At 34.1% G+C, this 130,433-nt stretch overlaps 13 protein-coding genes, 1 long non-coding RNA gene and 1 pseudogene across 20 annotated transcripts; 9 read left to right on the forward strand and 6 right to left on the reverse strand.

The window, feature by feature from the left end:
- The first annotated feature begins 2,739 nt into the window (after positions 1 to 2,739).
- LOC109004953 (proteasome subunit alpha type-6-like) lies at positions 2,740 to 8,716 on the forward strand. The gene is made up of 9 exons (XM_035683846.1): positions 2,740 to 2,955; positions 3,815 to 3,909; positions 3,987 to 4,068; positions 4,628 to 4,724; positions 6,308 to 6,366; positions 6,709 to 6,791; positions 7,580 to 7,675; positions 8,216 to 8,275; positions 8,394 to 8,716. The coding sequence occupies exons 1-9, from the start codon at positions 2,880 to 2,882 to the stop codon at positions 8,484 to 8,486; spliced, it is 741 nt and encodes a 246-aa protein (XP_035539739.1). The 5' UTR covers positions 2,740 to 2,879; the 3' UTR covers positions 8,487 to 8,716.
- Positions 8,717 to 12,746: 4,030 nt separating this feature from the next.
- Positions 12,747 to 17,700, forward strand: LOC109004952. 3 transcript variants are annotated; one of them, XM_035683712.1, is made up of 8 exons: positions 12,747 to 12,868; positions 13,505 to 13,823; positions 14,015 to 14,212; positions 14,456 to 14,728; positions 15,174 to 15,276; positions 15,475 to 15,593; positions 15,914 to 16,090; positions 16,515 to 17,700. In XM_035683712.1, the coding sequence occupies exons 2-8, from the start codon at positions 13,518 to 13,520 to the stop codon at positions 17,346 to 17,348; spliced, it is 2,010 nt and encodes a 669-aa protein (XP_035539605.1). In that variant the 5' UTR covers positions 12,747 to 12,868; positions 13,505 to 13,517; the 3' UTR covers positions 17,349 to 17,700. The 3 variants fall into 3 exon arrangements, with proteins under 3 accessions (XP_035539605.1, XP_035539606.1, XP_035539604.1); XM_035683713.1 differs by having other exon boundaries at positions 13,516 to 13,823; XM_035683711.1 differs by lacking the exon at positions 12,747 to 12,868 and adding an exon at positions 12,885 to 12,940.
- A 5,891-nt stretch (positions 17,701 to 23,591) lies between these two features.
- Positions 23,592 to 25,465, forward strand: LOC109004951. Its single transcript, XM_018983652.2, has 2 exons — positions 23,592 to 24,063; positions 24,561 to 25,465. The coding sequence occupies exon 2, from the start codon at positions 24,572 to 24,574 to the stop codon at positions 25,055 to 25,057; it is 486 nt and encodes a 161-aa protein (XP_018839197.2). The 5' UTR covers positions 23,592 to 24,063; positions 24,561 to 24,571; the 3' UTR covers positions 25,058 to 25,465.
- Positions 25,466 to 29,347: 3,882 nt separating this feature from the next.
- Positions 29,348 to 35,542, forward strand: LOC109022308. Of its 4 annotated transcripts, none has more exons than XR_004797738.1 (5): positions 29,348 to 29,446; positions 29,548 to 29,816; positions 30,638 to 30,782; positions 30,893 to 30,945; positions 31,055 to 31,160. It is a non-coding gene; the product is annotated as an uncharacterized LOC109022308 (long non-coding RNA). The 4 variants fall into 4 exon arrangements; XR_004797737.1 differs by lacking the exon at positions 29,348 to 29,446 and adding an exon at positions 35,249 to 35,542 and having other exon boundaries at positions 29,460 to 29,816; positions 31,055 to 31,108; XR_002001209.2 differs by lacking the exon at positions 29,348 to 29,446 and having other exon boundaries at positions 29,460 to 29,816.
- A 5,177-nt stretch (positions 35,543 to 40,719) lies between these two features.
- On the forward strand, positions 40,720 to 43,349 carry LOC109022314 (trimethyltridecatetraene synthase-like). The gene is made up of 2 exons (XM_019005187.2): positions 40,720 to 41,684; positions 42,547 to 43,349. Exons 1-2 carry the CDS (start codon positions 40,779 to 40,781, stop codon positions 43,174 to 43,176), a joined length of 1,536 nt encoding a protein of 511 aa, XP_018860732.1. The 5' UTR covers positions 40,720 to 40,778; the 3' UTR covers positions 43,177 to 43,349.
- Positions 43,350 to 46,412: 3,063 nt separating this feature from the next.
- Positions 46,413 to 48,347, reverse strand: LOC109022315 (putative receptor-like protein kinase At1g72540). Its single transcript, XM_035683691.1, has 6 exons — positions 47,967 to 48,347; positions 47,706 to 47,841; positions 47,479 to 47,615; positions 47,273 to 47,396; positions 46,838 to 47,200; positions 46,413 to 46,771 (listed from the first exon to the last, which is right to left on the reverse strand). The coding sequence occupies exons 1-6, from the start codon at positions 48,345 to 48,347 to the stop codon at positions 46,578 to 46,580; spliced, it is 1,335 nt and encodes a 444-aa protein (XP_035539584.1). The 3' UTR covers positions 46,413 to 46,577.
- Positions 48,348 to 52,498: 4,151 nt separating this feature from the next.
- On the reverse strand, positions 52,499 to 60,734 carry LOC109022311 (exportin-T-like). Its single transcript, XM_019005184.2, has 13 exons — positions 58,672 to 60,734; positions 58,394 to 58,483; positions 58,182 to 58,271; positions 57,936 to 58,040; positions 57,432 to 57,491; positions 57,036 to 57,098; positions 56,851 to 56,946; positions 56,111 to 56,275; positions 55,205 to 55,378; positions 55,010 to 55,075; positions 54,812 to 54,910; positions 53,412 to 53,558; positions 52,499 to 52,994 (listed from the first exon to the last, which is right to left on the reverse strand). The coding sequence occupies exons 1-13, from the start codon at positions 60,385 to 60,387 to the stop codon at positions 52,905 to 52,907; spliced, it is 2,961 nt and encodes a 986-aa protein (XP_018860729.2). The 5' UTR covers positions 60,388 to 60,734; the 3' UTR covers positions 52,499 to 52,904.
- A 4,745-nt stretch (positions 60,735 to 65,479) lies between these two features.
- On the forward strand, positions 65,480 to 67,935 carry LOC109022313 (transcription initiation factor TFIID subunit 9-like). Its single transcript, XM_019005186.2, has 3 exons — positions 65,480 to 65,711; positions 66,607 to 66,882; positions 67,384 to 67,935. The coding sequence occupies exons 2-3, from the start codon at positions 66,625 to 66,627 to the stop codon at positions 67,648 to 67,650; spliced, it is 525 nt and encodes a 174-aa protein (XP_018860731.1). The 5' UTR covers positions 65,480 to 65,711; positions 66,607 to 66,624; the 3' UTR covers positions 67,651 to 67,935.
- A 3,197-nt stretch (positions 67,936 to 71,132) lies between these two features.
- LOC109022312 (probable GTP diphosphokinase RSH2, chloroplastic) lies at positions 71,133 to 76,220 on the forward strand. The gene is made up of 6 exons (XM_019005185.2): positions 71,133 to 72,336; positions 72,470 to 72,655; positions 73,633 to 74,093; positions 74,655 to 74,813; positions 74,910 to 75,261; positions 75,667 to 76,220. The coding sequence occupies exons 1-6, from the start codon at positions 71,650 to 71,652 to the stop codon at positions 75,973 to 75,975; spliced, it is 2,154 nt and encodes a 717-aa protein (XP_018860730.2). The 5' UTR covers positions 71,133 to 71,649; the 3' UTR covers positions 75,976 to 76,220.
- Positions 76,221 to 76,341: 121 nt separating this feature from the next.
- Positions 76,342 to 81,009, reverse strand: LOC109016803 (annotated as a pseudogene).
- A 4,076-nt stretch (positions 81,010 to 85,085) lies between these two features.
- On the forward strand, positions 85,086 to 87,012 carry LOC109022310 (growth-regulating factor 5-like). The gene is made up of 4 exons (XM_019005183.2): positions 85,086 to 85,550; positions 85,696 to 86,176; positions 86,260 to 86,597; positions 86,723 to 87,012. The coding sequence occupies exons 1-4, from the start codon at positions 85,367 to 85,369 to the stop codon at positions 86,728 to 86,730; spliced, it is 1,011 nt and encodes a 336-aa protein (XP_018860728.1). The 5' UTR covers positions 85,086 to 85,366; the 3' UTR covers positions 86,731 to 87,012.
- Positions 87,013 to 92,393: 5,381 nt separating this feature from the next.
- Positions 92,394 to 94,094, reverse strand: LOC109000869 (leucine-rich repeat extensin-like protein 3). Its single transcript, XM_018977886.2, has one exon. The coding sequence runs from the start codon at positions 93,348 to 93,350 to the stop codon at positions 92,841 to 92,843; it is 510 nt and encodes a 169-aa protein (XP_018833431.1). The 5' UTR covers positions 93,351 to 94,094; the 3' UTR covers positions 92,394 to 92,840.
- Positions 94,095 to 101,991: 7,897 nt separating this feature from the next.
- On the forward strand, positions 101,992 to 103,523 carry LOC109000871 (transcription factor MYB114-like). Of its 2 annotated transcripts, XR_001997786.2 has the most exons (4): positions 101,992 to 102,403; positions 102,527 to 102,656; positions 102,747 to 103,141; positions 103,230 to 103,523. XR_001997786.2 is itself a non-coding variant. In XM_018977888.2 (3 exons), exons 1-3 carry the CDS (start codon positions 102,223 to 102,225, stop codon positions 103,072 to 103,074), a joined length of 639 nt encoding a protein of 212 aa, XP_018833433.1. In that variant the 5' UTR covers positions 101,992 to 102,222; the 3' UTR covers positions 103,075 to 103,523. The 2 variants fall into 2 exon arrangements, 1 of the variants encoding a protein (XP_018833433.1); XM_018977888.2 differs by having other exon boundaries at positions 102,747 to 103,523.
- A 4,025-nt stretch (positions 103,524 to 107,548) lies between these two features.
- Positions 107,549 to 109,709, reverse strand: LOC109000873 (ubiquitin-like protein ATG12). Its single transcript, XM_018977889.2, has 6 exons — positions 109,583 to 109,709; positions 109,381 to 109,439; positions 109,051 to 109,119; positions 108,907 to 108,969; positions 107,965 to 108,058; positions 107,549 to 107,816 (listed from the first exon to the last, which is right to left on the reverse strand). The coding sequence occupies exons 1-5, from the start codon at positions 109,623 to 109,625 to the stop codon at positions 107,999 to 108,001; spliced, it is 294 nt and encodes a 97-aa protein (XP_018833434.2). The 5' UTR covers positions 109,626 to 109,709; the 3' UTR covers positions 107,549 to 107,816; positions 107,965 to 107,998.
- Positions 109,710 to 113,691: 3,982 nt separating this feature from the next.
- LOC109019805 (myb-related protein Zm38-like) lies at positions 113,692 to 116,812 on the reverse strand. The gene is made up of 4 exons (XM_035683225.1): positions 116,629 to 116,812; positions 116,370 to 116,499; positions 115,541 to 116,270; positions 113,692 to 113,954 (listed from the first exon to the last, which is right to left on the reverse strand). The coding sequence occupies exons 1-4, from the start codon at positions 116,762 to 116,764 to the stop codon at positions 113,940 to 113,942; spliced, it is 1,011 nt and encodes a 336-aa protein (XP_035539118.1). The 5' UTR covers positions 116,765 to 116,812; the 3' UTR covers positions 113,692 to 113,939.
- Positions 116,813 to 130,433: the final 13,621 nt, after the last annotated feature.

The raw sequence follows: 130,433 nt of genomic DNA on the forward strand, positions 1-130,433 counted from the left end.
TTTATATAAAAAATTAATTTTTTAATAAATAACGTCATTTTTTTAAAAAAAAATTACACGATGTTGATTGCATGTGTCAGCTACCTACACTTAAACTTTAATCCAAGTTTATTTTTCAGATAAGATGGATTAAAATAAAAATTAAAAATTAAATAAAATATTATTAAAATATATATTTTAAATTAAATTATTTATTTTTTTATGTGAATATTTTAAAAAATTATAATGATTAGATAATATAAGATGAGATGAAATTTTTTATAAAAATAATGAGGCCAATCTTTCCCTTTCCACCAGAAAATATTTTGAAAAAGAGTAAAAATGTATTTATAAATATTTTATAACTCATTTCTTAACTAATTAATATAATTATCTTATTTTATTAATTTTTAATTTTGATTTTATAATACTACTTTTAATGTTGATGTAAAATAGTTATGAAAAAGAGTTGTACATTAATATTTTTATTTTAATATCGTGATAGCTAAAAATTATTTTAGGCATTGCCAGTGGCGGACCTGCATAGGGGCAGGGGGCCATGGCCCCCCCAAAGTTTGAAAAAAAAATTAATATATTTTAGTTTTTTATGATTTAATAGGATTATATTATTTCATATTGTGTTGATCATCTCTCTAAAAAATTATTTTGGCCCCATTTACAAAATTATTTTGACTAAAAAATAAAATAAAAAATATTTTATTATAATTTTAATTTTGCTCGATCCCCCTACAACAAATTTCTGATTTCGCTACTGGGCATTGCATAGTCTTCTAATATGTGTGAAAACTTGATAGCATTTCTAGATTCTTTGTATCAACCGTTTCTAAAATACTTTATTTTGTCAAACACACAATGATAAAAAAAAAAAGGGAAAGTTTTCCTCTCTACCCCACACGGTGGGGGTGAAGTTTTCCTTTTTATTTTGTAATCATTGGAAAAATTTCTTAAAAGTTTTGCTAAAAAAAAAAAAAAAAAACTTCAGAAAGAGAAAACACTTTCAAAACATTTTGTTAAGATGTTATGGTACCAAAAATACCAAGTGAGGTTTGGATAGTAAATTAAAATGAGATTAGTTAAGATAAAAGTTAAAAGTTGAATAAAATATTGTTAGAATATTATTTTTTAATATTATTATTGTTTTGAGATTTGAAAAAGTTGAATTATTTATTATATTTTGTGTGAAAATTTAAGAAAATTATAATAATTAAATAAGATGCGTTGAGATCAATTCTAAATCTAAACAGGACCTAAAGCACTTACATGAAGAAATCTTTTAGTCAATCTCAATTCTATTATTGGCAATTGGTAGAGTCATTGAAACATTACCCAATTTATTTAGGAGAGTACTAGATATATAAAGAGATTTTCTTTTAAATAATAAAATTTACAAATCAACATAATTAAATGTGATGCCTTATATTTATTTTATAGAAAAAAATAATATCATGTACTACTAAAGGTGCTATCTGCATAGTGCGAGGTGGGTGGATCCTACCTCGCCCTGTACCATGAGGGGGAGGGGCTTTTTCCCCACCTCCGCCTTAGCCTCCTATATAAACGTTGATTTAGGAGATTAAAACAATTCAATAACTTGAATACAATTTTAAATCTTTAATAAATTGTATATATCTATACAAAATATATTTATTTATATATATATAAATATAAAAAAATAGCAATCCTGCCCCCACCCTTGCTAGTCCTTCTCCCTGCGAGCCGGGTCAAATGAGGGCAGGATAACGGGTACAATCAGTGTTTTAAATTTTTCGTTTCGACCGTCCGGCTGGTACAGGTACTATATATGTTCGGTACCGGCTAAAATATCGACCGGTACCAGCCATACCGGACTAAATTTCGGCCTGTACCGACCTATATTTCGGCCTGTGTTTTTTTTTTTTTTTTCATTTTTTCAAACTACAAACTTATTTTTTAACCCCTAATTCAGACTAGACTATTTATAATTTTTATATATATGTATTTATATATAATTTATTTATATATAGACTATTATTTTGGAATATAATTTTTATATATATTTATATATATAATTTATTTATATATCGACTCTCCCGAAATGTTATCCTGAAATGCTATTTCAGAACGGTACCGATATCGAAATATTTCTTTCCAATATCTTGACCGGACGACGTCCGGTACGATATTCAAAACATTGAATATAACCCTGCTGCCCACCCATATCTACTACGACAAGTTTCATTTGTTTATAAAATTATATGATTTAATATGATTGGACATATTATAAATTTCATTATAAATATAAAATGGCTAATCTTAATGGTATAGTGAATTAAAATGAGATAAAAGTTAAAAATTGAATAAAATATTTTTAATTTTTTAATAATAATATTATTTTGTAATTTAAAAAAAAATTAAATTATTTATTATATTTTATATAAAAATTATAATAATAAGAAAGATTATCGATTCAAACGGAGCCCGCGTAATTGTTATCGGATTAGATCCTTGTACTGACTTTCTTGTCCAGTTGTCTGTATGTCTGATGCATTGAACCAAAAATAGACAAGTCATGTCACATGTGATAGTGGTCGTGTTAATTGCGGCCACGAACACGGAGTCTCGGAATATGAAGGAGCACGTATAATTAAAATGGGCCAGAAATTAAGGGCTTTTCAACGTTTCGGCTTAATTTCTGGATTTTTTTATAGTGAGGCCCAGCCCAGCTCAGTAATAGAAACGACATCGCTTCCATTGTCTTGGAACGCCACTAGTCGCAACTTTGTTCTTGGGGAGAAAGAAAGCCCGGTTTCCCAATCAGTCTCTCACTCTCTCCGCTGTCCCGTACACAAAAAGAAACCCCCAAAACACGAATCAAAGCAAATCCAAACGAGTCCGAAGCAATGAGTCGTGGAAGCGGAGGTGGCTACGATCGCCACATCACGATTTTCTCACCCGAAGGCCGCCTCTTTCAAGTGGGTACGTGCTTTGTAGTAACATCTGTATTTTCCTCCAAATTTATAAACTTCAAATCACACACAACGCCTCTTTTGATAATTTCAAACACCCATTTTTTTTTTTTAGGTAAGTGTTCTTTTGGGGGTTGTTACCGATGTAGAACTGGTTGTAGAAATGAGTTGTGATTAATTGCACTATTTGTTCCAGTCAGGTATGCAAAATGACACAGATCCATTTATATTTCAGTTGAACCTTATTTGGTTGCTGGGAAGTTAGAGGAAAATAACGGGAAATTACGATCTTGAGCCTTATTTTCGCTACTCAGATGCTGAAAACATACCTCCTGAAATTTTTAAGTTGTCCTTTAGTCTCAGTTTGGTATTTAATATCATATATACCCCATCGATAATTCCACTGAGCATGGTTTTAGAATTGTTGATGAAACCTATTCTTTGCTAAATTACGATTTATGCATTTGTTTTTTGTTATCCAATAATTTAAAGCACATTTTCTGTGAGTCATTATTGAACTGAAAAGCCATTTTTAATGGTCTGACTTAACCTTTTGTTTGGTTAACGGGATAACCAATGAATAGGAAAATAGAAAAAAGATATTTTATGTCTAGTTTTGGTTATTCACACCCCCGCCCGATTCTAGCAATAAAAAATAAATCATTTTTCGAGGGGTGAATGCCATTTTCTTCCTTTGTTTCAGTAGTCAGTAGTGTCCATTTTGTACATTTTCTTGGCACATTATGGCGTCTAAGCTCAATTTGTAATAATTTAGAACTGCGAGCCTTCAAATGAGCAAAATAAAAAATTGTAATCTGTTGTATTAGGATGTTATATTCTACTGAGTTTGTTTTTGAATGAATGAATAGAGTATGCTTTTAAGGCTGTAAAAGCTTCTGGAATTACCTCGATTGGTGTACGAGGAAAGGACTCAGTTTGTGTGGTGACTCAGAAGAAGGTTCCGGTGAGCAACTTATACTCAATTCTACTGAGAATCCGTTTTACCTACAGTTATAATTGATGATGTGAAATTTTATACAGGACAAGCTTTTGGATCAGACGAGTGTCACGCATCTCTTTCCCATCACTAAGTATCTTGGGTTGTTGGCTACTGGCATGACTGGTGAGGCAGCAAGTTTCTATCTGAACCTTTCCAATTTATTTTTATGAAAGCTTGATAAAAGTCAAAACAGCCTGTATGCATTGAAATTGCAATGGAAAGAGTTCGATACGATAACATGTCTGACTATATGTACTTATAAAAAAAAAAAACATCTGACTATATGTTCTGTTGTTTTGATTTGTATTTTTTTATAAGCCTGTTGTTATTGAGTACATGTCTCCATTACTCTATGTTAGATATATGCAATATATTGGCATCTAGTTAATGTTTTTATTTGAGAATGAGAAAGGATGATGATGTAATGAAATTGAAAGACGTTCCCCTTGTATCGGACCTGCTAATTACGTAGCACAATGTTTCAAAGCAAAAGTTGATGGAACTTTATTTATCCTTTTCATATTAAGAAGCACTATGTAAAGAAGTGGAATTTAATCCTCCCTAATTTTATCAGTATGAGCATATGGTTCATTTTCTCTGGTTATAATGTGAATATATGTTTTCTATGAAGTTCTCTTTCCAATGAGTCAAACAGTTACAATTTTTGGATGCCATTTTTCAGCGGATGTGAGAACCTTGGTTCAACAAGCAAGAAACGAAGCAGCTGAGTTTCGCTTCAAATATGGATATGAGATGCCTGTGGATGTATTGGCTAAGTGGTATAATCTTCTAGTTCCAGTACTCTTTAATTTGTAGCTTGCAATATGTTTTTAATTAGTCAACTACTCAACTTTATACGTATGGAGTTAGTCATCTCTACAATAAACTATATTCATTGAGTGCAGTAATTCAAATAGAATCTTGTTCGGGTAAACTGGTAACTTATGGGTTTTTAATCGAGGTTTCGAGGACAATACACCCATAATACCCCCACAACATCTGCTAGGAGTTTTCTATTGGTATTAGTTACTGCAAGGGCTCCTTTGGACATAGGCCATGTTTGGGAAGTGAGATGAGTTGAGAACATCTCATCTCATTTCAAAACTTCTCATAATTTCTTTTTCAAACATCACTCAAACACAAAACGCTTTTTAATTTCAAACCTTCAACTTTTTCATCAAATCATTAAAACTTTCCCAAACTTCCAAATAAAACATAAAAAACAATACAACTTTTTTAAATTTCAAAACAAAAATAATACTAAAAAACTATATTCAAACAATTTTTTAAATTTATAATATTTTTATTGAGTTTTTTCTCTCTCATTTTCCAAAACCTAATAAAACATCTTAATTCAAATTATTTCACTACTTTTTTTTATTGGCACTAGGTGCCCGAGAACAACGTCCTGACTAATTCAAGGGGTACAAACCATTCCACTATTATTCACAAAATTCTCTTCTCATCTCACTTCCCAAACATGCCCAGAATATTTCAAAATGTTGTGAATAGTAGTGAAATAGTTTGAGTTAAGATATTTTATTGGATTTTTGGAAATGAGAGAGAAAAAGTTGAATAAAAAATTATATAGTTAAAAATTTGTTTGAATATAATTTTTTAATATAATTTTTGTTTTGAAATTTGAAAAAAGTTGTATTGTTTTTTGTGTTTTGTTTGAAAGTTTGGGAAAGTTACTTTCTAGTAAGAGGACAAAAAGCATATGTTCATTATCATGGAGTAATGGAGGAATCAATTCTCAGCACAAAACATGAAATAATGCCATTGATTTATGAAGCGAGTATTCTCACAGGTGGAATACCGGAAGAAGAGAACATTTTTGCCAAGTAAAAACAGCCATAAATCTCCAGAAATATGTCAAAAGTCTAAGCCAGTACAAGAATCACTGACCAAGGTATTAAGACCAGACGACAACATTGCAGTCGCTCATCAAGAAAATTTAGGAAAGAAGAACAAAATCTCGCTTAAACATATCATCTTGTTTTTTGGGAATCTAAGTTTCCCAAATTTAGGAAGTTTGGGAAAGTTGTATTGGGTTTTGTGTTTGGATAATGATTAGATGAAAAAGTTGAATACTTGAAATTGAAAAGTGTTTTGTGTTTGAGTGATGTTTGAGAATGAGATTATGAGAAGTTTTGAGAATATTTGAAAATATCTCATTACCCAAACAAGGCCTTATTTTTCTTCAGATTCTCAAGCACATGTAATCATGTGTTCTTCATGTCGTTCCCCTCTCTTCATGAATATTTGCATATGTTTATAGCATTGAAATCAGAAGATTGTATGTAATTCTAGGTAAGTTCAAAATGATTTTAACTAATGTTTGGAGTTTTTTGTATTTTAGGATTGCTGACAAATCACAAGTCTATACGCAACATGCTTATATGAGACCACTCGGAGTCGGTTTGTATCTGGCTTTTCTGTGACAGTAAAAATATATACCCCTTTGATGTTATTGTCAGGAAAATTATTTGTGTAGGCCCAGGGCATGCAAGTCTCGTATAGTCCATTTTGAAAAAAGTGGGACCCATTTGAAAAAAAATCCACTTTTTTTATGGTGAGTTCCACTTATTTTCAAAGGGACTGCATGAGACTTGCACACCCTAGGCTTGTATCTAGCATTACTTTGTGTTAATTAAACTTAATGTAATACCTTTTTTTTTTACGGATTTGTTTTATATTTGTCAGCTTTATTACTGATTTTTCTTCTCCCCTCGTGTGATTTCCATTTTTTGCTTTTGGCAGTCGCTATGGTTTTGGGTATTGATGATGAATATGGCCCTCGACTCTACAAATGTGACCCAGCAGGCCATTTCTTTGGTCACAAGGTATTAGCAAGTCTTCACCACCCACCCCCCCACCCTTCTCGGGTTGTTTGTTTTCCAACACTTCTCCACCTATACTTTATGCCAGCAATCATCTTGAGTACTTGTATACAACATTCTTTTTGAGGGCTGATTCAAACAGTCATAACTAACTACCACATCTCCTCCCTGATGTGTTAATGCAATTATAGACTCTTTTTTTTTTACAAGTAAATTATCTTTACTCCTCTTTCCTATAATGCTTGAACTGTCTAACCTGACTAATATGTTATTGTATGTATCTGGAAAAAATAAAATGAAGGATCAAAAGTGTATGTAGTTTATGGCTCCACGGTCAGCAACTTTGTTTACCTTCACTCTTCATTTTATTGGTATTCAGTTGAGTTATACAAGATAATGGTAAAGGCCTTCTTTTGTTGCTTGTGATGCTTATCCAAGGAATGATCATAAAATGATTGTTAGTGTTCAATCAGCTGAACATGTATTAGATTTTGTAATCGCAAATGCGATCTATATATTAAATGCAGCATATAACTTACTAAAAATTATAAAAGAAAAAATGGATGCAGTCTGTTATTTGCTGTTATTTAAACACACTCTGAAAATATTGAGCAGTGTTGAGCTTGTGATGTTCACTTGTACAGTAATGGGATTGCTATATGTATGTCTATAGTGCTTTCTCATAGACATTGTTATTAGTAGCTTTATTGGAGCATTAATCAATATTACTAGTTCATCAGTATTAGATTGATTTTTAACCCAATGAGTTCTTCATGATATGCTATGATTAGGCCACAAGTGCTGGATTGAAAGAGCAGGAGGCAATTAATTTCTTGGAGAAGAAGATGAAGAATGATCCTGCATTTACGTACGAGGAGACTGTTCAGGTGAAATTACATTTTCTTTTTTTTTTTATTGTTGAAAAAAAAATCAGGATTTTGAAAAATTCCATATGTGCTTTCCATTCGTTATCTTATTTTTGTATTCAAATTGGGTAGAAGAAATGGTTTCTTTCGGGGACACCATTTACTTTGAATGGTCACTCGTTTGTGTTAGGTCAGTAATGATATGAATTATTGCTCTGTGCAATTTCAAATTGATTGGGAATTTCTTATATTTCCGTTCACATTGGGAAATTCTTACATTTCCTTTCATGAGAAACTCTCCTACACAGAATTGAATTTTTCACATTCTTAGTTGTATTAGGTGCCATATAAGATACACGTCTCATTTCTTTATATTATGTTTTGCTTATTATCTTTATGACATGAAAATAATTGGAAAAATGTTGTTATTTCTTAAATTAGACATTTTTCATGGGCTCTCAAAGCAAATTTCTTCCTTTTGGCAAACACAGACGTGTTAATGTGTCTAATGGTAGATTCTTATTCTAGATCTAATGTCTCCAATTGCTTCCATTTATATAGACTGCAATCTCAGCCTTGCAATCAGTTCTACAAGAGGATTTCAAAGCTAATGAGATTGAGGTATGAATATCCCTACCATGTTATCCCCCCCCATGGGAGTTAGATGGCGAGTTCTCGAGTTTCTGATGATGATGACAACAATGATTTTGATTAAGCTTTTTAAATTTTCTATGAATAGGTTGGAGTGGTGAGGCAGGAGAATCCGGTCTTCAGAGTATTATCCATGGAGGAGATCGATGAGCACTTGACTGCCATAAGTGAGCGTGACTGAGCAACATCTGAAACCATCTGGAGGAATAGCTAGATTCTGCTTGGATGTTGGATACTTTTTAGTTTTCTTTTTTTTCGTCTTTTTCATTGGCGTTATCGTGAATCATAAAACGTGTTATCGAGGATTTTTCCATCAGCTTACTGCTATTTGGAAATGCTTTCATAATCAAAGATTCAAAAAGCCCGTCAAATTCTTTCTCAGGATAGTTTGGAATGGAACGATCGTTAACGTTTAATTATCGGGTCTTAGTTCAATGCTGACAACAGATAATGGCAGTGATACGAGAGAGATTCACATCTGATACCCGTTTGATTAAGTTATTCATCTTATTGGGGTTTCAACAGCAGTCTCCTACGGAAATTTGATACATATTTTTTATTTTTTTCGGATGTACTTTTTTATAAAAGGTTTGCATACTCAATTTGTACGTAACATAAGTCAGTTTAACTATTAAATAGCTCATTAGCTTAGCTATTAAGTCAGTTTAACATGCAATGGGAAGGTTAACCCAGTTCTTCTATTACTATTTATAATTCAACTCATTTAAATATCTTAACCCAGTTCTTCTACGTACAACCGCGGTGAGAAACAACGGTGTAATCGCCAATTTACTTCTATGCCACATCAGACGATTTAAAAAAAAAAAAAACCAACGGACTTTGTTTTCCCTCTACTCCATCGCACCTTATTTCTCTTTCTCTCCTAGACTTCTCTTATTTTCTTTCACAAAGACAGCTCCAAAAACCCAGATGATTCCAACCAGACGACATGAAATATGTTAAGAATAAAATCTAAGAGATGGGTTTTGTTGAAATCAAGAGATGGGTTTTTTTTTTTCTAGGTGGAGAAATGCTTCAACGTATCAGCTCTGATTTGCTGCTGGCCTAAAGAAGAAGAAAATCTCAGCTTCAATACTGCTCTCCGCTTTTTGCTTTCCCACCTTCTTCCTTTCTTTTTTCTTTCTTTGCCTTTTTCGTTTCTGTGTTGTATTTCTGCATTATTTTTTTTTTCTTTTCCACGTGGGCCAGCCGGTGGGAGCTGCGAATATTCAAGATAGTATTGTGGGGCTGATCAAAGTGGGTTTCTGAAACACAATAGAGGGAGGGAGAGAGCAAACCTACCGTGGGGGGTGGGGAGAGCACAGATTCTATTTACCAGGATCTTGGTTTAGATTGCAGAGAACACAAGTAAAAAAATCCAGAACCCCAAAAGAACACAAATTTTGAAAAAAAAAAAAAGGAACCAAAGTGAGAGTACGCAAGCTAATCAGTCAAATAGAGAGAGAAGAGTCATCATCTAATTCCGTTTAACTTTTCTTGCTTGCGTTTAGCTTTTCTTGCTTGCCTTGGAACGATGACCTCCATTGAAGGACAAAAGCACTTTACCACACGTCTTTTTCTAGAAAGAGAAGAAGAGTAGAATAATTCTTGATTTGGGTAAAGCAGAAGGGGGAAATGATTTGGGTGCATTTTTATTTCTTTTCCACGTGGGACGCGGTTACTCCGCGATTCCCCCGCGCGGTTGTATACAGCATTTTTCTTTAACTTTTTGGGATGGCTCTCCCAGCCAGTCGAGTGAGAAATTTACTTTTACACTGTCCAATTAGCAGTTGCCATAGAGGAGTCCAAAAAAATCCTATTTATACCTGCATACAGGTGATGAAAATTATTTCCCTCCCTCTCCCTTCCCACTCACGTCCCTGCTAGGACCTTGTCTCCCATCTCTCTCTCTCTCTCTCTCTCTCTCTCGCATAGTCGTATTTATCACATATCCTGCTTAGCTCTGTTTCGAAGCTATATACATTCCAGACCACCCATCTTTTTCTTCTTCTTCTTCTTCTTCTTCTTCTTCCGAGTTACAAATACATAAGCTTAACCGAGATAGTTTGCAAAGAATAGAGAGCAAGAGATGATGGATTTTCTTTTTCTTATTCTTGATTTCTTATCGTATCCACCAGAATGGCAAAGCATGAGACCTCAAAAGCGTCTCTGTGACAATTGAGATGAAAACCCAAAAGCGAAATCATTAGAAGAACAAAACCCACTTGCCATTGTGCTATCAAAGGAACAAATCACCTCACCCCCATTTGCCACTGCTTCACTCTCTCTCAATACAATTCTCCCCACACCGTTCTCTCTCCAACCTAAGATTTACTCCTTGTTTTCTTACCAGCCAACCAGGCTCAAGGAGTGTATACTCCTTATTTTGTCAATACAATTCTAAAACTCCAATTTTGATTTTTTTTTCCTTTCCCTTTTGTTTTCTCGGCAGCCAAACAAAACGATTTTTTTCGTTAAAAAAAATATGTAGACAAAAATAGAAGAAGCAATACAAACATATAAAGTACGTATTGGCTTACCGAGATCCGGGTTGGTCAAAATTCTGTAATTCGAAAAAAAATGTCCCGGAAGAGAACAAAAAACGTATTTGTTCCTGTGTGCACATTTGATGGCAAGAGACAGTGGGGGCCTAGATCTCCATAATCGTGGAAGATAACAGTTTGTTTGGAGGGGATGAGGACTCGCTTGAAGAATTCGTGGGAGAGAGGGAGGGAGAAGGAAGGAAGGAAGGAAGGGGGAAGAATAGTGAAAAATTTTAAATATAAGTCTACACTCTATACATTTATTTAAAAAAAATATAATTTTATTTTTTTATCTACATAATAAAGATAATTCTAGACATATTTATAAATAAAATAGGATAATAAAATAAAATAATATATTTTTAAGTATGTATACACGATGTGAGATTTATAAGTAGAATTGCTCAAAAAGAATTATGGGAAGAGAGAGGGGGTAAGAAGAATACGCATGCGGGTGTAGATGTGTCTTTCCTACACCTCCTACATGGCGAATTGCTATTGGCTGGTGTAAAAACAAATGAGTAACTGACCGACTAGAGTTTTTCCCAACTTTTTGGATTAAAATATACTAAATAAATTTAAATTTTTTATGAGAAGTTAAAAAAAATAAATGAGTAATGTTAAAGAAAAATTACTATAACAGTGCATACTTTACACTCACTGTATAGTTACTTCTAATTAATTATTTCTAATACTCATTTAGAGAGATATATAATCTAAATAATATCATATTATGTATATAAAATAAATACTCTTAATAATAACTTTTATCTATATCTATTTTTAAAATTATCATACATATCATAAGTTGCACAATTTTAAGTTGTGCATGCCTAGCATTGCACACTTAAAAGTTAAGAGTAAAGCGTCGGTAGATGTGCCAAGTTCCTTTCGATCAGTTGGTAAAATTTTGGTTTTTTAACTAAGGTCTTGTTTGTTTTCTAAAAACATCTCATCTCATCATTATAACTTTTTCAAATCTCCACATAAAATAAAATAAACAATTTAACTTTTTCAAATCCTAAAACAACAATAATATTAAAAAATATATTTTAACAATATTTTATTCAACTTTTTAACTTTAATCTCAACTCATCTCATCTCATCTTATCTCATCTCTGAAAACAAACGGGCCCTAAGAGAACTGCATTTTCCCTTTCCATGTACAATCCTTAATACAACTGCATTTTTTTTTTTTAAATAATGATATCTAATATCCATAATTATATTTTATAATATATTTTACAAGAATATATATTTTAAAATAAAATATTTTTATAAAATATTTAACTAAATTATTTTTTATTTTAAAATATAATTATGTAATGTATTTAAAAAATAATATGTGTTTATCAATTTTTCTTCTCAGATAGACCTCTCACCGGCGGACAGACCAAACCAGTGAAACCACAGCCATAACTTGCACCGATCACCATCTGGAGCCAATTTAGTTACGACACCGCGTCCTTGTCCGACAACCACGTGGCAAAACCAAACAAATTAAAATTTAAGGAGTCGGGAGTTTGGGCCTTGCTCCATCCGATATTAAACAAAACAAAAATTCTATTCATAACCTTCGTATTCATGCATATTATTTATAAGAGTTGTGCTATACAGAAGCCTCACACCCTGCACACCCATTTAAAAATATGTGATTTTATTTTTTTATCCTCATATAATATGAGGATAAAAAAATAAAATCACATGTTTTTAAGTGGGTGTGCAGGGTGTGGAGCTTATGTTTAGAATTTTTCTATTTATAAATATATAAATTTATTTTTTTATTTATATATTTTATAAAATATAAAATATGAAGATAAAAAATATATTTTTTAAATAGTGTATAAAACGTGGGACTTACTTGTAATAAGTAATAACTCTAAGCAAAAAGGGGAAAAAGTAGCCGCTATCCTGAAGTGTCTCTTCAACACTTACATCGACAGACTAGTAGAGATAGATGCTTTAGTACAATCTCGTTTTGATGTCTTATTAGAGACAATATTTACTTCAACGTCTTCTGGTTCGTCTTCTTATTTCTCTCCCCGATTTTAGGGTTTACGTATATATATTGGTTGTGTTCGACCAGGTTCATGTATGTAAAATTTTTCAGGCTTCTACGGATTTTTGTACCGGTTCTCATTAAGTTTGTTTCTTATTTTATTTTTAGGCTGGATTTTTGTTTTGGAATTCAGAGGGTAATGTTCGTCTCGTTTGAGTTCGAAACAATTTGTGTTTGCTTCTGTTTTGTTTGGTTGCTGAGAAAATGCTGGAAACGATAAGGGCACCATTGAAATGTGCGCTGATTCGACTAATTTGTATTTTTTTTTCTTCAAAAGTCAAGCTATATTGAGTTTTAACTTTTAGGTACACAGTTTCAATTTTTCTTTTCTTCCCGAGTTTTCTCGCAAACCAATCAGAGAATTAGGTTCGGTGGAACTAGTTTTTGTTTCCTTTGGACGGAACTACTGAATTGACTGACAATACACAATTTAGAAATTTGGGTTGCTAGTCACTGGACATTGAATCGAAACGGAAGGGTTTATATGAAATACCCATTTGATTTTATTAAGTAAAAGTTTGAGTACAATTTGTGAACATTTTATTTGATAGTAAGTTGATTATCTTGTTTAATATAGCTTTATTTTATTTGGCTTAGGAATCGTTTAGTAATGGCCACTGCAACTATGGCCACGGCAGCCGGTGCAGCAGCTCTTTTGTACTATTCATTGAACCGTAAGTTACCGTCGAATAGGTCTCATGGAGATGATGAAGATGAGGAAAATGGTAGTGATGCTATTAATGACGCTCCTTTGGGCATTGACCGTGTTTCGCATAGGCTAATTCAAGCTCCTGGTACATGGTTAGAGACGATTTCGACTTTGTCGGAGACCCTTCGGTTCACATACTCTGAAACTCTTGGAAAGTGGCCCATCGGGGATTTGGCATTCGGGATCAGTTTTCTTCTTAAGAGGCAGGTAAGATGCTCTCATTGCTTAATTTTCTGAAAACTGGATGTAGTCACAAAATTATTGCTTGATATTCTTGTGCATAATTGAAGGATTAGCTCATCATCATCATTATATTGGGTTATAAGATCACGAAATGAGTTCATGCGTGGCAGGATTTTTTATCAGGCAAAGCTCTGACAGTTTCATTGTTCTTGCAGGGAAACTTACATGTTGGGAGTGTGTTTGGTGGTGGAGACAGTTTACTGCTCAAGGGACCAGATATAACTGCTGAACTTAGATACCTTTTGAACTTGTTGACACTATGTTGGCATTTTTCAAAAAAGCCATTTCCTTTGTTTTTAGAGGAGACTGACTATTCCAAAGAGAGTGTTCTCCTCCATGAACCCAAAGCAGGAGTAAGTCATTGTTGAAACTTGAATTCTGCTATATTTTTACATGTTGAGTGTTTTTCTCTCCTTTGGTTTCTTTTTTTTATTGGTCGGGTTGGGGGGCAGATTAACTAGAATAATTGGTGAATCTTACCAGATCAGTTTACATGACAGTAGTTTATTTCGTAAAGTTTTGAAGCATGATTTTTGTTGTTACACGTTGTGCACTGAATTTTTCTTTCTTTTTATTTATTTTTATTTGTTCTGCAGATCTTAAAGCCAGCTTTCACAATTCTAGTTGACCACAGAATGGGATGTTTTCTCCTATTGATTCGTGGGACACATAGTATTAAGGATACTCTGACGGCTGTAACAGGGGCTGTTGTACCATTCCACCACAGTGTTGTTCATGAGAGAGGCGTTAGCAATTTGGTTTTAGGTTATGCACATTGTGGGATGGTTGCGGCTGCTAGATGGATTGCGAAACTTGCTAGTCCTTGTCTAATTAAAGCACTCGGTGAATATACAGGTTATAAAATAAAGGTAAAGCCAGGAATATAATTGTTCTTGTCTTTGTTCATCTATTAAATCATTTAGTGGGCATTTATAGGTAAACTAAAGTAGCATAATTTGTTTATTGGTTTCTGAATAGTCTTGCATTCTTCTCCGTATCTATGAAATAAGCTAATGTTTCTGTGCAATGCTGTAACTTCCTGAATGAAAAAAGATGATGTTCCAGCCAAAACTTTCTAGCACCAAATACTGCCGTTCAATTATAGTTTTTTTTCCCTCTTGTCTGCACCAGCTGATAGCTATAACAGCTTAGTATTTATGCTCCTATTTTTGGAAAATTTTGAGTGGTCCTCTTGGAACCTGCAATGAACTCTGCAGTATTTGATTGAAAATTTATACAGTTTCTTTATTTGGAGGCTTGTGCCGGTACTGATTGTGTTTGTTAAGATCTTTAATATGCTTTTGGTTCTGCCAGATCGTAGGACACTCTTTAGGTGGAGGCACTGCAGCACTTCTAACATATATACTCCGAGAGCAGAAAGAATTCTCGTCAACCACCTGTGTTACTTTTGCTCCAGGTTTGTGTCTGTTATTCATCATAGTCTGGTATTTTTTTAACTTCAACAAACTTCAGGTTCTGATCTTGCTTTATATCCAGCTGATAAGAATGTTTTCTGTCTCATTGTTTTTGTTCTTATATTTGTAAGTTAGATTTGCTAAGTTTACACACTGTTTTATTACATAGCTAGAGCACTGACCATATATATCACATGCAGCTGCTTGTATGACATGGGAATTGGCAGAATCTGGCAATGATTTTATTACTTCTGTTATAAATGGAGCTGACTTGGTACCTACATTCTCAGCTGCTGCATTTGATGACTTGCGTGCTGAGGTTCTCTATCATGAGCTTTGTCATTACTTCAAATACTTGTCTTTAAAAAGGATTAAGTTTGAAGATTTGTTGATCTTGTACTCTTTTCTGACTTGAACTTATCTTGCTTTTTGTTTTATCTATTCACTTCAAATGATTATGATGCGATGTATGAACTCTAGCTAGTCTCATCCATGTTCGTACAGATTGCACCAGCACTAATATGCTTTGCTCTGATGTCATTTATGGAAACACTAGACACGCTTTTGTCTCTTCTCCCTTATGCTTAAGGAAATGGTCTATTTCATGTATATATTCCAAAAAAATATTTCCTCTTACAGGTGACAGCGTCGGCTTGGATAAATGATCTGAGGAATCAGATTGGGCGTACAAGAATTGTCAGTACTGTCTACCGTTCTGCTTCAGCTCTGGGTTCTCGTCTTCCATCTGTTGCCAGTGCTAAAGCAAAAGTTGCTGGGGCAGGGGCAATTTTGCGCCCAGTTTCCAATGGTACACAGGTAAGTCCTTTCTATTAGACAAAATTGATTTCCCCATGCACTTAATTATGACATTGCGTCTATTCTGAAAACCTGTGCATAATAGAAATTTGCTAGTGCATGTCCTTTTTCATCGAGTAGCCATTAGTTGATCTCTTTTCCTAGTTCCTGGCTTATCTGAAGTTTCGGGCCTTTGTAATGCAATACAGCTGTATGGTAAGCAGTAGGATCTGGTTGCTCAAGTGACGTGATTATAAGTTGACTGAATCAGTTCTTAATACTAAAAAGAAAAAAAGAAAAACTTATCAAAAAACGTTCTTCATATTAATTGGCGGTTAATCTCTCTCTGTTGATAAAGAAGTTGAGAGCGCCCAAGTTTACTTGATTCGTTTATTAATTTAAATTATTCCATTTAACCATTTGCTTGCATTTCTGACGTGTACAGATTGTGATGAAGAGAGCTCAGAGCATGGCTCAGGCAGCATGGACCCGTCCTGCCCTTAGCTTTTCTTCTTGGTCGTGCATGGGTCCCCGTCGTCGGGCCACTGTTACTCATACTAACTCAAATGAGGAGGGGAGTTCTCCTGAATCTTCTGCTACCAATATAGAAGCTTCTGAGCACTTCCTTTTGCCCCCTGAGGAAACCACAACCACAACCACAACCACAATTGCTTTTGAATGTCCTGTATCTTCGTCTATAGGAATGGAATGGACAGCAGAAAGTGAACTTTCTTATTCTGATGAAATAGACCCCGACGCTTATGGGGATGCTGATCTCACCGATGGTGAAGATGTCATTGGCCATAACAGTCATGAAGACTGCATAACTGAAGTTGAGCTATGGCAACAGCTTGAGCATGAGCTTTATGATAGGCCAAAAGGTCAGGAGGCTGACGTGGCAAAGGAAATACTAGAAGAAGCAGTAGCAGCCATTGCAGAGGTAGGTGAGGACCAGCCAGAGAGCTCTACGCGAGAAATAAAAGAAGTACACAGATTTTTCCCTCCAGGGAGGATCATGCATATTGTTACCCTTCACTCTGATGGGTCCGCATGTGAAAGTGACAGTGGCCCTACCGCCAGTAGCTCAGACAATGGCAAGGTAGAAGAGACTAAAGTTGGAATTTTCCTCACTCCAAGATCGCTGTATAGTAAATTGAGGTTGTCACAAACCATGATTAATGATCATTTCATGCCTGTCTACAGAAGGCAGATTGAAAGATTAATAAAAGAATTTGAAAAGGAAGAAGGCGTTGACCATAAGACTGGAGAAGTTTTATAGGGAAAGAGATTATTTCAACAGATGAAATAAGAACAACACCAAAAGGAACCCAAGATGTTTACCTTATTGATTTTGAAGCCAAGCTAACTAGAAGCCACCAGAACTTAATGTAAAGCCCCAAGTGGTAAACCAAGGAACTAGACTGATCGAACTCGTTTATGCTGCTCTGAAAATTATCCCTGTCTGGAATGTCATCTCAGTTATGTGTACGGTAACTTTAATTGAAGTCCACTGTAAATTTAGTTTTGAGGTTACAAACTTAGTATCTTGTTCTCAATCGATTGTTTTGATACAACGGTTCTGTCTTTGTTCATTCCTCCATAGAAAATTTAACTAATGCAATTTTCGTGTAGATGATTGCATGAATGTGTTCAATTTTGATCATTGACACGAAGTTGGGATGCAGTGAAGGAAAAAAAAAAAAAAAATTGAGAATGTTGAGAAAGACAAACGAGAGAAAACCAAGAAATGGGGTAATTTTCTCTTAAAAAAATAATGACTGATCTAACTCTCGTTTGAATAGTGAGATGAGATAAGATGGTTTTAGATAAAAGTTAAAAGTTAAATAAAATATTATTTTTTAATATTATTATTATTTTGAGATTTGAAAAAGTTGAATTGTTTATTATATTTTTTATAGAAATTTAAAAAAATTATAATAATAAGATGAGTTGAGATGGTTTCTCAATCTAAACATATTGGATTCAGAAATGAGTTAAGATAATTTGTAAATAATTGAATAAAAGTTGAATTGTTTATTATATTTTGTGTGAAAATTTTAAAAAATTATAATGATGAGAAGAGATAAATTGAAGTAGATTTTAAATTCAAACGAGAACTGTTGATCCTAGCTTTGAACTACCTCAGAGATGCTTGTACTACTAAATGAAGACAATGACCTGTCTTTAATTTATTGGAAGATTGTCTGAAAACAGTCTATTCCCAAGCCCACTTGCCATGGATAGGTATTTAAAGTAATCTAACCTATTATTCATGATTTGGAATTTGTAATTATTTTCTTAGATACGTAGCATAAGGCACCAATTCAGTCAGATCCAATATCTAAAGTGTGTCACAAACCAAAGCTAGAATACACATCAGCAGTCACCAAGATTAGAATTAGAATATTCCTGCAAAATAAGATGGACTGTGATATCTTCACTAGTAATCTCTTGCTAACGTGGCTTCTTGGGAATCTCATTGCTAATGTGGTTTTAAAAGCATACTTAATTGGTCTAATCACGATAATAAATCTATTGGATCCTCTTTTCCTACCCTTATCTCAATTACAGAATCATGGGTTTGGTTTTTTCTTTTTTTCTCAAAAGAAAGATGTTTCAGGTTGCCATGACAGCAACAATCCAAATCCATCTACATCATTTTCCTTGCATTAATTGAAGTTTTTCTTTCATTTTACTCCTCTCTAATATCTTTTGCCCAAAACCATGGCTACTTAAGATTCATTCACGAATCTGAATGGACAAGCAATTAATTCTCCGGGAAAAAGGTATTAATTTTCTCTGCAGCCAAACATCGTCTCAATTAGCATCACAAATATTATACTGTTTAATTAATTAGCAGTATAATAATCCTGATAAAAGAGGTCCAATTTGTTTTGTGCGTCACTATAGTCTGCCACTTGACCAACTAATTAATTATGACAAGAGAAAATATACTTACAACCGTGAATTGCGTAATCGCCGCGTAATCGCTTTGAAAAAAATGAATAAAATATGGGGCCCACATGAAAAAAATTAATTTTTTAATAATGGACCCCACTCTTTTTCAAAGCGATTACGCACTTCACGGTTGTATGTAGAATTACTAGTGCTGACTATAAGTTTTAGTTATTATATATCTATAAGGGTTGATTTTGGACATTTTGGTTATACAAAATTAAACTATTTCATCTTATTTTATATAATAATTTTAATTTTTTTAGACTTTTACATAAAATATAATAAACAATTCAATTTTTATAAATTTTAAAATAAAAATAATATTATAATAATATTTTATTTAACTTTAAATAAAATATTTTATCTCATCTCATTTTAACTGTATAATAAAACGTGTAACAAACTTAGGTGTAATGGGTAAATATAAAATTAAATACAGAAAAAGAGCTACTATTTGTGATAATGATAGTTACCAACATTAATTGCATGTTAACGCAATATTTTTTTAAAGGGTAGTACTACTCATTTACTACTTACATATATTTGAAACTTATTTATTTTTATATCATTTTTTAAGTATTATTTTAACATTTTTATTGTCAAGAAAAAATTAAAAATATATATAAATTTACTAATAGTTATTTTCTTAATCATTAAATAAAATAATTTTTTTTTTTTTAAAATCAACTAAAAAAAAAATAGTAAATGAACAGTAAAAAGATAGTATCGTATCATTTTCTTTTATTAAAAGATATTTTTTCTTTTTTTATTTTTTATTTTAATTCATTTGATTGATTGATTGATTGACATTAAATTAATAACCACTAAATAAAGGAATATGGAGGGAAATATATACACAAACACAAGTGCATCGATCTTGATCTTATCCTTTGGTATGGTATAAAGATAGATTAATGGAGAATATATACATTGGACATGATGAAGATCAATGGTCAATGCATGAAACGTTAAAATAAAAAAAAATAAAAAAAGAAAGAGAAAATTAGACACTCTTTTGGACCAGCTTGTATTTCCAGTTTTAGGAAGGTAGGTACCATTCTATTTTCTATATCATATTGCAGGCTGCACCCTCCAATCACTTTATTTTTCCATTTTTTCCCCCTTTCAATCTACCAACTCGATTATTGAAAGACAAGGAAAGCCGAGAACTGAAAGATCAAAACAAATTAAAGAACATATCCACCGATATCATGAACAAGAAATCCCTTTGATACACTTGAAGATTTAACACATCCCAAATCATTGAAAATACAATTACTATTTTAGGTCCACTTGGCTAATTATTATCAATATGACAATATGAATTGTGAAGTACACGTCAGACGGATCATACTGCCATGTCAAATTTAATTTTCAATCAGTCACCACCTCACGGCCTCCCAAACTTTATATATATGTATTTATATATATATATATATATATAGAGAGAGAGAGAGAGAGGCATCCTTGGGGCCCCACCACCGAGAAGATAGGAATGCAAATTGTCTTAAGCTAATTAAGGGTGCGAAAATTGAGTTAAATTTTTTTGTATGAATAATAGTGAATTGAGATGATAGAGTAAATTTTGTGAAATCTACTTAAAATGAATTTAAGACTTCGTTTGGTTATTGAATTTAACTAAGTTTAATATAATTTTAAGCTGAATCTAACATCTAAACAATCAATTTTCAAATTATTAAATTCATTCCAACTCAAAACCTTCTTACACGTGAGATCTATAATTTTTTTCAATTTAAAACATTTTTATACGTGGGACCTACAATCCTTTCCAATTTCTTAGAAAAAATACTAAACTCATCTTAACATCTAAATACATTTTAAACTCAGTTTAAATGGATCCCACATAACCGTTTTCACTACTTAACTCACTATTATTCATAAATAACTCAACTCAGCTTAGCTCAGCTCATCTTAACATCTAAACGTAACTTAAATGTGTTTGGATGTTAAGATGAATTTAGATATATTTATAAGAAGTTAAAAAAGTTGTGGGTTCCACGTGTAAAGAAATGTTGTATTGAAAAAAATTGTAGGTCCTACGTGTAAAGAGGTTTTGAGTTGAGATTAAATGTTAGACTTAACTTAAAATTAAACTGAATTGAATTAAACTCAGATGAATTTAACAACCAAACGCGGCCCTAACGTTTCCACCTATCAACAAATAAAAAAATAAAAAGGAAATTAAAGTGCCACTTCGCACAAGGAGATGGGGAAACTTCTTTGCAAGTCATGTACTGTTCCCTATCATTAAAACTAATTAATTACTAATGCACTCATAAACTTGGATATATCGTGTATACTTTTTTGACTACATATATAGTTTTGTTATATACAAGTAAGTTTGTATATCAATCTGCATATTAATATTATTGTCTTCATATTTTAAATTTAAATTAGTACTGTTTTCAATAAAATTTACTTTCTGATTAATCATATTGAATAGGTGTGCATATTAATGCACAAAATCGCTTACAATTAGATTTTTTCATATATATATATATAATTTAATGCACCAAACATATTATATATGCATGTTTAGCATGCATGAGCGAGACTTTTGGATGCGAAGGTCGTGTTGTTATGTATGGAAAAAGAGATGCATGGGTTAGTGGCTTAGTTGCAGGTCCCAGCTTTCACAATCGATATGTGCAATAATTTCAGTCTCCGATCTCTTTTATTTATTTATTTGGCTTTAGGCAATTCTAGGTCCATTTCTTTTGTGCGTGTATATATAATATTGAGGCATATTATGTATTTGGTTATCTTGTTTCCATTTAAAATTTATTTCAATTTATTTCAATTCATCTCATCTTATTATTATAATTTTTTTAAATTTTCATATAAAATATAATAAACAATTCAACTTTTTCAAATCTCAAAATAACTTTTTCAAATTTTTATACAAAATATAATAAATAATTCAACTTTTATTCTATTATTTACAAATCATATATCTCAACCCATCTCAACTCATCTCTAAATTCAAATTATTAATTTTAATTGAATATTGAAAATATTTCATATATTCTTAAAATACTTTTATATTATTTATTTATTATTATTTAATATTTTATCATTATTATTTATAAAATACTTAAAAATATCTAAGACTGGTCGGCCTTTCATGTTTCGATGATAATAATAATTAATAATGCAGGGGAGATGTTATTGGTTGACTGCAGAGATAAGGAGATGCGTAGAATGCACTGCTTTCCATAATCAAGATCAATAATTAGAAGCTTTCGTTCACTTGTGTCCAAGTTTTTCTAGAGCAATGGTGAATGGGATGCAGTCTGTATCAATATTTATTAATATAGAGTAATTTTCCTTGTCATTTCAATTTCTATCATCTTTTTATTCTTTTATAATATATTATTAGATAATTAAAAATTATTTATTATATTTTATTTATAAACATATTATCTAATACTTCATCTCAATCATCTAATACCGTATCATAAAATAACAAAAAAATAATAAAAATTAAAATGATGAAAAAATTTTCACTTCAAACCGCTCCGTCTACTATTTCTCAAATAATAGGTTGTCAATAAATTTGTACCACGTAGTTTTTTCATTTCACATCCTATATCTCCCGCCCTCCCTCCCGTGCAAAATATCATTTTCCCCTCTCTCTTGCAACCGTTGCCCCTCCACAAGATTTTCGTTTGTTTTTATAGATAAAATGAGATGAAATGAAAATTAAAAATTAAATAAAATATTATTTATATTTTAAAATTTAAAAAAATTAAATCATTTATTAAAAATTATAATGATTAGATAAATTGAAAATTTTTGAAAAAACAAACGAGGTTAACTCTCTCGTTGACGACAGAGCCACTCTCCTAGAACCAACACCGACATTTGTGAAGCGTCCGCCGTGACCCACCTTCCCGTCAGTTTATTTTGGGATTTGCCTGATCTATTTGGTATATGCTTGATTTGAAAAGAGATCATGTTGTTGTTTATAAATGCATGAATTTAAATATGAATTGTTTTTTATTTGTATCAAAGGTTGAGTATTTGATAATTTTTGATATTTCGGATTTCAGATATTTCTTGAACTAAATAATGCAAAAGCCGAAATGCTTTGCCCTTAAGATATGAGCAAAATTTGGACGTCCCATGTCAGTTATATGTCCAAAAAATATAGATTTGGATGTTTATTAAGTATTAATATGGAAAGATGGTTGAAACAGCGAAAAAAGTGTGACACATTAATTAGGAGATTGCAACCAAAATTCACACTACGCTGAACAAGATTTAACTCCAATTAGGAGAATCTGATTTGTTGGGATCTTCTAAGCTGTACCTAGCAAGCTTTGAGGCTACACGTGGCGAGTAAAGATTGCTCAATAAATCACCTATAAAACGAGGAAGAAAAAACCTCCCAAACAGCACATATTCGCCTAAGAATAGACCCCTCCAAGTCGTCATATGATTATGCTTAGCTGGCAATCCAACGATCGACGGCCAGTATTCACTGACAGCAATTGTTGCTGATGTGGATTATACCGCATCCCTCTCCTTTAAAGCTTCAATCATTGGGTTTTCTCTCTCTCTCTGGAACTGTCTCTCTCCCTTGAAAGCCTCCACCATTTTCTTCATTCGTTCATAATTTAGCTTGGAGTAGAGGATTTTGTGGAGGAGAAAGAGAAAGAAATCTCTTTGTTTGTTCTAATAAGATTTGGGTTCCTTTTGAAGTTATCAAAACACAGAGAAAAAAGTGAACAAATAACAAAGGAGAGAAATTTTTGGGTTTCTTTGCTTTGCTTAGGAAGATCATTGGAGAAGAACATACAGGGCCAGAGTCCTTTTGGGCTTATTTCGATTGTCACGTTTCTTTTTGAAATGGTTTTCATGAGTGAGATTTTATTGGCAGACGAAGATAAGCTTGAAGAAAGAGAGTGGGAGACAGAGAGATAATATACATCCAGTGCCAGATTCGCAGAAGTAGAAAGAGATAACGAACGAGAACAAGAAGAATTGGGATTCAATTCTTTCTGCTTCTGCTGGTAATGTTTTTTTTTTTTTTTATCAAAGTTCTTTTCTGTATTTGCCGTTGCATATTGGGTTTTTCTCTATGAATTTGATGAATAAGGACTCGTTGATATATTCGAATAGATTTACTCTTCTTTATATTCTTCTCGTGGGTGTGTTCCAGAAAATAAAAGATTATGTTGGATTTCATTCCCGATTCCATGTTTTCAATTTCATAATACATGGTGGCTGTGTTTTTAGAGTATTTGGTTTCTCTGATGAATCATTAATGTACAAGTGAGGAAATCATTATAGGAAACGATATTAAAGCATAATCAAGTTGTCGGCTTTGTGAAAACCATGCAAACATGAAAAAGAAATTTCTCTTCCCCTGCAGCAGAACAAACAGAAAAAGGAAATCATTTTTTTATATTTTTTTCTTGGCTAATAGTTGTTTCGTATTTGGAAGTGGTGAAAATCTGTATATCCTTATGTACTTGGAGCTTGAAGTCTGATTTTTCTTCATTTTCAGGGTTATTGGCAATGTCTGCAACAATAATCAACGACCCAATGGTAATATCAGCCCCGGAAACACCACCACCCGCAGTAGCTACCAAACTCATCACCCAAATCGAAGTAGAATTCGCCATATGCGACTGCTGCGGGCTTACCGAGGAGTGCACGCCGGCGTACATAGCGCGCATACGGGAACGTTACCAGGGAAAATGGATATGCGGTCTATGCTCCGAGGCCATAAAAGACGAGATCATGAGGTCCGAAAGGCTAATCAGCACTGAAGAAGCAATCACGAATCACTTCGACTTCTGTAAAACATTCAAGTCCTCGGCGCCGCCCCCGAATCCCACCGTGCATTTGATAGCTGCCATGAGACAGATTCTTAGGCGCAGTTTGGATTCTCCAAGGGGAATGAGGTCTGCGCCAACTAGTCCGGTGAAAGGTGACCGGAATATTCATGCTTCGGGGTTTCCCAGGTCTGGCAGTTGTATTCCTAGTCTTTCCGGTTCGTGAAGGTTTGGGATGGGAAGGGAATAATATAGAGACATACATGGGGGAGTATACGTACGTTTCTTCTTTGTGCAAAGTGAACACCCAAGAAAGGAATAAAGGTTGAAATGATTAATGTAGTTGTGATCTGGTTATGATCAGGTATATATGAAACTTTTTTCTCTGTTGTTAAAAACATTACTTTGTTTTCTCTGAATCCAAACACTTGTCTAGCAAGTGGCGTATTGTTCTGATTGGAAAACTGCAAATGCTAAACACTTCACCTCACAGGTTACATATGCCTTAAATTGTGGTTTGAAAATTTTGCCATCTAGGTTGTGACTGGTTCAAGCACTTGAATTTTGTGTATACTCTCTCTAAAATGTAACTAAGCTGGTGAAGATTGCATTATTAAAGTTCAGATGGAGAAAATTGTGGAATATGCATGCCTGATTAGGCTGTTCTGTTTTGAGCATGAGCATATCACACAGAGTTTTAGGATGGTATCTGTAGTACTATAGCATCATGTCATGGCTGCATTACAGTTGTATAAACGATTCCACTGCTAAATACGACAAATTGATTGAGCTGTCCGACACTGTACTTTATAGCCTATTTTGGGGAAGATTATTCAATCCTTCCTCACAATTGTGCAGATCATGAGATATCGACCAGAGGCTGAATTAGTAAAAATCTTCAGGTTTAAAAAAAAATGTGATTGTTGTTGTACTTCAACTTGGGTTTATTTTGGTGGCTTGCATGTGGCATGGCGCAATTTATTAGAATCTGGCTGTTTAACTCTCTACAAGCGAATTAGTGATGAATAGAGATATTGTTCAATTGCTTAACTGGATTGAATAGTTCAATATTAGTGAAATATATACATACATCAGGTAGATACTACGATATTTAATATTGCTTCATGTATAAGGTTTTCACATGTTGTACGTATCTCTCTTTACATTAATCAATCCAATTCAATTTAAGAAATAATAAAGTATTTCAATTGTCAAAGAAATTACCTTAAGAAATAGTTGCCAAACTGTTTTTGTTTAGATAAATTCTTGTAGTCAGTCTGAAAATTATACACCGCACACATGGCGAATCCAGTCTGCCAAACACGTCACGGGTCATCAACAGGTAGGGCATTGCTTCTCCTCAGTCCTCAGTTCAGTCTGCTTTGGTTCTTCCCCGTGCCTGCTTGGCTTCTCTCCCGTCAGTCCTGCTTCTCCCCGCTAGCTACATCCTCTACCGAACTTAGCGGCATTTTCATGCTTTTTATAAAACGTGCTCAATAAAGTTTCCGAAACATGGGAAAAGATAACGAATTTTTTTTTTTCTTAAAAAACAAATTCCCCCTCTAACAAAGGGATAAAATCGAGCCTTTTTGCAAACAGAGGGATAAAACTGAAATTTGCAGAACAGACTTGTGATATCGCAAAGGTCAGAATCCAGCAAAGAAGGGCGCAGAACAAGAGGGGATTTGAAGATGGTTGGATTACAGGTGATTTCTGGGTGGTCGTCGATCGAGGAAAGAGAGGACTCGAAAGTGAGGGAACTCACGAGAGAGCTACCGGTGACCGTCCAGTTGGTTGGAGAGCTCCTTGATCCCACAGTTGGGGTATGCGCGTTTTAGTTTGTGTCTCTCTCAGGTACGTTTGTGTAGTAAAAATATTTGAGAAGTGTTAAGAATATTTATGAATAGTTATGAATAGAGATTGGAGTAAGTTTTTGGGTTTCATTGAAAGTATTTTAAATTGTTTGAATGTATAAAATATGTTGAGTTGTTGACTTTTAAATAGATAGTTAAAAAAGATATAAATCTCATCAATATTATAGTAATTTTATTTTTAATAATAAATATTATAGTGATTTTATAATAATGATTTTTTAATATTAATAAATATTGTAACGCTTTTATTTTTTATTTATATATAATAATAATAAATATTATAATGATTTTATTTTTTATTTATATATTATATTGATTTTATTTTTTATTTATATATTATAACGATTTTATTTTTTATTTATATATAATAGTGATAAATATTTTTTATTTATATATTATAGTATTTTATTTTTTATTTATATATTATAATGATTTTATTTTTTATTTATATTTAATAGTGATAAGTATTATAGTGATTTTATTTTTTATTTATATATTATAATGATTTTATTTTTTTATTTATATTTAATAGTGATAAATATTATAGTGATTTTATTTTTTATTTATATATTATAGTGATTTTATTTTTTATTTATATATTATAATGATTTTATTTTATTTTTATATATTATAGTGGTTTTTTTTATTTATATATTATAATGATTTTATTTTTTATTTATATTTAATAGTAATAAATATTATAACTGTTTTATTTTTTATTTATATATTATAGTGATTTTTTTATATTTAATAATAATAAATATTATAGTAATTTTATTTTTTATTTATATATAATAGTGATTAGTATTGTAAAATATTTATAAATAATTATGAATAGAAATTAAAATGAATTTATAAATTTCAATGAGAATATTTCAAATTGTTTAATATATAAAATATTTTTAAAAATATAAAAATATTTAAAAAATATTAAAAATACTTTAATAGCCAAACATAACCTCAGTCTCAAAGAGATAAAGGTTCTACGTAGATTTTCGTTTAGGATGAAATTTCCGTTTCGCGTTTGAAAATCACGGAGATCTTAAAATGTAAACAAAATAAAAGAAATAAAAATAAAACCACGCTGACTGATTGTACGGTGTGTGACGTAAGGATTTTACGATAGCAGGACTCGTTTAATTTAACTATAGACTGACGAATACTGCGAGATCAACACGCGGAAGATATTCATGATCGTACTGACCATTGATGTCTTCCGTTAGTTGACATCAAAAAAAGACGTACATCAGAACGGGAACCGACAAATTCATGACTTGACTTTTTTGCAATCTCCAGGCAACTCATCCTTTTCTTCTCCATTACCCCATTAATAATAGGAAAATGATAAATGTATTTAAAAATTTTTATAAAAAATTTAATTCTAAAATTATGAAATTTATAATTTAAAATTAATTTTAAAAAATATTAATAAAATGAATCTTACAAATAAAATTATAAATATATGTCACACTACTTTTCATAATAATATAGGACATATGTGTTTATTATATGAGATAAAATGAGAAATTCTTAAAATTTCTCAAATGTGTTTTTTAAACATCTCTCAAATACAAAAAAATTTTTAATTTTTAAATTTTTTTATAATATCATTACAATTTTTACAAATTTTAAAACAAAACATAAAAATAAATATAACTTTTTCAAATTACAAAAAGATATATTCAAACAATTTTAACTTTATAATATTTTTATACAACTTTTTTTTCTCACATTTTCTAAAACTTAATAAAATATTTTAACTTAAACTATTTTATTATTATTTACAAAATAGTTATTCTACACAGCAGTCCTATACCACACATTTAGTAAAAGAAAAATATAAAAAAATAAAAGCAAGTGTGTGGTATAAGACTGGTGAATAAAATTTTTCTTTATAGAATTATTAGATATTACAAGTGTTTAAACTAAAGTTTTAAATTTTGTAGCGTACCGGCTAATACGATCGATATTTCATTTTTGTAGCGTAGCCGATACAAAGAAGGGTCTAGTTTTGTACCAGTCAGAATTTCAGTTATTTCTGCCTACACATGCCGATATTTTGGCATTTACTTTTTTTTTCTTTTCATTTCTTCAAATTGTAAACTCATTTTTTTTATTCCAATTCAGATTTGACTGTTTATAATATATATATATAATTTATTCATATATAGATTATTCCGAAACGATAGCAATATCGAAATAATTCATTTTAATGTCTCGATTGAAACAGTCACTGCTACGATATTCAAAATATTAATTTAAACCACACGTGCTACTTTTAAGTTAAATATTTTATATTTTTAATTCTAAGTGTTAGTTAAGGTTTGAATAATCAAATTATTTATCTATTCTCATTATTATAATTTTTAAAATTTTTATATAAAATATAATAAATAATTTAATTTTTTCAAATCTAAAAATAATATTTTTTTAATTTTTAATTTTAATTTTAATTTTAACTCACTATTTAAACGACAATTTATTCTATTAAAAATATTATTTTTATTATTTTAACATAACAATATTTTCTTATTTATATTAAACTAATACTAAAATCTCGAGTTAAATATATTAAAAACAGTTGATTTTTTTTAGATTCTTGTGGATTTTAAATTTAAGATTGGGTCCTTTCTATGTCCTACGGACAGTCACGTGTTGTCGTTCTGCAAATTCCGGTGTCGTACATCTTTGTCCTCTCTCTCTCAAATCAACAGGCAATAAACTCAACTCATATGCGCAAGGTCTTCTCTCTCTCTCTCTCTCTCTCTCTCTCTCTCTCTCTCAGTGTATGTATCCAACTAACGACATCATTAACCATTAGCATCATCGGATGAACCTGCAGATTTCCGTCATTACGATACGGTCTTGTAGCACAAAAACTATCGGTTTTAAGGAGGATCGTGATTGTGATTAGGTTGTTTTATTATATGGAGGGCTGGTGTCATTCTCCTTCTTCTTCATCGTCATCGTGCTCCTTCTTTGGTTCTGCAGCTGTTGGGGCTATGGCATATGCGTCCAAAGTCTCCGCCCCCGGGGGATTTGGATTTGGACTGGAAACGAAGGCAAACGCTCAAGCTCCAGTTCTTGGAGACACAGATCGATTTACTTGCGGTTAGATAGCTACCTTTTTTTTTTTTTTTTTTTAATATTTATTTCATTTTAAATTTGCACTTTTTATGCTCAGCGGGCATGCGATTAAGGGTTTGAGAATGAAATAAGATAGATGCGTGAAGAGTAGTAGAATGATTTGTAAATAATAATAAAATTAATCGCGTTATATTTTTATAGGATTTTAAATAAAGAGAGAAAAATAAATTAAATATTGTTAAAATATAATTTTTATTTTAAAATTTAAGAATTTTTTTTGTATTTATTTAAAAAATTATAATAATTAAATAATGATTTGATAAAAAAATAAAAAATAAAAAATATTTATATTTTAATGATATTTGAAAAAGAAATACAATGAAACGAGATAGGACGAAGAATTATGCTGCCTTGATTAAATTGCATTTAATGATGCTCGATAAAGTCACTTAAGTAGCTTAATTATATATATATATATATATATTATAAAAATTAATTCATATCTCTATTTCTCTCACATTTTAAACCTTAGAAAGTCTGGACATTTTAGATCCAAAAGCCCATTTATTCACCTAATTAAACTATAATTAAAAAACATGTACCATCTAACAAAAAAGAGATATTTTAACTTATCATGATATATTACTAAAAGTATATATAATGCCATTCTTCATCCTAATGTACATTCTCGACTAAATTAATTAGTTGATGTGTCATATTTTAATAGTCTTTTTATTTAAATTGTTGATTATTTATAAAACCATTTATATATAACTACTGCCGCATCAATTCATGACCAGAGCGATTGAAGGGTTTTTTTTTTTTTTTTTTTTTTTTTTTTTAAGATGCACGGTAAAACTGCTCTCTTAGAAATGACACGTACTGTGCTTGATTACGGAAGATTTCATTGCAAGCATGCAGGAGGAGTAGTACTTAAAATCACTCAAAGGCCTTCAACCAGCTTCCCGGTGATGCAAAGAGTATGACATGGTTAGCTTTGACATAAAAGGCTATTTATTAATTAGCGCCTTGCATACAGTTTTTATATATGTAACAGCGTCGATGATCCATTGGACCTCTAACTTTTTGTCTACATGTAGGCTCCACACATTTATTAGTATAATGGGGCCGAAACCGAACCTTTTATTGCAACGTATGACTCTTGTCAATCATTAAGCTTTGATCAATTCCGATCCTTCCCTTAATTAATATCGGTTAAACTTTCAATATTAATGCATGATACCTCTCTTTCGATCGAGCAGGAATCGAGAGATCCAGATCAAGTCCACCCATCCTTCCTGGATAGAGAGGATCTGGTAACCAGCTTTCATGGCCTTTCTTCATTGATCTAGTACTTCAATCTGATTATAATTTGCTCCTCCCAAGAGTTATAGGCGAACACTATTTAGTAGGAAATTGTCCTTGCAAAAAAAAAAAAAGTTATTCAACTTTTTGAAAAATTGTAAATTACTAAATTATGGGTTGAGGTTATGAATTATATTTGAAACGAACTAGATAAGCTATTTTAGGCCTAGTTAAGGTGCAATATTGTAGGACACCAATAACTTGGTGTAAATAGTAGGTTCAGAGAGTGGATCACCATCTAAGAGAGATAATTGAGAGCCCGAGACACATGGAGCTGAGTATGGCTTAGCACCAAGCATACTTGTCTTTATTAGCAAGTCTGTAATGTACTTAGTCTGTCGAAGATGCAGCACAGAGGCAAAGTGGGATGCCTCAACACCAAGGAAGTGACTGACTTCACCAAGGTCCTTTAGTGGAAACTGGGTTTGTACTGATTAGAGAGAAGATTGCATTATCTTTGTTACCGGTAACTAAGATATCATCAGCATATACCACAACATACAAAGTGATGTCTTGATGCTTGAAGGTAAAGAGTGAAGAGTCAACAAGTGAGTCAACAAAACCAAGATCTTGTAGCGTCTGAGAGAGACAGTTAAATCAAGCCCGTGGAGCTTGTTTAAGACCATAGAGGGCCTTGTTTAATTTGCACACAAAGTCAGGTCGGAGGGGATCCACAAAGCCCCTAGGTTATTCCATATACATTGCATCATCTAATACACCATGTAAAAATGCATTAGACACATCTAATTGCTTAATTGGACAGTTAAGTTGAACTGCAAATACTTATACAAAAAAAAAAAAGTTGAACTGCAAACCATGCGGTTGGTAGCCTGTTTGATAACTGAGCTAAAAGTCTTGGTATAATCAATACGATTGCATTGATCAAATCCCTTGGCAACAAGGCGAGCCTTGAATCTATCAATTGTCCCATCAGGTTTCCGTTTAATTTTATAGACCCACTTGTTTCTTACTACATTGTGATGCAGGGATTTAGGGCATAAACTCCATGTACCAGTTTTAATAAATGCTTCAATCTCCTCTTGCATAGCCTTTTTCCACTCAAGTGAAGAGTTTGCATGGTAAAATAGGTGGGCTCGATTGAGTATGGAGGGCTTTGCGGGATGTTTAGTGCAATACAATGAAGTGTAATCTGGGAATTGTTCAGGCTTGAGGTTCCTTTTTCTGATCAAGTGACCATGGGATGAGAATGAATGAGATTAGAATTAGATGTGTGTATAGGGGACAAAGGGTGTCATAGTCTAGGTGTCAAAGGAGAAGAGATAAAGGGAACAACAGACTGAGGTGAAGTATTGGAGTGAAGTAAATGTTGTGTAGATGAGAGATGGTCAAAATGAGATGGAGAGGAAGCATCTGTACCTGGATCAGTATGGTACGAAAAAGAATTAAGAAGTGAATGAGAAATGTCCAATGTTGTTTGCACTGTATGTGTAGGGCATCCAACTGGTAAGGCACTTGCGGGTAGTGAGTTCTAGTCTATTTCCTTTGCTGGAAAATTATCCTTCATCAAATATAACAAGGCGTGAAACGAAAACTCTCTTGGAAGAAAGATCTAGACACCTATACCCTTTTTGATTTGCACTGTAGCCAAGGAAGATACACAACTTGCTTCTGAAACTAAGTTTATCAGATGAGTAAGGCCTAAGAAACCCAGAAATTTGATTTGAGGTGTGATTGTGCAAGAAGGGACAAACCAACTTCCATAATGTGTCTGTGCTTGCGTTCAGATACACCATTTTGTTAAGGCGTACGAGGACAGGTCCATCTATGATAGATACCATTACTTTCAAGAAGTATTTTGAACTACCGAGACATGTATTCTCCACCACCATCACTGTGCAATTATTTAGTTTTAGTTGAAAATATGTTTTCAACTAGACATTTGTATTTAATAAGGCAAGATAACATATCATATTTTTTATGAATGAGATACAACCACATGAATCGAAAAAAATCATCAATAAAAATAACATAGTAACGACACCCACTTAGAGATAACTGAGCAAAACCATACATCAGTGTGGATAAGTTCAAGTGGTAAAGTAGAGACACGATGAGATTCAAAAAATGCTAACTTTTTATTCTTTCCTAATTGACAAGATGAACATACATTAGAGTTGATTAACTTCCCAGAAGTAGGCAAACTATGAGAGTTAATCAAGTGGTGAACAATCTTGGCTGAAGGGTGACCTAATCTAGAGTGTCACACATCAAATGTGGTTTTATTTCCTAAGTAGGCTGTAACACCATGCTTGTTATTCTTAGGATTTGTGCGCAGGTAGAGAGGATAAAAACCAGATTCACTCTTTCCCTCCAGCAGTGTTGTTCTCGTTAGATTGTCCTTCACAAGGAAAGAAGAGCTAGTTAGAATAAAATAACAATTGTTCTCAATGCAAAACCGATTAATAGAAAATAAATTGGCTGAGATTTTGGGGTAGTGAAGAATGTTATTCATGAAAAATGTATGTTGACCAGATTTGAGTTGTAATGAACCAAAGTGAAGGATGGGAAGAGTAGAATCATTACCTATAGCAACATATTCATCATCTTGGAAAGGTTGTTGAATGGTGAGGTTGGCAAGTTCATATGTGATATGTGCATTAGCCCCACTATCTGCAAACCAAGGTTGCTCTTCTCCATGAGTGATGTTGGACTGTGCAACCATGGCAGCCATTTGTGCAGGAGGATGACTCTTTTGGTAAGCATAATCCATCCTATGGAAGCAGTCCAAGGCACAATGGTTGGACTTTCTACATATTTGGTATGGTGATCTCGGTACATTGGATCCTCGAGAAGCAAAGGATTGTTACTGAGAAGGATTACCTGTGTGTGAAAAGGACTTGGGACTATCAGAACGTGGAGCAGAAAACTTTTCATATTTCTGCTGTCCACCAGTATTCCTTTTATTGCCATATGATTGAGAGGATACTTGCTTGGGAGCATAAAGAGCAAAGTTTCCAACGTCTGGTGCAGTGGCTTTGTGTTGATTTTGAATGAGAATCTCATATGACAGCAACTCAACTTGAAAATCATCAAATGAAAGGGAGGCATCCCCAGGTAGCAAAAGAAAAAGAAGTAACAATAAAAGAAATGAGGTCTTCATCATCTATTGCTTTGCCAATAGCTGACAACTGGTTAACCCATAGCTTGGCTTGACGAAAATACTCAGTGCAGGATAGGTTTCCTTGGCTCAGGTTTTAGAGTTGGCGTTTGAGATGAGTCACCCTTGACCGAGATTGAGAAGCAGAACGATTAGCAAGGTGCTGCCACACCTGGCGTGAGGTATGTAAACCATAGACAGTGGATAACACATTTTCAACTAGAGTTGTGTTGATCCAACTCAGTAAAAATTGATCTTTCTTCTGCCATTGGGCAAAAGCTGGATTGCCACTTTCCTTCCTTTGAGAGTCAGGGAGGAATGGAGAAGGGCATGATTCAAAACCATCCACAATGCCCAATAAATCATGACTTTTAAGAATGGGGGACAAACTGAGATAACGAGCTTAAATAATTTGTCCCATTCAACTTGACAGAAACAAGTTGAACAATATTTGGAAGATTGAAGGTTGAAATAGTAGGATTAGTAGAAGTCATTGCTAAGGATTGAAACAACAGCGTTAGCCTATGGCTCTGGCACCAAGAAAGAAATAAAAGACTATTTTTGTTTGAATTGTTTTGATTAACTTAACCAAAACATGAGAGTATATTGATACTTATAGAGTACACGATATGTATATATTACAAAATAAGAACTAGAATTACATATGAAGATAAAAACAAATAGAGTTATCTAGAGTTACAAAGTTATCAGGAATTCAAAACTTGAACTATACAATTAGATAAGTTGTGGAGAGGTGGTTGGTTATTAGAAATTTATCATTTGGAATTCTGTTGTTATCTAGTCAAGTGGTGTTCACCAGATTGTGGATAATCATTATCTTTAACAGTAGCCACGTTGCCGAACCACATAAATCTTGTATCTTGCGTGATTGATTTCACTTTTATTTTTTATTTTTCTCTTATCGTTTCTAACAGTACTACCAGATGCATAACTTAAAATATGATGTTAGCAGCACCAGGTTTTGCATCAATCTTCCACCGATTTGTTGCTTTCGCGGCTTCCTAATTCAGCTAGAAATACCAATATTTAACTGTTGTACCAGCTCTGGGTCATCTAGCTTCTGCAGCTGTTTATTAAAATGTAGAAAGTGTTGCAATTTTCTAGATTTATTATCGCCAACTTGTTCGTGCCGCCGATTCAAGATCGATGCTCCTGTAATTGTACATGAGAGGTCTTGAGTCTTTGCTGATCGAAAAAAACAATCTGCTGTAATATAAGTCATCTATGATATTATCACATTTTTAACACCCTGATGTATTGCAGCCATCTTTTTTATGCAGTAATTAACACTTTAATTTCCCAAAAAAGTCTGTCAATATACATAATTCCCTCCTGATCTTAGTCTTACAATTATGTTTTTTTTTTTTAATTATGTTTTTATCATTTTCCATATGTGATATTCGAGCAATGCTAGTAGAGTAATTGTAGGAGAAACTTATATAAAAAAAACTTTATTTATTTAAATTTTCATTTTCATACCTACTATCTGGTCAAAACTCAATACAAATTAAATATATTTCAATCTTTTTTAAAAAAATATTAAAAGTTCTCAAAAGAAACTTACATAAATACAAAAAAAAAAATGAAATTTGTAGTCCTGAAGTGTACAGTCTCCGCTTACTCTTAAAAAAAAAGGTAAATTTAGGATCTACATGAAATTTTGTTTTTAATGATGACTCCCACTTTTTTCAAAAAATATACATAGAAACTATGTACTCGATAATTGTATATAACATTACAGCTTATATATATATATATATATATATATATATATATATATATATATATATATATATCAGCATCTTGGAAAGAAGCCTCTGCCGCGTGAGGGAAATATAGGTGATCTATAATCGCAGCTCGTGTTTCAAATATTCATTGCTTCATCAGACTCATTCTCATGCATGGCTAGCTCTCCCTAGCGTTTGAAAATATTTATTTTCTTTTGTTTTGTCCTGAGCATGCTTGAAATTAAATCCTCTTTGCTTTTCTCCTTGGCATGCGACAATCAATAAGATAATAAAATGCGTGGATATATAGGAAAGAAAAAATCTATGCATAATATATAGAATAAATTTGCTGAAATGATAGATTTAGAACTCAATTCATGTTTGGATTGACAAAATATTTTAATTCATCTCATCTCATCTTATCTAATTATTACATAAACTTTCTCAAACTTTCAAAAAAAAAAGTATAATAAATAATTCAATTCATCTCATCTAATCATTATAACTTTACCAAACTTTCAAAGAAAATATAATAAACAATTCAAAATTTTCAATTTTTAAAACAAAAATAATATTAAAAAATAATATTTTAACAATATTTTATTCAACTTTCATCTCATTTCAACTCATTATCCAAACCTCCTATAATTTTTTGACCTAATTAAGTTGTTAAATTTGTTGCCATTAACAAAGAAACAATTTGTTTCGATAATCAGTCACCTTAATTAATACGTTAACCACCAAATCAGGAATCAGGATAATAGTACCCCACTTATACATACATAAATACATATATATACATAAAAACATACATATATATATATATATATATATATACATGCACTTGGTTCCACTTGTTGATCTGGAATTTTTCATGGGCAAGTATATATCTCAGTGTCTCACCAACCAAATAAGATAACTATATGAGGATACGTCAAGATCATGAAACTCCTCCGCCCGCAGCACCTGGGTATCCTATCCAGACCAAAGTTAATCCGAGTGCTAGATCTTAAAGAATACCATCAAAATAAAAAATAAGGCGACAACTGATCTATCAGCTACAGGGGAACTCATACATGTACAACAACTCTATCAGCGATTGATCATAATGATAGGGGAACACATGACAGAAACATCCTGTGTTTGATAATGCCCCAACTCCCAACTAAAAAGGAAAATACTATTCTCACATAAAGTTTCTACCGAATTATAATTTTTTTTAATTTTTTTACTTAATAATTAAGGAAGTATTTTTATATGAATTTAAAATATTTTTTAAAAATATTTAAAATGTTTAAAAAAATGATTGAAAAAAAAGCAAAAAAAAAAAAAAATTTACATTTGGGTGAGGATTCTCATCCTCTGTGGTGTTGCAGAGTCCAAAAATAAAACTTGAGTAATTTAATTCTTAATAGTCCAAAAGAAAGATTGGTAGCAAGCAAGCATCCAACGACCAAGTCAATATATAGCAACGCTATCTATAAAAATAAAACGAACTTTCTTCCTAAAATCATACTGATAGATACACAGAAATTAAGAAAGAGAAAAGTAGCAGCACTCTTGCATTTTCAAGCTGGCCAGATTTTTGTATATTGCATCTCAAACTATAAAAATAACATATTACAATACCCTCCAATTACCAATTAGATTTTACACTTTGCACCCCTGTTTCATTGCTATCATTAATAGTTATGAAAAATAAATTACGTGATATAATTTCCAAGGACGTTATATCTTAAAGAAGAGTGTAAAGTGTCATTTTCTCGGTCGATATGCAATATGTCATTTTTAATAATTCAAAAACGGTTTAAAAGTATATATACGGTGTATTTATCTTAACAAAAACTTACAATTTCTCACGTGGAGGGGACGAGAGGATGATTTTGAAAACGTTAGTTTTGATCATTTGAAAATAATCTATAAGATTTGTAATAATTATTTGAGAATATATTGCATATTTATTATGTTTATAATTGATGAGTGTTATAGTTAAGGAATTTTATAAAAATAAATTTGTAAAATGATGTGGTTAATTCATGTGATATGTAAGATCATCTATTTTATAATAAAAATAAATTTATATATGATATTTTATATTAAAATATGTTAATTTATAAATTTATTTTTATAAAAAAAAATGTTATATTAAATTTTTTTTTTTTTTAATAATTTTGTGGATGATTTTGATATGGGAATAGCCCTTTCTCGCGAGCAACCTCTCAATTTAGAGTTTCGTGCCAACGATCGTATGATTGTCGTTTTCTCTGAAAAAAGAAAAAAAATTGGTAGCTAGCCGATGCTTAGAGGCACCAGCTGCGTCACCCAATTGGTCAACCAATAAAGTTAAATTGGAATTGATTTCCAAGTCCGTCTGAAATGAAATTCTCTAGAAAAGTGAAAAGAAAAGAAACCTGCTTTCACACCTACAAGGCAAGTCAATGGTCAAGACTCAAGAGCCACGTACGTACTCCATTTCCTCTCACCAACCAAGAACATGGATGCTAGTTGATGAAACTACCCTGCTTATATTTTATTAAGTGTGGTAATATATGACACGAAATATAAATTTAATATGAATATGATATGAAATTAGTAAATTTAGATTTTGTTATCGTCATATATCATACACATTTGGGTTGAGTTCCATCAATTTGGATATTGGGTCTTTCACTTACATACTTAAGAAAACATAGAATAGGACTTTGATGGAGGTCGGTGAGTTTTCGATGCTTAAGTCAGTATATTTTTTTAATAGTTTGTACGTAAGTTTAGAATAATCAGATAAAGTTCTTCATACTTGGGAGTCGAGTTTTATACTAGATTTTTGGGTGGGGACAACTCATACTTGATCTCGGAGAGTTCATGTCACTTTAACTGTTCACTTATTCAAAATCTTTTAATGTGGCGTGACTCCTAGAGCGGTATCATTAATGCAGCGTATAGTCCGGAGAGTGGCGCCATTAATGCTGTGTGGCTCCCTAACTCATTTTACCCTACGAACGTTCCCTGTTAAGCCCCTCATGCCTGCTGTTAAGAGATCAAGGATTCTCTATATTTCCCATCCACTTGCCTGCGTAGGTTCTCGAGGGTTGGGTGTTTGGGCGGCGAGTCTCATCTGCCCCTACCGTATGCTTTCCCTATACGTGGATTGCTTCATATGCGGGTTTTGTTCATGGACCAAGTACTTTGTAAAAGCTCACTGACTCCTTTTAGAGGAGGGTCGTTGGGTTTGACCGGACTATCTGACTCACTCCCCTAGAGATCCCACATGGGCGTGTTATATGGGCCAATAGGAGGAAAAAATCCCCTTATATGTTTGATGTTAACTGGTTCGGGCCAAAACGGTTTGACCTGTTAAGACAAGATTTATTAACAGGTAAACCCGTTTAACACGAAATCAACCCGTTTAGATTTTATTTCAAAATTAAAATTTTATTATTGTTAAGTTAATGTAATATTAGTATTTCTCAGTAAGCTTATATTTTTATTATTTTTATTGTTGAGATTGTAATTTTTGACCTATTCTCATATTTGTTATTATATGATTTATAATATTAATTTTATTATATGTTAAAATTTAAAAAATATTGATATATATTTTTTAAGATATTGTGACTATTAATAAATATAGATTTTAACTTTTATGTGAAATTATGTTAATCAGGTCAAATGAGTTATGCGTGTTAATTCAACCCATTTGCATGAAACATGTTTAAATAAATTGTCCTGTGTTAATTTATTTCTAATTAATTATTAAATGAGTCAAAATGGGTGACACAACACGACCCGTTATCTAAATAGATTGAATTAAGATTTAAAAGTTTCACACGTTTAGCTTAACGGATCAGGTTCGGATTGACCTATATAATCAAATATTCATGACTTAACACGATACGAACATGGTCCGAAAACACAATTTACCACCCCTATATTGTACCATGCATGCATCCTTAACTTTATGTAACAAAATCCACTTTTTATTACAAAAACATTTTTGTTCTTCAATAACTGAAGGATATCATGTTGGAGTAATTTATGTAATATCATAATTCACAGTGATTACTGTAACCCTTCTCCATAACAATCCTCATCCACTCCCCCTACTGCCACTAATTGGAAAAGCAGATTTTAGGCACTTTCTACACTATAAATTAATGTTTTTTATATTTATCATCTTCTATATTACATATTAATATATAATTTATTTTTTTTATTTTTTTATTTAAATACACATATTGATATATAAATATATATATATATATTTAAATAGAGTTACAAAAATAATAGATCATATATTAATATATGATATAGGGATGATCATGAATATCTCATAAATTAATGGGCTAAGACTTTGTTTTTTTTTTTTTTAATCCAAAGAGTAGGAGGGAGGTGCTCCCTATGATAGTACTCCTAGACTTGATGATAGTACTCTATTAACTAAGTACCTAAATGATAGTACTCTTTTAATAGTACTTTATTAATTTATAAAAATAAATTAATAAATTCACTTGTCTTAATATGATATAGTAAATTATAAAATTATTTTTATTATAAAATAAATTTAATATGTCATATAAAATCATCTTAATTCTTAAATTTACTTTTATGCCCTGCAGTACTCATTTTTGTAGTGTTCACTCGGTCGGATTTCTATCCCTGCTTTATTGGCCTATAAATACCCCACCGCTTCGATCATCACTTCCCACAAACACACACCGCGAAATTAAGCCACTGATCAACAGGCTGCTTTTGGCAATGGAGCTTCCTTCTTGGGCTTCATATGCAGCCGCATGGCTTGCAACCTTAGCCCTCGTCTTCCTCTCCCGCCATCAACTCCGTCGCCGCAGTCAAGTGCACTTGCCGCCCGGTCCAAAACCCTGGCCCATCATCGGTAACCTCAACCTCATAGGCCAACTCCCCCATCGATCCATCCATGCACTCTCCCAAAAATATGGTCCCATCATGCACCTCCGTTTCGGGTCATTCCCTGTTGTCGTTGGCTCCTCTGTCGAAATGGCGAAGGCAATCCTCAAAACCTATGATGTCACCTTCGCCTCCCGGCCTAAAATCGCTGCCGGCAAATACACCGCCTACAATCACTCGAACATTACCTGGTCCCCTTATGGTCCATATTGGCGGCAGGCACGTAGAATGTGTCTAATGGAACTTTTCAGCACGAAACGTCTGGAGTCCTACGAGTACATACGGAAAGAGGAGACGAATGCTTTGCTCAGAGGTTTGTACGAATCCTCGAACAAGCTGGTGACGTTGAAAGACCATCTTTCTACCGTCAGTCTCAACGTGATAAGCCGCATGGTTCTGGGAAAGAAGTACACGGACGAGTCCGAGGACTCGATTGTGTCTCCGGAGGAGTTCAAGAAGATGTTAGACGAGTTATTCTTGCTCAGTGGGGTGTTGAATATTGGAGATTCCATGCCTTGGATCGATTTCTTGGACTTGCAGGGATATATTAAGAGGATGAAGGCGTTGAACAAGAAGTTTGATAGGTTCTTGGAGCATGTGTTGGATGAACACATTGAGAGGAGGAAAGGAGTGAAGGGGCATGCTGCAAACGACATGGTGGATGTGCTATTGCAGCTTGCTGAGGATCCTACTCTCGATGTTAAGCTTCAAAGACATGGGATCAAGGCATTTACCCAGGTAGTATTCCTGGCTGACATTATCTTTAACTATTTTCATCTTATACATATTCTTCATTTTATAGGTTAAATTACCATTTGTCTTGAAAGTTCAAATAAAATGATAACTTCCCTCTATAACTGACACCTCATAACCTACACTAACGAGGCATTATTAACTTGAATTATTGTCATAAAGATGGTTGACACTGAATCCAAATGATGTTCCTCCCATCCTTGATTAATTATTACTTCACAAGATGCTGTCTAATCACAAAGGTAGGCTTGTCAATCCATATACAAACTCATCTAAATACTATTTTTCTTTTCCTCTGTTATGAGCAAATGGATCGCAACAGAATAGGAAAGGTAGGAAGTCTGGATTGGTTGTACTGTATGGAGAATTTGTCTAAATTCAACTCTTTTTAACTAGATCATAATTTCATAACAAACATCTCATTATACAAACATGAAAAGCTTTTACCTTTTAAGAAAAACAAAACAGAGGAATTGGAATACTGAGACTTCTGTCCAAGGCAGCAATCTGTTTTTTCCCCCTTTTATGTTTTAGTATTTTTTATCAGACCTGTTGATGAAGTCTGAATAATGCTTTCCTCGAAAGATGTAACCTTAATTGTATGGCTCGAAGGAAAGTGGAGAATAAGTGATTTGTGGTTAACATTTGTTTGTAATTATTGGGTGTGAAATCGGAAGTAATGGTTAACTTTCCTTTGTTCCCACCCAACTCCTCTTTTGTCTTTAAGCAACTTATGATTTTAGTGTGCAGAAATTACAAGATGATTCAGCACTCATGGATGTGATTAACATGTATTAATTTATATTCTCATAGAATTTACTCGTGCATTGGATAATCTGATTCTCAGGACTTGATAGCCGGTGGAACAGAGAGCTCAGCTGTGACTGTAGAATGGGCAATATCTGAACTTCTAAGAAAGCCAGAGATTTTCAACAAGGCTACAGAAGAGCTGGATAGGGTAATCGGAAGAGAGAGATGGGTTGAAGAGAATGACATTGTAAATCTACCATACATCGAAGCAATTATCAAGGAAACAATGCGGCTGCACCCTGTGGCACCGATGTTGGTGCCTCGGCTATCCCGGGAAGATTGCAAGATTGGTGGCTATGACATTCTCAAAGGGACACGAGTGCTGGTAAATGTGTGGACCATTGGGAGAGACCCTGCAATATGGGAAAATCCAGATGAGTTTTTCCCCGAGAGGTTCATTGGAAAGGCCATCGATGTCAAGGGCCATGACTTTGAGTTGTTGCCTTTTGGGGCTGGGAGAAGGATGTGCCCCGGTTACAGTCTTGGCCTGAAAGTGATTCAAACAAGCTTGGCTAATCTCTTACATGGATTCACGTGGAAACTTCCAGGGGACATGAAGAAGGAGGATTTGGACATGGAGGAAATTTTTGGGCTCTCCACGCCTAGGAAAATCCCGCTTGTTACTGTTGTGGAGCCAAGGTTACCACCACATGTTTATTCTCCGTGATTCCTGTCCTGTTTCAAACTCCCTGTAATAAGTAACGCTTGGATTTTACTGTTATGATTCTACTCCATGTTGAAGGCGTTATTGTCGTTATCTACATCCTGACATCCATTAGTGTCCTGCTTTTTGGATCGTATTAATGTATTACGCTTTCTTCCTGCGTTTCAGCTTGGCCATTTCGTTTGGTCCTAAATCTATATTAATTTATCTCAATTTATTATTATAATTTTTTTAAATTTTAATATAAAATATAATAAATAATTTAATATTTTTAAATTCTAAAATAATAATAATATTAAAAAATAATATTATAATAATATTTTATTATCTCAATTCAACTCAATTCAACATCTAAATACAGCCTTAAACTTGCTCATGTCTAATTCATACCCAATTTTTAAAGAGTAATATAGATACAATGATATGGTCACTCATTCTGAAATAAAGGTAAGATATATTATTTAAAAAATATTTTTCATGTAGATCTTAAATTTTTTTATTTTTTAAAATAAATGTGCAAGACTATCATATCTTAAGATTGTAAATTTCATTTCTCAAATTTAAATACGTTTAAAGATTGCTTTACTTATTTTACCCTTTTTATCCTAATTCTAAAATTTAGAGTCAAAAAACAAATATGCAATACCAACAAAAAATTGTAAAATAATGTTATTAAAAATATCTCTTATTTAAAACATAATTATATAAAATATCTCTCATTTTACTTCACCTTTATATTACTTCTCCGGGTTCTCCCGGTCCTTAATCCCCTTAATCAGTGGACCGTGTTGACTCGGGTACCAACCTTGATCGAGGGCTGTGATTTCGAGTGGGGTGGCTCATGGTCATGGAGCCGTCAAAAGGATATCCACTTGGGGACGACATTGTCAGTGGCTACGTCAAAACCCTAGCAATGGCAATGGGATGGTAAAAGGTCTATTTTTTTTTTATCACGAGTATAATATAAAATAAATTTATTTAAATATCTGTGTTTGCTTCTACAAAGGTTATGAAATGTGTAAGGTACAATTATTTTGTTTGAAACTTTCGGATTTGTTGTGAGCATTACACTGTTGATATTTGCAGTGAAGAAGAAGCAAAGACGTCAATATACTCTGTTTAAACCAAGTTCTACCATGCATTTGGTTGCAAGATTCCCTTTTGGATCTTGACTTACAAGATCAAATGTAATATCAAGGAGCCCCTTTTGGATTTTTGTCTTGTTTTGTTTAACACGAACACATGTATACATATAGCTTAAGGTGTTAGTTTTTGACAAAACTGTTTTGGTTGCTGCCAGATTCCTATTTATGTCCTGGTGAAAGCGACTATGGAGCTACCATATGACTTTAGTACAAAAAGATGAGTGTTGGTGTGATTGGGCGTTTTTAACATGGATCTCTTTCAGTGATCTTGGATTAGTTACCCCTTTCCATGTGTGATGCATATGATGAGAAGTACCACCAAGACTGGGTTTGCAACCAAAATGATGATCAATGCAAAAGCAGAACCAATACAAAAGAATCTAGAAGAAAACAACAGAAAAATTGAATTTATTTAGAGATATGCTGCTGGACTTAAATTTCTCTTCTTGGTTCAAATTGTGAACTTCATCTTACTGTATTGGATGGGTAGATCTCTCTCTCGACATTTGGTTCATGCGGATTTGAATATCCACTCGAGAAAGCTTATGGGGGGGGGGGGGCTGATATTGTAGACTCAACCCTGTGGGCGGGTGGGGTTGGCAGCAATTGTGCCAATAGGTCAATCTGTGTGTGGAACAGAATTACTGCTTGAATGAATTAACGTTTTGAGTTTCTGCCTAGAAAAAAAAAAAAGGGAGAGAGAGATTGTGCTTTCTTGTTCCATCAAGAGCGTTCTGTGTTGCATCACTTGCACGTTTCAAGTTTTCAATCTCACCATGTAACACACAACACATCAATCGGTACAACTTTATCCAATCTTGGTTGCTATACCTCATCATTACTTTAAGAAAGGAATAAACCCTGTCCCCATTGTCTTGGCCAGTTAGTTTCCTGACTACATTTCAATTAAATTTTTATAGGTTGTCGTGTTTTTATTGCTGAGCGCATTAGTAAACAGTAACCTGCAGTTATGATGATTCTGAAAACTCTTCCTCGTCATCTCGTGACGTGATTGTGAAGAAAAAGATGGAGCTTCTGGAGTGGATATTTGAAGAACCGAAATTCAAATTACATGAATTTACTCTCTGGTCCATAAAGCTTCTAAAGATTACTAAATACGAAGAAGTATTTAGTAAGAAAAGAATGAGGAATTATAGGGTCTGCCGTTGATGTTGAGTTGTAAGAATCTCTACATAATGAAGTTGCATTCCTACCTACCACACTATTGATTCTGTAGTGCTGAACTCATATCCTTAAGCTCTGCATAATCATTTTCATCTTCTCTCTCTTTTTTCTCCAAGTACCGAAGCTGGGTTCACAGACTTTTCATATTTCTTCAGTGGTTTTGGAAATGTGACTGACTTACTAATGCCCATAGTCAATACAGATTGTAAGCCAGACAAGTACCAATTATACAAGCCTAAATGAAAATAGTCTGGCTCCGTAGAACGTGTTAAAACTAAATCCACCTTGGACTCGTATGGTCGGTCACCTCTTCCGGTTCTGCAATTTGGACTGGCCATTCCGGTGCTGACTGTGTTGAACATGGAATATTGACCGAGGACAGGAATTTTCACCGATAATGCAGATTAAAATTTCAAATTCACAGGGATTAGTGGATCAACATATGAATGTGGTCAGCTTTACATCTTTCAACAAGGCCTCACCGCAAAAACTCAAGGAAATCTAGAAAATTTGGCCCCTTTCCAATCTGTATACAATCCAATCAAGAACTTGAATAGAAATTATTTATTCATAAAGTTCATGTATCGGAAAGTCTGATCCTTATGAATACTTTGCTTGAAATTGAGCATTGAAAACACCACTTGTTCCAAAAGCTTAAGCTGATAGAAAGAGATAGATTTTTATTATTTATTTTATATCTTAACATTCCCTCTCACGTGTAGGCCAGACTCTCTCTCAATAGGTGACTCAACATATGAAGTATTTAATTAAATATGATAGAGTGTATAGTCAGCATTCGAACTCAGAACCTCTGCTCTAATACCATGAAAAATCACTCTCCAAAATTCTTTTCAAGTCAAGGCTGATGAAGTAACTTGAGAATTTGGAAAATGGAAGCTGCTCATTTAAAATCTGGACAAACAAAGTTGACGACTGACGATGATTTTGCAAAGTACAAGAGAAAATATCCAAAAACAAAGAAAAAATAAGTCCTGATGTACGATAAATATGTCTTCCACAATCAACATCATTTTTTTCCAAAGTGTACGGTATGCTTGCGAGTGATTATGCAAACTATGCCCCTTCGTCCAACGGTTCTGGTTTGGGGGAGTACAAAGCAGTCCCAAGAGTTTTATACAAAGCAGTATCAGAATAGACAGCACGAGCCCTCAATGTCCTAATCCGATGTCTATGCCTATGACCTCTCTGGTGCTGGTGACTGCGCTTCTCTTTCTTTTCCTCCTCCTCTCCCTCCTCCTTCTGTTCATCTCTCTTCCCTTCCTTTTTCATGTCACCTTCATTTTCACCTCCCAGTCCATTCTTCAGTTCTCCACTTTCATTTTTTCCTTCTGTTGGTACAATGTACACAAAGGGTCCAATTGGGATATCTTTCAAGTCCAAGATAGGCTCTAAGGTCTTGACCACATTGGTCATTGTGGGTCTTGACTTCGGGTGCAGGCTCAGGCATTGATGAGCCAGCAAGGCTAATTTCCTAGCCCCTTCTCTCGAGTACTGTCCTTCAAGTCTGGGGTCCATTATTCTGTCAAGTTTATGAGAATCCTTTAGAAAAGGTCTTGCCCATTCTACCATGTTCTGCTCTCTACTGGGTCGGTTCTTGTCCACGGATCTTCTGCCCGTCAGTAGCTCTAAAAGGACCACTCCGAAGCTGTATACATCGCTCATAATCGTCAAATGGCCTGATTAATTTTAAACCAATTTAGTAATTTTCAAATTAATTATGTTATTAGCTTGAAAAGTAACTGTATTACCTGTCATGATGTATTCGGGAGCTGCATAGCCTTCGGTACCCATGATACGAGTTGTGACGTGAGTGTCTTCTCCTTCTGGTCCATCCGTTGCAAGCCCAAAATCAGAGAGCTTAGCAGCGAAATCCTGAAAAAGTAGATACATCTTGTTTAGTGACACTTACACTTATATGATAAGAAAAAATGGCTAAGAAGATCAATGATATTACAGAGTCTAATAAGATGTTTGAAGCTTTAAAATCTCTATATATGACTGGTTTTTCCTCTTCGTGGAGAAAAGCAAGGCCTTTTGCAACCCCAATGGCAATTTTTATTCTTGTTAACCAAGGCAAGGCTGCAGAATAACCTGCATTAATCAGAAAAAGAGAAATTTATAACAGGAACAAACAAAACGGAAGCAACCTATATCAAATTTGAAAGAACAGGGCATATTTACTTCTAAATAGTTTGTTTTCCAAGTTTCCAAGCTCCATGTACTCGTACACGAGTAGCCTGTGCTCATCCTCACAGCAGTATCCAATCAAGGTGACAAGATGGGAGTGCCTTAATTGCCCAAGATATATTACTTCAGCCTGCAGAATAAAAATGATTCATTCAAACATAAGCATATATTTTCATCATCTAAAAATGGGAAAATCTTCTTTCCAGAACAACAGATGATATTGGCAAATATAGAAATGGGGTTAGAAATGCTTACCAGCCATTCCCTGTGGCCTTGTGTCCCTTCCAAGTCCAGTACCTTGACAGCCACAGGTTGAGTCTCCAATCCAGGCCTAAGTTTGTCATCAATGAACCCCTTATATACCCGTCCAAATCCACCTTCACCCAGATAATTACTAGCTGAAAAGTTTTGTGTAATAGCTTTGAGCTCCTTGAGAGTAAAAACATGAAGATTTGATCCAACAAGAGAGTTTGATAGATCACTCACGATAGAGAAGGAGGAGGTGCTTAAATCCGAGAGCGATAATCTCTGGAATGAACTTTGGTTGGATGCTGGAAGTTTTGGCTTGGGGGTCGGTTTCTGGGCATTGAAACATCTGGATAAGAAACTTTTCAATGTGAACTTGTTGAAAGCCATTACTTTAATTTTGAAGGTATGCTCTTAGCTCAAGTTTCTTAACATTAAGCTAAACAGTCTCTTTTAAAGCTTGATGTTGAAGCAATTTATATTGATAAAGAAGCATGTGGGCATAAAATAGGATGTAATTTGAGATCAGGACTCAAACCACAAAGTCTATTGCCTAATCATAATTGACTACCTCCTTTTCCTTGCTGGGAAAATATTAATTTGGCATTAAATATGGAAGCCGACTAGCTCTAGAAGGATAGATAGCATTGTACTAAACAGTTTTTAGTTTGGGTCCTAAGTTTATTTGGTGGTAGTGTAAAAATGACCTAATTTTCTCAGGCTTGACTTTGAAGCTTGACAGCTGCAACCATTTTGGAATGGTTCATGTTACAAAAACTATGTCTAGGTAAAGTTTGCTTGATCATGAGCTAAATTGGAGCTTCTGTGTAATTTCTTGTGTTGGCAATTTGGATACTTTGACAAAGCAGCTTATCAATATGCCCATGCCAGCCTCTTTTATGTGCCTATGTACCCATTTAGATTCTCATTTCTTGCTTTGTGTCTCTCATGCTCATGAGCAATGAAAATTTATATGGATAGGCCCACTAAATCACTAAGAGAAATGTTTTAACCACAAAGAAATTTCATAAAAGGAAACTCACGAATTGACGTGTGTTAATGTAGTATGTTAAATTATAAAGCTATTTATCGTAAAGTAAATATAATCTATCATATGAATATATGTCAATTTGTGAGTTTATTTTTATGAGATCTCTTTAAAACTATAGCAATTCTCAATCACTAATATCCATTTTGTTTGTTTTTTTGTTTTTTGTTTTGTTGATATATATATATATATAATATATATATCAAAGACAGACAAAACACAAACGTATTAGTATGATTTGAAACCTAAGATTTGACCAAAAAGAAACAACTTATTGCTCGGGCTTCAATTCGTAACTAAATTAATTAACTAATTCCTTGCAACTTCTAGAAACTACATGGATAAGAAAGTTTTTTCTAAGTTGCCAAAAGAATGAAGAAAAATAAAATCACATCAGGTAATAAGATCATGTTTGGTTATGCAGTTCAAATGAGATGATATGAGATATTTTGTTAAAAGTTAAATAAAATATTATTATAATATTATTTTTATTTTGTGATTTGAAAATGTTGAATTATTTATTATATTTTATGTGAGAGTTTAAAAAAACTGTAATGATTATATAAGATAAGATGAGATAGTTTGATTTTGTGTAACTAAATCAACCCAGTTTCCAAATTCTAATAAATAAATAAACTTTGGTTGCAACTCAATATGATTTTGACACACCAGTGCCACATCAATTAATAAATAGATTTTTAACCTTTTTATAGCCAATCTTGCAACTAAATCAAAAGCAGTACTATTCGTTCTAGTATAAATAGTTACCATCTATGATTGATGAGAAACTCAATGAACTCTTGCCAATTGATTTTGGGTTGTTTCTTCATTAATGAAAATTTGAGGTATGGTCAAATTGGAGAGTCTTCCTTGAATGGGGGGGTTGGGATCTTAATGGAATCCTCATGGAACCAGGTTGAAAATTAGCATCAAACAAACATTTAGTTAACCCAACAATATAATATAGAATAATAAAGACTAGCAATGATGAGATTTTCTGGTCTTTTTCTCATGGGAGATGCCTAATTATATCCTCATGTACATATATATATATATATATATATAATTAAGAAGCTTGGCCTTAATCTGTTCGTTTCACACTTGGCACAAAATCTTTGGGTGTAAAAAAATGTCTTGAAAACGATATTTTTATTTTTCGTGGGACCTTGTGAAAGAAACTCATCAAGAAAAGATAAAAATGATCATTTTAATTTACTCGATGAGGAGAGAAAAACGTGCATGGAGAGGAGGTGAGCCTCCATTGTTTAGTACCTAGCTTGCACTGTCGTATATTTTGTCGAAATATAATATTTTGAATAATCTTCATTTTGACTGTTCATGTATTTTATTTTTTTTTATTTACTAATTAAATAAATGACTATTAATATATTGATGTATTTTTATATTTTTTAAAAATATTTAAATATATTAAAAAATATAAAATAAAATTTATATTAGTGAACACGCCCAATGGCCAAAGCTTGACGGCACACTATCCTAATATTTTTACCTAGTTTGCAGCTAATAAGCCAATTTACAAATGAGTAATGTTACAGAGAAGTTATTATAATAATACACACTTTGCATTTACTGTGTGGCTGCTTTTAGTTGATTGTTCCTAATATTCACTTAGAAAGATGTGTGGTCTAGATGATACCACATCATGTATGTAAATTGAATATTCTCGATAGTAACTCCTATCTATATTTATTCTTTACAAATATATATAAATATTACATAATACAATCTGATTTGCACCAAACGTCAAAGTACATCACCCCTCCCCACCATAACCAAGTGACTATCTGGGTTGGTGGCTGTCAATTTCTATGAACGAAATGACCCCAAAAAAAATAAAAAATAAAAAACAAAAACGTTCACGTATTCAGAAGTAGCTTAAACTTTACTTGTCAGATAGATCAGCTCAGCAGCAGCAGCCATCATATATAGCTAGTGAGTATCTCGTTGCTCGTGATTTTTTGACACGTAACGCATGCTAGGCGTGAAAGATGATTCACACAAAATACTTGCCAAACTCTTAATACAAAATTCATTGCATCCAAACCGGCAAAGATCAATCTTTCTCCCTACGTAAGAAAGTAATACTGCGTCCACCCTCAAGACTCATTCCTATCTTTGCAACCTTCGATTCCCTCCCAACAGTCCTATTCCAAAATCTTAAGAGACTTATAAACTGAATATGAATTATAAACTCGGATCAATTACTAGTTATCTTAAAACATTAAGCGGACAAAGATGAAATGTAAAGTTAAAACTTCTGTCATGATATCATGTTAAATCATCACTTATTCTAAATTTTTGAAAAAAAAATACATTTAATCACTTAATTTATATTGTAATAATCGTAAATTTTCTCTTGATTTACAAAATAAGGGACTAATTTTCTCGGGCGTACATTTAATCATTTGTGTTACTTATTATTAAATAATATTAATTTAAACTAATTAAATCAAATATAGCATAACCAATTAAATTATAATTTTGAATATATAATATATATATATATATATATGCAATATAATTGTTAGAGAGAGTGACATGATTTTACCGCTAAGAAATCAATCACATCATCAATTAAAGCATTAAGTTTTAACTAAAAATGAATGTATTATTAAATGAGAATTATACATTTAATTTTAGACTAAACGTCGCGCAATTATTTCAAAAGTTTATAAAATTTATTATTAAAAAATTAATTTTTTTTAATATGAATCTTATATTTTATTCATTTTTTTTTAAAATAATTATACAACGATTATATGTAAAATTTACAATTGTAAATATCTTTCCTCTTAATTTTAAGTTACAGATTTTTATTGTAGCTCTCTCTCTCGTTTTCACGAGTGTTTTTCTGTTTTCTACGCGTGCCTTTTCACTCGAGCAAAATCTATAAGATTTGAAGATCAAATTGCTAAAACAATTTTAGAAATAAAAAAATACCAGATTTGAAACGTCTTGGAAAGTTCTATTTAATGTAATTATTCTTGTGCATTGCATAAATTTGCTACTACTAAGAATCTAAGATGATTTAATTAAACAAACTTAAGTAACTTCATAAAATTCGTCAGATTTATTTTATAATAAAAGTAACTTTACAATCTAACATACCACATCAAACCATATCAATTTGTGAATTTACTTTTGTATAATCTATTTATGCTTAAAATATTTTCCTTTAATTAATGTTACCCGGGATTTATATATAGAAGTTTACTACGTACATCTCTCTTTTTTGCACAAAAATATGAAAAATATTACATACAGTTATGAAATGCGCAAGTACCGTACAATCGCTTTGAAAAAGAGTAAATTCCACTATTAAAAAATTAATTTTGTTTTTATGTGACTCATATCTATTCACTTTTTTTCAAAATGATTACACGGCACTTACACACTCCAACTGCAACTATCATTTCTCAAAATATATTTCACCACCTCAGTTCCAGTTCTGATATAGCAAAGAGTACAAGGGGATATTAAAAAACCACAAAAACAAAAACGAATATAAAAAATGAATATTTAAAAAAAAAAAAAAAGATATGAGAGCTTGATGTCGGGTTAAGCAGCTCCACACTGATAGATGTTGCCATACTTACAATTAAGAAAATTTACAACTGCGGAAAGAATTGGAAAGAAGTGTAAAATAAAGGACTAAAATATACAGATATACCCTCGTCCACAATACCGCACAAAAGTTATATACAGAAAGAACCTGCAACATCACCAATTTTAAGTATAGACAACGAACTTGACCTGTATATCATTGTAGCAGTTGTAGTTACCTTTGCTGAACAAAAAAGTATCGCCACGACTCGGAGCCAAACGAATACATGAAGCTTGGGAATAATACTCTTTAACATTCATCTATAGTGAAAATGCTATCTGAAAACAAGGCTTCCATTCTGCTGCATCCTTAAGTTTTCAATGAGTGATTGGTAAAATGATTTCAATGCCTTGATATCACTACCCTGCGTAAAGGAACATTTCACATGGCAGAACAAAAGTTAGAGCATTATGCCAGACATTCAATCTTGGGTCATCCCTGTAAACAATATATCTATTTAAAATGTGTTTGAATTGAGAAAGCTTTTTAGAGATGTTTTCTTGAGGTTTGAAACACATAGTGGTGGAAACCATGGAAAATATGAAGGGAAGACAACTTTTTTGAGAGGTTCTATTACGAGTTTTGCAAAAGTTTGTTTGGTTTTTGTTTTGTTTCAGAAGTCGAGGTAAGATGTTATGATAATTAAGATTGTTTTGGTGTAAGGATGTTTGGAGTGAGAGTGGGAAAAAGTTTCAGTGTAAAGAAAAAAATACATGATTAACATGCAGATAATATTAAAAGCATAAGCATGGTCGTACAAGCTTTGAGCTACTTTTAATACCTGCAACTTCTGACAATATTGCGCCGCCAAATCTTGAGGGCAACATGCAGCTGGAAAACCTTTTGATACAAAATGAATAAGAAACTCATCGCCAAATTTTTCATACATGACCTTCTGAGCAAGCACAATTTCTCCGAACAAAACAAGCTGTCAAGTATATTCAAAATAACAATTTCTATCAGTACAAATCACCAAGACATCGAATACTTTCTTTAAAAAGCACAAATAGAATCTCTCTCAACATTACAACATTACATGACAACGAAATTCAAAACAAACATATCAAAACAAGGATATGCCAAAAGAATAAATAATGCAAGGCAAGTTAGTTAGTACATGTTAGATCATTGATTAATAAAATACTAATGCTATGATATAGTGTAACTCATGAAGTAACCAGGTCATTTTTTTCATCACATATTATAAGGTAATATAGTTCAATATCTTAATAAAAATGTTGTACTTCAAACCCATGTTGTTGAATTGCCCCTTCACCTTTAAGGACTCATTCACTAGGAGTGGGATGATTACTTGCAAGGGCAAACAAGATACTTTTTCTTTGTAAGTAAAAGAAGATACATTTTCTTCTACGAGCCAATACAACCCTGGTCTTCTTGCAAACCAATAAAAAAAGGAAAAATGTACATATACGTTGCTCAAACTATAGTGAATTCATTTTTTAATTATACCAGACAGCGCCCATTTTGGACCAGCATTTATCTAAGATAGTGACTTCTTTTAAACCTCCAGGCAAGTATCAATCTAGAACTTCTCCATGATCACCTCTCCACTTTGCCAATCGCACTCCTCTCCACTTTGCCAATCACGCTGCAGGTCTTCCAGCAATATTCATTAGATGAAGAATAACTATGGGTTCCTCAGTATGGATTATTGGCCGTTAGATTAATTTTCTGCTAACTAACTTCATCAAAACTGATATTAAGATGAGGAATATGCTAGAGTGGAAAACCAAAGTTCTCTAGGAAAAAATGAGGGACGGAGAAGAAGAGCATAGTCTGAGAAAAACTATGAAAATATTAATAGGCCCAAATTAACTACAATCAAAAGCCAATTTAGCTAGATTGTTTATGGCAAAATTAGAAGTTCTACAGATCTAACAATTTAGCTAGATTTTTTATGGCAAATTCCTCGGACAGGTGCCTACATATCTTATTCCTGGATGACTACACATAAATGAGTCAAAATTTGAAAAGAAAATGGATACATTTAAGTGACTCCCGTTAGTTTTTCTAATTATAACTTAAACATGTAGTCCTATACATCAATTACTTGGTAAGAAGCTTTGACAATAACCTGTCGATCACATAGAATGTAAAAGACCAAATAAGTAGGGAACATTTCGATAATAATAATGATAATAGCATGAATAATAAACTTACAGTATTTGCATCACGAAACTCGAAGGATTTATCAAGCAAGCTATACAAACAACAATTTGTTGCAAAGACCTCAATCATAAATTTTTGGAAACCAGGCACCTGAAAACAATTCGCCATTCAAAATCATAAGAGGTTTTTACGAGGATGAAAAAAATTACCTCTACAAAACAATAGTGTCTGGGGGAACCTGGTAATTACCTTTTCTTCGCTGTAAGGCCTGGTACACCAGTCATTAATTAATGTAATAAAAATCTGAACACACGCCTGGGTACCAGAAAATAAAAAATTAGATTCAGATTATGACTTTTAATATTTTAGAAGTTTTAATGTGCTGGGAATCTATCTTAAGAAAATCAAAATGCTTTAAAAGTAAAATCTGCAAGTATCACAGACCTTTCTTACAAGAATATCCCTATGATTACAAGATGTGTACAATAGCAACTGCATGATTGAATCCAAGTAGCCCCTACTTTTGGGGGAAAGAAAAATGGAAGAAAGATTATGTGTAGCTATCACATGAAGAAATGTATATAATGTTCGTTGAAGCTCCTGCAATTCACGGATTTCCTACAAGAGAAAATAAGGAGTCATGGCATGCACATGAGCAATAGAAATCCCCAAAGTACAGAGAACTGGTACAGGATGTTGAAAATTACTATGTAAAATGCTTCAAGTAGATTTTCACTTTCATATACATTACAACCACTCTTTAAGACATAGATCTGGAGTAATTTTCAAGGCTAGCAATAAATATCAAGGACAGAAAATCAACTCACTTCACCACCTAAATTAGAAAGAACTCATTATGCTACCTGATGCAGCTTATAAAACTGGAACTTACAATCCATATAATTTTTTTTTTATAAGTAACTTACAATCCATATAATTGAATCATGTAATAGAAAGCCAATTTTAAAGGAAGAAAACAATCATTTTGTAACCTTTTCACTAGACAATACAAACATGAATATTAGATTTCCCAACTCTTTATAACTGAATAAAAAAAATTCGTAATTTGTTCTCTCCATTTTTTTTTTTATTCATAAAAGTAGGCAAAGCCCAAGTACACGGAGTGTTCTCTCTATTTTTTTTTTTAAGGATGTAAGCAATCGTTGTTTAAGGAAAACATCCATAAAGTAACTGAATTTTTTTTTTCAACATAGAATTTTTTCTTGCTCAAAAACAATCAGACAATAAGGCTTTTTATGTAAAAGAAATATGTCAAGAGCAGTGGCTGCAGAAGCATTCATTTAATGAACAAACATCAGGAAAAGTTTTGCTGAATTGCTCTTCCCATACCTCAGTATTGGTTCCAGGTCCTGAAGGAAATGCATCTCTTGGGACAACATTAAATATCATCCCAGCAATAGCAGGAAATACTTCTTCCAATATGTCGTGGAACAGTGTGTTGAACTTGCATATAAGTTGATTGAGTAACAAAAGAAAACTGACCATCTCCTTTGGCTGAAAGAAAGCACGATCTAGAATCAAAACCTTCATGGCACTAAAGCAATTAGTAAACTAATGAAGAAACCTATAATCATTCTCAATCATAATTTGTAAACCATAACAAAGCAATAAAACATTCCTTCACAGCTTAACTAGAGCAAAGGAAATGAAAATAGTTCTTTCTTCAAACTGAGAAAAGGAGATGGGAACAAAGATATATGTTTTGATAAGTTGGGAAAGAAGATATATGTTGAAAGATAAATAAAGTGAAGCAAAGCATGATGCCAATCATTTCATTGACTATAGGAAGAAAATTATTCTAGATATATTATCGGATCAACCAACGCATGCTTCTATTTGCTTTTTTTTGTCTCTTCTATCGTATACAAAAAAAAAAAAAAAAATTGCATCCAGTCATTCAGACACAACAGTTATCTTCCCTATAAATGTGCCTAAAAATTTATTTCTTAACCCTACTCCAATTGTTAGGTGAAGGCAGAGCAGGTTAGCCCTTGTTTCCATCTTTTATGGAAAACAATCACTCTTTCAATGTATTCCAAATCATTGGCTCTTCATTTCACTGTTTTTACCTCAGTTTCTGCAAGCAATTGCTCCAATGCCTTTGGGAGGTATGGAAATACAGATGCTCCTAAAGTTTCCACCATGCGGTGTATAAATGACATGACCTGAATACCACACACAAGCATCAGGTAACAGGAGCAGCTGATAAAATATCAAAACACAGTACTTCCATGGACCCATATCTAACTCTTACCTTATTCCGCAAAGGTTCTATCTTCGGAAATACAAGAAGAACTTGGAGGAGAATATCCAGTGTCTGGATCATATATAAAAGAAGAAAAAAATTAGTGCATCATATGATGCCCCTACAATGATTTCTGCAGCAAAACTAATCTCATCCATTAACTGATTATCAACAAACTACAAAGAGCAAGGTAGGCACCGCAGAAACAGTGTCCAACCGAGCAAAATTTTACTTCAGTTTTTCATATCTCATCGAAGCAAGAAACTATTTTTTTATACAAGTGAAGCAAGAAACTGATGTAGTTCTCTCTTTCTGATAAAGCTAATGAACAGACTGACGTTAGAAATCCATGACAATGATTCTCAAAATCCTGGATAGAAAACTCAACACAATAAAGTTGCAGACCTGCTTGAACATGAGACCAATTGCCGGACGACTAGCAGTTACAAGGCGCTCGCTGAAGCCCTGGATTGCATACAGACATATTGAGGACAATTAGCATACAAACCAAGTCAGAACTCCAATCCAAACACCAAGAAGTTAGAATTTTTTTTTTTATTATTGGCACCGGGTGTCCAATCCCGGGGGTGCACAGACAAGAAGTTAGAAAATTATTGTCATTATTACAAAAACAAGGGTTATAAAATGAATACACATAACTTGTTTTAACATACAGGCTTACAGCCAAAATACACAAGCAAGTTGGAACAATCCGGCTCAGAAATCTATGAATTCACAGATAGTGACTCTATTTACTTTTAATACACTCATATAATTGCATTGGTATTTAGTAAAACATGAAAGGTTTTATAAAACTATTGCACATCATACAAAATGAAAAAATCAACCAGCCAAGATGAAAGAAGTACCAAGCAACAAATCAGAAGATCAAAAAGGATGGAAAAGAACCTTGCTGAGAGAGTTTATTGCCATGATTATTTGCTGGATAATAGCAATTTTTTCAGGAGCCTCATCTGGAGACAATAATTTTGCATTCTTGAGCAATTCATCAACCTGCATTGCAGGATGATCTTATCAAAAGGATATATATCAAATTTTGGCTGTTTCAAATATTGTGAACAAACAAAGAACTTTTTTTTAGGGCAGGGAAGAAGCTCCTAAGAAATTAAAGATTTCATCCATATGAATTATAACCTGTTGACAAAGAGGAGTGAGCAATGTGGAGAGATAATCGGATTGCTTTTCCAAAGGTACATCTTCCATCCCAATCAATAAACCAATTGCCTGTTAAGGGAGCATGTAAAAATTAAAAATAAAATAAAAAAATCATCCACAGCCTCTGGAATGACGTTACTTCACCTACACACACAACAAACTACAGAGGAACCACAATGATAAATCAATACCTCAAAAATGTGACTACCATCTTCAGATCCCAAAAGATCTTTTGATGCATAATCCATACTTGTAAATCGAGCAACTGTATCTTGCAGACTCTGAAAATACATGGAAAAAATCAGGGAGATAGCAGGAGAGAAGGAATGAGAAATAGTCAAATCAATCAAACCTAATGGTGAGAGAAAGAAACAGAGGGTGGAACTATTTGTGACAAATATTGGCATTCGATAATCAATAAAATAAAACAAAAAGGTAGAAGATAAAATATAAATGAAGATCCAATTACCTGCAAAATTGTCTCTATAAAAGGCACAAGCTTCATTTTCAGCAATTTTACAACCTTCATGAACAGATAACTTGCCCGTAGGCTCACATCGATGTTTGGATGGTGTATACCTCTTTCATCAAGATAGGCAGCCAAAACGATAGGAATGTATTTGGCATTCTCCTGAACAAACTTCATATATCGTGTTATTGCCTCTAGATACATGAGTGCTACTAGCCTATTAGAATGGCAAGGAAACCTTGTTGATATAATTGTTGGCACCAACTCACTCAAAAGTCCACTTCCAGTTCGAATAGACTCATCACTTATTGACTCTCCTAGAGCATAAAAAAGATATAATGCAGCTTCCACCTCTTCAACATTCCTGTCGGGTGGGGAGGCAACAGCACTAACTATTGAGTTTCTGATAAATAACTGGGTGACATCAGGAGCCACACGACTCATGCTACGAAGCAGCACAAGTATATCCTTCCTAAACTCCACCATCCTATATTCCTCCTCCTTTCCAATTTTATCTAATACATCAAGATTATTGCGGTACGTAGGATCATAACGAATATGGGTATGGATCGCTTCTAATATCCGACCAACATTATGCAGCTGCTTCTCGCTCAAAGGAGAGAGGCTTTTCATTGTGCCAACATAAGCCGACAGAAATTGCACTATGCTAAATGGCGCATCAACCTCACAGTTCTGCATTACATAGAAAACTGAGGGCAAGACTTCATTCAAAAGCTCCATTGAAATACTTTTTTCTTCCTCAGAACTTAACCGTTTGAAGCATTCTATAACTTCTGCTGCATACCCACTAAGCAATCCAGCTATGCTTGAAATGAAGTCAGAATCACCATCCTCAGCAATCAACCCAAAAACGCGACTGATTTGAAGACTCTGCAACAGTGAAAGTTTTGATTGTGGTTCCATCCGCTTAGAAACCACTGCCAACAAACACGCAGCGGCAGCACCACGGAGATGTTCCGACACCAAAATTAAGTCAAACAATAGTGGGATAAATGCATCATTCACAATCAAACCAATATCAATCCAAGAAATATACCTCCTCATAGACTCTAATACACTAGTACAGAGTTCCTGATCAGAATTCCTATACAATGACACAATGTCGTACCACACTCTCACTATCTGTGGCACACACTGCTGCCTCATTGCATCCTTAATCCGCCCAGCAGCCACCATCTCTTCAGAACTTCGTGTATAGTCCAAACTAATCAATTCATCATCCAAAGCATTCAAAATCCGACAAAACATATCGATTACCACAGCCCCTTTGCTCAGATGAGATAAAAAATCAAAAAACACGGAGGACCAAATTAACGGGTACTCAAAATAAATCAAAGTAACCAAAACCTGAGCAAACTTGTTCTTTATATATGCAGGACTCTCTAATAGCCTGGCAACATTCTTATCATCGATAGGCTCCGAACACGCTATAGAAAATACTGATTTCCTGATGAAAAACTTCTCATCTAGACTCATTGATGCATAGCGGATCCTAATAACGTCTTGAAGAGTCTGTAAACACCAAAATTGGACCTCCAGTAGGTTCGAAAAGCATAATTTATTAATACAAATACTACAAATCGAAGGTTTTTCCTTGATGTCGTCACAATAATCCTTGGCCTTCTTTTTTAAAGCATCATCAAGACTACCCGATACATCGAACAATATAAGTATAGCCTTCTCTAAATCATCCATGCTCTTTTAAAAAAAAAAATCTAAAAAAGAAGACTTTCCTCTACTTCCCAGCACTTTATCGGAGGAACAAAATTTTCCCAGAAAAACCACCAACTTTCTGCTTCTGGGCTTTCTAGAAGATGTTTCTGGGGTTTAAAGATTTGGATGAACAGCGAACAACCCCAAATGGATTTTAGAGAATGAGAGATTCAGAGGTATGCGAGAGCTTACCTCAAATTGTGATCAGGTCAATTGGAAGATCATTATAACTAAGTCTATATTGTGAATTGTGTAGTTAAAGCTAGGGTTTTTCCTTGTTTTCTTATGCGTCGTTAATTTCTTCTGTGTCTTGAGCGCATAGCCTAGGGTTTGGGATAGGTTGAGTTGGGATCTATATTTATAGTTTAGTTTTTCCCGAGATATATGGTACGTTTGCTTATCAATCTCATTTTAATTTATTATTATTATTTTTTTAAAATTTAATATAAAATATAATAAATAATTTAATTTTTTAAAATTTTAAAATAATAATAATATTTCAACATATCAATTCAACCTAATTTGTAATTTAAGAATACAATAAAGAAAAGACAACATAAGTCATGCAATAAAAGTATAGGGTAAATCCTATAACTATCTATCTATTATTTTAATTACATTTCAATTTTTTTTAAGTACTTTTTTATTTTTTTTAATTATTAAGTAAATTAAAAATTAAAAAAATAATAAATAAATATTAATAGAATAGTATCTCTATTATTATTTATATAAATTACTTAAAATAAATTAGTTTGTTGGGAGACAAATTTAAAAGGATAGTGATAGAGTAATAAATAGATAGCAGAATAGTCATCCAATCATTATTCAATTTGAAAAGCCGTGTACAATCTTGGAATATGAAAAACTGGTATGGCGGTGTAGGATGAACTCCTTTTGGCGAAAGCTTTGAGATGTTTGGATTTGAAGATGAATTGAGATAGATTGTGAATAATAATGAAATGAGTTGTAAATAGTAGTGAGATTTGTGAGTTAAAGTTGCTAAATAGTAATAAATAGTAGTGAGATGAGTTGAGATAAGTTGAGATGAGCTGAGATGATTTACTGAATAATAATGAATAGTAGTGAGAAGAGGTGCTCATTGGCTAGGATTTAAGTTAGGATTGTGATCAGATGAAATAAATTAAAATTAAAAATTTTAAAAAATATTATTTTTTAATATTATTATTATTTTAATATTTAAAAAATTAAATTATTTATTATATTTTATATAAAAATTTATTAAAATCGTAACGATGAGATAAGTTGAGAATATTTCTCAATCAAAATTTGGTGTAATTGTCTTTAATAAGAAAACAAGTATTTACAAACATAATTTCTACAAAATTGATAAAATTTTATTTGCTATAAAAATTTAAAAAAAAAAATCATATTAACGGTGTGGAGAAAGGTTGGAACACGTTACCACATCCTCTACAAAACCATTCGCATTAACTCATAACTCATAGAAAAATTATAGACATAAGCTTCACACATTGCACACCCACTTAAAATATGTCATTTTATCTTTGTATCATATTTTACTTACAAACATGTCATTTTATTTTTTACCCACATAATGAAAATGATTCCAGACATATTTATAAGTAAAATATGATGCAAAAGTAAAATGACATATTTTTAAGTGAGTGTATAGGATATGAGGCTTATGGATAGCACGACTCTAACGCATATCCTCCGATAATATTGCTTGAGGACATGTTTGATAAATATGAGAATTTCTAAAGTTTTTTAAATTTTTTATAACTTTATTTTCAAACATCACTGAAATATAAAATATTTTTTAATTTCAGATTTCAATTTTGTCATCTAATCATTATCTAATAATTACTCAAATATAAAAATTAATATAACTTATACAAACTTCAATACAAAAATAATATTAACAAATTACATTCAAATAATTTTTTTTACGCAAACTTCAATACAATATTTATTTTAAAATATATTTATATCCAACTTTTTTTTCTCTTTTTTAAAAATCTAATAAAATATATTTATTCAAACTATTTTACTATTGTTAACAGAATTTTAAACATCGAAACATGCCCAAAATTTCCATAGCAACCTTTTGATTTGCAAAATGGCAATGCATGTTAATCGACACTAGACGGTTTTGTTTAGGAGAAATGCTATGCATCTGCCCCACACCGGCACACACTTCACATTACTTTTTTTTTTTTTTTTTTTACACTCAATAAGTTGAGTGTGTGCCGGTGTGAGGCAGATGCATATATTTTTCCTTTGTTTAGTACCTTCCTTTTTCCCGCAACAACTATATCGTACAAAAAGCCAGCTATTACTTGGGATCCGGTATGAAGTATGAACACAAACAAAAAGAAAGAGAGATACCTTACTTCCTATGCCTTCCAATCTCAATTTCCCTTTCTTTAATTACCATCTTTCTCGCCTTTCCACAGATTATGTTCATAGTTTAATTCCTTTTACATTTTTTCTTTTTCACTTTTTGGACGGCTGTCCATCACTTTCCAACTGGATTCCTTCACCATTTCCATCTTCTTCCCTTTATATATCCCAGAATCCAAGTCAAGCTTACTTATCAAAGTTGGTTCTTCTCCAAGATCAGGAAGAACCAGTATCGTTTTTGTTTTCAGTAATATTGGTTAGCCTAGCTATGGCTACGCATACTTACACAAGCCAATATTACTCATCCCAAAGGTCTGTAGCCATGGCGCTGGCTCTGGTTTCTGCAATAGTGCTATCTCCGCTGTACTTGAGGCCGAAGAACGATACGCGCCATTACGAAACAAAGTGGAGCTCTGGCTTTGTTCTACCAATGGTTCTTGCAGGGCTTATTATTGCAATCAGAACAACTTCATCGGCATCTGCGCAGGGAGGAGGCGCTAGAGCTTCAATAATTCCTTCTCCGGACCCTTCTTGGGTTCTTAGAATTGGAAGCTCGTCTTGGGGCCTTGCCGGGATTTTGGTGATGCTGATGCTTGTACTTTCATGGCAAGCATCCGTCCAGGAATTTTTCTGGAGATAGATATATATATAAGAGAGATCAATTCCTACAGCTTCTTTCCTAACTCGTAATTCTACTGTATTTCGTTCTGTTTGTGGTAGTTTTATATGAAATTTGTGTAAGCTTGCTAGTAATTGAATCTCTTTCTTTGTTTCTGCTTTATGAAACAAATTTCCGATATACAAATGGGAATGCATGCCAAACGAAAGCCACAAGTGACGATGATTATTAGATGGCAGTAAAACATTTTACGGGAATGATTTTATTTAAAGTAATATTACATTTTTAGGATATGTAAGATGTATTAATCTATTTAAATAATAATAAAATTTACCATAAAAAATAATTTTTTTTTCATTCGAATCTTATATTCGCCCATATTTTTTAAAAAGAGTAACAAACTTGAACAACATAAAACTGTAAAAATAGTCTTTTTATGTTTTGCCAGGCGAGTTGTACACACAACACACGTGCGGGCTCACCTTATTTAAGCCTTGTTTTATGGCAAGATAATATAAATATGATAAATGATATTTAAAATTATAGAATGTAAAAACGTCATGAGTTTTTTTTTTTAAAATTAGATAAATATAAGACTGATAAAAAAAATTAATTTTTTAATAGTTGACATCACTATTTTTTAAAAAGAATATGCAATACTTATATAACACATGATTATATATAATATTACTCAATTGAAAACTTAGTATATACAAAAATGCACTCTTACATTTAAAAAAAAAAAAACATTTTTTTAAAAAAAAATTATTTTCAAATCCTCAAGGGAGTCCCCTTGGCTTCGTCCCTAGAAACATATGAGACGAGAACGTGTTCAACGATTCCATCAAAGATATCTCACTTGGTAAGATTGTGTGCAATAAAATTAAAATTCCCGCGGACCCCCTCAATTTTCTTATAATTTCGAGTTGTAAGGCCTTTTTAGATATAGAAACGGTTTCATTTCATCTCATCTTATTATTACAAATTTTTTAAACTTTCGTATAAAATATAATAAAGAATTCAACTTTTTTTCAAATTTCAAAATAATATCCTAATAATATTTTAGAAAACACTATAAATAAATACAAATAAATTTCACAAAGAGATTCCACATACTGACTGTGCCACGTCTCTCCCCTATTTTTTTTCTCTTTCTTTCTCCCCCTCTCTCATGCCCGCCATCCTTGCCCTCTCTTTGTGCCAGCCATGGTGGTCGGGGACTACAGATAGGCAGAAGATGCCAACAGTCCAAGCAGCATCGGCGGGGTGAAGCTCACAGCAACTCACCGTGCACGTTGGTGCACATTTCGCATATTATGTGCGTGGTCGATTGTTGCATGGCCGCCACTAGGTGCCCGGGGTGATTAGGATCTAATCATTTAAGTCGACAACTTGCGTGATGAACAGTTGCCGTCATTTGATCATTTGTGGGTCATTGGGATCACCTTGGGAGGGAGAAAGATAGAGGGAAAAGGGCGCACAATGTGTACGTGGTTGACCGTTGCGTGGCTGCCGCTAGGTGGTCGGGGTGGTTAGGATCTGAGCCGATGGCTTGGGTGGTCGACAGTCGCTGTCCTTTTGACCGTCTGTGGTGGTCGAGAACCACCTCGGAAGGGAGAAAGAGAGAGGGAAAGGGGGAGGATGGGAGAGGGGGAGAAAGAGAGAGAGGGAAAAAAATAAATAAATAAAAGAGACGTAGCACACTAGCACAGTGTATCACATTAATATGTAAGATTTGTTTGTGAGATTTGTTTGTGTCTCTAGCAGTCCTCATATTTTATTTAATTTTTAAATTTTATCTAAAATCATCTCATCTCATCTCATTTCACTATCCAAACAAGACTTAAAACTTCGAATAATGGCCTTATCAACAGTGAGATTCTCCAATCCGAAACAATGACCTCATTGTCCTGGTACATTTCAATCACTCGAAGTTATTTCAAAATTACCCATAATTGTTGTATCTGTGATAGAAAAAAAAAAAGTTAATTACTTTGTTCCTTAAAAAAAATAATTTTTTCATTGGGCTTTGGATAGAAACGAGAGGAAGCCGAGCATGGCCCAAGACTTGTCCTTCACGGTTCTCTCCCTTCATACTTTCGTATGTTTTTCCGCCGTTTCTCTCCTCCCTAACGTTCTTGTCCTTCATCGGTCTCTCCCTCCACTCTTCCGACCTAAACCCAACACCACACCTCCACTGCCTCTGGCCGAAACCGACCAACTCCCAGCAAACCATTCCCTTAATACTCGGTGAATTTCGCAAATTCTCTCCATCTAACGGTTGGATATAGTCGAATCAAAGGTATTCATTCCTCCAATTTTTTTCTTTCTTGTTTAAAGTCTTGTAATTTGTGGAAACCCCATAAGCTCATAGAGTGTGAAATGCCCATTGAAAAGGCTGGAAGGTCCTGATTTATAGGGCAATTTGTTGGGTCCGAAATCCCCAACCCCAATTAGGGATTGAGGATCTTGGTTCTTTTGAATTTTTATGCCCCCAGATTCACTTTGAAACATCATTTTGAGCATTTCTTTTTATTTACTTCCTTTGCTAGTGTTAGAGAGAGTGCTGCTTTTGAAACCCGTTGTCAAAGATAACAAGTAGAGAAAAAAAGTAAATTTGCATGTTTTCGTAGTTCTGATCGCAATTTTTTCAATCCGAGTTGACCGTACTTATTTTGTTACTTTGATCTTTGATCTTCTACGCTCAAGAATGAAGCATCTTCACTTAAACCTAAAGGTGTCAGCTCCAGTGACTACGAATTGACATATGGAAGCATGTAAACAGAACAGATTTGGTTATGTTTGCAATAGCCTGCTACATGTGCATAATGTCGCTAGTCTACCCGGGGGTTTAGGTTCCATGGGTGAGTCCTAAGGGCTCTGCCGTGGGTGGTTCCCCGTCATAAAAAAAAAAAACATGTGCATAATGTCTTAGCTGAAATATGTACCCTCCTGCCTAATAACCCTTGTTCTGCTCTGGAAGTTTATTCCCCCCTCTTTCTTAAGTTTTATTATGACGTCTTTCAATGTCAGTATTACTTACTGTACAATCACAACTCCCATCTATTTCATAACTTAGATTGAGTTGTAATTAATTATGGATACTTCAAACGTTGGTTGAAGAATTTGTTTTGCTAGTGAAGTGATATCTATTCTTTAAAGCTTCTTGGAGTGCCCTAATCTTTTTCCTGATATAGGTGAAAAAAGTAAAGGAAATGGCTGAGGGAGATGAGGATTTGCCAAGGGATGCAAAGATTGTGAAGTCACTGCTGAAATCAATGGGTGTCGAGGACTATGAACCCCGTGTTATACACCAATTTTTAGAACTGTGGTATCGATATGTTGTCGATGTATTAACTGATGCACAGGTGTACTCAGAGCATGCTGGTAAGGCTGCCATAGACACTGGTGATGTCAAGCTTGCTATCCAGTCAAAAGTCAATTTTAGCTTCTCTCAACCACCACCAAGAGAGGTAACTTTGGCTTACAATCTGCCATTGTGTTCTAAACCATTTATGTTGTTGGTCTTAAACTAAATTTTGGACTCCATTAGATTTGCAATTCACTTTGCTTTAAGGTATTAAGATTATTCTCTGATGGTGCACTGTGGAATGGTGCTGTGAGGGTTCTTGAGGTCAAATGCCGACAGTATCTTATGATTAAGTTGTCAATAACTTTAGCTCTTGGGGGCACAATTTTTTTGTTTTGTTTGATAAGTTGCAAGTCAAGAGTTGTTGGCTATACATAAGCACAATATCGAAACAGATAACAGATTAGCGAAGACTAAGGTTAGAAGTCCTTAAGCATACATGGTCGGTTAGGTCAATTGCTTCTGCCCACAATTGATGTGTTTTGCTTAAAAATGTTATAACAATCAGATGTATTTGAGCACCCCCACCCGGGTAAAAAAAAAGACCATTTTTACTTTATGCTGAAAGATACATGATATTTATATTCAATTAATAATTCATCAGGTCTTACTGGAGCTGGCTCGAAACCGGAACAAAATACCATTGCCGGGGACAATAGCTGGGGCTGGTATTCCTCTCCCACCTGAGCAGGATACGCTGATCAGCCCCAACTACCAACTTGCAATCCCAAAGAAGCAACCTTCCCCAACAGTTGAAGAAACCGAGGAGGATGAAGAGCTTGTTGATCCCAAACCCTCGCAAGAACAGAGGACAGATATGCCACAGCATACTCAAAGGGTCTCCTTTCCCCTCATGAACCGTCCAAAATGAAAACTTTATGAACTATGTAGGAGCAATTAGATCCATTGTCTGAAGATATTGGAACCAAAAAAAAAAAAAAAATATGCATCTTCTTTAATGTTGATCTGTTCGAAGTGACTTCTCGATAGTGAAGAGGCTGGTAAAGTGCAATGTTACAAAAAAGTGGGAAACATTCAAATTGAGCATACTGATTACTGTATTCAAGAGCTGCGGAAAGAACCCATTTGTAAATGGATGCCTAAGACTTGTTTGCCAAGGGGCTCTAAATGAAATTACTTGCTTCCTTGTATAAATTATGTCAAGAGTTATATAAAAATGCGTACCCATGAATCGGAGGTAGTGAGTATGGAAAAGAAGAACGTGAGTTTTATTGAGTTTACTCTATTTTGTGTGTCCTTAATAAAACTGATGACTTTCCTCATGGCAGATGATCCTTTATCGAAAATAACGAGGGAAAAATGAAATTGCAACAAGTTTCAAGTAGATGGTAGCCGACTCCAATAATGCTATGGGGCAGGTGTTGTGAGCTTGGAATTGTTGAAATGAGGAGCCACTTTCATACGACCACTCTAATCATTCATATTCATATGAGATGATCACACTTCAATAATAAAGTAATTAAGAAAGTCTTTTAATTCCATGTTCCCGAAGTGTTCAGAGTTCGGACTACGTAACGTTTGGCACCTAGAAGGTTCACTTTCTCGGTGCTTGTCCGTACTTTGATCCGGGATAGCAAATCCTTAACTTGTTATTAATTGGAAATGGGCGTGCGTGACATCCTATTGCGTCTATTCCCCTCTGTTCAAGACAAGTTAATTCTAATAATCACCCACCACAAAAAAGAAGATTTTTCTTGTATCTTTCTTCCTTTTTTTTTTTTTTATTTCTTTTTCCCAACAACAAACAGTAGTGGAATGGGCTCGACTCTCTCTAATTTTTTTATGGCCTTGGGTGTATAATATATGCGTGAGTTACATTCCAACACGTGCCTATAGCTGGCTTGCACGTTTTGGGATCTGTCCTACACGCGAAACCAACTCGTTGTACTCACTCACGGTCCAGCGAGCGCGAGCATAACATTCTTGCATGTTGGTATGTTGCCTCTACTGCCTATCTGCACTGTCGGCCAAACAGGAGATTCTCATTCCCCCTCTCCACAGTTTCATGCATGTTGCACGTTTGAATGATTCTTTACGGATCTGTTACGCAATTCGGATCAGGCGGGATATATTTTGTTGGATGTTAAATAAAATATTATTATAATATTATTTTTTTATTATATAATATAATATAATAAATAATTTAATTTTTTAAAATTAATTTTAACTTATTTTATTTCATATGATAATTATAATATTTTTAAATTTTTATATAAAATATAATAAATAATTTAAATTTTTTAATTTTAAAATAAAAATAATATTAAAAAATATATTATAATAATATTTTATTTAATTTTTAATTTTAATAAAAATGAGGCTGATTCTTCAACCCTCCGATTTGGAAAAAGTGGTGTAGAATGAATCTATGTATTCAGTGAATTGTCTGCCAAAAACAGTATCTTGACTCGCTTATTGACTTTTTGCGCTTTTTGACCTCCGAGAGGCCCATGCCTACCGTCCGATTCATAGAAAAAAGGCCCCGACAGTCGGGAGATAATTGGGCGGAGCTATGACCGAGTTGGCACCGCGACAACACGTGCGAAGAGGGGGACATCCCGAGTGTGACCGCGTCCAAATCAACGCCCACCTAATAGCCGCCAACGCCGACCACGTGTCTGCCGCTGTTTCTGACCACGTGGCGGAGGTAGCTACTGGTGAGTCGCCACGCTAGAACCAGAAGCTAAGAATCTAACAGAAAAATTCATCACTCTCTTTTGTTGTTTTCCTTTTTTTGGAGGGACTAAGGTGGTCCTTATCATGGACTTCCCATCTCTTGTTCTACAGCTTCTCGGGGGAAGCTGTGGAATTACCATTCACTCCGCAATCGAATTGCCTACTGTGCCCTTTCATTCACTACCAGTTTTTTAAGAGGATAAATGATACTTGTAATTATGAGTGTATAAATTTCGTACATTTATTTTAAAAAAAAAATAAAAAATATAAGATTTATATAAAAAAAATTAATTTTTTAATAATAAATTCTATTTTTTTTCAAAGTGACTGCGCAGCGTTTACGCATTTCACGATTATACGTAGTATTACTCTTTTTAAAATAATTAAATTTTTCTATTCATCATTCATATACCACACATTCAATAAAAAAAAAAATTACAAAAATAGTGTGTAGTATATGAGACTTATAAATAGAATTTTTCACTTTTTTATGATACCATTTTCTTCCACTCTACAGTCGAATTGTCTATTGTGCCCTTTCATTCTCATCTTCGAATCATTTGCTTTCACTCTCTCTCTTTTTCTCCTCGACTTTCTAGAGAAACAAACAATAATTTTGTGTCTCTGTCTTGCCCAATTACATGTCCACTGTTGGATAGATTATTTCAGATAAAAAAAAGGGCTTTTTGTAACATTCAATGGATTAATCATCCCCACAATGGAATCTTGTAATGGGGCTATATAAGTATAGGCAGATGGGGACAGAAGAAGCTTTATCATTCAAAGCTGAAAATGAAATAAAATTATTAATTAATGTAAAATACTTATACTGGCCAAAAGGTGAATCTTACTTAAGATTTTTAAATTGGATATTTCATTAAAATTGAATTATTATTATTTTGTTACCTTGAAATGGACAACTTAAATCAAGAGATGTCAGCACATTAATTCAAAATCCACACATGACATCATCGTAATGGCAAATCTATTAAATCTAAAGATACCAAATTATTGAAAGTTTTCATACCAATTTTATTGTTTACGGTCTTTGTATAATGTAAATCAATCACCTCCAACTCTATTTGTGAAATTACTACTATAACTTTCATTTTGCTTATTATTTTTAATAATAGAAAAATATTTTAATCACAGAATAATTATATAAAAATAAACTTATAAATTGATGTGAATTGATGTGATATGTCAGATTGTAAAATTATTTTTATTATAAAATATATCTAATAGATGTCATAAATTTATATTAATTTGTAAATTTATTTTTATATAATCTTTTTGTATCTATAATAATTCTCTATATATAATATTTTATATTATAAGATCTATATATTACATGTCTAAATTATAAATATATATAGGAAAATGATAAAAGAGAGAGAAGATTACAAGACTCCCTCCTCCTTCCTTTATACGGTTATTCCTTATAAAAGAGGGATTAGACAAACCTACCTTTATTAGGTTGAAAAGATCTAAATTTAGATTTTTTTTTATTCACGAGAAAAAGTCCTTTATCCATCCCAAGGCCAATTGTGTAATTTCATATTTCGTTTCCATGGCTTGCTCCAAGTTAAAACAACAGAAAAAAAGGAAAGAAAAGCTTGGAGTCTCTCGAAAGAACGTAAAGAAATCTTCCTCTGCCGCTCTCTTTCTGTCTCTTTCTGTTTGACTCTTTTCCCTTGAAAATTATAGGGTTAGGTTTTTTTTTTATTTTTTGTAAAGCCCTCCTCAATTTCATGGCTTTTCTATTTAATTCAACTCCGATTGGCGTTCGAGGTCTATAAATTTTGCATACTGTAGCTTAACTTACTTTCCTCTTAACAACCCCAAAACCGCTCATTTCTTACATAATTTTAATTAATTGACTCTTAAAAAAACTACTCTTTGATTCCAGAATATTTGTGTGCTACTCAGAGAATTCTCGTGTGGCAAACTATTGGGTTCTTGTGAGAAAAAACGGCACTGATTTTCTATTGGGGACATATCGATTTGCATTTTTCTTGGGTTTGAATGTAAATCAATTGGGTTTCTCGAGAAAATTTTCTGGGGCTTTGAGAAAATCCAATTTGTATAAGTGCTGTTTCTTGATCTGAATCCCTACTGAGGCAGTTGTGATCCGAGACCAGTTTTACGGAAGCCGAAGCGAAAGAAAAAGGCCATGGTGGTACCAACCATAGCTCTATACGCGAGCCCACCGAGCACCGTGTGCTCAGCTCCGCACCCATGCCAGATCAACGCCCACGCGTCGTACGATTTCGAATTGAGCTCTCGGCCTTCCTCTTCGGCATCATCTTCACCGTCCACTCCACAAAAGCCCGGAATCGGTGGCCTCTCGTGCCTATTCTCCTCGCCCTCGGTGCGACCTTCGTCGAGTTTTTCGGTTGGTGGCTGCGGTGAAGAATTTAGCTCTTTGTGGCACGACAGAGGCGAAGAATTGAAGGAACTGAGCAGCTCTTATTACCATTTTCCGAGTAAGTTCGCTGGGTCTTGTCTAAAGAAGGATTTGAGCCCAGTTTCGGTGTTTCAGGGTCCGGTTTCGTGTAGTAGTAGCGTCGCTGGATCCGTTAGAAGCCCCACGATGAGTTTCCAAAGTGGGTTGTTCAATGGCTTCGTGAGGAATGCTTTGGGTTCGTGCGTAGATTACGATTCACCCAGTCTCGAGCTCTGTAGCGATGGATATAACGTGGGTCATGCGGAAGAATTGACTTTCAATATAGAGGTGGAGGGGAATTCTGAGCCGTATGTAAAGGAATTGTTATTGGGTGCCCAATCAAAGCACAAGATCTTTTATGAGAATTTTGTGATCAAGGCTTTCTACGAAGCTGAGAAAGCACACAGGGGTCAGGTGAAAAAATATATATATACATTTTTTTTCCTTTTTCGTTCACATTAGAATTCTGATTGTAAACTTACGTTGTTTTTATGGGGAGTACTTTTTGTGGTTTTGGTTGAGACGTTTACGTGTTGATTTGTTGTAGATGCGTGCCAGTGGTGATCCGTACTTGCAGCATTGCGTAGAGACGGCGGTGCTGCTCGCTCTGATTGGCGCTAATTCAACGGTGGTTGCTGCAGGGCTTTTGCATGACACACTTGATGACTCTTTTATGAGCTATGGCAATATTTTTGGGATGTTTGGAGCTGGGGTCGCAGATTTGGTCCGAGGGGTAAGAGAATGAATTTTCGTAACTTCCATCTGGCTTTAAATTGAGTAGCAAAACAGAAACGTGCTGTTCAATGCTTGAGAAAGACTTATCTTTGCCTATCTCTATTAATAATATTATCGATTACTAAAAAAAAAAAAAAAGACTTATCCTCGCATGTGCAAGAGCAGTTGTGGTTTCTTCCTTGAATAGTTCAAAATTGGCATGTAGGGTGAACTCTTTTATTTATTTTTCATATAATACAAATTTAAGAGGCTAACTTGGAAATCTGCGAGCCATGGTTTTGTAGATTGCTTATAGTTTTTCAAAATCTACCTCAGACCATGCGCTGGAAGTGTCATGGTTGCCGTATTCAGTAGCAGATCTAATTTGAATTAGTTCAAGAAGAATCATTGATTTGACGCTTTGGCTTAGTTTCTCTTGCAAGAGAACATGTATGTGCATAAATGGTATGATATGGTTTTTTATTGAATTGCATGTAAGTGAAACATAATTGTTGCAGTCTGCTGATCACTTTTATGGATGATGAATATCAGAGATTCCATAATCATCTGTGATAGCAGCAAGTAAAAGACAGGCTTTTAGGGTTGATAATCCCAAACTTTGTTGGTTTTAAGAAGAGTGATGGAACTGTGACACTGAAGCCTGCAGGAATAGTTTTAATGAGGTTTTGATGCTTTGAGTATATCTGTCCTTTTCTTTCGGTTATCACAAATGTTGGAGATCTAGTATAGTTGGAACTGAGTGACTAAGACTTCTTTATATAAATTATGAGGAGCTTAATTTTTCCCACAGCATCTGTCTGGTTGTTTAAATTTGAAATTTGAATTTCATTCAATTTTTTTAAACTAAAATTTATGTGGTAAGAATTCTTGTTTATTAGTTGACATTGGGATTTTTATCTTACCCCCCCTTCTCTCTCTCTCTCTCTCGTTTAATCTAACACACTTATAATATACTTCTTTATGACATATGTTTAGGTCTCCAAGCTAAGTCACTTGAGTAAGCTTGCGCGTGACAACAATACAGCAAGCAAAACAGTTGAGGCCGATCGCTTGCATACCATGTTCCTTGCCATGGCTGATGCCAGGGCTGTCCTCATTAAATTAGCAGATCGATTGCATAATATGATGACACTAGATGCATTGCCTCTAGCCAAGCAACAGAGATTCGCAAAGGAGACATTTGAGATTTTTGTACCCCTGGCAAACCGTTTAGGAATCTCTACATGGAAGGAGCGTTTAGAAAACCTATGTTTTAAACATCTTAACCCAGACCAACATCAAGAACTGTCTTCTAAGCTTGTCGACACGTTTGATGAGGCCATGGTCACTTCCGCTATAGAGAAATTAAAACGAGCTCTTAGGGGTAAAGCTATTTCTTACCATGATGTATCTGGACGGCATAAGAGCTTGTATAGCATTTACCGCAAAATGTTGAAGTATGATCTCTCTCTCTCTCTCTCTCTCTCTCATACAAACACCTGCAGATAAAGATATACCCGGATAATCTACTTTTAATTCTGGGCAAGGCTTTCCTAGCATTTTTTCAGGACATCTTTGATCAAGCAAGGATAATTAATAGAATAGGGCATCATGAGGTGTTAGCATTATTTATTCCTATACCTAACTAAAACTTCATCAGTTGTTTATAGATCAGCATGCAAACAGACTGGCATGGACACATATTCAATTGCTTCTGCTGCAATGATCCCTCTAAATGTCAAATTTGCATGAGATTAGAACTTCTAAAGCAGTTTGAATTACAGCAATTTGTAGTTGTGTTCATGGTGGGTGAAACTGGGGCTTCATTTCTTTTAGATATTTTCATGATAACTGAAGGGAATCGCAGGCTTTGTTTTACTTAAAATATTACTTAGTCTAACTGTGTTGCGGAATGTGCTCGAGAAAATTATTAGTCATATGGTCACTCCACTAGTTATACATTTTTTTAATTATTTAAAAGTCAGTTTCACATTACTTATATTAGGTTTCCTTTGCAGAAAGAAGCTAGTCATGGATGAGATTCATGACATTCATGGGTTACGGTTGATTGTTGACAATGAGGAAGACTGCTATAAAGCCTTGAGAGTTATTCACCAGTTATGGACTGAAGTACCTGGAAAGCTTAAGGACTACATAAATCATCCCAAGATTAATGGGTATGTAATAGGTTAGAGGCATTTGAGTGCTCTAGAGGCGGTTGTGTGCTCTAGTTTACCTTAATTGTTTCTTAAGTTTGATTTCATAACTTATAGGTATCAGTCTCTGCACACGGTGGTGATGGCTGAAGGCCTAGTTCCACTCGAAGTTCAGATTCGGACGACGGAGATGCATTTGCAGGCTGAATTCGGCTTTGCGGCTCATTGGAGATACAAGGAAGGTGACTGCAAATATTCTTCATTTGTGCTTCAGATGGTTGAGTGGGCTCGATGGGTTGTCACCTGGCAGTGTGAGACAATGAATAAAGACCGGTCATCAATTGCCTATGCTGAATCGAGAAGGCTGCCCTGCACATTCCGTTCTCATTCTGATGATTGCCCATATTCATACAAGCCGCACTGTGGCCAGAATGGGCCTGTGTTTGTGATCATGATTGAGAATGATAAGGTGTGTGTGCGCGTGTGCGTGTGTCTGAATTTTCACTTCTCAGCACCCGCATGCTTGTTTTCCTTTACTGCTTTTATACAATGTATGAACCTAGGATAAACAAAAAAATAATAATAATTAATAATAATTGTATGACTAATTAGGTCTTTTATATGAACGGGCAAATGTTGACTAGATGTGGTTTTGGCACTATTCATAGTTTTATCCAACTTGGCCCAAATTGGATCTAGTGGCTTGTTTTTTGATTCAGTTCTCTCTGTATACATATTGATCCTTCTGCTATTGGTTCTTATCAAGTGCTTTTTCCGACCTTTGTAATGTTTATGTTGTAAACAAAGAAACAACTAGAAGAACATCATGCATGAGTTGATGTCGCCGTGACAAGCTATTGTTTGAATATTGCAGATGTCCGTACATGAGTTTCCTGCAAACTCCACGATAATGGATTTGTTGGAAAGAGCTGGACGAGGAGGCTTGAGATGGACACCGTATGGTTTCCCCCTGAAGGAAGAATTGAGGCCAAGGCTGAACAATAAGCCAGTGAGTGATCCGAAGTGCAAGTTGGAGATGGGGGATATGGTGGAGTTAACCCCAGCCATCCCCAACAAGTCTTTGACAGAGTACAGGGAAGAGATTCAGCGAATGTATGATGGTGGGCTGACTGTGCCCAGCACTGGGCTTGCTGCTAGCAGTAGGGTTGGATGGAGAAGTTGACCCCCATTTTGTTCTCCCTTTTTATATTTATATTATATACGATTCTAGTGACAATAGACTATTCTTGTATATCTATATATATATATATATATAGCATATGGGCCTGTACAGGAGCTGTATCGATTTATTACTGTGTTCATCAAAGTGCCGAATGATCCATCTTATTAACATTCACTTGTTAGTTTCCCAAAAAAAAAAGGGAAAGGGCAAATGTCTGTTAAAAGACACATTTTCTTCCCTAAACAGATGCAGGGGTTTGACAATCGTAGCAGCAGAGGACTGAGGTGAATATTAAGTGATTTTCAATGTTTGTTCGGAAAGCACGCCAAGGTTTGTTCTCCTATTAGTATTTAGTATCCTGTCTTGTGGGAAGAGAGAGAGAGAGAGAGAGAGAGAGAACGAAACAAAAGATCTATTATGTCTAACGATGTTGTCGGATTCAAAAGAATTTCCATGTTTAAGAGATCTCAGTTTCTCTACATGAACGGTGTAGCAAGTAAAACAGAAAGCAGTTCCATTTCTTGAATGCCGAGAAGCAACATCGACAGCGAGGGTAGCGTGGCAATGGGGCCTCTCAGCGTCAGAGTTGGGCAAAAATCAGCATCGGAAGGCAATCTGCATTCATTCCATGTGGGGGCACCTGGCGTGTTGCCAAAGCTGTGCCATCTCAGTTGAGCAGTAATAGTAATACACATCCAAGTCTCCTGTCTTCAAAGTGACATGTAATTCTTGATCTCACTACTTAAGGGGTACCAATTTTTAAGGAGGTATACTATGATTTTTGCTATTGACAACAAGCTTAAAAGTTATAGGGGCATAAATCTCCAAAGTGATGCATGTATGTAAAGAAATAAGAATTCTGTAACAGGTTGGGAGTTATAAATTTGATCAACGTGTTGACAACTTGACTACAAATCTAAATAATATTGAAAGAGTTTTGGATCTAAATAACATGGAAAGGGTTTTGGATTCTTTTTGTGTGATTGGGTCACTGATTTGATGGAAGAAACAGCACTTTTGATGAAATCCTGCCCAACATATCTGTACAGCTAAAAGAATAGCTTTTGCCTCTAAACAGTACAGAAGCTTTGTAGTTCCCAGCAGAACTGCATGGAGTTGAACAAGAAGAAAACCATGTTTCTAAATGGAGCCAGACTATGATTTCATTTTCAGCTCAAGAGCTGCCAAGCAAATCATGCAGGTTGCAAGAACAAAAGACTCCCTTGTCATCCTCCACGCAGCTTATTATTTTTACGTTTTACATGGAATATAGGAAAGAGAATAACTAACTGTTTTAACTGTCCTTGTTTTCTTATCCAACTTCCACAAAGAACAAAAAGAAACAGGCTGTTCTTTCCACCATAATACCACGCAGCCATCTTTCTCTTCGGCTCTCATCTCCCAATTACTATCATACTTTCTCAACAGAGCTCGAGCCCCATCAATTGCATCCTCTCCAAACGGCTTTCCTACGACTCCACTCCTCTCATTCTCTCACACCACTTTTCTTTCCCTTCGTTCATCTCTCGCCTGTTAGTCAAAGCTTTCGCCGCCTCTCCTTCCATCAGTCTCCTCTCTTCACTCTCCCGCCCCTTGAAAGCCGAGCTTGTTGAGTCCAAAAACCTCCACAGGTAATCCACTCGCCGAGAGAACCCAGTTGCGAAATTCCCACAATTTTTGCAGCTACAGTCCGTGCTGTTTTCGCTTAAAATCACTCCCTTTGGTTCCATGCCTCTCAGTACTCTCAAGAACTCAGTTCTTTCGTCCGGGGAGTTGTGATTCAGATGGCGAAGCCGGAATTGCGCGCAAACTATTAAGGTTCCGTCAGGAGATGTGTTAATGGCTTGCGCACCCAGACTTTGCAAGGGATGATTATTGAGCCGATTGATCTGCAAATTAACGTTCATGGACTTGGCGAAACAGAGAAGCCGAGAGGAAACGTTGTCTCCGGGAGGTCCAACGGAAAATGGGGTCTCTTTGTTTTGATCGTTTTCATCGGTGTTGGCGATGACGGTGATGCGGACCAGTGAAGGATATGTAGATTTCGCGAGCTGCCAGGCTCTTGGGCAAGAATTTGAAGAATCGAAGCGTTTGCTATGTTGTTGGGGAAGGAAAACCAGGGACTAACTGATAAAGTGATAAAAATTACATGATAAAGCTGCTTAAGTGAATGAATTATTTAATAAAAAATGAATTAAACACTTAATTATGTATTGATTTTTAATACTTGACTCAATGTTAAATTCTGATTAATATCTCAAATTTTATTCTGATAATTTACTTATGTTGCAGGGCATTGTGGAAAAGATATTAAAATTATATGGGTATTATTAGAAGTACCTAATGCCAGCAACAAAAGAAATGCACAGCTGCAGCAACTCAAAACGCAAGAGAGGGAGGCGTGAAACGCTGGGCGAAGGCATGAAACGCAGGCGAGCTGGACCAAAAAGCAGGAGAGGGAGGCACGAAACGATGAATGCAGACTCACGCTGGGCGGGCTTGAAATGCAGGAGATGCAGCAGTGAAACGGCGTGCGCACAGCAGGAAGAGACGAAACGCATAGCAGCAAGGCCTGGTGGGCAGAGACGTGCGCACTGCGGAGAAATGAAATGCACGAACGTGGGCTGAAATGCGGGAGCTGAAACGCACGAGAGTCAAAACGCAAAACGGGCTGGGCAAAACGCAAGGAACGAAACGCACTGCAGGCAGATTAAAACGCAGAGAAACGCAGGGATATAAAAAGAAAAAATTGTTTTCATGCGCCGGTTCCCTTAGTTTTTTTTTTCTTCAGTTCTAATTTTTTTCTTCTTCCGCATGTTACTGGGAGTATATTTTTCTTCCGATTTTTATTTTCCTGTTGCTGATTCTTCATCTTCGGCATTTGGGTTTCAGCAAACACTGCTATTTCATTTTATTTTCTGTCAGTTTTTATTTTTCTCAGTTTCGAATTTCAGCATATCTGAATGATACAGTATATTTTTATTCAGTAACTTTCATTTGAAACAGTATATGATGATGTTAGATTTTAATTTTCTTGAGCATTTTGTTAATCTAGAGATGATAGGCTAGATTTTTAGCTTGGGATTCAATGAGTAACCCATGACTATTTGGGATTGGATTTACTTCAATATTTAGTGCTTTTGATGATTAACTTGATGGATTATATCTCAATGTGCATCTAGAAAATATTAGAGTACTTTGTTCTTGGTTTAGATCAATTGTAGACGTAAAGGCACAATTGATACTTGAACAAGTAACATGACTTTAATGTTTTTTTTTTCACTTTTCTATGATTGTTATATAATTTGTCAAGTAGTTTTTAAAATAAAATTGCGGTTCATTGCTATATTATCCGACTATGATTTCTAGGAATGAGAGAATGGTTGAGAGAAAATGAAAAGAGAAGTAAATTCATCACCAAATTTGTGGGCGAAAATTGCATCACAAGTGTTTGTTTAATTGTTTCTTACAGGTTTAAGTCAACTTCCATACGATTTCTTTAAATCCCTTTAATCTTAGCAATTTTAGAAAAATAGATTCTCTTTTATTTTCAGCTTTACTTATGCTTGAACGTCCCGACAATTTCACTCATAATTCATTCTACACTCCCTTAGTAAATATTCACATTTAGGTGTAAATATTGTTAGTGGTTAAGTTTAGGAATTTAATTCTCTTTGCTTATTATTTTAAATTTTCTTGTCACTCCAAACGGTAATATGTAGTCTTGTGAAAATGAAATGTTTGCTAAATTCTCATTATCCTTGTGAATTCGATCTTGAGATTTACTCTTGTATTACTTTGACAGCTTCTACGCTTGGAAGTCGAAATTAAAAGCTGATCATTAACCTCGTAGAATTTGAGCAGTGATCTTTGGAAGAATCGTGAATCAGTGGAAGCAAAGGTATACCCTGCTGAGGAGGAGGAGATCGAGGTGGGGGATATGTGTTGTACGTATGTGTTGTGCCAGTGCTCGGAGGCCGTGAAAGGCAAGACGGCGGTTGGAATCGCCCGTGTGGGAGGCGAGCTCTTGGAGGACGTAGAGAAGGTGTTGTAAGCGTGACATATTGCCCTCAGTGATGGCAGCCGCGCAAGGGTTGAGCAGCTGCTCGGCCCATCTTCCTTCCTTGTCTTCCAACGGACTTCTTAACTGCCAAAACTTCCTCAACCTCTGCAAACCCAATGTCAGCGTTCGTGATCCGCTGACTCTGATTCTTCTGGGGACTGAGGTAGTTTACGGATTGTTTGGAAAGGATGTTGTCTGAAGCTTTTCTTTTCTTGGATGAATTTGCCGGTGATGGGTGATTAAAAACGGTGGGGTTTGTAGGTACTGTGCAGGTGGCAGCCGCAATGGCACTATGAACTTCTGGACTTTCATCCCACCATTGATAGCCGTTGATATCACTGGAGTCTTATGGATCATCCAGGAAAGAACGAAGCTGAATCTTCGGTCCAGTCCAGGATGTGATCTGATGTGGGATTCGGTTCTGGTTCTTCCATGGTCATTTTAATCGACAGAGAGGGTGTTCAAGAGGATGAGACTAGGAGATGGTTCTATTTTTTCTCCCGGGGTTGGAGAAGAAGGGATACGGCTTGATCATTGACCAAACAAGAGGGTAGGCTTAAGGTTTCAGACTTTCTTAAAGTATATAGAGTAATGCAGGTTTTTTCTTTTGAGCATTAGAATAATGCAGTTGGCAGTGACGCTTTTAGAAGGGAACAATAAAGGGCATTTCTTGAATTGTTGGCGTGCTGTTTGCTTGGAAGATATGGTGGCTTTTTCGTGTTTATTTTAAGCTGCTATGAGAGTAGAAAATGGTACCTCCTCTGTCCATTGGGTGGTATGATTGTTCTCCTGTATTTCATGGGGGGTTTTAAATCCATTTGAAAACTGAGCTTTCATGGGTTGAATTGGAGTTGCCAAGAGACAACAAACTCTGCTCCACTAATATAATATTACACGCCCTTGTCTGGTGCAGCTTTGTGGCGTTGGAGAGTCTCCTAATATGTTAAGATTCTCCCAGGAACCAATGAGTTTTGGTCATTGGAGGTTTATTGGGGGATTATGGGCAGTTTTTTATATCTGAGTCTGGATTCTCTCTGTTCTCCAATTTGTTCATTCACCGCATTTTCATTATTTTTCATGTGAATATCATGAGTTTTGTATTACTATTCTCTTTCTTTTTCTGTTTATTTAGACATATAATTCTTGCATTTGTGTTGGATTCGATCCGTGACCAGACTGCATTGCTTTATTCTCTGTTTCTAACGTTTTAAAACCATTAGCACATGCTTGATGCGCCTCCCCAAATTCATAACTTAGTCCATGTAAACTCACCCTCTTGCTGCCTATTTCGTTGGTAAACACCCTCTGTGGCTTAGCCCTGAAAGGCTACCACTACCTTTTCTTTTCTTTGATTGATAGAAACCTCCCCTGCTTTTCTAGTGAACAAGTAATTCTCAAGTGCTTTATGTCATCGTGAAGATTCTGATTCTTCTTCTTCTTCTTCTTCTTTCTTATAAATTTTCTTGTTCTCATCTCAATCTTTTTATTAAATTGCTACTGTAAGTCATCAAGCGCAAATATGTCGGAAGTGATAATAACTTGTAAGCTGTACTTCTCATCTTCTGTGTGCACCAAAGCGAATGTAGGTAAAAGGGATCCAAACCTGCCAAAGGCCGAAATATAAAGCCCAAAAAAAAAAAAAAAAACTCAGCAACCAGCCCATTAGAATGACTATCTACGTAGCCAATGCTGTAATCAGTGTCGCGTCCAGCAGTATGGGTGTTACTTGGATTTGCCCACAGTTCAAAGCGGTGCAGAGTAAAAGGTCTCAAATTTCCGATGGAATATACAGGGACTGCATCATTAGCCATTGTTAAAACCGTTTGTCCGCTTAGGTCTTCTGGGTCAGGGCAAGACTCGAAATGGACAAATTTCAGACCGATCACCAGAGCCGTAGGCAACAGAGCTAGTACACAAAAGTTTTCTTTAAGCAATCCACGTTTATTAATGTGATAATTTAGTGATATACAGAACTACAAATAGGTGAAACGTTTTGTGTTGCAGTAGTTTTGCTGCAGAACCCCTTTTAAAAGACTGGCGATTAGATTGTTAACAGATTTTTAGAGAAATTACAATCTCCCTTTGGTACTTAGTGCTTGGAAAGTAGGTAAGGGTCAAAAGATACCTGAAGCATGAGTCGTTTCCTCCCCTTTTTTCCTATTCTTTTGGCGTGAAAACTGGAAATTTAGATGAAAATCATAACGGAATCACCTCCTTTTAATCCCATGAAGCTCAACTTTTGATTGGAAAATCCGAGACATAAAGGTAAGGACTTGTTGGACTCGTTGAGTTTTGAAGTGTAATTTTCTGCCAAATCGATCCCTTAATTATAAATTATCCAGGAGCATTTAAGTGTCTTTTCATTTTTCTGCACATTCATTCATATTAGACATTCATGTATCTGTCAAGAAGTTGTACGCATGCATTTATCTGAGTCAGACATAACGTATCTCTCTGTAAGTCTCCGTCATGCTTATAAATAGCCCAATTTATGTTCAGCCTCTGCGTATTCACAAGTGTAAACTGAAAACCATCATTGACATTGCAGTGATCTTGAATTCAACTGTCAACTTGTCCTTTTCATTCGACCTGTATTTTTTTTTAGAGTAATTTTAGAGAGAAATTATTATAACAGTATATATTTTACACTCACTGTATGACTGTATCTAGTTGATTATTTCTAATACTCATTTGAAGAGATGTGTGATTTATATGATATCATATCATGTGTACAAAATGAATATTCTCAATAATAACTTTTATCTATATTTATTTTTTTTTCTACTTCTTCACGACTCATTTTTGAGACTTGGTGTGAAATTTTTAAATAAATCAGTTGAATTACAAGATATGGAGGATATGTATCTTTTCAATATGTAATTTTGGAAGTATTCCATTAGCATGCTGCACCGTCCATGTCTTCTGGTTTTTAACTCCTGACTTTTTTTGTTTTGTTTATTTGCTATAGAATTTAATACTTTACAACATGATGCACCACAACAATGAATAGATTTATAACTATTAATGGAAAGTTATTTATTAGATTATAACAATAAAGTCTTTTTCGGTAAAAAAAAATTATTTTCATTAATTACTATTCACTATTCCACACCTCAAAAATAACTTATATTTTATAAAAAAAAAATTATAAGTATAAAATATGAAAATAAATAATAACTGATGAATAGAATTACTCTACGATAAAATAATGTTTGAAATGAAAAAAGCTAAGCAAATAAAAGACACACCAGTGCACAACCTACTAGAAAAAAAGAAAAAAGAAACTCCTGCAAGCAAATTGAACAGAAGCAACAAGATTTCAGTTTGTCTGAGATACAAGAAGTAAAATCCTATACACAATAAGGTAGAACAGTGTAAATTCTTAGGTATTACAACACATGCTATGTTGCAGTCTTTTATTTTAGCAAAACCCACACTTTCCAACATCTCTCTCTCTGCCTAAAGAAGATCCAAACCCCACCCCCTTGAGGTCACACAAGTATATGTCTCTGACCCAGGAGAACTGTTGCAGTCAAAACCCTCTTTCTCAGCCAGCTTTCTCAGGTGGTGAGCTTTTAGACCTGCAGTGTAAAACTGCACCCACTCTGCCAACAAGTGCCTCACAAGGAAAGATGACCGGGACTAATATGGAAAGGAGTGCGCTCAAAGGAAAGATACTTAAGAGGAAATTTTTGGGTTAATAAATGAGAGTCTTGTTATGGAGCACAATAAAGTAGTAGCAGTAGGGGCATGTGTTTTGGGGGCAGAGTTTCAGAATGAGAACAGTCCTCACCTCAGAGTGCAGTTCCCTGACACTTCCTGCAGACTTTCAAGAAAGGAAGAAAAGTGATTTCAATTGCTAACAGACAAACCCAAACCTCCATCTAACCAACAGTCTCTTGCTTGCGCTTTCTCCATCATATATAATCGGTGAACTCAGAAGAAAATAAAAGAATAAAGTTACCTTCCAACCCAATGTTCTTGCGATGGTAAAATCTCAGAAGAATATAAAGTGAAAAAAAGACTCTGTTAAATGATTAGTATCAAGTGTTATAAGCACTATGTTAAAATCTGAAGGTGAAAGTTGACCATTAAATTCTCCAGGAAAAAGAGTTTTACACCAAGAAAACTTGATAGGGCTCATGTCAGAGAGGGCTGTTTTCTTCCCTCTAACAGCACTTTTAAGCTCCATATGGATCTCAAAACCTACAAAACAAAATCATATGAAAGATACCATAATCGCATTACCAAACATAAATCGAAATTTACATTTTTGGGATGGGTTTAGGACATGTTAATCTGCCACATCATCTTCTTCGCTTCTCATCAGAGATTATGCAAGTGAGCGGTGGGGGAAAGTAGAATATAAAGTAGAGTAATACTCTTTATATCATCTTCTCGTCATTTTATAATATAAAAATTATTTATTATATTTTATTTATAAACTTATTATCTAACACTGAAAAATAAAATATAAAATACCCATCGAAACTACTAGGCAGGCTATAAGCTAATCACCGCACTCTGTATTTCTCAACTTGATCATTGCGAATTAAGTCAGCAAAAGAAAATGACATATACATCCTTCTCTCACTCCAGATTACAGTAACAATAGCTCAGAAAATTGAAGGAAAAAGAGAAAAAAAAAAAAGGTTTTTACAGAAGACATTGCAAAATCCACTACAAATGTTGCAGCTTCACGTAATCTCATGGCACGCTTTTCCAGGACCGTGATTTGGAGACAGCGAAAACAAAGTTGCATCGACAAATAATGAGTATTGATTTTACACCAACACATTTTTATAACACATTTCAAAATAATATTATAAAATAAAAATAATATTATAAATTAATATTATTTTTATAAAGTATTTTATAAAATTATCCTCATTTAACGTATTATTATAAAATGTATTATAGAAAATATTGTGTTTAAATTATTTTTACTAAACTATATTTGAATTTAATTTCTTCTTCCTTTGCACAGTTGTTTATAGATTTCTGTGAAGGTGTCAGAGACAATAGCAGCAACAAAGGTAGCCGCAGTGCAGAATCAGAAGCAGAAGAAACAGAGGTTCTGTAGTAATAAGAACAGACTCACTCAGGGAAGAGAGAGGGAGAGAGAGGTAGCAGCAGTGTCGTCAGAGCCATTAGTTTTTTCCATGTAAAGAAAGATTCTGCAACCAGTGGACTCTGCAAAAATACCCTTTAAAACTATCAGCCCAACAAAAACAAAACCTCTTTCCCTGTGTCTCTGAAATCTCCCAAGTTTCTTCCGCCTTGTTCTTGTTCTGCATCTTGGTCATTGTTTTTGTTTCTATTTCCAAAATGATGAATGCAAATGCAAGAAATAGGTCTCCTTTCACAGCAACACAGTGGCAAGAACTCGAACTCCAAGCTCTTATATTCAAATACATGGTTGCAGGGATCCCTATCCCACCCGATCTCCTCTATAGTGTCAAAAGAGGCTTGGAGTCTTCAATTTCCTCAAGGCTCTTCCCTCACCGCCCCAGTAAGCATGCAAATCATATTCTCATAGCTATATGCGTTAAGACCGGTTTCTCATTAAATACGATTATAAACGTATATATACAATTATTTTTTGTGGGGGCAAATTAAAATTTTTGATGTTTGTGTGTGAGTCTCTGTGGCTGCAGTTTCCTGGGAATGTTTTGAAATGGGATTTGGCAGAAAAGTAGACCCAGAGCCAGGGAGGTGCAGGAGAACAGATGGGAAGAAATGGAGGTGCTCGAAGGAAGCATACCCAGATTCCAAGTACTGTGAGAGACACATGAACAGAGGCAGAAACCGTTCAAGAAAGCCTGTGGAAGTTACCTCAACTGCAACAACCACAACAAATGTTTCACCAACCGTCTCATCAATCAACAGAAACCTTACAATAAACACCACAACTATTCCCACAACCTCTACTTTCTCTGTCTCTCCACTTTCTAATTCTTCTGTGAGCTCTGAAACTAATCCCCATCATCCTTACCATGAGGCCACTCTTTATCCCTTCCTTTATTCACATTCCTCCTCCTCTAGACCTCCCGTTTCTGGTCTGTTACCTCAAAATAACATTACCCATCAACTATTTTTGGACTCTAGATCTTATTCTCAGGCTGATAAAGATTACAGGTTTGTGTAATAGGAAATAAAAAATTAGAAAAGTTGACTACTTGTTTTGAGCTTTTATATTTAGTGACTGTTCGTGCAAATAGTTTTTTTCAAGGTGCAAAGGAGGGTGTGGATGAGAAAGCTTTCTTCCCGGAAGCTTCAGGGACTTCCAAAAGCCTACCTGATTCATATCAGAGATCATTAACAACGGATTCCTATAAAGGTTATTCCCACACACAGTTTCAAAGCCTTACTGATAGTGCAAAGCAGCAGCAAGAGCAACATTGCTTTGTTCTGGGTACCGACTTCAAGTCACCAGGACTAGTTAAAACTGAGAAAAATGTAGAAGTCCAGAAGCCGCTGCACCAATTTTTTGGAGAGTGGCCACCAAAGAACACAGATTCATGGCTTGATCTAGCATCTAATTCTAGACTCCCTACTGGTATGTTCATCTCACAATTATTTTCCCCTTATTTCTTTATATTTTGCCTCTTGTACCAATATTTTACAACCATCACTTCTACAATGTATTTTTTTTAAAAAAAAAAAAACAATTCCCTGGTGCAGATGATTGAAAGTCTCAATACTGGATATTTTGATTGTGGCCAAAATAGTCCTTGTTGGTGGGTCAATACCAGCTTCTTGCGAGTAAGGGAGCTTTATTTCGCGAAAGGTACTGTTGGTGAATAAGGTAGGGTCACAGAAGGATTTGTCTTTTGCTTTCTTGATAAATATTTCCTTCTCTCTCTAAAGAAACATGTTTGGTAAGATTATTTGTAGACTTGCTTGTTTGAATGGAGGCATGCATCTTGACTTGCTTTTGGGTTCCCTAACTTCTGTCTTCTTATATGTATAATGGGCAGTAATCATGCAACTTTAGACATATATATATATATATATAGGAAGTGCTTTCTGCCAAATTCATGTACACGTCCGTGGACCCATATATCCAATTAACATGAGCAATGACTGGCTTGGCTCAAATACGTACCAGCATCAGGAGGTCTGAGCCCTTCGTGTTCAGCGAAGAGTTTGAAAATTCAACATGGCGCTCCAATACCAGCTTTCAGTTAAATACCCTGAATTCCTAGATTGTGTTAATACCACCAGTATCGCTCTCTAGCTAATTTCATCCTTGAAATTGCTGCTGACGAAGATCACGTTAAGTACTTCCAAACAATAGAGATTTTGATGTCGATCGAGATTCTATTGCATATATAGGAAAGACACACAAGCTCCATTAAGTTAAGCTACTCATCATCCTACACACCACACATTTGGTGTGTGATGTGGAGATGATGACTAGAATTTTTTTAAAGAATGACTAATTATTCTTTTGTTTACATGCATTGACGTCGTTGAAATGTTCGATCTTTTCGAAAAACATCGGCAAAGAAAATTGTTATCGCTGTGTACGTACGTACATGGCTGCATATATTTGTGATCTCCAAGCTAAGCTAAATTCATGCACGCATGAAAAATGAACTAACACGTGAGGATTGAAGTCTTGATCATAAATCTGATGATCATCATGTCTCACTAATTATAAATTAGTAGTCGAAGTCTTGAGTTGTTCAGTACTTTTCGTTATATATATAGTTTGTATCAATATTTTCGGAAACACGATCATGATGATCACTAACCAAATCTGAAATACCTTAAATACAATTTACAGGTCTATTTTATGAAGGTTAATGATGAATCCTTTTAATTAATTCGAATGTGTTGATCTTTCTGTTCAAAATTTCTGCTAATTCTTAATTTTGAAATAAATTACGAGTAAAGGTACAAACTTTATATCTTTCCATTTCCGGTTCATGATATTAATGTTTAGATTTCTTTCAAGATGCTGATGTAGAATCCAATGTCCATGAAGCTGAATAAAGTTCAGTGAAGGTTAATGACCATAGCTCGAGAATTTTTAAGTTGTGTTTGTTAAGTGAAGTAGCCTCAAATTACTTTTTCACTACTATTAATTATTTTTTTACTAATATTCGCAAATCATTTGAGAATATCCCCTCATCATCCAAACGTAGTCTTAATCGCTCTGTAGCTTTACGTAAGAAAATAAATAAACAAGTCAAAGTGTTGTGTGTATACAGTGAGTTGAATCAGTGAGTTCAAAACAAGGTACAAATTCCGTTTGTCTCGATTGATCGGGCAAACGGAATTTTTATCCCTTCCACCCGCAGATCCGGCCAAGATCAATATCAAAATAAAGATTTGACCAAAATCTACCAAAAAAAAAAAACTCAAACTATAAAACATATATCTAACTTGAAAATACAATTCTAAGTTGAGAACACAAAAAATCCAAATGAAAAATATAGATCTAGCTCGAGTGACTCGCGGCCATTGCTAGAGGAGTAAGAAGAAGAAGAAGAAAAGCATGGGAAGAAGGTAGCTTGGAGAAGAGAAAAAATGAGAGAAGAAAATACAAGAGACTTGGAGGCGTTGGCAGAATGGAGAGAGTCAATTTTTTTTTTCTTTGCTTAAATAGTAGGCATACAAGGCATACAAGCGGATGAGGTAAAAATCAAAGAAGATGAGCATGGGAAGAGGATAGTTTATAGAAGAAAAAAAAATGAGAGAAAAGAAAATACAAGGGACTCAGAGGCGCTAGGATAATAGAGAAAGTCACTCAATTTTTTTTCTTTGCATAAACAGTAGGCATACAAGTGGACAAGATAAGAATCGGGATGGTGGGTACCCTACCCGAAACCCAGCCACTTAAAATTGTAAATTTAAGCTACCCACCAGCACCCTTGCCTGGGGCGGGTGGGTTGCCTGCCTGTCCCGCCCCCCACCCCTAGCTAGTAACAACCCAGAAACGATCACCATTTAAGTTGCCACATCTCTTAACTTCCAGACTACTTGTCTGAAAAATTAAAGTGGATGAAAAGATGTAGTTTTTATTATTATTTTTAGATCATAACAAGTAATCAGTATTTCATCACGTAGATACTTACCGATATCGTGTAGCATAGGATGTAGTTTTGCTCTGTTGCATTCTCTCTCTAATTAACCATGCCAAGAAGAGAAAAAGAACTTATTCTCTCTAATAATGTTCTTCCGTTGATTGCTCTTGATTATGATGATTGGCTTGAAACGAATTCTTAACGGATTTAGATTTTTTTCTATTGACTTGATTTTTGACTTTCTTGCATGAGTTTTCAACTTAATTGTGAGTTCAATAGATTTCATTCTTACGGGTTCATATCATTTGGACCGTTCTGTATTATACGTGTGTGTGTGAGCGCGTGCGTGCGTGTCTTGGAAGATGACCAACGGCTTGCGGTTCAGTTCTGGTGATCACTAGACCAAGACCATGCACATTGCACAATCGGAGGATCACTTTGGAAGGCGAGTTTAATTTGCAGCAATCCCAGAAAATTAAGCTTGACCGTAGAGCTCCCTTAGATCTTCGACAGTCTTCATTGGGTCATTAAATCGAGACTTTATAACGATTTAAGGAAGGTTCCAAGTACTCACATTTGAGTTTATAATTAATTGATGTTAAATTAAAGCATTATTGATGGAAAATATTACATACCATATATGTACGTTCACCCTCATCTTACTACAATGGATTGATATTATTTATAACTTATGAATTTTTCTTTCAAATAATAAGAGATGATTCAAAGATATTAAAAAAACAGAGAAACAAAAACTATGTACCTCGGTCAGGACTCAGATCATGACTCCCTTCACCAATAATTTTTCGAAAAAATAACTCTCATGCGTCGGCCGCTCATGAAGGCAGAGTCGTTGCTGATATCTATTGGACCTCCTGGAATGGAGTACTGCCTTGAATCCTTCTTGCATATCAATGGGAAGAGTCCTCGATCGGCTATTCTTTTTTACTTCTTCTTTTCTTTTTTCTCAATACGTCACTTTGAGACTCTAGCCACGTCCCATAATGGCCATGCGTATTAATTATTTGATGTATATTTGATTGACCTACTTTGATCGAGAAATTTTGTATATATTTATTAATTTCTTATTTCATGCCTTCAACACAGCTTGTATTTATTTACATATCTTCTTATGTGTGAAAGATCCGATCCCATCCGCCTTCAGACACACCGCCATGGCCCCCCACCAGATTCAGCCCTCACCACCACCGTCAGCCGCACATTTTGTTTTTATTTTTCATATTCTTAACATCGTTGCTCAAAACGACAAAAAACGATATTAGATAAGCCTACACGCCACTCAAACATACATCAATATTGTATCATACCAAACGTTCATAACCTAACCTATTTTACCTCTTCAAATCTTTAGAACCAACCAATATATTATTAACGACTTTCAATAGTTATATATGAGCCTTAGATCTCGTTTGGATAGTGAGATGAAATGAAATGATCTGTAAATAATAGTAAAATGAATTGTAAATAGTAGTAAAATAGTTTAAGTTAAGATGTTTTATGAAGATTTGAAAAATGAGAGAAAAAAAGTTAAATAAAAATATTATAAAGTTAAAATATTATTAGAATATAATTTTTGGTGGTGCTAGTCCCACAGCTGAGAGCTCCCACTGGGGGCTCCCGCTAGTTGTTTTTTGGTTTTTTTTTTGGTTTTTTTACATGTATTTTTTAACACTTTTAAATATTTTTTAAAAAATAAAAAAATCACAATATTATTAAAAAATACTTACTTAATCATTAAGTAAAATAAATAATAAAAAATAAAATAAAAAAGTCCCAATGATAACTTCCAGCGGGAAGACTAGCATTTTTCACGATTTTTTAATATTATTTTTTGTTTTGGGATTTGAAAAAATTAAATTATTTTTTTTGTTTTGTTTGAAAATTTGAAAAAATTGTAATGATTAAGTAATGATTAGATGAAAATATTGAAGATTTGAAATTGAAAATTGTTTTTGTTTGTGATGTTTAGATATTGAGATGAAATGTAATGAGATAAAATGTGATGAGAGGCTCTTGCTATCCAGACTGAGTCTTAACCTATCGTCTTTTATAGGCTTAATTTTATTTTTTTCTGTTTAAAAATCATTAAAAACATAAAAATATATGTGACATCGTTGTCATACTAAGATCTGATTGACAATATATAATTTTATATAAGCTTGGAGTTATATTATTTTTTCGTGTACCATACAAAGCTTGTTTTTGTATAGAAATATGATAATTTAGTCAATTGCCAATTGTTACAACCTACCTTTTATTTTTTCAATATTTCACTCAATTATCTTCGGCCTGCCTTAAAGAAAAGTTATGATAATTTCGTCACCAGTTACAAAGCCATGATTATAATTTTGTGGAGGTCAGACCTTTTGGGATTAAACAAATTGTTGGGTTTAAATTTTTCTGATCAACAACCTTAGCAATTGGCAGAAAAGACAGGACTCGCAGGCTAAAGCCTTTTCACCCAAGTGAAAAGAACCGAAGATTACATCCCCAAGCAAGAATGTTCATCCGGATCCAGACCCGGATGCAAATAGATATTCGTTTACTGCGTCTGCCTCTATCCGGGGCGGATGTATCCAACATATTCTGGATATATAAGAGCAAATATCTGCATAAGACAATGATCCATTTGCCATGAAGGAAGATGATCCTTTCACGTGTATGTGGGAAGAGTACAATAAACTATCACTCAGTTATGTGTTTCCGAAGACTGCATGTCAAATGACAATGAGTTGACTATTGTTAGAACAATAGAGAGTTCACAGTTCAACTTAAGAATTAGCTCAAAACTCGAAATACAAAAGGACTTGGCGGGTATTGTATACGAGGGATTCTAAACACAGGTTGTAATAGAATGTAAACTGCATAACAAAACAGAACAGTGGAATAAAGCATCTTTCCTCAAGGACGCAATCAACTAAAGAGTAGAACAGCTTCGGCCAACCAAAAAAAAGGGTGTGCAATCTGATAGTTTTATGCCAGAGATGTACAAGAATCTTGGGTCATTGTAATTGAATATTTTACTTTAATTGACTTCTAGATCTGTTGCCCTTTCTGATCCTCGGTTCATTTGGATTCTCATGATAGCTCACAGGAAGAATTCTCATGGAAGTGCGTGAACCATTAATGAACAGGCCGTATTTGCAAAATCAATTGGATGGGAAACTCGCAAAGCCACAGATATAAACTGTTTCCATGAACAGATGTGAAGAACATCATTTTCTCTAATAAAATGCAACAAAAACTGAAATCAAACAGATTTACTTGTTGATAAGTCATGGTTGGCTTAGGAAAGAAAGATCACTAAACGTTGTCATGATAATTCTTCCATGATGTCTAACATGTTAAATATACACATATGTCAGTAGCAGAAAGAAAAAAATTTTGAGGAAGCCATGCAACATTGGCAAAAGGGGTTTCCTCTGCTATCAGTTATAAGCCTTGTAGTTTAGACATAAGATAAGGTAATCAACAGGAATTCAGAAAGAACAAGATGAAAGAATATCCCAATCAACATTTACCACATTGACAAATGCCCGATGCTCCAATCAAGTAACAATTCATATTTTTCTCATAATCCACCAAAGAATGTAAATTCGAAAAAACCCCTTAACAACATATGCCGCCTCCGTAAAGACTTCCAAACTCGATCTCGAAAAAACCATGCGTGCCGCCGAAATAGAACAATCGATGCGAAGATCGACATAACCGAAAATTTCAATTCAAGAACAGCTCTCGTATCTGTCCTAGAGCTTCAGAAGCTGCCTTCTCTTGAAAACCAAGAACCCCACCACGCCAATTTGAAGGATCGCAGCGATACCCACAAACAAAAGCCCAATCGTTTTCCCTGTATTGGTGATTTGCTCCCGAGGCGGTGGCGACAGGTTTCTTGGGCTATGATTGGACCCGTTATCGGCCTCTGTCTGCCACTTGTGTGGTGGTGGCGGTCTTGAATTATATGATGGAGGCGGCGGTGGAGGTGTCGATTGAGGTTGTTGTAGTGGTGGAGACGGAGACGGAGGAGGCGGTGGAGACGGAGGCGCAGGCGGAGGCTGTGGAAGAGGTGGTGGAGGTGGTGGTGGAGGTGGAGGCGGAGGGGGAGGGGGAGGCGGAGGGGGAGGAGGAGGCGGAGGCGGAGGCGGAGGTGTTGCGGGAATGTTTACGCCATCTTCTGATGGGGACTGAGCAAGGAGAGGAAGAATGCTAATGGCGAAGCCAAAGATTAGAAACACCAAGGCTAGCGATGGTTGTCCCATGGAAAACGTGACGACAACCACAAAACAACAGCTACACAGACAATCAACAGTTTTCTTTTTCTTAATTGGGGTTTGGATTGCGGATTACAGAGCCTTCTTCCATCTGGGTCCAAACCCAAATGATTAGATTCCTCTTCTGCAGCTCTGAATTCAAGATACTTGGCCTGCCAAAGAGATAGAATTTGACCTTAGGAATAGTTTTTGAATCTGGGTATCTATGATTTCTTATAACCATGAAAAATCAACCAAATGGGTCGAATGAGTTTGGTCCCCAAACGGTTGATTACTTGGTCTTTAGCTTTGATTCAGAAACCTCCCACAAACATTCGGTACTGGAGGAGAGGTCTAGGGCTCAGGGATAAGCTCGATTTCTTCGAATCTGGGTGTTAGTGATTCCAAACTTTTGGAGGATTCAGAAACAATGGGTCAAGAAATCAATACCGGGTTTGAATCTGGGTGTTTGAGATTTTCCTTCTCTCAATAGTTCTGAGGAATCGGAAGAAAAGGTCCAGCGGGTGAATGACAAAGGCATTGATGAATGGGAACGCTTAAAGAGGAGGTCGTGAGCATTGAGGAGGTTTCTTCTGCAACCTTCAAAGAAATGTAGAGAAAGAGAGTCTCTGTGGGCTTCAACGGTCGGGGGATAAGTTTGAGATTGATTACCTGGACCTAGAAAAAGGACGTTTTTACAAGCTGTTTTTAGGAGAGAGAGAATAAACTGCATGCACAACAATACAAAGCGCACAAGCAGAAAGTGGTTTTCACCATTTATGTGATCCGACTCCGTAGTTTTCTTTGTTTTTCCGAATAGGAAGATGAATTAGGGACACTACGTTTGGATCATGTGGGCCCAAGGGACTGGGTATCATGGTTTTGGTCCTTTTTGCCGTAGAATGATGTTGAAAGTGGACCGTTGGGCCTATCACACGACATAGATCCTTGAATCAAACCCCCTCCCTCAATTTTAGTGACATTCGAGATGCAGCCATAATAATATTTCATGCTAAGATATCGTAGTTTTGCACATGAGAACATAAACTTAAGCGAGATACTAATATTTCTCTTATTCTTTTATCTTAAACTGTTTATTTTAGAACATGATCGAACAGAGAAAGATCAAAAGCCGGATGGTGGGTGCATGATCGTAACTTTTGGTCTATATAAGTGTGTGTATGTATATGTATAATATATATAGATATATATATATACACACACGTATATATATGATCTGTCCACCATCAAATCAGGTTCAACCAAATTAAAGCACAGAACCTGAAACATCTATGATCTATCTATATATAGCTGGTGAAAGTATCAATTATAGCTGGTGAAAGCCATGGCACTTCCCATGGAGGAGAATCCGAAACAGTATTAGTACTGGTAGCTGATCAACCCTATTTTTTATTTATTTAATGAGTAAACAATTTTATTTTAATAATATTGTGAAATTTTTTTTAATATTCAAAAATATAAAATATATATATAAAAAAAAATACAAATACCTCTCCATAGCAGGGTAGGAGGCTAATTGCTAGGCTTACTAATAACGTACGATTTTTTATTATTTTTTTAACATTTTTAATCATTTAAAAAAATTAAAAAAATATATAATTTTATTAATAATCACTTCTTTAATCATTAATTAAAATTAAAAAATTAAAAAAATCAAATACAAAAAGAATAGTAGAATGATGGTAACCCTATCATTATTTTAATTTTTATAAAATTAAATTTATTTTTAATTAAATTATATGATTACATTAATTGATTGAATTTATTTATTCTACATTATGCAAGAATATTATGTTATAAGATTTTTAATCCAGATTTAAAGAGTAAAGGGAAAAAAAGAATTACTTAGACAATAAAACAATAGTAAAATAAGTATAAATGTATCATTCATTAATAAGAAAATTCTATCGTTATCTATGTGACACCCTTCTGCTCCGAATCTGTCTCTAATTTTTTGTTTCCCTGCAAAACTCTCTCAATGTCTGTACATATAGATTGAAAGCATAGTAGCTTCTATTTAACATATATTAATTTCTTATGTAATATATTTTTCTATTTCAATATTTATTCGAAATTCCAAAAAAGAGTGATCATCTTTCAAATTATAGCGTCTAATAATATATATATATATATATATCTATTATATTTTGTTGGAACATGAAACTTGTTGGTTTATATCATACGCATGCGTGCGCTTGCTTAATCAAGGTTGGCTTAACTAAAATTGGCCGTGATGTTGCTGCTCAGCCAGGTTAATACAAATATTAGTGCTACAATTGATACAATTGAAGATATTTTATAAAAATAAATTTATAAATTGACGTGATTTGATATGATTAATTAGATTTATTTTATAATAAAATAATTTTATAATCTTACGTATTATATTAAATTATATAAATTTATTTTTATAAAATATTTTTATGATTAAAGCATTTATCTTATCTATTATTTGAGTTAGATATTTTGTTCGCTAGTTTATTAAAAGATGTAAATTCAATTTGAACTCATAATCATTATCTGGATAATGTTAAAAGTGCCAAAATCTAATTACTCGAGACGCACTTTAAGAAACTCAAAAGAAAAACACGTAAATACAAGGCAGCAGCTGGCACCAAAGCATGTACTATCTATATGTAGTGTGTAACTAGGAGCAGTGCTCTTTGAACTGAATGGCTTTACATGACCGCATTTTATATATAAAAAATTTTATTCATCATTCTCACATATTATATATTATTTTTTTTTAAATTTTTATTTTTATTAAATATGTAATATATAAATGATGAATAAAAGAATTTTATAAGTTTAAAAAGAATAAAAATAAAAAATAAAAAAAATATCGTCTGTAGTACTAAAGATGATGAATAGCAAAGCTCCCTATCTCGGATTTCATCCCAGCCCGAAAGAAATTAGAAAGCATTAGATGGCCTGTTAAGAATCCTAAAAGCGATTCATGGAATCTACCATCCATCCAGGCTATACAACATACATACTAATTCCTGTTTTGTGAAATCTTTAATTAGTATCCTGATTCCAGCTTCCTTCCTCTTTCTGATCACAATATTCCACAATAAATTAATGCACGCAAACATGGGGGCCTGAGGCTAGCTGAGGAACCAGAGAGAGAGAGAGCCACATTTGATCAGCGTATAGGCATGCCGTCATTACCGTGGCTGGCAGTATCGATCCCCGCTGCTACTGAGCTAATTTCTCACTCTAATTTGGCCCTTGCAGCGATCGGGAAGTAGACTTACATGATATATATAGTTACTTCCAAACTCATTAGTATTATTACTGAGAGTAATATTAGATATAAGTCTCAAATAGACAAGTTTCGTATAAATTTTTTATAAAAAAATAGGTTCTATTAATAAAGAATAGTTTTTTTTACACTTTTTTAATATGGGGTCTATATTTTTACAAGGGTTTATATAGGACTTGTCTATTTGAAACTTGTACAAATAATTTCTCTATTACTAATTGTTCCATAAGAACATCTTAGGCTTTGTGGATTTCACGATTGCGGGTCTCTACAAGCCACAAATGTTTCATCCGGCCTGTTGATGTTTGTGTTTGTATTCCCGGGCGGCTGAGGTTGTAATTGTTCCTCTTGTTGGATGCGGTACACATGCACCATCTTGTCGCTCAAATCATCCGAGGGCTGATCAGTACTGCTTGTCATGGCCAAAAGGGGTTGCAGGGATGTTGTATTTGATGGGGCACAATTAGAACTACTGCAGTCTTCGAGGGAATTAGTACTTTTTGGCGAACGTTTTTTGAGGTTGCCGGCAATCAGGTTGGAGCTTGAGCAAATCCTCTTCACGTCATACCTCTCATATCAAAGTTTGTGACTACACTGCTTCCCCTAAACTTTATTATTGCTGCAATATCGTATGCCTCGGCTGCTTAATTCCTCTTGAGCCTAGATAGTAATTAATCATGACAAGTACACATTTATGTAAAGAAATGATAAGTTTTTATTGTACTACGTACGGCAATTATGATGAATAGTATGGAAAAGAGAAAACAAGAAAAACACAGAATTTAACGTGTTTTTACAGTGTGCATACATTCACAGGAGCGAGAGTTGAATTTTCACTAAATATCAAATTAGGGTTACATCATATGTATTATCACTAAACCTTAGCCGTACAAGAGATATTAGAAAATTCCACTAATACCTTTGTACCGTTGTTCCGCTTGGTATGCTACGCTCCCCTTACTTCGCTTCGCTTCACTCTCGACATCAACCTGCTTTTTCTATATATGTGTTCCATTCCATATGAGCCACATACTACAACAATTTTCGTAATATGCTTCCTATTATTATTTTGGGAGCTGAGGTGTATTATTTATAGATGAATCTACACATGATCTGTTACAAAGTTTACAGATTAATTGATCTTGTTCAAACCAAGACTCATAGTCGGGATTTGAGAAAGGAGCTTCGGGGGGAGAGGATGGGGGTTAGAACTGTGGAGGTATGATGACTGCCATTAAAAAAGCAATAAAGTTTCTGGCCACGTCGGTAATGAAGGAGTTGGACTTTCCAAGAGTGGTAGTTGTCACGATTTAGATTTAACTTAGGGTGATCTGATGGGTAGGATGAATGAGAGAGGCTAGCTGAAGGGAGAGACATGGACGAGAGAGGCAGGGATTAAACAAGAATGCAGACTGGCATGGCATAAAAGATTTGCTTCATATATGTATATTTTATAAGCTTAAACGAGTTAACATCTAAAAGTAAATACCATCGACTTGTAAATACATGATTGAACATCTAAATGCATATATATATATATATATAGACTTGACAAAAATTAATAGCTGATACTGATATAGGTAAGTCATAGAACTCTGGAAACTTTCTTGTCGTGATATTATGATTTTTTGCTAATATTTTTATAAAATTTGTATATACATATGTTTATTATTAATAACATTATTTCCTCCATTCTCTTTAAGCACTTTAGATATTCTCATTATAAATGTAGATATGATAATAATGTAAGAAATAATAAATATGAAATTATTTGAATTTATACAAACTTAAACAAATCAAGTCAAGTTTTATACAAGTTGTATCAAATCGGTCATAACTTTCTATTCACGAAGAGAAGTATAAATGCATTTTATACAAGTTTTATATAAATTTCCCGCCACCCAAACAGAGACAGCTTGTTGAAAAGTATATATGCATTTTAAAACCACCGTTATAAGGCTTAAAGCATGGGTTTGGGCCCATAAAACATATCCAATGCAAAGCAGTGAGGTGATAGGGCTTGGGTATTAGGCAAACCGAACCCATGAAACAAGGGCCCACTTAATTATCAACAGTATTATTGTTTTTGGATATAAATTCTCTTTTAGTTCTTTCAAGTAATCTCGGTGAGTTTGCAGAGGGCATTATTTGACTGTTGAGTCATTGCACTTCCTTGTTAAGAAAACTCTTGGGGTTCTATAATCATCCAAAATTCTTGCGGTACCAATCATATATGATCGAGTTGCGAGCTGTATGGATTTGGGTTTATACTAACAAGCTTTTATCATTAGTCAAAATAGATATTAAGATCCCTCCTTTAAGTTCTTTTTTGAACTTAAGCAGCCAGATAAAAGAAATAGACACATCAATTAGATCATATAATATGTATTATTATGCTCATAAAGATTTCGAGTAACATTAAATATTGTATTGATATGTATATCTATCTCTCACTTGAATCTCCCAAATTTGAATAAGAATTTGAGGAGATATATATATATATATATACATATATTTTTTTTTCTAGAATTGAGGGTTTCTAGTGCTATCGAAGGTTTTCACTTTGCTAGATCAAAGAGGTCTGAGGGTTTAGCAATCATCCCGAAAGAGCAAGTTTACGTGTGCTACTCTCAGGGGCGGAACTAGGATTTAGTGTCTGGGGGACCGATCGGCAAAGTGTGCGGTACATATCAACATAAATAATATGTATTTTTTGCACGTGACTATATATATAAAAAAATAATCATACGTCATAAAATTATACAATTATTCTTAACTTACTCATATTTTTCTAAATTTTAAGAAAAAATTATAGATCAAGAATAAACTTAAAAAGTACCTAATTAATGATATAAAAGTCGTTAGATTTTTATTGTATAATTTGTATAATTGCATTACTATTAATAATTAAACAAAAAAAAAAAACATGTGAATAACTTATAAATTCTTCACAAAAGGAAATAAATTCTTCACATGCTCTATCTATATCTCTAGAAACTTCTCATCAATCATCCCATATGCAAGAATCTTCCGGATTTTTTTAACTATTAGATAAATTCTCTTGAAGCGTCTAGCTACTTAATTGATTAATATGTGGTTAAAAACATCTCAAAAGTTGTAAAAGTAAGATTATGTATAGGTGATAGACAAGAAACTCAATGAAGTACTCAAGAATATCCTAGATGAGAAAAAAAATTTATGTAACTATGTAAATTCAGAAAGACGAGAAAAATTTTTATGATATCATTGATATGAAACTAAATAAGCTGCACAATGCACATTAAAGGCAAACAAAGAGAGATAGAGATCAAATATTTTACGTTTCTACTTTTCGTGTCTATGGTGTTGGGGGTAGACTTCCGCGTTCTATGGATTTTTTCTTGCTTTGCCTTTTCTCAATCTCAAATCTGAAAAAAGAATTGTTTCTGCTCTCTCTCAAATCCATTCGGTCTTGTAAAAGAAGTGGCATTTGGCTGGGGTAGGCTTTTTAGCATGTCGCTACTTTCTCAAGTTGTGATGTCAGTGCTACTCTCAAAGTTGTTTGGCTGTGTCAATGCTACACTCTTATCTAAAATGGTGAAAGCTGAAAGAAGAAAGCACATTGTACGTGTTATGCAAGTTAGACTTTTAGTATGTCAAATCAAGGCTATTATGTTAATGAATTTAAAGATATTTGATTAATACACTGTGTTTGAGGTTACAATCTACAACACAGTTCTATATTTTCGTTGAGGTCACAAGAGGAGGCCGGAGGGGCTGTGAAAAAGAGATGAGAGCATGTTTGTTGTCAATGAACTTGACATCAGGCAAAGAATTCGTATCGTAGAGAGCCGAATGAGGACACATAACTCTCTTCTCTCAACTCAATGCTTTTCTGACCCTACTATGACATTATTCAAACACAGAGCTGTCACAGAATTTTGTCATTTAATCATTTTGGTTTTGATAACCAATCCACGTTAGCTGCCTATTTCCCATTTTCAGCTTACACTGCATGTGATCTCTCTCTCACTCTCTCTGAGTCAGTAAATTTGGTACCCACTTTCTGAAAGTGGCTCGATCGAACAGTCTAAAAAGCAGATTTTCTTTTGCTAGTTTTTCACATAGAAAGGGAACCGATGAAGTTTTCTCTATAAATGGTTTCTGGTCCAAGAATTTAGTCACCTAACCCTTGATCAATTAAAGTAAACATCAAACCTGATATCGACTTTAGGCAGACCTTTCTTTCTTTTTGTCTGATTTCATCGAGAATTAGAAATCGCATGCAGGCTTTCTGTAGCAAATCAAGAATTCATTAGAATAATGCAAACAGCATTCTTTTGCAAACGTAGTAGCTTACACACTCCACAGTCATCTCAGCCGCCACTGATCCATATAGTAGCTGGTCTGGTTGAAGGACTCGATGAATCAATGATGCATCCATGATTGAAATTATTAAGGACCATCTGAAATTAAGCCCCGCATGTTAGTCAAACATCTTCAACTACTTCCAATTTACAATATGGGGGGGGATTGATTTAATGATGTTTTCGACGTTTTTATAGTATAACGTGTCGCACATTCGCGTGATGCGCGGTTGATTATTGAGTAATCAAAACGCAATTTCTCAAATCATCCAAGAAGAAGTAAGATAAAGTTATATTATAGTGTTTGGTTGGTTTATGGCTTTTTTTTTATACTTAGATTTGGATTTTTTATTTTTTTTTAATATCTGTAACCTCAGATATTGGTCGTTGGCTTGGTGTCTATGTTTTTTTTTAGGTTTGAGTTTTGGTCTTTCTTAAATATTTGTAATCTCCATATCCCCAATTATAACTACAATTTTCTTTTGCTATAAATAAAGATTATCAATAAAATTAGAATACTGTCTTTAAAAAAAAAAAAAACCAGACGAAGTGTCTCGGACCTTCAAAATCCGAAGTTGCATAACCTTTAAAATGACCTTTCCAATCATATGATTTTGAGTTTTTCATGCACTCACTATGGGGTTCTCAATCTCCCCTCTCTGTGGCTCTGAAAAGTTACGTTTTTCAGCCTAAAAGTGCTAGCTGCAGCTAAACCCTTAGCATATTCCCTTTTGACACAAACCTTTTAGAACCAATGTGCATAGGCTTTGTTATAAATCTTGCACATGCAAAAAGGAAATTGTACAGATTGAAATCACTATTTTTTTCTTTTTTTTACCTACCATGGCTACTACATGACAAAGCTATCCTACTCTACTCTGAGTATCTAATGATTTTACCATATCCATCTGATCTGTTCATCTTTACTCACTAATTATGATGCTTTTTGTTAGCTTTTATGCGCACTGACTGCCTTCTTAGTAGCATCGAGCATGTAAAAAAATTTACTGCACTCGTATCGCTCAATTACTAAGCCCATGATCAGAGGGATTTTTTCTTTATGCACTTGCAAATTTCATATCCCATTTTTAGACACATGACACACAGATAAAAGCGGCAGCTGAGGCTCTTCTCCTCCACCAAGAAAGGTAGATAATAGGAAGAACCAGAGCAAGCTCCCCGATCTTCTCAAAACCTCTCTCTCTCTCTCTCTCTCTCCAACTTTAGAGGCATCTTTCAACGTAAGATAATGGCTTCCACGACAGACAAGTCAATCAAAAAAGAAGTTTCCAGATTAGAAGCCAAGAATAAGATCTACACTAAGAAGGAAGTCAGCAAGGGAGCTTGGACTGCAGAGGAAGATCGGAAACTGGCAGAGGTCATTGAAATCCATGGTGCAAAAAGGTGGAAGAAACTTGCAGATAAATCAGGTCTTTGTTCATTCCTGCAGTCGAAGTCTTAACTATTAAATAACTTCACTGTATTCTCTTAGAAAGAAGAAGAAATCTTCCTAAATTTGATCATTAAGCTTAACAGGTCTGTGCTTGTTGAAGGTCTGAATCGATGCGGTAAGAGTTGTAGACTGAGATGGCTGAATTACCTGAGACCCAACATCAAGAGAGGGAATATATCTGCCCAAGAAGAGGATTTGATTCTGAGGCTCCATAAACTACTGGGAAACAGGTATAGTTCACATGTGAAAAACATGACTAACTTTAAATACGATCAAGTCTGCATATCTTGAATTTTCTTTTCTGCGTATATTTCTTTTAGGTGGTCTCTGATTGCTGGAAGATTACCGGGACGAACAGATAATGAGATAAAGAATTACTGGAATTCTCATTTGAGCAAGAAAATAAAACAGGAGAAACAGAGAGGAGCTGCTACAGTAGAAGGCTGCAATGCTCAGGAAAATAAAGCGGAAGAGAAAGTCAATGTAGAAATGAGAGAGGAGGAAAATTCAGCCGGGGGAGTTGCAGACTCAGAAAAAATCAAATTTGATGTAGATGAGTTCTTTGATTTCTCTAATGAAAGTGCGTTGAATTTAGAGTGGATTAGCAAATTCCTTGAACCGGATCAAGACTTCAATGATATTATATAAATTCCATATATAAGCTATTTGTTTTCTCCCCGTGAACCCAGTGAAGTTCATGCTGATCATCAGAGATGTATGGAATTTTCTTGGTTTATCGACTCTTTTTTTTCCCTGTTGTTACCCTCATTTTTGAAGTTTCTCGTTTGTCTTTTATCCGACAGTAATACAGGTAAACAACATGGCTAGGCCTAGCTAAATCTTTTAGAAAAAAGAGAGAAGAGGAGCACTAAACTGCAGACTCTGGCATTTAATCCTCGTTCGGTGGTGACAGATTCTCTCTCTCTCTCTCTCTCTCTCTCGGCAAGTTGTCGAGGACAAAACCACTCATGATATGGAAATTCATTTCGAAGAGAAAGTAGCAGAATGCATTGTATTGTTCTTTGCATAATCAATAGCATTTGTACCAAGTTATAATATTTTAAAGGGACCAACAAAGCACTCTCACTAACACAGGATTACTGCATTATTTATACCTTCTGTAGGAAAAATATGTTATATTAGGTCAAGCTTTTGAATTTATAATATTTTTCTTTATTTTTCACAAAAAATGCTGGGACTTTCCAGAAAACTTTTGCCAACCCTATTGGGGGCCTCTCTCTCGTTGGACGCATTTCATTGGACTATCGCTTGAAACCTACCAATATCTGCCTCTGTTTTGATCTACTCCGGTATGCTAGCGCAGGCCAAGTTTAAACCATGCATGGCATTTTTGTTGGATAAAATACCAACAAGATTAAAGAAAATACAAGTTAAAGAAAAACAAAAAAATTAAGATTAAAAAAAAATATATAAATTTCAGTAAAGTATCTAATCCGGGATTATTAAGGGTCTTTTAGTAAAATATGATCTTTCATTAAATTCTACAAGGGAGCTAATGATCAAGGATCTTAAGGGCCTTTTGGTAAAACATGATCATTCATTAAATTCTACAAGAGAGCTATACGTTAAATGATCAAAAATTTTATAATTAGATAGTCACTTATTATAATAAAATACATATATTGAGGAGCAGTTAAATAGACAATTCATTCGCCTTCAATCTTTCAATCCAAAAGACTAAAAGAGGTTTCTCGAAAACGACCTAATTAAAGCATTAATGTTTGTCTCCACACGAGTGCCATCATTTTCTTTGTTGGAGGGTGGATTACTTGAAGATATTTTCGAGTTTACACTTTGATAATTCAGCCTGCGATCGTCTGCCACACAGACATTGCCAAGTTGACGATGCCAAAGACATTTCCGAGCTTATAAACATAATTTCGGTCGTTCCTTGCACTCCCGGAAAAGAAAAATCATAATATATATAAACGTTGGATTAAAAATGAACGTAAAAAACCCATGAAATTGGGAAACTAAACAGTTTTTGGATCTTCTTAGGCCTCGTTTGGAACTTGGAGAAGTTCAATCTAATTTTAATTTGAGTCTAATATTCAAACACTCAACTCTCAAATCATTAAACTTATCTCAACTTAAAACTTCATTACACGCAGAATCTACAATCTTTTTTAACTTCTCATGAATATATATCTTTAAATTTATCTTAACATTCAAACACATCTAAATTCATTTTAGGTGGATTCTATAAAATTCACTCCACCATCTCAATTTATTATTATTTATAAAAAAAAATTCAACTCATCTTAATTCAATTAAAGATCCAAAACTTTGTTTGGATGGTAGACAACTATTGTCTCTCTCTTTTTTTATGATTTCTTTCATGCTTTGTCAACTTGGAAATTCCTTTATATACTTCATGAGTCATGATTAACAAACAGGTTCACAGCCTGCAAATATTGTATCCATCGATCATCTCATAAAAGCTCAACCTACCCGACCAACTTCGATACTCGCTAGTGCACCTAAATCAATTAACGATGGGATGGTCATATTCGCAAAAAGAGTTCTGTTGCTATCCATAGCTAGGCTGTGGCCCGTGGGGCTTTGTTGTCTTCTTCCTCCCAATTATTAAGATCTGCAGAATGCAAAATGGCTTGATCAGTAGAGTGAAAGCCGGGTCGTGCATGATGTTACATATGGCACTAGCTTTCCGTGTTGATCAGCACAGCATGTCCTTTCACTTCATTAGTTTCCTAGGGCCAGTTTAGGATTACTACATAATTATTAGCGTTGGCGAATAAACATTGCTGTAGAGGCTGTAGCTTAGACAAACAAAACGCATGCAAGGTAATCCTCTTAAAATCAGAGTTCAACTGATGATCAAAGTAGATCGATCGAAGAGTTTATGGAATCTATTAGACATTCAGTCCTTCCTGACAGATTCCGAAATAGGCTGAATAATTTACGAAGTTGACATGACGAACTCATGTCCAACATGTACCGGATTGGTCCTTCCTGACAGATTCCTGGTTGGATGGTCCATTGTCTTGTATGTACGATGTGCATTCTGTTAAGAGTAGTGATACACCTACAACACATTTTATAACACATTGTACAACAATGTGTTAAATGAAGGGTATTATTATAAAATCATCTTATTTTTATAAGATAATTTTATAATAATGTCTCTCATTTAACACATTGTTGTACAATATGTTATAAAATATGTTATAGATAAATCATTTTCCTTCTATTAAATTCCCCCCGCTGTCATTTTGTGATCAATTCTTTCGTAGAATGATCTGATCGTACAAATACTTTTATTCGCTGTCATTTTGTCAATTCTACGTAATGATTTTATTTTTCTCCACGTACAGTAAAAAGTTGAGAGGAAATATCAATGACAAGTTAAAAGTTAGGAGGAAACTTATCTGCATCTTCAAAAACAATCTCGAAAATCATCATATTCTACCTTCCGGTTCCAAGAATAATAAATCGGTCTACAAACGGCACTAATTGTTAATGATAAAAATTACACAACAGATTAGAAAGGAGTAAAGAGTTATCTCTTGCCCACGAGATAATTTAGATTTCGATACGGTGTTCGTTGCGTTCATCCATAATATAAATAATAACTAAACAAATAAAAATAAATAAAGAGATACAAGAATTTACATAGTTCGATATAATGTCTACGTCTACGTCTACGAGTTGTTTAGGAATAAAATTTACTATAATTGATGTTTTTACAATCTCTCATAGTCTCACATATCTCACAATACAAAAGGAAAATTTAGAAAAGATTATTAATTTGGAGTTGTAATGGAGTTTGGCGTAGAGACCTTCTGTGTAGAGAACTTGTGGAGAATCTATGGAGAGTTCATCTTATTTGTGGGGGATTCCCTCATATATATATAGAGAGAGAGATTAGGTCTAACTTGTCTTGTGAAGTATTTTCTTATTAGAAGTCTGAGTTTCTTTCCTTTTAAGAGTCTCTGTCCATTTCTTTTTAGGAGTCTGAATCCACTTGTCTTATCTCTTAGCTTGATTTTTTATCTTATCTCGATGCTAAATTGTAGACTGCTAATTTGACCCCTACATATGTAAAAAGATGGAAAAAAAAAATATATTCTTTTCTTACAACTGCAGATAATACGGTCTAGGTTGCTTAAAATTAAATTCTTCTATAAATTAAATCAAATCAAACCAAGTCATTTTCATTAGCGCAACAAATAACTGACTTCTGGCAAAAGAAAAAGTTGGAAAATTGGTGAGTTTTAAGTTCTTGGGCGGCCAAGATTAAACGTGTGAATCTATAATTCTTAATTATATTGAATGCAAGAGCCAGCAAATCATATTCTCCCGCGTAAAAGCTTTGAGTCCCCTGCCCGAGTAATATTTCAAAGGGACAAACACCACGCCATGTAAGAAAAAAGTTTCATGGATAAGTACGTAATCAAGTGATAAATGTATCCGAATGATGATTAAGTTGAATCCTTTTTCTGGCAATTATACTACTGCTGGATTAATTTCCAAAACAGAGAAGTATCAACTGTCTTTTAACACGAGTTGCCTCGCCTGCCCAAATTAATTCTTTAAGCTGACCTTCTGAAGTTTTGTGCAGATTCTCCAAATTTTCATTACCCTGAGTATAAACATGAGTTTCCCTTGCCAATTTCATTTCCTCCAACAGCGGGGCCTTGTACCCATTACTTTTGTTTTATATTGAATATCAATTTAGTTTCCAGCCTAATCAAAGCTTCAACTTCACCAATTGACAATCAAATCTTCTGAACTTATGATCTGCAATTTCCATCATGATGATTTCTACAGGAACACAAATCTTAATGAAAGAACCATGAGATCATGTTCTTCTGAATGATGACAAACATATCAACACACAAAATAACAGCTGCGGTGAAATTTAGATTTTGACGCTGTACTCAAATTGATTGCACATGATTTCTATTTTAAGGGCAGCTTTAAAATGCAATCGCATGATTTCTATTTATAAGCATCTTGTGCTGATACTGAATCACCAAGCAAGGATGGTCACCCAACCATTTTGCTATCATTACAAAATTCTTCTTTTCCAAATGAGAACAAATTGGGACCAAGTAAAAGTCTCTGAAAGGATGGCATGGAGCGACAACCTTAAGATTCCAAAGGAAAAGTGGAGGTAAGAATTAACAAGGTAATGTAACATTGGTTATGCATCAAAATTTATTCGGCAGTTGGATAGCAATCAATGGGAAGTACATCCTTTTCATACCCATATATTAGGCACATATCTTTTCCAAATCAAATCATAATGAATTTAAATTCAGTTCCACTTTTCATTTCCAAATATCACCTTCAATCTACCAGCAAATCTTGTTTCCTTGCATGTATGGAAGTAATAATCCAAATTTCTGCAAAACATGAAGGCTCTTAAAATCAGTGATAACGAAAAGCAAAAAGGAGAGTGGTTTATCTGAACAATATTATCTTCCTTACGACCTAGCACATCAAGGAGAAATCAGAGAAACTGACATTGAGTGCTTCTGCAAATATACTTACCACATGAACAATTTTACAACAGCACCCATCACCGTTAGCCCCATGCCATGGAACAAGCATAATTTACCACCAGTTTACCATCAAAACCAAAATTCTGCAATGACCAAAGTGATAAAAGGGTTATGGTAAAACGTAGACTAGCCATGAAATTTAAAAGATAATCACCAGGGCTGGGGGAAAAAGGTGGACCCAACCCGACCGATTTGTCTGACCCGAAAACCCGACCTGTTTGCACACAGATTCGGTATAGGGATTGCCCATTTGGTTTTTTATTTTTATTTTTTCCAGGTATTACCTGTTACCCGTTTTAAGAATAATGTCGTTTTCTCCCCACTCGACTTTAAGAAGAATCAAAACACAGAATGAGAGAGTGTGAGAGTGGTGAAGAGAGAATGAGGTGAGACATAGAGACTGAGAGAGCTTCTGAGTTTTGATTCTTCTGAAAGTCGAGTGGGGAGAAAACCACACTGTTCTTGAAACAGGTAACGGGTAATACCAAAAAAACCAAAAACCAAACGGGTCGGTCAATCCCGATACCAAACCTGTGTACAAGCGAGCTGGTTTCTCGGGTTGGGTTGGGTCGGAAAAATCAGCCGTGCCGGGTCCACAGTTTTTTTGTTCAGCCCTAAGTTAGTTACTAAGGCAGGTTTGGGGGGTAAGATGAGAATTTTGTATTTTGTTTGAGAGTTTAAAATATTATGTTTTAATATTATTATTGTTTTGAGATTTGAAAAAGTTGAATTGGTTATTATATTTTGTATGAGGATTTGAAAAATGTGTAATAATGAGATGAGATGAGATAGAATAGAATTTTGTGTCTCATCCCACCCCCAAACCTGCCAATGTGCCCAGGATTTCAATTCCTTGCTTACTAAGAATGAAACACGATGAAATACATCCCAATGAAGCGAACATCTATTCAGACCCAATACAGCAGCTTACGTTATACAAATCGATTACCAATTCATCTGGGTTTGGCGAGAACGCACTGTTGACATAAACAAACTACAGAACAATAAACAAAAGATTACTCTGAAACCCAAAGACCATTACAAAAACACGAAAACAACAGCACAAAATAAATACCAACGTCTCCCGATGAAGCTGCCGCCGTAGAAAGTCAATTACTTTAGCGAACTTGTCACTTCCAGGTATCTGCCAAACCAAAGAATATTTGATACGAGAATACCAAGATTACAATTTTTTTTCCGAGTGTACAGAAATGATAATAGGACATCAAGTTTCGTTCCTATTGGCAAAATCCATACGCAGAAATGCATAAAAAATAAAATATGGAAAGCCCACCTAGGATTTCAAAGGCGGTTCTAGTAATCAACAGTATGAAAAAATTATAATCATACACTTTCTAGTAAGTACAACAAAAGGAAATACAGACTAAACCCTTTCAAGAAATACCTTAAATTTGACTTGTTTGAGTATAGGGGCATCGCCAGTAGCTCTAAGATGAACAACAACTACACCAAAATGAAAAGCCCACAAAAATAAAAATAAAAAAACTACCGTTTATGAAGGTTAAAAACTCTAAATAATCAAAGTTCGAACAATCAAAACCCTAATTAAGCAAAAGGGTTTTTTCCCGGAGGATATCGCTGCTTACCTTTCCGCACAGAACTCGGAGACTGAATCTCAACAGTGGCCATTTGTTTATTTCTGATTAATACCGAGCCACGGATCGCAGACAACGGAAGGGAATTGCCATTTCCGCAGCATTAATATTTTTATTTTTATCACAGTTTTTGGGCTTTCTATGGTTATTGCTTGGGCCCCAGTAAGCCATGACAGGGCAAACGGGCCCGGCGACTGACATGATAGAATTCAGGTTGCATTCAGATTAGGTTGGGCTTTTCAAGTAATGTCGTGCTCTAGTGTTCGGCTGCTTCCGTTTTGAAATCTCCGGTTGCTGAAAAATAATGAAAGTTTTCTGAAAAATAAGGTGGAAATAGGCCTAAAATGGCTGTCACATGAGATCCAAAACATCCAAATAAACCGAAGGGTTCATATTTGCAAAATAGAACCCAGAATCTCAGCCCATTTTTTTATTTTTAATTTGCACTAAATGTCCGGATACAAAGTCCCAACTAATTCCGAAGGTGCTTATGCTATTGGTAAAGAGTTTCTTACAAGTGTACCTCTAGAAATTCAAATAAAAATAATTTATATATTATGACTTATTATGCCAAGAATGCCAAATATATATATTTATATCAAAAGTAAGTTTATATTAATAACTTAATATTAATGTTTATGTTTAAAATTAAAATTTTATGCCATATTGATTTTATATTATAAGATTAAAATTTATATGTTATATCAAATATTATATTAAAAATTAGAAGATTATTTATATCATGTTATATCACATGTTATATTAATTAGTAGTTTAATAATAATATAATATAAAAAATTATAAATATATATGCTGTTTAAATCGATTTTTAAAATATAAAAACGGATAATGCATTAATTTAGAATAACTTAAATTCTTAAGAACCGATATTGTGATCGCTTAATTTATTTCTTTTATTTTTTTACACATTTCCTAGTTTTGGGTTAGCTGAGAGTGTGAGACTCAGTACTTTTTGTCGTAGAAGAAAATGATTGTACATTATGGAGTAAGCTGGATTTTTGTTTTTTTGTTTTTTAATGAAAAGCTTGTTTTGGAGTTTAGTAGAACCAATTGAAATCAAAATACAATTCTCCCCCTCCCCCCCACCCACCCGCCCGCCCGCCCAAGTTTGTCTCTCTTTCGCACGGTTTTGTCACACTGCTCGTCCTCCGAATGCCGCCATCTGGTGTCGTCGACAAGGGTAAGAACCGACCGAAAGAAGAGGTTTTTTTTTCCCTCTCCATTATGTTTCTCATTCCATTTCTGTTTTCTAGCATGAATCATTTTGTATTTTTTGGATCTGTGATACGCTGTTTTACTGGATTTGTATTTTTTGTATATTTGGTTGTTGATTTTGAGTATTTTTTCGTTATTAGTTTCTTCTCAGCCACTGTTTGTTTTTTTTTTTTTTTTTTTATACGTGTTTGGTTGTTAAGAAAATGTAGGGATATCTCAATCCAAATTCTATGTCCAGTGGTGGTTCCCTTTTTATGTTTTAGTGGATGCCAAACATTTGCTTACATACTGCAAACATATAACATTTCTTGTTCAATTCAAAAACTTTTTTTTTTGTTTGTAGGACTTCTCTTCCTTCTTCTTTGAGTGTGGTGTTGAAATAGAAGAAAAATTCGTTGAAATGATGCTATTCATTATTTCTTCTTTTTCTTTTAGAAAAGAGGTAAAGGATAAAAAAAAAAATGCAAGAGATTGGCATTTCGATTCCGTAGAAGATGATATGATGCTAAATGGGGGCTATCCATTAGTTTATGATGGTATTTGGACTATTTCTATTTCTATTTTAGGAGTAAATCTGTACAAGAACTATAGATGGGATTTAACTGCCCAAATAAACGTTATATTAGAATTGGCCTTAAAAACTGTTTGGTAGATGAGAAAAAGAAATGGAAATTGACTGTAGGTGCCAATAGCAATGTGTAATTAAATCTCTACCGTTGTATTTCACTTATAAAAAAAAAAAACAATGTGTAATTAAATACAAGTCATTGATACAAGATGCTGCCTCTGTTCAAAAGGGTGGGGAAAACTCATCTAGTATGGTAGTTCCAAATGGAATTTGGATTTTAATGCGGGAGCATATTTTATTATTTTGAACCTTGATCATTTAAAATTCCAGCCCAATTTTTGTATGTGCCTGTCATTTCCACCCCCATTGGTTTGGTTGACATTAATATTTGGGTGTGTCATGGATAAAGGTATCTCTCTTTATTAGTACTCTTTCCTATACTCATGATATATAATTGGTTTTTTTGTCTCTCTTCCTTTTCTTCCTTGAAAGTTTGAAAAGCAGAATAATAATTGCACAGTTGTATATGCCCTTTTGCTTCTTTTGAACAATACCAGGATGAATCAGTAAAACAAAAGCATCAAAGCATAGAGAAATTAAAGATGGTGGGTGGATTGGGCTTCCCGTTAGCATATTTGTCAAAATTTTGGCATTTAAATTGGAACTATGGAGAAGAAGCATAACCTATAGGAGATCTTAGTTCTTTGTAGCTATTGTCTAGTTATTTCCAATTGAGATCCCATTTTCATATAATACTCTTAAGGATTTAAATATAATCTCTTTATTACATCATTTTCATGTAGATGTAGAACTATGTTTAACCACGATGCTTTTAGTGGATTCAATTGTCGAATGATTTTATGTCTTTTTGTTTAATAACTTTGTCCTAATAACTCAGTTGAAATAGTGGAATGGACAAAGAGAAAGATGAAACGCCAAGTGATGACTATGTCAATGCATTCATACGGGTTTTGGATGAGTTTGAGCATAATTTTAAAGGATTACCCCTTGAGTCCGGTTCAACTAAAGTCAAAGAGAGCGACGTCGTGGATAAGAGTAAGAAAATATTAAGCTCCCACATTGTTCGAGGGAAAGGGAGACCCCAACAAAGAGAAAAGTTCCGCTATAGAGAAGGATGCAACCAAAAGAAAGAAAAAACAGGTACTAATTTTTTTTATATTAATTGTAAATATGTGATGTCTACTGTTTGTTTCATTTCTAATAGATGTGTATTTTCATTTTGAAAATTAGACTTGCAGGAAAATATTTAACGACAAACAAGTTGGCGAGGTGCCATACAGTCAAGTTGGTGAGGTCCCATATAGTCAAGTTGGTGCTAACATTGAAGATGTTGTTGTTGGAACCTAATGTAGTATTGTCACACAACAAACACCATTGGGCAATGATGAGATGTGAGGTTGTGATTGAAAATCATTATTCTATTTTTTTATAGGTTTCTTGAAGTATGTTGTGAAAATCTGGAGGCTTTCTTTTGGAGTTTGTGGTTGTAAAGAATGTACAGATTTGTAGGTGTTCTACTTGTATGAAAATCATTATTATATTTTTGATGGGTTTCTTGAAGTATGTTGTGAAAATCTAGAGGCTTTCTTTTGTAGGTTGTGGTTGTAAAAAAATGTACAGATTTTGTGAAAATATGGAGGATCTCTTAATGCATTGAATTTGTTTTTACACAGTGTGAATGTCTGTATTTATTTCATTTCTGAGGTGTGTTTTTATTTCTAGCTATGGCCTCTGTAGCTACTATGACTTCGCAGAAAATTACTTGAAAACACTTGTCATGGTGACTACTGCATATTGAAAACACTTGTCATAGTGATGGAACTACGACATATAGCATATTGATGTCTATGTTTTCCTACTGGACAACCGCATATAGGATGAGAGTGGAATTGATTGGTAACTATCCAGTGTACATGAAAGCATTATCTTCTTTATTCAGGTAACTAGCTGATGCTGGAGAAGTGATAAAGATATGGATAAGCATTTATCATTTGAACAATAGATTAGAACCAAAGGAAATTTAACCAGGAAAATTTAATTCTTAGCACGGTGCATTCTGGTGAAGTTAATAAAAGAAGCTTTAGGAATGCTTAATCCTTTTTTTATGACATTGTTAGATAACTCGGGCAATGAAGAGTTCTTATTGGTGAGGATCCATTTGATAGGCAAGCCAAAGAAGATATTGCCATACAGTTTGGCCTTTTCTCCTCCAGGATCATTAACTCTACAAATATACACATACAGTGCCATTCTCACAAATAAAAATGACGTTAACATCCATTACCATACTCAAATCTTACCACACTCAAATCTTACCACATTTACAAGATCCATTTACAATTAACTGTAACACGATAGATATATCATCCGAACCAACAAAAAACTACTAGAATAGAATAGAACACACCCAGTACAGACACAAAAATATACGTGCATATATAAAGCAAATGGTTAGGACGATGCTTCTGTGCCAGCAAAGGACTATGACTAGAGACATCAGGCAGGTGGTTACCAGCATAAAGGTTATAACTGCCAAACCTGTTCAAAAGAAGATGATGTAAAAGTGATGATGATTAGAGCCCCATGAAACATTATGTCCATGATTAGAACTCACAAAGGCTTATACACGAGGCCAAAATTAGAGGGCTACTAAAGAATCGTGTGATAAAAATCTCACCACATTCAAAGAAAAAGGAAGAAAAGTAGATATAGAATAAGACAAAGAACAACTTGATGTAAACATTTTGTGTGAACAACTTAAAGCAACCCAAAGCAGAGCACTACTTGATAATAGAGAAAGTCACAGTAATGATGGCTTGGCTTCCCACCACAGCCGCAAGTAAGAATAAGGTGGTGGCAGTAAGTATGGCTTGGCTTGGCTTATTCTCTGAAAGAATAAGGTTAGTACTTCAAATTAGTCAATTCCTAAACCAAGAGTTGAACTGGATGCCTATTGAGCATACATCAAATGATATTTTACAACAAATAGAGTATCTATGGCAATTGAAGTCTTCAATTACTTGTAGACTTGTAGTGATGTGGTGGCAGTGATAGTCTCACTTCTAGAAAGCCCATTGGAAAGTTTGGGATGGTAAAGAGCACATTCAATTAACTTCATATGTTTTGCATCATTCGAACCAGATATTGAAATTTTTGCTGAACTGCAAGCTAAACATTTATTTTTCCCAACTTTTGCGGCAAACAGATTGAGGTTATGATTCTCTTTGATTTTTCTTATAATTAGATCATTCTATCATTGTTCAGAAAATATTGTCTAAAAAGATTGTTTGTTTAGAATGAGTACTTTTCATGATTTATGAACACTTTTTTTACTCTTTTTTTTTTTTGTTGTTTTCCTTTAAAAGCGAGTACCGAAAAACACTATTATTACCTGATGCATATTGGTTGTGTCTATGAATATTCTCTTTGAATATGATCAAGTGTCCACAATGGCGAAAAGTAGAGAACCCAAAAGAATCAGATTTTCTAATTGGGATGAGCACGTTAGGTGGGACATGCATATTTGCAATTATGCATTTGTAGATCAACGCTTAGTGTTCTAGATCCATCCATTAAGATGGAGTGAAAGGCCCTTGGGCTCCAGCTAAAAAACCATGCGGGCTCTAGCTAAAAAATCATGCAGCACGCTTGAACCATCCAAGCTCCCATGACTATAGCTTGAAAATAGAAAACCAGAAACTGGGGACTCATGCAGGAAGTGATTCTCAAATGAGAAAGATTAAATCGTCATGGGGAGAGAGATTTTTCTTTAGGGATTCACGGGGGAAGGAAGGATGGGAATTTAGCCACTGAACCGGAATGTAAGTAAATCGGGTTTAATTTGCCATGTCATCTTTCGTGTGGTATGTGATATAAAAACCGGCTGGAGAGTAGATTTTTTCATATAAGTCTGAAATCGCAATAAAAGAAGGAAAATTATCATTTCATGAGGGACCGTAGCTAGGAAGCAGCTAGCCCCATTATTAGTATTCCTGTTCCACAGAGTGCAACACGAATACACATGGATTTAATTATTTTAATTAAATTGGACACACGTACGTACGAACGACAACTTCTGCTCTAATTTATTAGGTTAATTGAGACTGATCATCATGAGAATTTACCTCGGAGCCATGCAATGTATCTTTAGAAACAAAGAGCCAGTCCATGTACTCAGACTGATCAGTCAGAGGAGACATTAGTTGAAAATCCTCCGAGCCATGCAGTTCTGTTTCTTTAGAAACCAAGAGGGAATGATCAATAAATGTTGGTGAAGAATGGACTTTATCACAGGTAGTGCTGCTGCTACCACCCTCATTATTAATGTTATTGTTTTCAATACATGAAGATAGCTCCGAGAAATCTGTGTTGACCAGAAACTCTGACAGGAAACTTTTGTCAAGCTCAAAATCATCCATCATGAAGTTGGATAAATTATTTTCTTCCAAATTGCAATTTGAAAATTCAACTGTCATGTCGTGATTCTCATCAAGAACTAAAGAGGGATGTTCAACGACGACTGGCTTGGTGTGATGATCAAACTGCTGCTGCTGCTGCTGATGATCGTGAGGTTCCTGAGGCCCCGAGGTACTGATCGGGATAACTTTGGTGCACCTTGTTGACTTTGTACGTATCACGGTACATGAAGCGCCTGGATTTGCTTCTGGTGGCTCGATTACAGCTGACGCTTTGGTGGCGTTTGGCTTTTCTTGTGCTTGATTTGATGATGATGATCTACGTTTTGAGGTGGGGTTGGGGTGACCTAAGAGTACATTCTTTCCAATGTTGGTGTTCCAGTAATTCTTGATTTCATTGTCTGTTCTTCCAGGAAGCCGCCCAGCTATCAGGGACCATCTGCAATGAGACACAGACAGCACATTCTTATCATCAATCTGCAGTTGTCTGTAAACTAATACTTTTAATTTTGAACGTACTTCTTAATTACTTCGTCACCTGTTTCCCAAGAGTTTGTGAAGCCTGATAATAAGCTCCTCTTCATCATTGGTTATGTTGCCTCTCTTGATTTCAGGTCTTAGATAATTCAACCACCTTAGCCGGCAACTCTTCCCACATCTCTTAAGCCCTGCATAACCCATTAAACTGTTTTTATTTTCTTAAGCTTAATCTACCGCAATAAAGAGAACGAAAAACACAAAAACGCATAAGGTTGTTCCTCTGTTCGATCTTTAATAGATGGAAAAAAATATCTAACCCGCTCTTTTGGGAAGGTTTCTCCATTTTCCTTCGCCATGAATTTTGATGTATCCTTTGAGTATTTTGTCTTCAATAGCTGTCCATGTTCCCCTATTCAAGCTCTGATCTTTTGAACAACAAGGACTCCTTCCCATTTTAACCAATCTCCAAGAACCCCGGCCTCCTCTCTCTCTCTCTCTCTCTCTCTGTGATCTCCAGTTGTTTACACTGGTGGACAGAGAGATCGTGACACCCTCTATGATTGAAGATGGGGGGGATTGTAGTGTTCCTATTTATATATTGAAACGAAGAATGGTAGAGGGCACGAACCACTAACATCATCTTCGTACGTCCGGGACTATCAATTTACTGAGCAGCTTCTACAAACACCCAAAACACGTTTTGTGAGTGATGATGACGAATGGCTCCCCTTAAAATCTCTGAAGCGAATAAAAAAACAGAAAAGAGAGGAAGGATATATAAGGGAAAAAAATGACCAGTACGGCGAGAATTATAATTAATTAAAAAAACTAAAAATTAAAATGAGAAAAAATGCAAAACGGAAGAAAACTTTAAAAAATATTGATTAATGATAAAATTCAAAATTATGAAGATTTTTTTGAAAGGGAAAAATTTAAATTATTGCATAAATAGAAAATTTGAAAAAAAGAAAAAAGAGAAATGCTAAACCCACACATGGGGCTCCCGATGGTAGGTTTTTTTTTTTTTTTTTAGTGATTAATTAAGAAGTATTTTTTAATGATATTATGAATTTTTTTAAAAAAGATATTTAAAGGTGTTGAAAAAAATACATGAAAAAAGTAAAAAAAAATAATTAAGTTGCACTGTCGGGATCCCTCATGTGTGGCTGTAGAGCCACTAAAAAACTAATATTGCCCAATCTAAGGAATTAAGATTAAGGCGCTTTTTTTTTTTTTCAAATTTGAGTAGATTCACCTTTTTAAAGTAATTCAGCTCAATCAACGTAGAATTTGAACTGAATATCCCAGAAGGAAAATCATCATAAGTACTGCATGCACCAGCCCTTCTACCATGCATGGGAAACGCTTTTTCTTAAAGCTAACTTTCTTGCTGGTGAAAGTTCGTTGAAACTCGAAACCTAAGGACATAAAGCTATGCTCCAAGTTTGAAAAAACAAATGTGATCTTTACAGCATATATATATAATATAAGTACTTATATACAACATCACTAAAATTATAAGATTAATTTGATCATATATATATATTATGGTACGTATATATACATTGAAGGAAAAAATGGAGTACTTAATTGAATTGCAAAAACAAACTGATCAGGTTGTGTACGTTAACTTGTAAAGTTGTAGGTATCAGCTGGCATGGGGAAGCTGCTAACTAGCTAGCTCCAGCCTTCAATTCAGGCTCCCTGCTGATTCCATGGCTGCTGTGTATAGCTAATTGTACGTTTCGTCACATATGGTGGCCTGCTGCGCGCATGCAGTGAACTTGGATTAATCACGTACTGGGCAAATTTTGAATATTCCAATTTAGGGAGAAGATTCTGGAAATTGAAAACGACATGCGCGGATCGTTTTCAATTTCCACACAGTCATACTCAGACTGGCATGACAACGATCGATCATATTGGTTGTCGATCGTGTATAATGTGTGTGTATATATATATATATATATATATATATGCAGAGAGGACTTTTGGTCCGACATTATTCATGATGATGATTTATGATCTGCCACACATTTATCAAAATATCCAACCCTTATAATTAAGTTGTACGCGGTAGGTTAATGTTTCTATGGAGCAAGGTGTATTTTTGCTAGGAAGAAGTACTATATTTGATAATATTAGTCTTACTCAAGAACTGGTTCATGATATTAACAAGCCGGTTAAAGAAGGTAATATTATGATGAAGATTGACATGGTTAAGGCTTATGTTAATTGTCAATATATCAAGCTTTTTAGTTTTCATATTTTGTATATGATTGCATTTAGTTAATTACATTAATATTTGTAATTGCTTTATACTGAATAACTATAGACTATATCAATATTAATATTGACATCCATATTATATATAGTAGACTTATAGTGAACTTAATACTATTAGTCTGTTATACATATATTATGCTATAAGTCTAATATATTATAATGATATTAGTATTAGTTGTAGTGATTTAGTATAACTATATTAGTATAAGTACTAGCTATAACTATAGTCTATATTATATATTAGTTATAAACTTATATATTAGTATAATTATATAATATATTAGACTATATATAATATAATTTAATATATATTTTTATGTTTAAAGCATATAATCAATTAAATTTTCATCTTTAAGATTAAACTTTTATTTTATAAATTATATAACATTATCTTATATATAATTATATTAATAACATATGATCAAACAAATTATAAATGTTCATATTTAAGATTAACATTTTATGTTATAACTTATAATTTATAAATTATAAGATGAAACTATTTCATATAAGATATATAATTATATATAAAACTTATATATAAAAAATATTTTGTATAATATTAATTTTGTATAAAATTTATATATATATATTTCTCCAACTGGTCCGGTCTGGAAAAGCGTAAAACTAGAACCGGATCGATTCTGGCCAATCCAGTTCCGACAGGTTTCCCTAATACATGAACCGGTCCGGTTCGGGACCGGTTCAAAATGGAAAAAATCGGTCTGGTCCGGTCCGGACCGATTTTTCGGTGTAAATTTGCACCCCTAGTTGCAACGACTTAACACGCTCCATTTGTACCATCATCTCCCGTTGCACTTACTCTTAAATTTCACTGCGTATTCTTTCACTATGGTCTCTCTGTTGGTCCTGCAAACGCGTCTCTGAATGAAACTGTCACTCTAAAAGAGACTCTAACTCTTGCTGTCTCGACCTCATATACTCATTCTCGCGCCGTGCAACTTCTAAATCTTTGATAAGATTATTAATTTGTGAAGTCGATGAGGTTGAGGAGGACAAACATCTATGCTTAAAAGATCATCTCAAACCTCTTGCCATACTAGACTGCGGCCCGAACACTTGCGTGAATATATTTATGTCACTAGGAGTGGATTCCCCAGAAGCTGACTGTATCTCCATCATTTTTTTCTACAATTTTAAAAAAACACATCGTTAATAAGTAACGTATTAAAAGAAATATAAATAAAAAAATAAATTATTCGCATGTTGCATAATTTATTTAACAAATTAACATTGCTTACATAATTATTTGCAATGACAAGATCCATCCACTCACTACACTCATTAGTGTGAGCAGCAGCATAGAAATGAATGAGGAAAAAGTTTTCAGGATCATCACGTTTCTAACAAAACGACATTAGCAATTTTAAAAAGACAATGTGTAATGCCCCGATTCTTAAGGTCCGGAGAGTTAGCTCTTAATACTTAAAATTAACTTAAATAACACAATTATAAAATCTTGAAAATTCCATAAAATATTAATCTATTTAATCAATCCAAAAATCTAAGTTCCTCCATGGCGACAATAAAGAAATTTCCAATAACATAAATTAGAAATTCTCCAAAAACTCAAAAACATCATCAACTCATCAAATCAAATACCCGAAAAATAAATCAGTTTACTAATTATGACTCTCAAATAAGCATTTGTACCCTCAGACACTTATTCTACTACGATCATCACACCTTACTAAACTTTATACTCTTGTTCTCCAACTGAACTATCAAAATTATTTGAAAAATAATTGGAGATAAGGGGTGAGTTATCAACAACTCAGTAAGCAGAAGACATATACTAGTATGTAAACATGAGCATTTACAGAGTTCATAATGCAGAACAAAAATATTTTCTTTCAGAATGCAGAATCAGAATAATGTTTTCAAAATGCAGCGTCAGAACATGTTATCAAAAATATCAAAGCGAAAGTTCGAAAATATTCATAATCAAAATCACTTTGGCATAGCATTAACTGAAACATCACATCTTAGCTTATCATATCAGAACAAATATCATGTTTAACCCCTGTGGTAGGGTTGTGCAAACCCCAGTAGCTAACCGAACAGAAACAGAAAATCTTCAAAACAGAACAAAATCATATCACAACATAATTTATGCACAAAATTTCATATTCGTTCTCTTTTCAAAGTTCAGAAACAGAATGTCAAAAATAAGCTCATGCCTACACCAGTCATAACAGAAAATAATTTCTTCTTAAACAGAATCTCATGAGTAATGCAAAACAAATAACTAAGGTAGTTCAAATTTTTTTTCATAATCAAATATGTATATTTTCCAAAAATAACATCAGCTTATTTTATTTTAATGCAAACTCTAGTATAGGAACTTAGTACAGTATAATATATATGATACTAAATATATGATATATATAATATAGATTACTATATATATGATACTATATATTACTAATATATATGATAGTATATATTACTATATTTATATATAATTGGTGGGATTTACTAATACACAAGATCTTATATTTTCTTTTATACTAATTTAGTATAGTATAATATATATGATAGTATATCTTACTATATATATATGATAGTATATATTACTAATACATATAATCTTATAGTACTTTTCATTTAATAATGAAAATAAATATATTTAAACATTAAGGTGATGTGTTCGAACTGTATCCGAGAACCGTTTGAAGGTTTTATTTGCGTTTGAACTTATGAAAAAAACATTCAAACGGTTTATTGTAGTGATGGGAAAATATCCCGCCAGTTAATGACTCTAGATTACCGTTCGAATGTCCTTTATCAGAGTTCGAACGATTTATTGCAGTGGTAAAAAAATATCCCGCCAATTAAAAACTCATGGATTATCGTTCGAATGACATTTTACCCCGATTGAACGGCATTGAAGAAATTTGTGCTCCCAAGAAAATTGGCGCGCTTAAATTATTTCGCGTTCGACCGCACTTTATTTACGTTTGAACGGTTAGTGAGAACTTAAAATGTTCCCGCACACCGTCAGTCTCTCATTTTTCTCTCCTATTTTTCTCTTTTCTCATTTTTTTCTCAAAAATCTTACATTTTCTTCACACAATCCTTCATTCTATCATCTTACAAAGAGGATTGCACACTTATTTTGCTTAAAGATATGACTTTCTTTTTCATTTTACTTCTAAATCTATTATTAATTCAATTTTTTTAATATATTGTATAAGTGTTTATTGAAGAAATCTATACTTTAATATAGTTATTTATTAATTTTGTAATTTATATTTATATATATATATATTGTGTAGCTGTTTGTTAGATTAAACATAAAATATGTTTGTTAGAGGGTTGTTATTCGAAGTATATATGTTGTATGTTTGTAGTATTTTGTGAATATGAGTTTGTGATGTTTTTTGAGATTGTGTCTCGTCTGAACTAGCTGGTATTGGAAATCTGGGTTGAAATCGTTTGAACGCGATAATATACTGTTCGAACGGATAAACATGTTCGAATAGTATATTACAGTGCTCGAACGGCTGTAAAAACTATCTTAAACTATCATATAAATATGTAATATTATAGTAGATTATCTATAGTATATATATGTAAGAATTAATAATACTTAAACTCATATTAATATTTAAAAGATAATAGTTGTAAAAACTATCTTACAACTAACTTAAAAGGGGTTAAAATTCTATTATAAAAACATAAGAATTATTAATACTTAAACTCATATTAATACTTAAAAAATAATAGTTGTAAAATCTTTCTTCCAACTAACTTAAAAAATAATAAAATTAAATTATAAATAACTTAAAAATAATAAACATAAGAATTAATAATTATTAAACTCATATTAATATTTAAAAGATAATAATTGTAAAAACTATCTTACAACTAACTTAAAATAGGCTAAAATTATATTATAAAAACATAAGGATTATTAATACCATAATTGTAAAAACTCATATTATTGTTGTGTTTTAATATCATATATTCTACTTGCCATTGAAATAAACCTTAGACTCGTTCGAAAGTTGTCAATCATATTGAACAGTTGATTGATAACTTTTGAATTGTCCAGAGTGGACAGTTTGGGATTGTAAGATCATTATCGCAAACTCTCAAATTATATCTATTGCATCCGACATTATGATTTTGGTAGAGTTATCTTATATTGTTATCTGGATATGCAGTTTCGATGAAGGTGCATCGATGTATTACTCATCGATGTGCACGACCAAACGAGTATATTTGAAAAACTATGAGGAGATACTGCCGAAATTTTGTTGGACATGACAGATAATAGTTGGTAGGTTGGCGATTATGATCTTACAATCCCAAATGGTATAGGATCAACTACCCGGTGAAATGAAAAAATTGCACAATATATTAGATAATTGATTGTTTGTTGATACACGTGACTATTTGCAATAGGATATTAGACATGGATAAGAGTTGGATGCGAGTTAGAGATCGGTTGTGTGAGAATTACAATGTATACGCTGAAGAAGTTAAGAAATTTTTTGAGTTCGCATCCTGTACAATTAGTAGTGACGATCGTATTAGATGCCTATGCCGACTTTGCAAGAATTTACGCTCTCATATGATAAAGTTGGTGAGAGAGTATCTGTTTGTCAAATATATTGACCAAGGTTATATCGATTGGGTCTTACATAGAGAATTGTATCCAACGTCATTGGAACTTCAAGATGAAGAAGAATAAGACATCAATGGAGATGTACATCCTGAGGTTGTTGGTGACAATCCCGAAGAGGATATGGAGTAAATGTTGGGCGACATTGGTGCGAGACTGTTTATGGTTGAAAGTGGAACAGATCTATCAAATTCAAATGATCCGTGCCATGACATTTTTACCCGCTTGTGGAATGATTCATAGCGTGAGTTATATCCAGGGTGTAGAATAACATAGTCTCGATGTTATGCATATTGAAAAAAAAAATATGCGAGTCCATGTTAGGAATGTTGATGTCAATTGAAGATAAAATGAAAGATAATATAAACTCACGGAAAGATCTAAAACGGTTGAGAATTAGACTTGAAATGCACTTGTAATAAAGTGGTTTGTCTGTTTACATACAAATTGAGTGGTATACATTGTCAATGAATGAAAGGGCTACATTTTGTTAGTGGTTGCAGAAGATTAAATTACCGGATGGGTATGGCTTGAATTTAACAAGGTGTGTGTGAACAAATGACTGAAAAATTATTAGACTAAAACGCCATGATTCTCATGTATTTTTACAACATATATTGCTTGTTGGTATTCGTGGGTTCTTGATTAGAGATGTGCGGGTTGCGTTAATTGAGTTTGGCGCATTTTTTAAAGATTTATGTAATAGAACTTTGAATGTAGAAGTTTTGGATCGTATGGAACAATAAATTGCACTAATATTGAGTAAGTTTGAGAGTATTTATCCACCGTCATTCTTCGACATCATGGTTCACTTAACCGTTTATTTGCCACGTGAGGCTCAACTTGAAGGACTAGTCCAGTATAGATGGATGTATCCCATTGAACGGTTTCTTGGAAAGTTCAAACGCACAGTAGGTAATAAGGCCCATCCAGAAGGATCAACTGCAGAAACATATATTGATGATGAGTGATATACATTCTGTTCCAAATACTTCACAGTGTTGACGCGAGGTTTGATCGGCCAGAAAGAAACTTTCATGTTGACCAAGCAAGACAACAGAATGGATTTTCTGTATATTCCCAACAAGTACGTCCACTTAGTGCTTAGCGTGGTTATGATTAAGTCAAAGGGAGTTCGAGAAAACTCAGTGGTACGTGTTAAATAATTGTCAAGAAATAGAGAGCCACTTGAAGTAAGTTCAAATTAATTGTTAATTAATCATTGAATTTACTTATTAAACAATTATACGAATATACTTATTGTTGGTAATCTTTAATTTCAGTGATCATATTAATGTGCTAAAAGAATTGGGAGTAAATAATATAGACTATTGACACGAACAGAAGTTCTCGAAATGGTTTGAATAACGGGTAATGACATTAATATAGATGCAATTTTGCACTAACATATTTAAAATAGAGATTATTGTTAACGATTGAATGCTTATAACTTTATTTAATATGTAGGTTGTACAAATGCATGCGAGTAATACGAACAATATATCAGATGAACTATATGTACTGGCGTGTGGCCCCTCGAGATGCTCTGTTCGATATTCTGCATATATTTTTTGAGGAAGTAGGTATCACACAATTGATCGAGAACTTTATAGGAAAATACAAAGTAATGATGTCCTTGTCGAAGAGAGTCATGATGGAGACAATATTGATTTCGATGGAGTTATCGTAGATATAATTGGAATGAAATATGTGGGAGAGCTTGTGATTTATATACTTAAGTGTGATTGGTGGAATTTAAGCAATCATCAAATGGGAAAATGTCAGGATGAATATTTTCTGAATGGATCATGCTACAGCCCCCGCTGGGGGCTCCCGCTGGGGCTGTAGTATATATTATAAGTGTTTTTTTTTAAGTTATTTTTTATATAATTTTTTTTAATATTTTTTAAAAAATAAAATAAATTTAGAACATCATTAAAAATACTTTCTTAATCAAGAAGTAAAAAAAAAAAAGTTATTAAAAAATACTTCCTTAATCATGAAGTAAAATAAAAAATCATAAAAAAATATTTTATATTTTACTTCGTGATTAAGCAAGTATTATTTAATAATATTATAAATTTTTTTATTTTTTAAAAATATTTAAAATTATTAAAAACATCTATATAAAAAAAGAATTAAAAAAAACACATAATAAAATACACTGGAGCTCCAGCGGGAGCTCTCAGCGGGAGCCCCCAGCGGGAGCTCCAGCATTTTCCTTTCTGAATATTAATACATCAAAAAATGGTATGAAGATAATCATTTTATTTTGACTTCCCAAGCATCTCAAGTATTCTATTTAGACGATCCTCAATTATGAAATCAATAGCAAGTAATACAAAAGTTTTCTTCTAGAAATATTTATGATGTTATCCCTGAGGCAGAAGGACAAGATGAAGAAGAAGATAATCCCTCTACTCAAGAAGCATACCAAGAGAGTCAATCTGCCTTTAACTTATTTGTGAATTTGAGTCAGTATGAGATGATCACATTACATAGGAAAGATATTGAGACTGAAATAGTTGAGGCGACAGTTGATCAAAGTGCTGACTCATCCGAAGTATCTACAAATGATGAGAGTGAAACTATAGATGAAACTGATACAGAGGATTGATTGGTTTTGTTTTCACATTATACAATATCTTGCAATTATGTCACCAAAGAGGAAGGAAGTTCGCATCCCATCTCCACCTGTTCTTAGCTCTCCGTCTGACTCACCATTAGATATTGACTCTACGGAATAAGATAAATACTCATTTTTTTAATTAAGATATATGATAATTGATATGAGGTAAATAACTAATATTATTTTATAGAGATAACAATACAATCTCGTCACGGACGAGACACTACTAGAGGCGTAACGTTGGAGAAATATAATAAAATAAGTAAAATTAAAGTTTCCTGATGAACATACCGGAAGCGAGGGATAACAAGTAGCTTGGCTTGCATCGCATGTGGATGCTCTTACACGAACTTATGCACCTTTGGCTACAAGTTCATGTCATAAAGTCTCACAAGATGTGAAAGAAGTTATAAAGAAACGTTATTTGGTACGTAATATTTAAATAATACATTTATATTGATATTATTTAATATTCTAAATGATAATATCTTTATGTATATACTTTTTCAAGGATGACTTCGAACTAGATTTTGCTCGGAGAGAGGAGCATAGGACTATTGAAAAGCTTATGTGTAACGCATTCTACAAGTATAAGGCGATGTGTCACGAGTATTACAAAATGTACGAGAACAAGAAAGATGTACGCCAGCATCCTTTTCAGGATGTCCGACTTGAAGAATGGAAAAAACTTTGCGACATATTTGAGGATCCATCATATAAGATAAATTAAATGAACTCTTTATGTGTCATATTTGTAATTTTCAATTACTAACTTTTACAACTTCTATGCAGGAGCGAACTTCTATAAACAAAACGAATAAATCGAAATTAAAGATTCATCATCATGCAGGCTCAAAATCTTTTCATCGCCTCTCTCAGAAATTAGAAATGTACTTTTATTTATTTATTTTTTATTCTATATAGCTTGTTTTTAATATAAATTTTATATCTTAACAATGTCCTTTGTAGAAAGAGTCAGACACCAATTATGATCTGACTAAATTATATGTTGCATTACATACTAATAGTAATGGAGAGTGGACTCATCCCGATGCTCATAAGAATTATGTAAGTATTATAATTTCTTTCAATTAACCATATTTAAATTATTGTGTCAATATTAATTTTATATGTTGTGTGTAGGATAAAATGGTTGCCCTCCGTGCTGAAACTACATCAGATCATAATTCATCAACAAGTGATGTTGAAATTTTTATACAAGTTATGGGTCAATGTTCGGGATATTTGAGAGCTTTGGGTCGCTATGTAAAATCTTCAAGCTCTTCATCAACGTCAAGCACTACTGCCATTGCGTTAGAGAATGTAAATTCTAGAATCGAAAAATTGATTGCAAAACAGTAGAAGTTAGAGGCTCAATTGAAGAAACAAGCAGACATGGAGATGCGCATAAAACAACAAGAAGATTAGCAAAGAGAGATTCCTCATCAAATGCAAGAACAACAAAGACAAATGCAACTTCAAATGCAGATGTTTATGCAATAATTCAGACCTCCAAACAATTGATTTTCATTAGAAGTGTTTTTACATATTGAACAATTATATATCATATACTGATAATTTTATTAGTATTATTAGTAGTTTACTTATTTAGTTCTGACTTGTTAAATTAGTTTTTTTTATATTGAACAATTTGTAATGTATTTTTAAAATATAAATATCTATTTGGTTTTAAATTAGTATTGTCCAAGAAAATAAGAACCGTTCGAACTCTCATCAAACGTTCAAACATATATAAATCGGACATAACCGTTCGAACAGTAAAAAATTGTGTGCTATTCGAACGCGTTTGAACAAGCAAGTCACTGTTTGCGTTCGATCATTAATTTTTTTGTTCGAACATTTCTTTAGGTGTATTTGGTCGAACAGACTGGTATCGATTAACCAGTCATGAAATACCCATTCGAATTTAACTCGTCCCAGAAAATAATAATAATAATAATAATAATCTGTTCGAACGTGATCGAACGGTCCAGCTTAATTTCTATTGGGACGAATTTGTGATTTTCGTCCCAAAAAAATTTGGGACAGTTTTATTAGGACGACCTTGGGATATCTTTTTTCATCCCAAAATATATTTTGGGATGAAATGTCAGTCTTTTGGGATGAAAATTTTCTTTCCAAATGACCTTATTTGTTGTAGTGATAGTGACAGCCAGAAGCACCACATCCACGCCGCATCTGCCCCACCCTTTTGGTTGGTTGTGCTGCTCTGCAACAGAATCGCCAATATTTTCGAGGCGTACTGCTTGTTGGAATTGAATTCCCTTACCTTGATCCTCCCCAACATCACCTTGCTATAGACGGTAGCCATCTCGTCGAATCAGTTTGGTCGCCGGCGTGAGGGGAACCCTGCTTACATAAAGAAGAACAAACCAACACACATTAGGCGAAAAAACAAAATAGAAAATGGAAGAAAAAAGAAAACAAACTTGAAGAGAGAAGAGGCATAAACGAATAAGAAGAGAAGATTAGATCTTGGATCATCTGCATGCAAAGCAAAAAAGAAAAAAGAAACCATCTATTTTGTTAAGAAATTTGGAGACCAAAAACCCATTTACAATCCTCAAACCAGTTCGACGATATGAAAACAAAAAACTTAATGATGCTGAAAACAAAACTGAAGCGAGAAGACGCATAGATGAAGATGAAGAGAAGATGCATAGAAAAGAGAGATAGAGAGAAGAAGAAGAGAGAAAAATGTTACTTTCAGTGAGAAGAATAAATAGAAAATGAAGAGGGAAGAGAAACAGGAAAGTAAAAAGACTGAGAATACAAACGGATACAATATTTCCGAGTTTACACTTTGACAATTCAGCCTGCGATTGTCTGCCACACAGACATTGCCAAGTTGACGATGCCAAAGACATTTCCAAGCTTATAAACATAATTTCGGTCTTTCCTTGCATTCCCGAAAAAGAAAAATCATAATATATATATTTATAAACGTTGGATTAGAAATGAATGTAAAAAACTCATGAAATAGCGAAACTTGTTATTCTAAGGGGTGTGATCACCAAATGGTGTACCCCTTGGAATGACACCCTCTAACATGGTGATGGAACCCATGAGGGGTGGTGTTTAAGGAAGTGTCAATAGACACAACCTTTAGATTTAGTCAAAAGGTTGTATGTAACTAGTAAAGTGTCAAAAGACACAACCTTTTGATTTAGTCAAAAGGTTGTGTCACTTCTTAAGGTTGTGACCTTTGGATTACCATTGGTTAACCAATGGATACACTCAATTAGTGAACCGGTGCATGCTGGCCTATAAATAAGGGTCATTGGTGCATAAATGAATACACTCAATTCCATTTGTTCATCACCAACTTGTAGGACAAATATCGTCACAGGAGTGTCATCATATTGTCAAAATTTCGCTTCCATTTGTTCTTTAATTATTCAACAAAACTAAACAGTTTTTGGACCTTCTAAAGCTTTCTTTCTATGGTATACATAGCCCAACAACCTTAAAATTCTTGTCTACTCATCTTCTCTTTCTCTCGTTATATTCTCTCTCTTTTTTTTTTTTATGATTTCTTTCATGTTTTGTCAACTTGGAAATTCCTTTATATACCTCATGAGTCATGATTAACAAACAGGTTCACAGCCTGCAAATATTGTATCCATCGATCGTCTCATAAAAGCTCAACCTACCCGACCAACTTCGATACTCGCTAGTGCACCTAAATCAACTAACGATGGGATGGTCATATTCGCAAAAAGAGTTCTGTTGCTATCCATAGCTAGGCTGTGGCCCGTGGGGCTTTGTTGTCTTCTTCCTCCCAATTATTAAGATCTGCAGAATGCAAAATGGCTTGATCAGTGGAGTGAAAGCCGGGCGTGCATGATGTTACATATGGCACTAGCTTTCCGTGTTCAGCACAGCATGTCCTTTCACTTCATTAGTTTCCTAGGGCCAGTTTAAGATTACTACATAATTATTAGCGTTTGGCAAATAAACATTGCTGTAGAGGCTGTAGCTTAGACAAACAAAATGCATGCAAGGTTATCCTCTTAAAATTAGAGTTCAACTCATGATCAAAGTAGATTGATCGAAGAGTTTATCGATCGCGAGTCTGTTAGCTAGACATTCAGTCCTTCCTGACAGATTCCGATATAGGTGTAATCTGTACTTCTCATTATTTGATCAAGTGAATTTAAAAATACTATACAATCAGTTTGTTTATATAGATACAATGACCATTTACAACTTGCCATCTAGACCACTAATACTCATATTTGGATAACTAATTTAACTTCCAATTTCATGAACGTGAACCTTTTGTTTCTGTTTGGCTTCTTGAGCTTTTAACTCCAGACCTTCTATATGATTTTGTAAACTCCAACAATAGGCTTAATAATTTACGAAGTTGGCATGATGAACTCATGTCCAACATGCACCGGATTGGTCCTTCCTGACAGATTCCTGGTTGGATGGACACTTGTATGTATGTACGATGTGCATTCTATTAAAATTCCCCCCGCTGTCATTTTGTCAATTCTACATAATGAGAGGAAATACCAATGACCTTCTGA

This window comes from Juglans regia, chromosome 12, assembly GCF_001411555.2.
Source record: "Juglans regia cultivar Chandler chromosome 12, Walnut 2.0, whole genome shotgun sequence".
Lineage (NCBI taxonomy): Eukaryota > Viridiplantae > Streptophyta > Magnoliopsida > Fagales > Juglandaceae > Juglans > Juglans regia.

Excerpts from the sequence above, each read along its gene's own strand:
- LOC109004953 (XM_035683846.1), top strand. The coding sequence starts at position 2,880 with ATGAGTCGTGGAAGCGGAGGTGGCTACGATCGCCACATCACGATTTTC. Across the intron at positions 6,367-6,708 it reads TATGAGACCACTCGGAGTCG|TCGCTATGGTTTTGGGTATT; the intron begins GTTTGTATCTGG and ends TGCTTTTGGCAG. Across the intron at positions 7,676-8,215 it reads CGTACGAGGAGACTGTTCAG|ACTGCAATCTCAGCCTTGCA; the intron begins GTGAAATTACAT and ends CCATTTATATAG.
- LOC109004952 (XM_035683711.1), top strand. Across the intron at positions 14,729-15,173 it reads ATACAGGTTATAAAATAAAG|ATCGTAGGACACTCTTTAGG; the intron begins GTAAAGCCAGGA and ends TGGTTCTGCCAG. Across the intron at positions 16,091-16,514 it reads CAGTTTCCAATGGTACACAG|ATTGTGATGAAGAGAGCTCA; the intron begins GTAAGTCCTTTC and ends TGACGTGTACAG.
- LOC109004951 (XM_018983652.2), top strand. The coding sequence starts at position 24,572 with ATGTCTGCAACAATAATCAACGACCCAATGGTAATATCAGCCCCGGAA.
- LOC109022314 (XM_019005187.2), top strand. The coding sequence starts at position 40,779 with ATGGAGCTTCCTTCTTGGGCTTCATATGCAGCCGCATGGCTTGCAACC. Across the intron at positions 41,685-42,546 it reads GGATCAAGGCATTTACCCAG|GACTTGATAGCCGGTGGAAC; the intron begins GTAGTATTCCTG and ends TCTGATTCTCAG.
- LOC109022315 (XM_035683691.1), bottom strand. The coding sequence starts at position 48,347 with ATGGCTTTCAACAAGTTCACATTGAAAAGTTTCTTATCCAGATGTTTC. Across the intron at positions 47,616-47,705 it reads GGAAAACAAACTATTTAGAA|GTTATTCTGCAGCCTTGCCT; the intron begins GTAAATATGCCC and ends TGATTAATGCAG. Across the intron at positions 46,772-46,837 it reads AACAGAAGGAAAAAATGAAA|ATGAACAGAAGGAGGAGGGA; the intron begins GTGGAGAACTGA and ends AAGGGAAGAGAG.
- LOC109022311 (XM_019005184.2), bottom strand. The coding sequence starts at position 60,387 with ATGGATGATTTAGAGAAGGCTATACTTATATTGTTCGATGTATCGGGT. Across the intron at positions 57,492-57,935 it reads CAATAAACTCTCTCAGCAAG|GGCTTCAGCGAGCGCCTTGT; the intron begins GTTCTTTTCCAT and ends TATGCAATCCAG. Across the intron at positions 55,379-56,110 it reads GACCTGGAACCAATACTGAG|GAAATCCGTGAATTGCAGGA; the intron begins GTATGGGAAGAG and ends TTTCTCTTGTAG.
- LOC109022313 (XM_019005186.2), top strand. The coding sequence starts at position 66,625 with ATGGCTGAGGGAGATGAGGATTTGCCAAGGGATGCAAAGATTGTGAAG. Across the intron at positions 66,883-67,383 it reads CTCAACCACCACCAAGAGAG|GTCTTACTGGAGCTGGCTCG; the intron begins GTAACTTTGGCT and ends ATAATTCATCAG.
- LOC109022312 (XM_019005185.2), top strand. The coding sequence starts at position 71,650 with ATGGTGGTACCAACCATAGCTCTATACGCGAGCCCACCGAGCACCGTG. Across the intron at positions 72,337-72,469 it reads AGAAAGCACACAGGGGTCAG|ATGCGTGCCAGTGGTGATCC; the intron begins GTGAAAAAATAT and ends GATTTGTTGTAG. Across the intron at positions 75,262-75,666 it reads TCATGATTGAGAATGATAAG|ATGTCCGTACATGAGTTTCC; the intron begins GTGTGTGTGCGC and ends TGAATATTGCAG.
- LOC109022310 (XM_019005183.2), top strand. The coding sequence starts at position 85,367 with ATGATGAATGCAAATGCAAGAAATAGGTCTCCTTTCACAGCAACACAG. Across the intron at positions 85,551-85,695 it reads GCTCTTCCCTCACCGCCCCA|TTTCCTGGGAATGTTTTGAA; the intron begins GTAAGCATGCAA and ends CTGTGGCTGCAG. Across the intron at positions 86,177-86,259 it reads CAGGCTGATAAAGATTACAG|TTTTTTTCAAGGTGCAAAGG; the intron begins GTTTGTGTAATA and ends TCGTGCAAATAG.
- LOC109000869 (XM_018977886.2), bottom strand. The coding sequence starts at position 93,350 with ATGGGACAACCATCGCTAGCCTTGGTGTTTCTAATCTTTGGCTTCGCC.
- LOC109000871 (XM_018977888.2), top strand. The coding sequence starts at position 102,223 with ATGGCTTCCACGACAGACAAGTCAATCAAAAAAGAAGTTTCCAGATTA. Across the intron at positions 102,404-102,526 it reads GAAACTTGCAGATAAATCAG|GTCTGAATCGATGCGGTAAG; the intron begins GTCTTTGTTCAT and ends TGCTTGTTGAAG. Across the intron at positions 102,657-102,746 it reads CATAAACTACTGGGAAACAG|GTGGTCTCTGATTGCTGGAA; the intron begins GTATAGTTCACA and ends TATTTCTTTTAG.
- LOC109000873 (XM_018977889.2), bottom strand. The coding sequence starts at position 109,625 with ATGGCCACTGTTGAGATTCAGTCTCCGAGTTCTGTGCGGAAAG. Across the intron at positions 109,120-109,380 it reads TCAAACAAGTCAAATTTAAG|ATACCTGGAAGTGACAAGTT; the intron begins GTATTTCTTGAA and ends TTGGTTTGGCAG. Across the intron at positions 108,059-108,906 it reads TGGTAATCGATTTGTATAAC|AATTTTGGTTTTGATGGTAA; the intron begins GTAAGCTGCTGT and ends TGGTCATTGCAG.
- LOC109019805 (XM_035683225.1), bottom strand. The coding sequence starts at position 116,764 with ATGGGAAGGAGTCCTTGTTGTTCAAAAGATCAGAGCTTGAATAGGGGA. Across the intron at positions 116,500-116,628 it reads AAACCTTCCCAAAAGAGCGG|GGCTTAAGAGATGTGGGAAG; the intron begins GTTAGATATTTT and ends TGGGTTATGCAG. Across the intron at positions 116,271-116,369 it reads CACAAACTCTTGGGAAACAG|ATGGTCCCTGATAGCTGGGC; the intron begins GTGACGAAGTAA and ends GTCTCATTGCAG.